The 140394-nt window shown below is 50.5% G+C and overlaps 4 protein-coding genes, 1 long non-coding RNA gene and 1 other non-coding gene across 8 annotated transcripts in view; 2 read left to right on the forward strand and 4 right to left on the reverse strand.

Moving 5' to 3' along the window:
• Positions 1-1327: 1327 nt before the first annotated feature.
• Positions 1328-12959, reverse strand: Tbx21 (T-box transcription factor 21). The gene is made up of 6 exons (XM_004859558.3): positions 12271-12959; positions 3862-4016; positions 3482-3603; positions 2748-2906; positions 2604-2665; positions 1328-2457 (listed from the first exon to the last, which is right to left on the reverse strand). The coding sequence occupies exons 1-6, from the start codon at positions 12762-12764 to the stop codon at positions 1845-1847; spliced, it is 1605 nt and encodes a 534-aa protein (XP_004859615.2). The 5' UTR covers positions 12765-12959; the 3' UTR covers positions 1328-1844.
• An 18262-nt stretch (positions 12960-31221) lies between these two features.
• Positions 31222-45606, reverse strand: Tbkbp1 (TBK1 binding protein 1). 2 transcript variants are annotated; one of them, XM_087202624.1, is made up of 10 exons: positions 45485-45606; positions 43604-43856; positions 43211-43333; positions 42904-43008; positions 42029-42209; positions 41417-41592; positions 41276-41337; positions 34249-34367; positions 33419-34035; positions 31222-32552 (listed from the first exon to the last, which is right to left on the reverse strand). In XM_087202624.1, exons 2-10 carry the CDS (start codon positions 43826-43828, stop codon positions 32424-32426), a joined length of 1737 nt encoding a protein of 578 aa, XP_087058750.1. In that variant the 5' UTR covers positions 43829-43856; positions 45485-45606; the 3' UTR covers positions 31222-32423. The 2 variants fall into 2 exon arrangements, with proteins under 2 accessions (XP_087058750.1, XP_087058749.1); XM_087202623.1 differs by lacking the exon at positions 45485-45606 and adding an exon at positions 44175-45314.
• A 6173-nt stretch (positions 45607-51779) lies between these two features.
• On the reverse strand, positions 51780-83097 carry Kpnb1 (karyopherin subunit beta 1). The gene is made up of 22 exons (XM_004859557.4): positions 82680-83097; positions 82527-82585; positions 80355-80537; positions 75139-75339; positions 74106-74258; positions 72350-72409; positions 71515-71604; positions 71116-71226; positions 69524-69625; positions 66810-67034; positions 64353-64544; positions 63730-63860; positions 62132-62279; positions 61578-61649; positions 60091-60235; positions 58754-58836; positions 58138-58245; positions 57664-57807; positions 57438-57543; positions 56580-56694; positions 55825-55986; positions 51780-54725 (listed from the first exon to the last, which is right to left on the reverse strand). Coding segments are annotated over exons 1-22 (2631 nt in total). The 5' UTR covers positions 82720-83097; the 3' UTR covers positions 51780-54724.
• A 1072-nt stretch (positions 83098-84169) lies between these two features.
• LOC147821039 (uncharacterized) lies at positions 84170-92868 on the forward strand. Its single transcript, XR_015447721.1, has 3 exons — positions 84170-84345; positions 92402-92539; positions 92685-92868. It is a non-coding gene; the product is annotated as an uncharacterized LOC147821039 (long non-coding RNA).
• Positions 92869-100957: 8089 nt separating this feature from the next.
• Npepps (aminopeptidase puromycin sensitive) overlaps positions 100958-140394 on the reverse strand; it is an 87291-nt gene continuing 47854 nt past the window's right edge. For both annotated transcript variants that reach the window (XM_004859555.3, XM_087202252.1), the window contains 13 exons: positions 140215-140319; positions 139403-139463; positions 136655-136764; positions 133279-133342; positions 123352-123491; positions 116006-116140; positions 114393-114612; positions 109563-109705; positions 109036-109092; positions 105471-105578; positions 104900-105055; positions 104372-104419; positions 100958-102402 (listed from right to left, as the gene is read on the reverse strand). In XM_004859555.3, the coding sequence (XP_004859612.1) occupies positions 102244-102402; positions 104372-104419; positions 104900-105055; positions 105471-105578; positions 109036-109092; positions 109563-109705; positions 114393-114612; positions 116006-116140; positions 123352-123491; positions 133279-133342; positions 136655-136764; positions 139403-139463; positions 140215-140319 (1506 nt within the window). In that variant the 3' untranslated portion in view covers positions 100958-102243. The remainder of the gene's footprint in view (positions 102403-104371; positions 104420-104899; positions 105056-105470; positions 105579-109035; positions 109093-109562; positions 109706-114392; positions 114613-116005; positions 116141-123351; positions 123492-133278; positions 133343-136654; positions 136765-139402; positions 139464-140214; positions 140320-140394) is intronic.
• Positions 137497-137623, forward strand: LOC147821040 (U6atac minor spliceosomal RNA). Its single transcript, XR_015447845.1, has one exon. It is a non-coding gene; the product is annotated as a U6atac minor spliceosomal RNA (small nuclear RNA).

The raw sequence follows: 140394 nt of genomic DNA on the forward strand, positions 1-140394 counted from the left end.
TGACAGTGCAGGATGGGATGAGAGAAAGAATAACCTGGGGTCAGAGCAAACCATGGCAGAGCGCCTAACACCACCGGCAGAACTGAGCCCAGGCCAGAAGAGGACAGAGCCCAGCCGCCGTTAATGGTGAAGCCCTGGGCAGGAACCTGGACACAAAGCAAGTGGACTGCAACAGGGAAGTGTTCAGGCTCCTACAGCAAGGAGGACAGGCTGAGCCCGCAATGATGTCCACCCCTTAAAATAGGGTACCCTCGGGCGGGACAAGACAAACAACAACTTCCACCTCTTCAAGTTTCCCATAAACCTCTTCCTGTTTTTCTTTTCTTTTGCTTTTTTTGAGCTAGGGTCTCACTATGTAATTCACACTACTCTTGAACTCCCTATGTAGCCCAGGATGGCCTCAAACTCATGGTGAGCCTCCTGCCTCAGCTTCCAGAGTGCTGGGATTACAGGCATGTGCCACCATGCCTGGCCAAAAAACAGTATTTCTAACACATCTAATGTTAATAATTCTTTTTTAAATTTTATTTTATTTTTTTTTGTTAATGATAACTCTTGATGGGTGGTGATATTTGAGATTTCTTTTTGTTTTGTTTTGTTTTTGGTACCAGGGATTGAACTCTCAACCTTGAGCTTGCAAAGCAGGTGCCAGAACCACTGAGCTAAATCCCAGGCCCCTTGAGATAATTTCCTACCATCATCATACTTTTTCTTCAGTGCTTCAATTCTTTTTTCAGTAGCATGTGTTACCAAGTGCGGTGGCTCTCGCCTGTAATCCTAGCACTTGGGAGGCTGAGGCAGGAGGATCCCTGGAAGTTCAAGGGCAGCCCAGGCTACATAGTGAGTTTGAGGCCAGCTTGGACTACACAGTGAGAACTTGTCTCAAAGCAACAACAAAAATGACAACATCACCTATGTCAGTTTATATTTACCCCGTTAATCTTTGAGCAACCCTAGAGCTGGACAGGGAGCTGTACATACACAGAGAGAATCCCGTGCCACTGCTCTCCACAGAAGCCCCCCAGGCCCGAGCCAGGTCCCTTGGCCTTGTCCTCGAGCCCCTCCTGCCCAGGTCGGGGTGCACACACAGGATGCAGGTCACCTCTGTCCCAGGACCCTTAAGAGGTGGCCTCAACCTTCTACCTGAGCCCTGAGCATAGGAGACACAGCCTCACCCTGCCTCAGTTTATCCCTGGACAACGAGCCCACTTCTAGTTTCCAGAAACGTGCCCCCAAAATGCCAGCTGACACCAGCAACCCCTAGATGATCCCCACCCCCGGACCCCTCACACTGCCCTGGAATCAGGACACATGCAACAGTTTCATGTTTATTTCCAGAAAGTGATGGAGACAAAAGAAATAACATCCAGACTCCACTCTCTGCACAATAAATAGCCTCCCCGTTCAGAAAAGGAAAAAGAAAGAAGCGCTTGAGTACGACCAAGAAGACCTGGCGCGCCCAGCCCCTTTCTCTGGACCCCAGTGTCTTGGCCCTGAAGTGGGGGCCAGGCCAGCTCCCCGCAGCCCAGGTCCGCCCTGACCTGCCCAGCTGCTGTCAGGTCCGGGTGTCCTCACGCCCGGAGCAGGCTCGCTCAGGAGGACAAACCTGCGGTCACTCCACAGAGGACGGGGGGCCAGTGGCCTCAGCCCAGCCCAGCTCCCTGTGTCCAGGGCCTCCCGGCAAGTGAACCCCGGAGTCCTCCTTGGCCCCCTCTGCCCCAACCAGTCCCTACAAGGAGGAGGGCCGGAGGGAGGGGGCTTCTCCGCCCGGGTCTGGCTCCCCGCTGAGCCGATGGCCTCCGACTTAGCGACGCAGGATCCCTCTGCTGCTCTGCACCCTCTGCTCAGTTGGGAAAATAGTTATAAAACTGGCCCTCTGCATCCTTCTCAGAAGGAGAAGGGGCCCCGGCAGGGGACGAGCTGTCGCCACTGGAAGGGTAGGGAGACACGCGTCTCCTCTTAGAGTCTCCTTCGCCCAGTCCTGAGTCGCCGGGCTCTGGCCGGAGCGGGGTGACCTCGGTCCACAGTGACGGGGAGCCCTGCTCGTCCGGCCCCCCACCCTCAGGGGCTCCAGGTTCCACGGGCAGAGTCCGCATGGGGCGGAACCAGTTGGCCGGGCCCATCTTGGGAGGGTACTGGGGAGCCACGGGCCAGCTGGCCCCGGGGGCCAGGACGTCCTGGCCTCGGTAGTAGGACATGGTGGGGCCCGGGCCGGAGGGCAGGAAAGCTGGCTTCATGCTGACGGCTCGGAAGTCGGACTCGTAGCTGTGGTCCCGGGGGGTGGCCAGCCAGTATGGCTGCGAAACCACGTCCTTGGCCTGGCCAACAAGGTCGGGGTAGAAGCAGCTGGGGACGGGGTACTGGTTGGAGAGGAGAGGGGAGTAGGGGTCTCCCCCCAGCAGTTGACAGTTGGGTCCAGGTGGGGAGGGGACGCTGGTGTCCACAGATGCATACATGCTACAGAGACCGGGAAGCAGATGGTCAGGGCGCTGCGAGTCCCGTCCCAGACCTGCCCTCCGCCTCTGTCCCTCCCGCCCTCCCTCTGGGGCGGGGACAGGACTTGTCACAAAGGACCAAAGTGACTCGAACAGCATGGCACTTACGACTCGAAGTTCTCCCGGAATCCCTTGGCGAAGGGGTTGTTATCGATTTTCAGCTGCGTGATCTAGAGGGGGGACACAGCGTCACCTGAGACCCCAGCCCGGGAACATCCCAAGTCCCTCCCATGGGAGACCCTGCCCGGTCACCTCCGCGTTCTGGTAGGCGGTCACGGCGATGAACTGGGTTTCTCGGAAGGTGAAGATGTGGGTGCTGGGCGCCGGGCAGGCGGCCTCGGGCTCCCCGTCGGTCACCTCCACGATGTGCAGCCGGGGCTGGTACTTGTGCAGGGACTGCAGCACGATCATCTGCAGAGTGCCAACAGGCGCACGTGGTCGAGGGAGGCGTGAGGGCCCCCGTCCTGCTACGAGGCCGGTGGATGGCCCTGGGCCATTTTGTCCCTCCCTCTGCCCTGCCACCGAATAACTTCTCCCAGGCCTTCCAACTCTGGTCCCCAGCCTCTTTGGGACACCGGTTCTAGCCTCTTGTGCCCTTTCCCACACCCACCACACTCTGACCAAAGTATTAGCATAAAACAGAGGGCCTTTAAACTGGGTGTGGTGGCGCAAGCCTGTGATCCCAGTACTCAGGAGGCTGAGGCAGGAGGCTCTCAGAGAGTACAAGGCCAGGCTGGGCTACACAGTGAGTTCGAAGCTAGCCGGAACTACATAGCGAGACTCTGTCTCAAAAAAAAAAAAAAAAAAAGAGGGCCATGGGTATAGCTCAGTGGCACAGCACCTGCCTGGTAAGTGCAAATATTGAGTTTGATCCCCGTACCTCAAAAAAAAAATGGGTTTACAGAACAATGTCACCCTCCAGGAACTCCCTCGGCTTGAGGGTCTCAGACTCCCGGGGACGCCACCTGGAAGCCAGGAATGCCGACCTGGGTCATGTTGTTCGAGGCGCCTTTGTTGTTGGTGAGTTTCAGTTTCCCGAAGGAGACTTCCTGGCGCATCCAGTGGGCACCAGTGTTGGGGGAATCCGGGTGCACGTAGAGGCGGTTCCCTGCAGACAGTGGACAGTGGTGGACAGCTTTGGCATCCCCCCGTGGCAGACCCTGGTGAGGAAGGGCTCCGCCTGCTGGGGTGGGTGTGTGTGTGTGTGTGTGCGTGTGTGTGTGTGTGTGTGTGTGCCCGCGTGCTTGCTTGCGCAGAAGACAAAGGGAAGCAGGAATGGGGCTGGGCCGGGCTATGGAATTAGGCCCTTGGGAGTAACGGCCCAGGCCATCCACCAGGGGGCGCCCACCATTCCTGGGGCACATACCTGGCATGCTGCCCTCGGCCTTGCCACACTGCACCCACTTGCCACTCTGGTACCGCCAGTGGTGCTGGTCCACCAGAACCACATCCACAAACATCCTGTAGTGGCTAGTGGGCTCCAGCCCAGCCACGGTGAAGGACAGGAATGGGAACATCCGCCTGTGAGGAGAGAGAGCCCCTTCCTGTGTCAACTGCCCTGGGTCGGTGCCTCTCACGAGGTGCACATGGTGAGCCCAAGCTGGCCTCCGCCTGCTCCCCACAGCCAACTGCAAGTGGTCAGGAAGTCGGCTGGCCAGGTGCTAAATACAACTATTGACCTTTCATTGATCCTCCTGCCTCAGCCTCCTGGGTGCTGGGATTACAGGTGTGAGCCACCATGCCTGGCTTAAGCTTTTTGTTTTGTTTTGTTTTTTTCCCTTTTCCTCTCTTTTGGTACTGAGGATTGAACCAGGACCTTGCTATATCACTGGGCTGCATCCCCAGCCCCTGGGAGCATTTTAAATGCTCACCTCTTAGAGTGGCACTGGTCCCTAACTATAGGGGACCAGTGCTTCCCAGGCGAGCAAAGGCACAAGCCAGCCCTGCATGGGCTGGGCCTCAGTCCCCGCCCCTCCTCTGCATGTGACTCCTGGCTCCTAGGCTGTGGCACAGCACGCAGCCCTCTCGGCCACAGCCCTGGGCCTGGCATCTGCAGCAGGTTGCTCAGGTCCTGGGTGGACAGGGAGCCCTCCAGCTTCCTGGACAGGGTGCAGGGGACCCAGCCCTCATGGCAGGTCTTGGTCCCCAGGAACAGGAGAGTTGGGGTGCAGTGCTGCAGAACCCCCACTGTGATGCCGTCTGCTCTACAGCAAGCCCTCTACCACTTCTACCATGGCTTCCCCATTATCTCCCTCACTGCAACCACCGCCTCCACTATCACAACCACCATCGCCCTGGCGCCATCTCCACCATCGATGCAACCACGGCCCCATGGCTGCCATGGCTACCCCACCCCCACCGCCACAGTCACCTCCCAGCCATCACTGCTCACCTTCAGCGCCCACCTGCACACCCACCCTCCCTGCAGGGACCCACCCTCCCTCTAGCCACGCTCTCCACCCACCCCCCTGTCTAAGTGGCAGCCACCAATCCTCCAGCACCAGGCCCATCGCCAGCTCCCACGGCCCAGCCCTTCTCTCCAAACCCAAGCAGGAAGAGCAGGGCCATAGAATGGCAGAAGCAAACCCTGTCAGAAGTGCCTTTCATCCCCTCCCTTCCCCCTCCCCCTCCCCTCTATCCCCTCCCCTCCCCCTCTCTTTTAGCCCCTCCGCCCCCTTCCTCCTCCCCTCCCTTTCCTTTCCCTCCTTGCCCTGCCCTGGTCTCTGAGTCAGGAACCCTGGGGTCAGGGGAAGAGTTCCAGGGTCCCCGTACACTTTTTGGTAGGCACCAGTCCCCAGTGGGTCCCCAAACCACATCCCTAACAATCTCGGGAAGGTCTCCCAGGAGGGTGCCCTCATATTCCCGTTTCCCCCAGAATCCTGGGCCCAGAAAAAGAGACCTGTTGGCGCCACAGCCTTGGATACGTTTACTCCCAAACCAAGTCTCAATTTCCTCACCTGTGACTGCAGGTAAGAACTGGGTCGTCTTTCCTCAGCAAGTGGTTTAGAAGCTCAAAAGATGTTAAACTCAAGCAGATGCAGGAGTGCATACTGTAATCTTGGCACTCGGGAAGGCTGAGGCAGGAGGATCCCAAATTCAAACCCAGCTTGGGCAACTGAGTGACTCAACAACACTATATCTCAAAATTTAAAAAATTTTTTTCTTTTTTTTTCCGGTACTGGGGATCAAAGTTGGGACCTTGCACTTGCAAGCCAGGTGGTGGAACCACTGAGCTAAATGCCCAGCCCTCAAGAGTAAAAATTTTTAGCTGGACCTGTCATCCCAGCACTTGGGGGGCTGAGGCAGGAAGATTGCTGTGAGTTCAAGGCCAGTCTGGGCTACGTAGCAAGAATCTGTCTGAAAAAAAATTTTTTTTAATGTTTTTAATTTATTTATTTATTTTTATTTTTTGTACCAGGGATCGAACCTGGGTCCTTGTGCTTTCGGGGCAGGCAGTGGAACCACAGAGCTAAATCTCTGGCCCCTGAAAGGTTTTGTAGCTAAGTGTAAAGGTCCTGGGTTCAATCTCCAGTACAGGAAAAAAAAAAGGGAAACTCAGCTCATCTGTCCTTTTTTTTTTGGTACCTGGGATTGAAGTCAGGTCCTTGCGCTTTCGAAGCAGGCGGTGAAACCACTGAGCTAAATTCCTGGCTAATCTATCTTCTGCCAGGGTGGAAGCTACCACAGCCCCCTAGGCCGACTGGAGGACACTGAACAAGGGACAGAGCTCTATGTCCAGGCCCTGCGTCCCAGGGACTTGGCAGGCTGATCGGCTGGAGGATGAGGATTAGGCCTTGAACAAGTGAGCAGTAAGAATATTTCCACCCTGGTGCAACCTGTAATCCCAGCACTAGGGAGACTGAGGCAGGAGGATTGCCATGAGTTCCAAGACAGCTTTGGCTACCTAGGGAGACAGCCTCAAAAATCCAAAAAACAGTATTTCCAACCCATTTCTTGAAAGTTCTCAACCTCTGACAATGGTAAAGCCACTCAGATGTTTCTTATTTTGTAACCAGTTCCTGTCCAAACTTGTAGGAATAAAGGAATGGAAGTGAACACTCCTTTTTTCTGATGCTAGGGATGGACCCCAGGGCTTCATGTACGCTAGGCAAGTGCTCTACCTCTGGGCTGCACCCCCAGCCCTGAAACGCAGTATTGTGCCCCAGCCAGTTTATTGGGCCAAGCCTTTAAGATATAAGAGTTGGTTTCCCCCCCAAAAAAGAAAAAAAAATCATAAAGGGCCGGGGATTTAGCTTAGTGGTTTTACCGCCTGCTGTGCAAGCACAAGGACCCGAGTTCAATCCCAGGTACCAAAAAAAAAAAAAAAGACTTGGTTTCCTATTTTATATCTGAAGAAAGTGAGGCTCGGAAAGGTTTGGTGACAGCCCCTGGGCAGGAGACCAGAACGGGGGTCTCCACCCTGCTTTTCTCACCATTAGCGTGAAACCGAGGAGGCACAGGAAGATGACAGGTTCTCCGGTTCCTCCTAAAAGTCACCACCCTAGAATCACCACCAAATGGAGTCCCACAATAGCCCCTGATTTACATAATTTGCTGGGAAGGGACCCGGATGGACATGGGCTGGACACTGAGCCCCTCAAACTGCCCACTATCCCCTATTCAGATGGAGCAGGACTCCAAATTCCTCTGGCCCCCGAAGGAACGTCCCTTTCAGATGGCTCATAACTGCTCCCAGTACCCTCTGCTCCTGGCTGGGCCCAGTCACCATTTTTAAGTGCAAATTAAAATAACAAGGAGAGGGCTGGGGATTTAGCTCAGTGTTTCTGATGTCTGCTTTCCAAGCACAAAGTCCCGAGTTTGATCCCTGGTACCAAACAAAACAAAACAAAAATAAAAACGAGGAGATAGATAGTTTTGTCAGCCATGTTGACCAAATGCTTAAAAACTGATGATATTAATACTGACAAGGGAGTGGGAAAATGGGCCTTCTTGAAACCATTGGTGGTGGTATAAACTAGTTCTACGTTTTTTACTTTTTTTCTTTTTTGTGGTACTGAGGATTGAATCCAGGGCCTTTACGTTAAGTTACATCCCCAGCCCTTTTAATTTTTTAATTAATTAAAAAAAATTTTTTTTGGTGCTGGGGATCGAACTTGGGACCTTGTGCTTGCAAGACAGGTGTCAGCACCACTGAGCTAAATCCCTGGCTCAATTAAAAAAATTTTTTTTGGTACTGGGGATCGAACTCAAGACCTTGACCTCGTGAGGCAGGTGCACTGAGCTAAATCCCCAGCCCTAATTTTTTTATTTTGACCCAGGGTCTAAGTCACTAAATTGCCCAGGCTGGGCTCAAATTTACAATCCTCCTGCCTTGGCCTCCCAGAGTGCTAGATTACAGGTATGAACCACGATCCCTGGCATGGTAGCACCCTTTAAAGTTCCTAGAGCTGGGGATTTAGCTCAGTGGTTCTGGCACCTGCCTTGCAAGTGCAAGGTCCCGAGTTCGATCCCCGGTACTAAAAAAAAAAAGCATAAGGTCCTGAGTTCGATCCCCGGTATCAAAAAAAAAAAAAAATAAAAAATAAAGTGCCTAGAATGGACAACTTAGCGACTGCGGCAAAAAAAAAAAAAAAAAAAAAGTAAAAAGATCTGGGGATACAGCCCAGTGTGAAGGCCCTGGGTTCGTTCCACAGCACAATGACAACAGTGAGCAGTGGGCATCCTGCCGGTGTTTGCACCCACCAAAACACAAAATGCCAAAATGGGCTTGGCCTTCAAGCATCTCCCCCTCTTACCAACTTCAGACCCACATAACAGAAATCAAAGGGCCATTTGCAAACCAGCCCCCCCAAAAACATCAAAGTTGAGCCAGGCCCAGCAGCAGGCTCCTGCAGTCCCAGACACTAAGGAGGCTGAGGCAGGAGAATCACTTGAACCCAGCATTTCCATGCCAGCATGGGCAACAGAAAGAGAGCCCATCTCTTAAAAAAAAAAAATTAAGCCTAAAAATAAAACTTTTTTAAAGGCATGAAAAATTCTCAGAATTGGGGATGTGGTGAGGGGAAAATAAAATAATAACGGTGGCAGGGCCAGTGAGGATAGCTGTGTGCCTGAAATTGTTGTTTTGCCAACTCCTACCTTCACATGCATAAATCCAAATGCAAACTGAGCTGCTGAACAATGGAGCTCCCCAAAGTTACTGTAATTATAATAATCAGCCCATCACACCCAGAAAAGTGGGGATTACCAGCAATTAATCCACACCCACACACCCACAGACCCGGCTGCTCTTCCTCCTCTGAGAACAGCTGCCCTGGGTGACTGGGGGGTGCCTGCTGGACACTCGCCACTCGTGCCCCCCACAGAAGGGCACCAGCATGCACTCTTGGACCTCAGGGTCCCTGCTGCCATTCTGCCCTCAGCTCCCCCCTTCCACCTGACTTAAGCTGCCTGGACCACTCCATCTCTGCACTCCAATCCTCCCCTGCTCCCCATCCACTCCCACCCGAGGCCAAAGCCACCGGCTGGTCCATGCCCAGGGTGGTCCGGTGGGTAGGCACAGAAGGATCCAGGCCAGGGTGAGCCAGCCTAAGGCCAGGGGCTGCAAGATTTTGGGTGAGGCTGGCGTGGAGGGCGTTTTCAAAGAGGAAAAAGGTCATGGGTGATGTAGTGGTGACTGACAGGTCACTGGAACCCACGGAGCGGCGGCCAGCCCGCCAAAATGGGAGGATGGAAAGGAGGCCTGCAGCGAGGGGAAAGGGGCATGGACTTCCTACCTCATGGAAGCCCAAGCTCAAAAGACACCAGGTCACACTGACTGGTGGGTGGCCCGTCCTCTGTCCTTTCCCCCTTCCCCAGCACCAGCCCTTGAGGCCTGCTGCAGGGAGATATCAAAGGGAATGGTGAGGAGCCATGAACCTCATCCAACGGGGACCCCATGTTGCCCAAAATGGCCCCATAAGACCGAGGAAAGTGTAAGACGGGCCAGCTGGGGCGGCCACACCTGTAATCCCAACACTCTGGAAGGCTGAGCCAGGAGGATCAAAAGTTCAAGCCATGCCTGAGCAACTTAGGGACTTAGTGAGACCCTGTCTCAAAATAAAACATAAAAAAGGGCTGGAGATGTAGCTTGGCACAAAGGCCCTGACTCATATTTCCAGTACCAGAAAAATTAAAAAGTCAAAGATTATAAAGCACACAGACACAGGCACATGTTTATGAAACAAGAAGACTTGGTGATATTTAGGAATTTCTTTTAAAATTTGCTAATGGTATTGTAGGGCTTGTCTGTACATTTGTTTGTTTTTGTTTTTTGGGTTTTTTTGAGACAGGATCTTGCTGTGTAGTCCAGCCTGGCCTTGAACTCACTATGTAGTCCAAGCTGGCCTGGAACTCATGGCAACCCTCCTGCCTCAGCCTCCCGAGTGCTGGGATTAGAGGTGTGCACCACTACACCTGGCTGTTTTTGAGACGGGGTCTTGCTGTTACCCAGGTTGACCTAGAACTTGAAAGCCTCCCACTTCAGCCTTCTGAGTAGCTGAGATGATGGTCATTTTTTGTTTTTTTTAAAAATTAATTTATTTTTTTTGGTTTGAACTCGGGACTTTGCACTTGCATGGCAGGTGCCAGAACCACTGAGCTAAATCCCGGGCCCCGTTTTATTTTTTTACGATTCATTTTCACAGGTGCAGGGAGAAAGATTTAAGGGTGAAACAACATCGGGATTTACTAATTACTCACTATATTACTAATATACTTGCAATTAGAGAGGGATGGAAGCAAGTGAAGATAAAGAAGAAACAAAGGGCCGGGGATTTAGCTCAGTGTTTCCAGTGCCTGCCTTGAAACTTCAAGGTCCCAAGTTCAATCCCCGGTACCAAAAAAAGAAGAAACAAGGCTGGACCAGTACAAGGAACTGTTGAAACTGAGTGATGGGTAGATAAAAACCTAGTACATCTTTCTGAGCACTTTAGATTTTTTTTTCATAATAAAAAAATTTAGCGTAGGTGAGGCCCCGGGTTCCATCCTTAGCACCAATAAAAAGGTGCGGGGTAAGTGTATGGATCTAAAAGGGAACAGCGACAATTTTCCAATGAAAGTTGCACATCAGGAACTTAGGAGAGAAGAAGGCTGGAGCAGAATGTTACACGCCCTGGAAGTGCTTCCCTGAAGTACCCGGATGGACCCATCGCTGCCACCCCAGCCCTGACCAGACCCGAAGCCTCGGCTGGCATGCCTTCCGCCCTTGCCCTCCAATGGGGCTGTGGGAAGGTCTGCTGGGGCCGTGGCAGGGTGGAGGGCCAGGAGGCCCCACTCTGTCCTCCGATGATGGATGGAAGCCACCAGCTGTGCCTGCACCTCAGTGGCACCGACTGTACAATGGGGAGAGAGCTTGTGTACCCGGCGCACAGTGAAATAATGGAAGTGAAAGCACCTGAGTTCATTGAACCAGCGAGGTCGTAGGATAGCATGGTTGGCTGTCTTTACCGGCAGCTGCGGGGGACAGAGAAAGAAAGCCCGGCTTTGTGTCACTCAGCAACGATGTGCTGGGGAAGTTCAGGGGCGCTCTTGGTGTCTCCTGGGCCATTTTTCTGTCTGTGCAGTGGGAGAGCTGGATGGGATCTTCTAGGTCCCTTCCAATTTGGACATGCAGGGACCAGGAGCCAGCCTGTCCTTGGGGACACCAGAGAGGGACCGGGTGGGGCGGCAGAAAGGAATTATCAGAAGGCCTCAGAAATGGAGGCTGAGCTGCCTTCCCCGGGATGAACCCACAGGTGTCAGCTGGAGCCGAGATGCATGAGCAATGCCGGGTTTAAATACCCGCTGGGCACGGCCTTTCCCGGAGCCTGCCCCAGCCCCACCCTTGGTCCTTTTCAACACCTCCAGGACAACAGTGACAATCATCCCTGCACCCAGAGTGCCTGGCTGGTCCTCCACCCACACCGCCCCACTGGGGATCGTGGGGCACATGCAGGCTGTCATACTACACAAATTAAACACTAAACAAACACCACACAAATTGCAAGTTTCTCTTTCTTTCCTCACTATGGGGCTTGATCCGGAAGCAGCAGCCTCAGCCCCAAACGCTATGGCTGATGTACCAGGCTCGGGACCCACCTTCCCCAGAATGTCAGTGAACATATGGATGCAGGAGTGGGCACGTTTTCAGGGACCAGCGAGCCCTAAAGGGCTGGCCACCACCTCAGACCCTGGTGAGGGGCACCTACTTAGGCCTGAGCCATTTAGGTTAAACGGATCCGTGTCCCCCACAATCTTCGATGTCCCCCCTCTGCACTACACACACACACACACACACACACACACACACAGAGGCGACATATGATCTCAAACTTACACCGGAAAGAAAACTTGGCTTGGCGACTGCTTCTCCATGTCACCAAATCCCAGTCTGCTACCCCAGCACTACTACCACGGCTGCCCTAAGCCAGGGCGCAGCAGAGAAGGAACATGGGCGGTAGGCACAGGAAGCCCAGGGCATCAGGGGTTAGGATGTGGCCCCAACACTCCAGTTTGCCACCCGGGGGTCTAAGAGGCGCACAGCCCCATCAGGCCCAAATGCGCGCTCCCGGACCCCAGCAGAGCGCGGGCGCGCGCCAGCCTGGCCTCTCTCGGGGCCTTGCACAGGGCGGCCCGGTCGGAGCCCCCCAGAGCGCTCCCTGTCCGCGCTGCAACCCCGCTCGCCTCCCCGCTGGAGCCTGAGCCCAGACGAAGGACCGCAGACCCGAGCGAGGTCTGGGCAGAAAAAAGGCAGAGAGGAAAAACACCAGCGTCGGCCCCGGCACGCGGCACTCACCGGCCCTGCTTGGTGATGATCATCTCCGTCTGGTGCTGGTTGAACTTGGACCACAACAGGTGGTTGTTGAGCGCGACTCTCAGCTTCCCGGACACCTCGAGCCCCGCGGGCAGCGCGAAGTCGTCGTGGGGCCCGGGGTAGAGCCCGGCGCGGGGGTCTGGGGCCGCGTAGCCGCTGTCCCCGGAGGGCTGGAAGCCGTCGGCCCCCGCGGACGGCGGGAAGGGCTCGGGCGCCCCCGGGAAGGCGGCGGCCGGGGCCCGGGGCGGGTACGCGTAGGCGCCGAGGAAGCGGCCCGGGGTTGCAGGCACCAGAGCACCCCCAGCGTAGGGAGCCCCGAGGCCGCCGCCCCCGAGACGGTCGCCCGCGTCGTGCGCGCCCGGGTCCGGGTAGAAGTAGCGCGGCTGCGGGTCCCCGGGCGCGCGGCCCTCGTCGCTCGTCAGCATCGGCTCGGTGCCCGTCAGCATCTCTCGGCAGCCCGGCCCCACGACGCCCATCCGGGGCGCGCTGGGCACCTGCCTCCCTCAGCCGTCGGGGGCCGGTCCCTCTCCGCGCAGGGGGAGGGGCGACGGGGTCGACGGGGGGGGGCTGGGGCAGGTCCTGGGGGGTCCCCACCCCCCGGCCTGGGCTGGGAGTGGGCTCCTGGCCGGCCTGCGGCGGCTCCTGGGCTCCCTCTCCTGCGGGCCGCTGTCACTAGCGCCGCGCCCGCCTTCGCTGTGGCTTTATGAAGCTCTCGGTCCCCCACCCGCCACCCCGGCCCCGCCCCGCCCGGCCCCGCCCCCTCGTGGCCAATACCCGGCGCAGTCTAAGCTGCGGCTGTCGGCCAGGACTGCGACTGCGCCCCCCCACCCGCGGCGGAGCCAAGCAGGCCCCTTGCTTCTGTACCCCTGGCCTTCGTGCTTAAAGAGCTTGCATTCTGGGAAAGTCAACCCTGCCACGTGAAGCCCCGGGCCTGTCACTGTCCCCGGACCCTGGGGAAGTTCCACCCGTCTTTGAGGGCTCAGCTCGCAGGCCCAGTCCTACAGGAAGCCCTCGGTGAGGACGGCCCAGATGGGACCAGCTGGGCATTGCTGCAGCACTGGCAGGCTTAGATGGTCACTGAGGCCTATTGTGCCCTCGGGCTGTGTGCTGAGTGACTTTGGATGGAGCTTTGTCCTCTTTTTCCTAGCCAGAGGTCCCCTGGGCCATGTCTGGGTATCTTGCACCTTCAGCCCTTGGGCAGACGGGAATCAGGTGGGCAGCAGTTTCCTTAAAGGGGATTGCAGGCAGCAGCAGCAGAGATGGGGGTCACAGAGCCCTGGGCTGGGCTGAGCTGCAACCACAAAAGCTGTCACATATGGCAGAGAGCTGTGGGCACTGCAAGTGACATGGGGCTGCCCTTCACAGTGTCCCAGGACTGGCTCTGCCTGCGACTCAGGTTTATGTGACCAGAACCTGTCACTGCCCATGCCTGAGCATCAGCTCCCAAGCCTCATCTGGGAACTGGGGCAACAAACACATCTACTTCTCAGGGCGAATTTAGAGCCTTACACTAGCGAGTGTCAGCGTGCAGCACTTTCCGATCTTACTGCATTTTGGTGGGGTTTTTTTGGAACCGGAGATCAAACTTGGGTCCTTCCGCTTGCAAGGCAGACGGTAGAAGCACTGAGCTAAATCCCCTGCCCCGATCTTAACCATAGCTGGGTGGAAAGCTGCATCCAAAGACTGAGCAGGAGGCCACGGGCAGTCACCTCAGCTGACAGGCTACACGAGCTCTTCAGCCTCCGTTTTCCTTTTCTGCTAACTAAAGTAATCATTCTTTTCTTGATGAAACATATCCCCACCCCAAATGAAAATAGTACCATGGGGAGTTTTTCATGTATAAAGATAAAACAAATACAAATGTAAAAATCTAAAGGTGAGTCTTATGGAAATCTTTTAGATTTCACACACACAAAAAAGTCTAAGCAAGCAGAACAAAAAGGCAAAAGCAAGGCTCTATAAATCACTCCAAGTTCTACCCCTCAAAGGCAAACAGGATTAACATTCCCGTGCATACTGCCTCTGTTTCTGTCTTTTGCACACAGACACAAACACATCATTTCACATGGACACCACACATGTTGCTTTGTAATTGTGTTTTGTTTTTTCACTCACAAGGTGTCATGGAAATTTCTGCATGTCGATAAATAAGTTTACATGTTAAAGAGGGCTTTGAAAGATACTCTATCATGGTTTCATCCTGTTACAGCTTAACTTCTCCTTTCCCCCATCCCTGCCCTCCCCAGTCCTCCCCTGGGGGCTGCCCCATCTCTACATTTCTGTCCCAGCCCAACAGGGCTTCACCCTGAAGAGCCCGTGGGGACACTCTGCTCCCAACTAGAGCTGAACGAGAGGCAGGCTGTGAGGGGAAGCTGAAGCTGGGGACTCCAGGAGGCGGGCATGACCCGGGCGGGGGGACCAGCATGTCCTCTAGGATGGGAGCCACATTCACAGCAGCCCCAAAATAGAGTCTGGCCCCCTCCCCAGCCCTTTCCCACCCTCTTCCCAATGCCCAGAGGAAGGCGGAAGTTTCTGCCTGCTGCTGGAAATGGGGCAGCCTTGCTTGAAAGAGGGTGACCTTGGGACCCTGGGCTATTTTTTGTGAAACCTAAGAGATTTCCATGAGACTCACCTGAATGAGTGCTTCCATCTTTTTGGGGGGCGACACTTTCTCTAAGTGCCTGGCTGGGGAAGGCCAAATGGTGTCTCATTCCTCCCTCTCTCCCTCCCTCACTCCCTCCAGGTCCAGTGCACCTTCCCTGTCCTTCTGAACAGGCTGGCTGAGCTCCAGAGCAGGACAGACAGTGGATCTCAGCATCAGGCGGCCCTGGGGACCCATCTCTGGCAGCACAGGGAGCTGAGGATGGTCGCTACAGCCTGGCGGGCCCTTAGGGGGTCTCACAGCCTGGCTCATTAACCCCAGATTCCTCACGCCCCTCCTCCCTCCAATTTCCTCAACCCAAAAAAGAAAGTGCATGTGAAAAGCGGGGGCTGAGTGGCCCTGGTGTCACCACTGCCAGTCCCGCCCCTCTGCCAGCTTGGGTGAGAAGAGCCCTGGTGGTGACACCTCCTCTTCCTGCTGCCACCTCACCCTCCTTCCCAGGCTCCAGGGCTGGAGAGGTGGGAAAAGAGGAGAGAGGCCCCCTGGGATCCCCCGGCTTTCTGGCTTTGCCAGGCTGCTCTGGTGGGACAGGAGTAAAGAGACACGGGGAGGGTGTCCAGGGTGGCACAAAAGGTCCCCAACCACAGGCAGATTTTACGAGGCAGGCTGGACTGGTAAGGCTGGGAGACAATGACCGAGCAAAGTCGCACCTCGCAAGACCTGTGCGGCTGAGCTGGGCTGGAAGACTCCTGGACCAGTGCTCCTCCCAAGAGCCTGAGGGGGAATTGGCACAACGAACAAAGCCAGCTGGAGGATCCCCTTAGAGGAGGTTCAGAAAACCTCAGCCCTTGTCCCCTTGAGTGCCCAAGACTCCCTTTCCAGTTGCTTCCCACAGAGACTCGGAATTGCAGGGCACCCTGAGGCCACAAAGCACCCTGAATATCCGTGCCACGGCCCAGGGCGGAAGCTGTTAGTTTGGATTTCTGGCATTTGCCTCTAGAGAGTCCAACTGCTGGGAGGCCTGCAGGGAGCGCCAGCCACTGTGCGCTGGAGGACTCTGGGCGACAGGGGCTCTGCGTCACACTCTCAGGCTCCATACCTTGTTCTCCATCGTGCCAGTCAGCGCATCCAGAGTTTGCAGGGTAGGCACCCCAAGGTTGGGGAGGAGGGCATTGAGGGCATTGAGATCCCCTCATCCATGCACTAGAACCAGCTGCCTCTCAGTGTCCCTAAATCCCATCTTTTTCTTTTTTGGGGGATCGAGCTCGGGAGCTTGTGCTTGTGAGGCAGGCAGCAGAACCACTGAGCTAAATCCCCAGCTCCTCCCATCTTTTTCTTGCTGTGCTGGGGATGGAACTCGGGGCCTTGTGCACGCCAGGCGAGTGCTCCCCACTGAGCTGCACCCCGGCCTCTGGAAGCAGCTGAACCTCCCCAGTTTCCTCATCAGCAAATGAGCTAACGGAGCAGCTGCCAGGACTAACTCGGTCTGCAAAGGCTGAGGGCTCTGAGCCAAGGCAGGGGCAGAACCGTTCCTCTTTCCTCCACTCCCAGCTTCCTGCATCTTCTCCTTCTGCCCTCGGCTTTCAGGGCTCATCCACAAAGGGTCCTCAAATCTACCTTGGCCTTGGGCCTCAGGAGAGCCCGAGTGTTCCCAAGATTCCCAGCTCAGAAAGGAGCAGCCTGGCCTCCGGCACCCATACCCAGTCCCTGCGCACTTCAGCCTGAGTTCAACCAGGGCCTGGGGACTGGGGGGTCACAAAGGAATTAGGATCAGGCCCTGCATCCAAAAGAGCTCTTGCTACTGAGGTGATGCCCAGGGCCTCTGGAATACAAACACCAGCCAGGGCACACACTGCCTCACACGCACCCACGCGCACACACAAACTCACAGAGCTCCGCTACAGAAATCCAGTCCCCCAGCCCCACCTCTTTGGTCCCCCATGCAGCTTTCAGGGCTCCCCAGGCATCGGACTCTGCCCATCCACCCGCTCTGAACCCGCCTCTCGGGCCCAGGCTGCCAGTCCTTCAGAGAGCATGGCCGGAAGCGTCGGATTAACAGCAAGGGAGGGGGTGCTGACAGGCACCTGTAGGTCACCCCCCCACCGTGACAGCTGCAGGAGTTCCGAGTCCTGAGCACCAGGTGGCTGGCTGGTGAGTGCCGATGCAGGCGGGAGGGCTCATCCCAAGGTCACCCCCACCCTGGGTCACCCATCCCCGCTCCAGCACCCCCGCTAGAAGGCCCATACCCTTGGGCTCCAGACCACTGTTGGGTCCTGCGTTTGAGTCCTACCCTGCACGGCACCCTATCTCTAATGATCTGTCCCTCTTGCTAAATCTCTCGTCAGCTTTTCCTACGAGGCCCACGCATTATCACGCACCTCTCCACCCCACACCTCACCCCACGGAAGGCACACTCAGCCTGGGGCTCCGCTTTATGTTCCAAAGGGACACTGAGCTGTTGGGCACATGCCGAAGGGGCAAGCCAGGGTTTCAGGGAGCCCTAGGGAGAGCCCCCCCCCCATACTGGCTTTAATCTCAGGCAGGAAGCAGGGTCTGGTTACCGGGTGGGGGGGCAGTTCCCAGGACTTTGGGTAAAGGGAGCTGGGAGGGGCAGAGGGAGAAGAGCCAAGGAAGGGCACCGGAGGGAGGACAGGGCCATGGGCTTTACCCCGGCGCTGCCAGGTGAGGCTGGGCCAGGCCGGGCCTCCCTGCAAGCCACTCCAGGGCCTCTGGCCTGAGGACAGCAAACAGCCCCTGCCTGGCCCCTCGTTCTCCCCTAGGCCCTCTCCACTTCCTATGAGCTGGACTTATCTGCTCTTATCGATCTCCAGGGTTTCTGGGTCTCTGGGCACCTCCGTCCCGGGAGCTGTGGACCTGCACGCGGCCTGAGTGCAGGTTCTGTGTCCGTCTCTGCCTGAGAGTTAACCTCTGAGCCTGTTGTGTGTTTGTGACTGTCTCGGTCTCCACGTCTCTGTCAGTGTCTCAGGGTCTGTCAGCCTGCAGTGTGGCTGCCTCGTGTCCCTCTGTCTGCCCAGGACTGGCCCTCCCTCTGTGGGTCTGCTCTGGCCAGGGCCCTCTGGCTTGTCCTTCAGGTTGACGTGGCTGACACTGGGCTGGCCAGGGAGGGAGGGAAGAGGGAACCACAGGTACGTTCTGCGGGGGGAGATGATCCAGGTTCCCAAAGGGCCCTGAGCAAGCTGGGGGGCCCTGAAGCCCCGGGGTGCAGCCTGTGGAGACAGCAGGGAACACAGGTGGGGGTGGGGATGGGGAAATAGAAGCAGAGTCGTGAGGACAGCAAGATGGACTAGGATGGAAGAGACTCGGATGTGGAGGGGAGTGCTGAGTTCAGATCCCAACCCCATGCTGGCCCCAGGTGACCTTGGCCAGGCCCTTTCTACCCCGGGTTCAGTTTTCCGCTCTGTAAAATGAGACGGGCAGAAACCATTCCCTAGAATCCTGTGGGACAGCCAGAGTGACAACAACGTCCCTAACTCTGGCCGAGGGGCCAGTTGCCCTTTTCTGTCTCTTGGGGTGATGCCCTATGTCCCTTCTCACCTCGGCCAGCAGCATCGGTGTGGAAGGACAGAGGCAGCACGAGGTTAGACTGCAGGAAGGGCTTCCTGCCCTGCTGAGGAGGGCTTGGAGGCCGCAGCTTCTCCTCGCAGCCTCCAGGGCCCCCCGGTGGGACTTGGGACTCGGGGTGTGGGTGCAGGGGTGGGGGCCGCTCCGCGCGGGTGAGTAATTAGCTGCCGCTCTCAGGCCCCGAGGGGAGGGGCTGCTGGCCTGAGAAACCAACGCAAAGTGACAGGGGTGGTTTTGACACGTGGCAGAGCTGACGGGCCCGGGGGGCCGGGGCTTTGGTTTGGGGGGGGATCTTATCAAATGATTAAAAAATAGGTCAGAGGGAAGAAGCCACAGCCAGTACTGGGCCCTTGGTGCGAACGGCAGGTGTCCCCGGGGCTGAGCAGAGGAGAACTCTTGGGGGCGGGAGAGCTGGCAGCGGGCCTGGGAAGGCTGCAGGCCCAGCAGCTGGCCCTCGGTGGCCTCCCGACCCCGGACTCTCAGGGACATTCTGGAATTCCACCTGTCCTCCTGCCTGGCCATCTGCCTCCCTGAAGGAACCCCATGCGGGTCCTGTGCCCTCCCTGCCCGCTGGCCACACAGATATGACAAGCGGCCTGTGGAAGCCCTTCTTCCCTCTAGCCTCAGCTTGCCTGCTGCAAACTTGTGGATGGGCCCTACGTTTCTTTTTCCTTTTTTGGTTTTTTGAGGCAGAGTCTCGCTATGTCGTTCAGGCTGGTCTTGAACTCACTATGTAGCCCAGGATAGCCTTGAACTTAAGGAACTCCTCCTGCCTCAGTCTCCTGAGTGCTGGGATTACAGACGTGTGCCACCACACCCGGCTCACCCTACTTTCTTGCCCTTCGCTGTTTCCCCTTTGCCATCTTTCCCACTTTGCATCCTGCTTGTTGTACACTTCCCCTCCAGCTTGTTCTCAGAGCTTCCTTGTCCCTCCTCTCTGGCCTTCTCCATTTCCCAACAGTGGCTTGGAAAGGTAGGAGACCCAAGAGCCCAGAGAGCTCGGTGATTTGTAAGCACACAGCAGATGGGAGCTAAGTACTGGGTTTGGGCAGAAATCTTAAGCTGAGAACAGACATGGAAGTGCACACCTGTCATCCCAGCATTCTAGGTGGCTGAGGCAGGAGGATTGCAAGTGTGGGTCCAGGCTGGGCAACTTGGTGCCTTAATGAGACTGCCTCAGAATAAAAGGCTGGGGAGGTAGCTCAGTGTGAAGGCCCTGGGCTCAATCCCCAGCACCACCAAAAAGAAGACAAAAAGAAATCTGTGGTGCCTGGTAGCTTAGAGGCACCTCCCAGCCCCCACTTAAGGCTGGGCATGCAGCTCTCTCCCTACAGCCCCTCAGCCTGTAGTTAATCCCGTTCCTCTTTGGAGATCACTGAAGCTCAAGGAGAGATCAGCGTCCAAGACTTGGAGTGGAAAGGTGGGCCAGACCCCCGCCCCCAACCTCCTTTCCTCATGAATCCCAGGGATGGGCAGAAAGCAGGCAGGTGGCCTGCATCCAGAGCAGAGGGACAGCTGTCCCTGGGCGTCCCCCATTGCTGAGTGGGTGCCTGGGCCCAGCCACCGCTGCACAGGGCACCCAAGGTCATGCTGGAGTGAAAATAGATCGGCTGGGTCTGACCTTGAGTTTAACCCCACTTACCACTCCAGATACAGATCCTCTCTGACATGCACGCTTGCGATTCCCTGGAGCCTGACGTCGGCTGTTCACCCCCCTCAGTCACCCAGCAAGTGTCACAAGGCGTCTCGCCAACCCGTGTCTACCAGGGCCACGGGCAGCTGGCACTGTGTGCAGGGCCCTGAGATAGCACCCAGACTGCGTCTGTGGCCACAGGGGGCACAGAGCTGGTGCGGCCGCCCCTCCCCACGCCACCTCCAGTTCTGCCCAGTTGAGGGCACCAGAACCTGGCATCTATGGGTGGGGGAGAGGTGTGTGCCCCAGGCGAGGCCTCAGCCACCCGATCAGCAGCTGGAGTTGACATCCTGGGTCCGTCTCCTTGCCTTTCGCACACACACGCGCACACACACACACACACGTGTACACACACATGCCCACACATGCATGTATATACACATGTACATGCATGCACACACACATGCACACATGTACACACACATGCCCACATGGATGTGCACATTCACACAATGACCTGAGTGCACTGCCTAAAGCTCAGGGTCCCTAAAGGAGCTGTGTCCTACCGCCCAGACGTTTAGCTTGGACTTCACCTCATTCCTTGCCTCAGTGAGTTTGGAAGCTGGGAACCCAGCTTCTGCTTAGTCCCCACTGCTGCAGGGGGACATTGAGGGGCAGGGAGGAGGAGACAAGGGACCAAGTCCAGGCAAGCCATACCCTGAGTGTCGTTATCCTTCACAATACCCTGAGGTCAAAAGGCAGGAACTGCTATCCCCATTTTACAGACAAGGAAACTGAGGCACTGAGAAGTTCAACACCTTACTGAGGTCACACAGCTGGCAACACAGGAGGAGCCGAGGTTGGCACCATGCACCCTCCTGTCTGTGTGACAGGACACTGTCAGGGGCCACCCAATGCCCAGGCTGTCATTTATTCAAACCACCCTGGCTGAGCCTTCTCCCCCTCCTCCTGGAATAAGGTGAGACTGCTCCAAGCCTCCTCTGGCTCCCTGGTGAGTGTCCCCCTTGCTCTGGGAAGTCACCACAGCATCCTCTTTCCACCTCTCCTGCAGTCCCGTTCTGACTGATGGGCGTGCAGAATTGGATCCTGTCACTCAGCAACCCCATTCCCTTTATGAGGCCGGGCGGGTGGGATGGAGGCCTGAGGGACTCAAGGGGCAAGGACCGGTCAGTCACATAGCAAGGGCCAGGCTAGACACAGCCGCAGTGAGGAAAGCAGGTCCAGGAAGGAAGAAACCCAGGGTCCCAGTTTCCAGGTGCATGGGGCAGGGTGCATCCCTCACTTCTCCCAACTCTGTTGCATGTCAACCAAGGATGCTACTACCCAACATCCGGGCCATCAGGGTTGCTGGGGATGAAAGTTCTCATGGAGGGCATTCCCTGCTGGGCAGTGAGGCCTCCCTGTCTGCCCATCTGGCCTTCAACTCTGCTCCTGACACTCTGAAGGCTGAGGCAGGAGGATCATAGTGAGTTCAAGGCCAGCCTGGACTACATAGCAAGGCCCTGTCTCAAGAAACTACAGAAAAAAAAAGATCTAGCTTCCTTCAACATGCCATTTTCCTTGAACAAGCCCAGGAAAGACGTCCAAAAAGATCATCTTGAGCTGGGAGTAGTGGCACACTCCTGAAATCCTAGCACTCAGGAGGCTGAGGCAGGAAGATCACTGAGGGTTTGAGGCCAGCCTGGGGTACATAGTGAGTTCAAGGGCAGCCTGAACTACATAGCAGGACCTTGCCTCAAAAAAAAAAAAAAAAAATCATTTTTGGCAGAGTTCCTTCCTGCCCTGGCCTGTAAGTTCTTCCTCAAGTCTAACCTTGATCCCTTGCAGAGGAGTAGAAGAGGACAGAGATGAATCGCAGTTTCTTATAAACCCGGTGGCTTCTTGTTCTCCGACAACACAGCGGAGGAACCCTGTGGTTCTGGCTCTGAGTCAGGGCCCCTCGCCCGGGCGTCCCCGTGCCATCTCCCTCCGCCCCGCCCCGACTGGAAAATCAGGCTCATGCCTCTGCCCGAGAGTCAGCGCTTCCCTCAGCACCTTGCTTTCCCCTAAATCGAGGTGTTTCCTCGAAGCCGGGAAAAGTCAGGGGGCAGAGACCTCGCCAGCCGGCCCTGGGGAGGCGCGGCGGCGGGCACTGTCACGGCGGGGGAGGGGCGCCCGGCCTTCCTGCCCCATCCGGTCCCCCCCCCTGCATCCCCCGCTCCCTGGCCTGCTCTGGCAGGCTGACACGTGTGTGTGTGTGTGTGTGTGTGTGTGTGTGTGTGCGCGCTTGCGCACTTAACGCATGTGTGGCCAGTGCGTAGGGGGCTCTTGAGCCCAGACCTCCAGGGAAGGGCAGGGAGGAGAGGAATTGTCCCCACACACTTCCCCAGGCGGTCTGTGTCCACCCTGGGCGCCCTGGGGATGTCCCTCACCTCTCCGCCTTCTGTCTTCCCTCTGGGCAGAGACAAGGAGCCCACCCTCGGATCGGGCTGGAGAGTGGGGGCTCTCGCCCCTCGGGGAAACCGGGTCCTGGGGAAGGAGTGATTAGAAAGCTGCCCACATGCCCCCTCCCTGAACCTGGGGAGGGGAGGGGACAGTGAGGGGTGAAACAGAAAGAGATGGAGAGGCAGAATGACAGCAGGACAGAGAGAGAAAGGAGGGAGAGAGAAACCGAGACAGAGAGAGTCAGAAAGAGACCTCAGGGCAGCGCTGGGGGCCGGCAGCTGGGGACAGGATGGAAGAGAGGCGGGCAACAGCGGGGAGGAAGAGTCTGGGGTCTGGTCTCTGCTCCCTTTCTTCACCAGAACACTAACGATCAGAGGGGACAGAACCCAAAGCTCTCAGAAGGGGAAATCAAGGCTTAGTGAGAGCTAGACCAGTCAGTCAACAAAAGGGAGCAAGAGCCCAGACTGAGCCCACCTCCAGGCTCCCCATGTGCATTTTCTGTCCCTCGGGGTGAAAGGGGAGGACACAGCTGGAAGGGACAGTTGCAGTGGGCTCCGTGGTTGACGGGCTTCAGGGAGGACTGGCCTGGGGACTCGGCTTGGGCCCACATTTGCATGGCAAGTGCACAAGACTGGATTTGTTACAGATCAGCAACAGCAGCAAAGCTTTCTAAAGGGTGCTTTTACATAACATCATGGGGATGCTACTCCTCCCCAGTGCACCTGTCTGGTCCAAGCACACCAAGGGACCAGGAAAGAGTCTTGCAGTCTTCAGGGTCCAAAGAGCACAGGGAAACCTCTTCTAGCCCACTCCCCCGCCCCATGCAGGAGCCCCCAACTCAGGAGGGGGGAACAGAGTGAGGGCCGCTGGGAAGGCCTAGCTGGAGGCACTGCTTGAAAGACCACTAGCAGGACTTGGCCTGGAGAGGGTTGGGCCATGTCCAGGCCCCCAGCCATCTGAGAGGACAAGGGACTCCAACCTAGAGTTCCGGTCCCAGGCAGCTCGGGTGTCCCCAGGCCCTAGGTGGGACCCACCATGCCCAGTCCTTACGGGGTACCTGAGTGAGGCAGACTGGAGTCAGACTCCTCAGGGGACCCTGGTGTCCCCCACCCTAGGCCCTCCCTACTTTAGGTTGTTGGGTGAGGAAGCTCAGGAATAATGTTGCCCTACCTGGGCACCCCTGAACATTGAGCTGCAGGCCCGGCAGGCTCTGCTCCTAAAGCTCAGGTCCTAGCAAAAGGCTCCAAAAATAAAAAAATAAGATTTCCAAGTGGTGTAGTGGTGCACGCCTGAAATCCCAGCACTCTGGGAGGCTGATCACAAGTCCCAGGCCAGCCTGGGCAGCTTAGTGACTTTGCAAGACCCTGTCTCAAAAAGATCTGGAGATGGGGCCGGGGATTTAGCTCAGTGGTTCTGGCACCTGCCTTGCAAGCGCAAGATCCTGAGTTTGATCCCCGGTGCCAAAAAAAAAAAAAAAAAGAACTGGAGATGTAATCCAGTGTGAGGGCCTTGGGTTCAAACTCTAGCACCAAAAAACAAATGAACAACTAGAATTTACTTCCGTTTGGTGTGGTGTGCACACCTGTCATCCCAGCCCTAGGAAGGCTGAGGCAGGAGGATGGCCACCAGTTGGAGATCAGCCTGGACTACATATTGAGTTCAAGTTCAGCCTGAACTACACAGTGAGACCCTGTCTCAAAAAAAAAAACCAACACCCCCAAATAGAATTAACCTCCATCCTGGCCTCTGATGTCTCTGAAAATTTAGGGGGCTAACAAGAGGGGCTCCCAAACCCCTTAGTCATCCTAGGAAGCCAGGTTGAGTAGCAGTGACTGATAATCACCCAACCACAACCCAATTCTGTGGTTTCAGCTTCCAGGAGCAGCCAGGCCTAGGCCCTGGGCAGAGAAGTGGGCTGTGTCCTGAACCTACTTGGTGTGCTCAGCTTGGGGAGTCCAGAGCGCCCCACCTCACAGAGACACATGGAGGATGGGGCTGGACAAACTGGAAACTTCTGCCCAGCCCTGCAACTTCTTGGCAGCTTTGTGCATCCTGTCCACTCTGCCCTCTTTTCTACCCGACTCTTCCCTTCCCTTCCTGCATCGTCTCTTCCCTTCCCTGCCCTCCTTTTTCTGAGACAGGGTCTCACTATGTAGCCCAGGCTGGCCTCAAAGGTGATCCTCCTGCCTCAGCCTCCCCAGTGCTGAGATTACAGATGTGCACGACCGCACCTGGCTCCACTCTTTTCTTTCGTGTCATATCATTTTCTCTTTCTTGTTTCTTTTTCTCCCTCCCCTCCCCTTCATCTTCCTTCCCCTCTTCTCTCTCTGGGGCAGGAATACTCCAATTCCCCAAACCACATCTGTTCGCCTCCCTCATGAGCGACATGGAAAGAGACAAAGATTAGCCCTAAGAAATCTCCCCAGAGAGTAGTTAGAAGAAGGCAGAAACAGAATGCCACAACACCAGAGCTGAGAGGGAAATTCAGACCACACCGTCCAGTCTCTATGTTTTCAAGCTGAGGAGCAGAGGCTCCGGAAGTGACACGGGGTTTCCAGAGCACAGACCCAGGGACGCCCATGGTCAGGACCGGTTCTCACCACCTGGGTACCCAGTGTCCTGGTGAGCAGGGAGAAGATGCCAACGAGTGGGTGGGCTCAAGGAGCCAGGGACAGGCTGGGTAGGCACAGTGCTAGCATTTGGGGATCACCCAGCCCCCTTCCCCTGGATTCAGCTCTGGGCCCGGCCCCCGCCATACCTTGGCCACAGGGACAGAAAGGAGAGAGCAAGGGTGAAAGACATGTCTGAGTGCCAGCCGCAGCCCACAGCCCCGAGTGACAGGGGGGAGAAGGAGAGAGGGGACAAGAAGTGGGGTCTGGACCAGAGCGGGGGCCGGGGCACCCCGGAGACCCTGTCCTGTGAGGCTCAGGCTGGTGCCACACCCCGGGCTCCCAGTGCTGCTGCTGTTCGCCTCGTGATTTCTGCAGGATCCTGGGACGTGGGCTCGGAATGCTGGCTGTGTCTGCGTCCACGCTCAGTGCCCTCCTAGCATCTGCTTCACATGCAGGGCCTACACTGCGCATGCCCGTGGGGCTACACGCGCGCTGGTGTGCACGGTTACCTGGTCCCTGTGGCACCTGGGAGGCCCGTGTGTGCCCCCGGGGTCGTGCTGAGTGAGGCTGAGTGTGTGCGGCACGTGCGTTGGGGAGTGTGTCACCGAGGGCAGCGGCGTCCCTGGGAGGCTGGAGGTGTGAAGCGGGTGCATCTGGGGAGAAGTGTGACCAGGGGAGTGTGGAGGACGGTGCCGTGACCGTGACCTGACCGTGTCTGCCTGGCCTGTGTGGAGGAGCCCCCGCCGCGCCCCCTTAGGGGAGGGAGGGGCGGCTGGGTCCCCGCCAGGGGGCACTGTCCTGGCCCTGCCCAGACACCCGGGGAACCCTGCAGGGGAGCAGCTATATCTCCTCACACCATCTCCGGATCCTCCCACCCCTCCCATCCACGCTCTGCTGCTGCCACTGTGGGGGCGGGGAGCCCCGCGAGGGAGGGCGAGGGCTCAGGAAGGGGGAGGGGCGACGCAGCCTCCAGCGGGCCGCAGGTGAGGGTGACCCTCAGCCTGGCCCTGGGGATGCCGCCCACCACCCCACTCCCCCCACCCTGCCCAGGCCTCCAAGTTGGGCTGAATCTCAGTCTCAGCAGCATCGCGGAGTCCTGCAGGCCTCTTGGTCCAGGGTCCCCTTCTGAGGGGTGGCTCCTGGCGTCCCCTGCCGCCATGCCTGCAAGGAAATGGAAAGGCTCAAAGAAGGCAGGACCCAGAGAGGGTTTCCTGCCCTACGTGCGGCCTTCTAACTCAGACCCCTACCCCTGGTCTGGCTTGGGGACCTCGAATTCTACCGCCTGGTCCTACCCTGTCCTCCTGCCTGCAATCTTCAGGGCCACCAGACCACCCAGCTCCCCTCCCTGCCTCTGTCCTCCCCCACCCGATGCCAGGCCAAACTCCCCAGCCTTGCAGGGCGATGCAGGGAGCACCGTGGAACATTCAGGAGCAGCGTTAGGATCCCTCGGTTCATTTTTGGAACATGCCCCTGTCTTCACAGGGGAGTTCTTCCTAAAGTCTAACCTAGCCGGGCATGGTGACACACACACGCCTGTAATCCCGGGAGGCTGAAGCAAGAGGATTGTGTACCTTTGAGGCCCGCCTGGACTCCATAGTGAGACCCTGTCTCAAAAAATAAAAATAGAAATAAAAAAATAAAGCCTAACCTAAGGTCCCTTCTGCTGCAGCAGTACTCAGGCCCTGGGCCTCACTACCCCCCCATCGTCTCCTTCAGGTGCAGAGGCCACAGAAATAGACCAGCTCCAAAAGCGAAAATAAGTCTGCTCATCCTCTGGGCGATCTCTGTACCCATCCTGTCCTCTCTCTGCCCCAGCCACCACAGAAACCCAGGGGGCATTGGTGCCTGCATCCCAGAATGAGTCAAGAGGCCCTCTCAGGGCTAACTGGGGTGCAAAAATTTCCTTTTGTGCCAGGTGAGGGCTCCACTCAGTGGCAAACCCCATCTGCCGCCTCCTCCTCCTCCGGCCCAAAGAGCAAGATCAGCTTCTCCATCCAGGTTGCAACCTCCTGGGCAGCTCACTGGCCCTGACCGCCTGACACCTGCATTTGAGGCTGGGGTATGCAGAGGGCCAAGGTATGGAGTCAGAGGCCGGAAGTGCTTGGGCTGCCCCACTGCCTTTCATCCCAAGGAAAGGATCAAAATAAAAACGAGGCTCCTGGGACTCTCCAAAGGTTGCCAACAGAGGGCTCCCGGGCTCCGGGGCCATGCTTTCCACTCTCTTGCTCAAAGGAACAAGACTGTCCCCGAGGGGAGGGAGGCACAGGGGAGGAGGGGGCCCCGGAGGAAGGCGCCTGGGACTGCAGCTGCGCCAGAAGGTGGCCCAGCTGACCCCTGAAAAGCTGGCACCCACCCCCACCATGGCCCTGCACTGCATATATTCACTCCCCCAAAATAGCATCTCAGAGAGGGAATGGGGGAGCTCTCGGCTCCTTGTTCGCTCCTTCCCACAGCGCCTTCACAGCTCTCCCTGCCGCTGTCTCTCGCGACCTGGTTTCCCTGCCAGGCCCTTCTGCTCTCCGCTGCTCTCACCCCCTTGCCCTCCCAGGTCCCAGGATCCCTCTGCCAGGCTCCGCACCTCGGCCTATCATGCCTGCTGTCCCTGACACCCAGTCGTGGCTGGCTCACTGTTCCCCCTGCCTTCTCTGGGACAGATGTGAATTCAGTTCACAGAAACAGCTTCTCATGCAGCCCTCAGGGCCTCTGCAGTTGTCCTCGCAGGGGCAGGGGATGAAAGTGTGAAGCGCTGGCTGGGGTGCAGCTCAGTGGTACTGTTCCTGCCTGGTGCACGTCAAGGCCCCGGGTTCAATCCCTAGCACTCCCGAAAGAAGTCCACCTGGAGCAGTCCTGGTCCTTTTCTCTGAGAACCTCCTGAGCGGGAGGCCTGACAACTGGACACCTCCTCCCAGTGAAAGTGGACCGGAGGCATCTGGCAGCTGGCAGTGCCCAGGGGAGAAGGTCTTTCTGGTCCCCACCACTCAGCCCTAGGGCCCAGGGCCTCATGCATTTCCAGAATCTGACCCAAACTCTGCTGCTATTGCTCGGACGTACAGAATGGTCCCAGAAGGGCCAGAGAGGTTCTGGTGCTGACCCTAGGAGATGCCCAATCTGCTGGGGGAGGCAGGACACAGACTGGACCCCGGCAGAGGGGACTCTGCAGGTGGGCAGTGCCGGGGTCATTACGGCTCCCAGAGGTAGGTGGGGTGGAGTGGACTTGGGGAGAGCAAGGGGTAGCATGGGGGTGTTGGGGGCTGAGGGCAGTGGGGGGCTACAGTGGGGTGTCTGCCCAATCCGAGGGTGGATGTGCAAGAACGGATGCACTTCCTCTGCCCGGGCCAGCTGTGGGGTGACCTTCAGCCCCCAGCACCGTGGGAGAGTTGGAGGCAGGGAAAGAGTACCTCAAAGTCACCCCCCCCAGGGAACCACCTCCCCCTTTTTATTTCTGGCCCCACTTTCTTGGTCAAGAAGGGTGTCAGTGGTAATGCAAATGAGCATGTGTCGGAGGTGGCAGCCGACACCCATCCTGCCCTGGCGCCATGCCCCGGGGCTCAGACTCACACAGCAGACTGGTACATAGGTGGGAGGAGCCCGGTCACCCTGCCCTGGACTCAGGTGGCCTGGAGGGTGGCTGATGCTGTGGTTGAGGCCGGGCCCCAAGGGGCATTGGCCAGTCTCCCCTGCCCCAGGCCCTGCCCGCCTCAGCCCTGCCAGACCTCCCAGGTCAAGAACATGGAGCCACGTGGCATTTGTGGAGACAGTGAATGCCAACGACCGGCAAATACCTCAACCCTTCCTCCGGGCTGCAGGTGTGTGGGCATCAGTGGGTACCAGCCAGAGGCTGCTGAATGCCCGGCTCCCAGCCCGCAGGGAAGGTTGGGTCTCCAGGCACTTGAGCAGAATTTCTCCAGTCCCAGCAAAGGAGGCAGAGGAGGGCCCAGGAAGGAACAGGGTGCTGGAGGGTCCTGGTCTCCCCACCCGCTAGCCTTTGGCCCGGCCTCCCAGGGAGGACCCCCTGGCCCCTAGCGTCTCACCTTCATGTCTGATCCCAATTCTTCCTGTGGTCACCAAAAGGTACCCTGTTCTTGCTGCTGGGAGAGAGATGGATCTAAGGAAGCTGGCCTGCCCCCCATAAAGATGCCATGGAAAGATCCCCCCACCCTGTTCTTCTTCATCAGTGGGGCGCATTCCTCACCCACATAGCCCTCCTTCTGTTCTCAACCAGCTTCTCAGTGTGGATGCCACCAGCTTCTGGGAAGAGCGCTGCCCTCCCGGGCGGGGCACTGACACAGAATGCGTGGGGACAGGGGACCAGGACCGGGGTTCCCATGCCTTAGTATCTCTGGCTGGGGACAGAAGGGCTGGGGCTGGGCCGGAGGTGGGATGGTGGCCTTTGGTTCAGCATAGGGCCACGAGCCCCTGGTGCCAGAGAACAATGAGTAGCAAGTGTCCGTTCTGCCCTGAGGGGAGGGCTAAGGATGAGCAGGACCGGGCTCCCCAGCACCTCCCCAGGTCCCCGCCCCATGCTCTCCTTGGCTTTTGGGGACCTTAGATGAAAGGCTGAGGCTGGTTGGCTTTTCTCCCTTCCCCACCTTCCTTCCCAGCCCTTAGCGACTCTGTGCCCTGCGCCTGAGCCATTTCCTAGGCCCCTGGAAATCAAGGAGACAAGCTGCCACAATGTACACCCTCTGTCCGCACTGTCCCCTCACCCTGGTGACCGGGGGACATCCAGGCCGCTGGATACCTGGGTTCTCTCCCACCTCGAGGCACACTTCAAGGGCCAGGCAAGGATTCCCAAGGTCACCCCCTGCCCGTGTGCCAGCTCATTCCCCCTGCCCTCTGCCCTTTCCCCCTCGGCCGGCATGCCTCTTCGCCCACTGCTTATTCTTTCTTACCACTCAACAAATGCTCCCAGAGACCCAGCAGGGCCCCGGCCCAAGAACCTGAGTACCGCTGTCCTCTAGGAGTTGACGGAAGTGGGGGGACTGCAGGGGACCCTAGTACCCATTGGGCACAGGCTGAATCCCAGGTATGAGCCAAGTCACAGGGGCCCTTGGGTCCTGGCTATGGTCGCTGTTTGTCTACTGCATGGGGGTGGGGACTGCACCTGAGCACAGAATGGGGAGGCAGCAGCCCCTGGCCTGGAGCCGAGAGCAGCTGCCCCACCCCTTTCTTCTTTCCTTGTGCTGGGGAAGAGCCCTGGGCATTCGGGGCAAGCGCTCTGCCCTGAGCTGCACCCCGGCCCTCCCCAAGCCCTGTGTGGTTTCTAAGTGAACCCCTGCCCAAAAGAGGGCTGCAGAGAGGAATGGCAGCACCTAGAGCTGGTGGATAAGGTGCCCAGGCCCTTTCTGCAGGCAGAGGGCACAGCCCCGCTGGGACAGAAGTCTCGGGCTTGTGACCCAGCTCTGACCTCCAGGTGTGGGACATCTGAGGCAGCAGCCGAGCTGGAGCCCAGCCCCTCCCGTTCTTAACCTGTGAGTACCCAGGACCCCCCCACCCCTGTACGGATGTTCTTCCTCTGTGAGGCCCTGCCTGGCCCCGGCACACAGGAGTCAGTCAACGAAGAAATGGGGGGCACTGAGAAATGAATTCTGGCAACTTAGGGCCTCTACCAGCCAGAGCAGGGTGCTGGGAGGGAAGTTCGAGTCCCTGCCACCATGGAAGCCAGGTGTGGTGGTGCACACCTGTAATCCCAGCACTCTGGAAGACTGAGGCAGGAGGGTAGGAAGTTTGAGCCCAGTTTAGGCAGTTTAGCAATTTAGTGAGGCCCTGACTCAAAATTTAAAAAGGACTGAAGACGTTGCTTAGCGCAAAGGCCCTGAGTTCAATTCCCAGTACTGCAAAAAAGAAAAGTCCCTGGCGCCTCTTGGAGCAGGCGGCTGCTTCCTACCTGCCCTAAATGAACTCCACATACAGGTCACTGGTCACCTGCTCACAGGTCCCCGACCACAGTGAACGGGATGCCCCACGTGTCCCCTGCTTGCCAGGCCCCATGGTGTGGCTGAGAGTTTCCACGACCTCCTGGCCCCCTCCCCACGGAGAAGGCGCAGGCTGAGCGCAGATGGAACAGGTAAGATTTATTCGGACTTTCCACTTGTTCAGAGAGCGCAGGGCCCCGCCCCTCTCCAGGCCCCCTTCCCCGTGTCCCCCAGCCAGGGGAACACTCAGGGTACAATGACGCGTGTCTCTGGCGTCTGTGGCCCCAGCTCTGCCCGCCACACCCCTTCACTCGCCGGCACCAAGAGGAGGGGGGGCCTGGAAGATTTGGATCAGAACGGAGCATGCGCAGGCGGTATCGGCCACTGCCGCCCGCCCGGGCTGAGGCCTGGGGGAGGCTCGCAGTGGAGGGGTGCATTCGGCGTGGGCATAGGCTTCCTGGCAGGAGGCTCCCCACCTCGGGCCTGGGCCCGGCCTCCTGCTCCCACCCTTCTGAGGGTACGACTCTGAGGTAGATTTCACAGAGGGAATGTGGGGCAGGACAGGGGTTAGCTCTTTTGAAGTTGACCTCCATAGCACCCTGGGCCGGTTCTTGGGTCCTGGCCCAGGCGGCAGGGGCTGATGATGCCCACCCAGCACACAGAGGCTGGGCCCCACGCGGGCTCCGGGGCACCCATGGTGCCAGGGGCTCCAGTGGGAAAGGGTGGCATCTGCCTCGACCATCTGTGCCTTGGTGCCAGAGGTGCAGGAGGGCATGGGCCTGGCGGCCTGCAGACGGCCCGGGGCAGCCTCTTCAGGCTGGGTCCTCCCTCTCCTCTCCCACCCTCCCTGTTCCCAGCATGGGCAGAGGAGGAAGAGGGCTGGCCTGCAGGGAGTTGCAGGGTGTTGACTCCGAAGCCATGGGATGGAGGAACTGGCGTCAGTGTTGGGGCGGCCTCTGGGCCCTCACAGAGAGGTGCTCCCCGGACAGAGCCCAGGCCAGGGAGGGGCTCAGGGAACCCTGGACATCTGGCCCCTCCTCTCCCCAAGCACTAGACACCTTGGACCCAACCCTTTGGAGTAAGAGGAGAGGGTGAGGCCAGGCTTCGCCCTCCGCATCTCAGCCCACTCCCTGCTTCCCCAGCAGGGACAGGAAGCTGGGACAGCCCACTGGGAAGAGCCAGGGCTGTGGTGCCTGGACCAGGGAAGATGGCACAAACGTTGACTGGGTAGCTAGTGGAGGTATCTGGGGGTCCCAAGGGGCAGGGGCCCCTCACGAGATTCATGCAGCATTCAAAGTGAGTGGGACAATGGAAGAAGACAGAGACAGCCAGCCGGGGGGAGGCGCCTAGATCTTGCTGTTCTCCAGGTGAGAGTCAATGTGTTTGATGAGGGCATCGTCTGGATACCCAATGGGGAAGCCCAGCTGGCAGAGGGGGCAGCTGCGGATGTCGGAGCCCACGGTCTCCATCAGCAGCTGTGGGAGAGAAGGAAGTCACTTAGGGTCCCTGGTCCCCACATCCTTGCTGCCCTTTGCCAGGCACTGCAGCACCCAGGAGGGGTCTGGGCACCCTTTCTCCAGCTCCATCCTCCCCCACCCTAAGACATGGGGTCCCCAGAAGGTGTGCATGGAAGTCACCGCTCAGTCTGCCTGGGCACCCGCAGGAGTGAGGTGAGTTCCCAGACTGACTTAAGACAGCTCTGGCACACTGAGAGCAAGGGACAGTCCCAAGAACACAACTGCCAAAGAATTTCCTGTCTGGCTGTGGAATACATTTTGGTCCCTCTAGGGGGCAAGGAGACGTTCAGGAAGCTCCCCGTTTCCCTGGAGACCCGAGACAGGGTTGTCCTCTGGCACAGACAGAAAAGAGTGGGGCTCTGAGGCCTGCAGGACAACACTGGGTGGGCAGGCCTGGCCCAGTGCGAGCTCAGGGTACCAGAAACTGGCACCGCGCACGCTGCTTCCCCATCACTCCTCCTAAGCACCCTCCAAGGTGAGTAGATACTGGAGCCATTCTGCAGAGGAGGGCACTGAGGATCGGAGAGGGTAACCTATTCCCGGTCCCACTGCACCTAAGGAGGGGACCAGAAACCAAAGCCAGGACTGTCCGTCCGAGCACCACCGCCTTATCGGCAACATCAGATAAGAGTCCCGAGGGTGCAGGCCCAGAGCACAGGAGAAGGAAGGGCGGGTCTGGAGCTGGGGGAGCATGGAGCAGGTGCCCCGCCCCGCAGATGCGGACCGCGAGGGTCGGGGAGACTGAGAAGGGCGGGGCTCCGGGCTCCCCCCTGGCTGCTGGATCACGCGTGTGCACTGCGGGACGGGACCCACGGCTCACTCACGTTGATGGAAGGCCAGGACTGCGCGTGCTCGGCGGGGGCATAGGCGGCGGCCGGCGACTCAGGGATCGGGAAGCCGGCGCAAAAAGAGGCGCAGCGGATGGCGCCGGCCTCGGGGCTGGCCGGGCTGGCGGGCACGGCCCACTCGTCCTCCTCCGAAGGCTGCTTTTCGAAGCGCAGCCGCAGGCCCTCGAAGGCGCGGCGCGGGCTGAGCGGCCGGCCGGGCCCGTAGAGCTCGGCGGCGCCGCCGTAGGCACGGGGCTTGGGCAGCGTGGCGGCCTCGGCCTGCAGCCAGGCGGGGACGGCGCCCGCCAGTGCCGCGCCCTCGGCCAGCTCCGAGTAGCTGCGGCGGCCCTGGAAGCCGGCCTTGGCGAGCTGCGCGGGCGGCCGCGCGTAGGAGCGCTCGGCGGTGGGCGCTGGCGGCGGCGGCGGCGGGGGCCGGGGCTGCGGGGCTGGGCCGCCGGGGGACGCGGGCGAGCGGCGCTGCGGGCTGGGCGGCGGGCAGGGGGGCGCGGGCGAGCGGCGCTGGGGCACGGGCGATGGGCACGGGGGGCAGGGCGGCGGCACGCGGGCCGGCGGGGAGGGCGACGGGCACGGCGGGGCCGGCGAGTGCCTCTGTCCTGCAAGAGAGCGGGCGGGGAGGCGGGACCGAGGTGCGAAGGGAGAAGTCAGAAGTGGTGATGGGTCCGCGGCCGCCCCGGAGGGACCCACAGCCTCGGCTCCTCTCCACAAGCGAAGAGGCGAAGGTGACGCCCGCCCGGGTCTCGGGATGGTTGCCACAGCGACACCCCCCACCCCACCCCCACCCCCGGTCTCAGCCCACCAGAGCTCACCTCCGCTCCTGGCCTGCTCCTGTAGCAAGGTCCTCAGGATCCTGCCCTGCAGGGAACTCAGCTCCCGCAGGCGACCCAGCTCCTCCGTCAGCTCCGTGTAGGCCAGCGCCAAGTTCACTCTGAGGTGGGAGGGCAGGGAGAGGACAGAGGTGAATGAGGCTGTCTGTCCCAGCGTGGAGGAGGAACCAGTCCAGCCCTGTATCCCACGTTCCCAGCCCAAATGCAGGATCTTCTCAGCTTTCAAGTCCACCATGCCTGTAATCCCAGCACTCGGGAAGCTGAGGCAGGAGATCACTGCAAACTCAAGACCAACCTGGACTGCATAGTAAGTTGAAGGCCAGCCTGAACTACGTAGCAAGACCCTGCCTCAAAAATAGGTCTCCCAGGGGCTGGTGCTTTAGCTCAGTGGCGCCGCACCTCCCTTGCAAGCACAAGGTCGTGAGTTCGATCCGTGGTACCAAAATAAATAAATAAATAAACAAATAAATAAATAAATAGGCCTTCCTCAAATACCACCTCTTCCACGCATCCTCCATCTGCCTCCCGAGAACCAATCTCTGGCCAGGGCAGTGGTTTCTAGCCGGAGGCCCACGATAGGGGAGCAGAGGGATTCCCAGGGGCCCCTGCACCCTTGGATGCACTGAGTGTTGTCTGTGGCGGGGACACAGCTCCTGCAGGTATGAGTTCACATACCCCGAGTCTGTGCAGAGCCCGTGAAGACAAAACAGGTTCGTTTATCCGACAGCTGCACCGAATTTACAGTTGAGTTTGTCACTGTGAGTTTTCCTGGCACGCTGTGGAGACAGGCTCCTGGCTGGCAGAAGTGCCAAGTGATAAACCTGACCCTGAGTTGGCTGTGCCAGGCTCTTGCCTCCACCCCAAGGCTGCCTCTGGCCTGGTTTCATCCTCACATCTCACAGGACCCCTGCTGTATGACTCCAGAGAGCAGGTCCACTGGGGTCTTGGAGAGCTGCTCTGTGCCAAACACCTGCAGGGCTGCCACCCACACTACCTCCCGAAGGCTGCCTGCTCTGGAACTGTGCTGCAAGTTCCTGGAAGGCAGAGTTAAAGTGCTGTGCTAATGGCCAGCGCCCATGCAGGTCAGCAGAGGGGCCATGAGCAGAGCCATTTCACTTCCTTTCTCCCTCCTTCCCTTCCTCAGGTCTTCCTGCTCAGGTCTCCCAGGCCCCCACCCTCCCAGGGCTGGAATGGGTTTGATTCAGCAAGGGACCTCACCATGTCCTTTCTCCTGGGGCGGCTCTGGGTCCAGAGCTCGCGCCAGCACTGCTCACCCCCCACCCCCAGCCTCTGCCTGTCCTCAGGCCCTGCTGCCTTCTCCTCTGTGCCGGGCTTGGACAGAGCCTAGGACCTCCCTGAAGGCAGGGGTTCTGGCTTCCTTGGGTCTCCCCAACTCCAGAAAGGACTCTGGAACTTCGGAAGTCAGAGCTGGAGGGCAGTAGCAGATGTCACCCCAGGTAGATCCCTTCCCAAGGGCGTCCTGCCCCAGGGCGGAGGTCAGAGTGCAATCCAAGTTCTCCAGCCCCTAGACCCTGTCCCCTCCTACAGCTAAGGATGCGTGGAGGGAGCGGGGGGGGGGGGGAGGCGTGTGGTGAGAGGAGTGTGCATGTATGTGTGCATGTGTGTGCACACGTGTGGGACCCTGCAGGAGAGGAGGGGCACAGTGAGGCTAGGGCTTAGGGGGCTGAAGAAGCTGTGTGGAGGGGCAGGTGACGACCCCACCCCTGGCTGGCACTCTTACCAATCCTGGGGCAGTGCCAGAGGGCGGGGGAGAAGCGCCCCTCCACTCACTCCCACAGGGGCCTGGGGGACCAGCTACCTCTCCGTGAGGCAGCCCTCGTAGGACCACCAACTGCGGGGGCCCATGTTTCCTCTGTCCTATGCACCCTCACACTCATGGGTCTGTGGGCGTCGCCTGGTGAGACTGGGAGATCCTGGTGTGTCCCACATCAAACTGGGGACTCCCCAGGAAAGCCTCCCCCTTCCGACCAAGGGCAATCTGAGGGCAGGACCTGGGGGGCTTCCCGAGGGCAGGGTCAGGGGATGGACGGAGGGGACTCTGGGCAGGGCACGGATGGATGTCACCCCCCCCCCCACAGCCCCAGCCACCGCTGCTCCTGTCTGCCTTCCGGGCTGTATCTCAGGTGACAGATACAGGTCATCGCCTTCACACTGTGTCTCAAGATCTCACCTGCCACTAGGAGTTTGCAGGCCCCAGCTTTCCCTGTGTGCTCCCCCGCTCAGGAGCCGCCCAGTTTCTCCCTGCAGTGCAGCGGAAATGGGAAAAAGGAGCCCCAGCCAGGTGCCTCTCTCCAGCAGATGCCGCCCCCAAAGCCCCAGGTCGCCCGCATGGAGACTCGTGAGGCCCACGTGAGGGTGCAGAGACCTGACCTCCTCCTGTGACCTGACCTCCTGTGACCTGCCCCCTTCTCAAGGGGGGGATACGCGAAGGACACACATGACTCACAGAAAACACAGCCAAGTCAGTGGAAAAAACTTCAACTCCACACCACACACGTGCCTATGTGCACCTCCATACTCCACTTCCTGGCCTCCTGACCCACACCTGAGTGCTGGCTGGCTTTTTCTGCCATCTAACTCGGAACAGCGGGTCTGGGGAGCGGCAGCAGATGCCACTCAGGTGATCTATGAGAGCACAAGCCCGAAATGCTGTCACAGTCATCACGGCAATTTTACAGATGAGGAAACTGAGGCACACAGGCTGAGTCGCTCAACCCAAGTCCTGAAGCCCAGAGCGGCTGAGCTATGACTGCAGCTCCGGCCTGCTCTATGCACCAGGAGAGGGTGGAGAGGCCTGCCTTGCCTGGGGAGGGGAAGGCGCCAGAGTACTGTGTAGAAGTGGACATCAGAGCCACTGAGAGCGGGCTCAAGGTCAGCACGGTGGAGGCTCGGAGAAGGATTCAAACTCTTGGCACCTCAGCCCGAGTGCAGGCAGCCAGAGTGTGGTGGAGCTGGCAGGAAGGAGGGTACCCTGGCTGCCAGTCATCCCTCCCTCCCTGACTTAGCCTTCCATTCATTCTTTCAGAGAACGAATAGAACAATCATCTTTGCCTTTACCGATGAAGCAACTGAGGTCAGGAAGGTTAGAGACCTCAGAGCCTCCTCTGGGCCGCTCTCTGCTGCAAGCCAGCTGCTGGGACTGGTGAGGATGTGGCGGGGTCAGGGGTCAGGATCAGGCCTCCAGAGGGGCTGAGGTCAGGGTGTAAAGCGGGGTCCTCCCTGAGACGTGGCATGGGGCTGGCAGTTCATCCATGACTGAGATGCTGGGCAGGGGCGGGGTCAGGTTTCAGGGCAGGGATGGAGTTAGGGATGGACTGGGGTGAGGATGACAGCTTCCCAGCTGCCCGGAATCATGGTTTGTTTCAGAGCTGCACGGAAAGAGGATCCAGCATTCCCATCTTTGCCCACAGCTGCCCCCCACCCCCGGCTGCCCCAGCCGCCTCACCCCAAGGGGGAACTTGGGGGTCAAACTTTCCACCACCCACAGGCACACCCAGCATCATCAGCCTTCCCGCCCGCCCGACCCTCAGGGAGGGGACCACAGGCACCCGGCCGTGGAGCGAGCGGACTTGAGGTTGCGGGCTGGGGAGGAGGAAGTCGCTTTGCAACAAGTCAGTGCGCCTCCACTTCCTTTGCGCCTTGAGTCCTCGGCTCCCCTCCGCCAGCTAAGAGTTGAGGTCCCCAGAGTTGGCGCCTCCTGCCAGCCTGTGCTGGGCTTCCAGCAGAGCCGGGTGCCCACGGGTCTAGAAGCCTCCCTGGGCTCATGGTGGGGCATGGGAACCAGGCCCCGGGCTGTCTAGGCTCATACTAGTTGCCCACTGAAATTAGTAATGGTAATAATACCCCTTTCACTTTCAAAGTGATCCGATTTGCTCAACAAATCACATGCTCACCCCTCCAAGAAGAGCCTCCTACCTGCAGGAGACCCTGGCGGCCGGGAAAACACCACGAAGTCCCTCTCCCCACCTGCTTGGACCCTGCTGTACAGATAAAGAATCCCCGGGAGACTTGGGAGACTGTGGGGAGAGGAGGAAGCTGGGTTTGAGACTGATTGGAGACACCAGCTTCAGACATGGTTTAAGGAGGGGAGGGCTGCACATGGTGGCACATGCCTGTCATCCCAGCACTCCGGAGGCTGAGGCAGGGGGATCACTGTGAGTTCGAGGCCAGCCGGGGCTACATAGTGAGACCCTGTCTCCAAAAATAAATAAATAAATAAATAAATAAATAAAATAAACCTAAAGGGAGCAGGGGAGGATGTGGCATTTCCCATTAAGGGGACAACCAGGCAAGGGCTGCTCTCAGCGTAGGTGGCGGGTACAGGGTGGAAGACAGTTCCAAAGCCCTCAGTCCCTCAGACCAGCTCGCAGGAGCCCGGAACCCGCGGGGTAAGTGCTCAGGGGTTAATTCCTGTGAGCACGAGGCCAAGGAGACTTGAAAGAAAGGAAGTAGGGAGGGTGAGAAGGGTGGAGGGGGAGGCCCTGGGCCCGCTGGTTCTGGGGCATGAGGCTGAGCTTGGGGTACGCGGGGGTCTCCAACTTCCGTCCTGACCCAGCTCGCACTGCCCTTGACCTCCGAGCAGTTTCCATCCTCTCTCTCGAGTTCACACTTCTGCCCCACCGCTAACCGCAGCCCACGCAGAGGCTTGTGGGCGGGGAGAGAGGGCGGGGTGGGCGGAAAAGGGCCAGGCCGCAGCGGCAAGCCCCCCGAGCCCCCCGTGTCCGGGAGAAAGAGGCCTGTGGTACCGTCCCCTCGTCACTGCCTCCCCGGGCCTAGCTTCTCACCGGGGCCCTCCCTAAAGAGCCCCTCCCTCCTGGGCCCAGGTCCCCCTCCCGGGACCCCCCAGGCCTTGCCCCCTCAAAAGGCGCCCCTCTCCACTCCCCCGCCCCGGTCACGCCCTCAGAAAGTCCCCTCAAGAGGGGAGGGGCTGTGGGCTGCCTAGCTCTGGGGTCCTCACCTCCCGAGTGGGTGGGCTTCGCCCCTCCTGCCTCATCACTTGCTTTGGCCCCTGAGTGATCCTCAGCAAAGGGACACTGGCACCCAGGGGCTGGGAAACCCAGCGCTGGTGCGTGGACAGCACCAGGGGCAGGACTCAGGGGCGCAATCAGTGCAATGAGGTGACTGATGCAAGGGTTCCCCAAGTCAACAGGCTGCCCCAGGGTCCCAGCTGAGACCAGCGGGCGGCACCTTTCATGCGCATACACTGGCCTCGCTGTGTCCTCTCTGCTTCTCCCACACCCTGCATGGCACTCCGGGAAACCCCGTGTGTCAAAGCCCTACCAGCCTTGGGGCAGCGGCTGGGGAAGGCACAGGGAGGCCGGGAAGGGGAGAGGGACACAGGGACAGGGAGCCCAGAGGGCACATGTGACTGAGGCTTCCTAGGGTGGGAGGATAAGAGGGAGTCCTCAGGAAGAGCCTGTTACCAAAAGGATCTGGGTTTATAAGAAAATAAAACTATGGGGGAGGGAGGACTTCCTGACAACTCCCGCACTCTGAGGCCGCTGCAGGCGGGCACTGAGATTTGCCTCAGCCCGAGAGACCCGTCCAGCCTGGGGGGAGAGAGATGTGGCCTCTGTGGGTCCCCAAGGGCTGGGTGCGGGGCCTTGGCGGGAGGGAGAGGCTGCTGAGAGAAGCCACGTGGGCCACTGGGTCCCCAAGCACGGGCCACACAGTCCCATAGCCCCCAGCACACAGCCTTCAAGGGGACCCAGCACCCCTCCACTGACCCTGCCGGGGCCCTCCCATCACTTCTGGGGTGAGCTGGCACTCCTGAGCTGTGGCAAAGTGTGCGCCCCGGCTCTGAACAGCCGGGCAGGGCAGATCCTCTCTGCAAAGGGTACCCGTGCCCTAGCAGAGGGGTCCCACCCAGCAGGCCCACAAACTGAGTTCTCACCCAGCTATCACAGCTCCACCCAGGCCCTCACCCCACAGTGGGGCGGGAGGCGAGGGGGTCTGGGTGGCCAGAAGCCGGGAGAAAGATGAGGGGCCGCCTGCTGGGAAGGAGCCCGGGGTCCTGCGCTGAGCACACTGTGATGGGGTGAGGCTCTGCCCTTCAGGCCTCAGTCCCCCTCCGGTGAATGCAGACCCCCCGGAGTGTGTGCGCCCCTCGCCCCTTCACAGGGTAAGGACTTGGGCGGAAGGAGGTTGGGCTCTTTTCTCAGAAATTCGGAGAGGATGAGTTCGGGTGCGGGGCCCCCAGGTCACCTCCCCTCCCCTCCTGCTGCCCCTCTTTCCTGCAGGATTCCGAGGCGCATCCCAGTCCCTATGCCACTGCTGTGTGACCCAAGGGAGCCCCTCCTGCTTCCAAGCCTCGGGTTCCTCCCTTCTGAGATGACAAACAAGGCCCAACAAATCCTGAACGAGGCCACCTCCCTTGTCCTCACGAGGAGGGGACAGTAAACCCAACTGCCTGAGCCTTGCTCCTGGTACAGAAAGTGGAGCCCCAGAGGGGCCCCCAAAGCTCACCAGAGGACACAGACTGCAGTGGCAAAGCCACCGAGCAAACCTCGAAACACCTCAGGAGAGGCGGGCACAGTCCCAGAGGAAGATCCTTCCTTCCTGGGACAGAAGCAGTCACAAGCCCCCGAGACACCACCCCCTTGAGGCCTGGGAAGAGAGGTCACAAAAATAATGCAGACTGCTGGCCATCGTGGTACACACTTATAATCCCAGCACTCGGGAGGCTGAGGCAGGAGGATCACCCCAAATTCAAGGCCAGCCTGGGCTACACAGTGAGACTCTTCTCAAAAAACAAAACCAAATAATGTGGAGATACAAAAGCAAACCTAAGGGAGACATTGGATACGACCCTCTGGCCCCGTTAAGAGGGGGCCAGGGTGGCGGTGCACACCTGTCATCACAGCACTTTGGAGGCTGGGATGACCGAGTTCAAGGCCAGCCTGGGCTACACACTGAGACCCTGTCTCAAAAAAAATACAAAAGAAACAGGAAAAGAGGTCAAGGGGCCAGGGTTACAGGTGTGACTTACTGATCGTCGCCAAGTCTCTTCACCCAGGCCACGTCCCGCTCTGACTGGTTGGAGGCCAGGTCCTACGGGGAGGAGGGAGAGGTGAGTCCTCTCCACCACGGGCGCAACCCGGACTCCGAGGGCCGCTGCGCGCCGCGGTACCTGTGCCCGCGTCTCCTGCAGCTGCTTCAGCTCCCCCTGCAGCCGCTCGCACTCGGCCTGCAGCTGCTCCTCGCGGAGCTGAGCCCCCCGCGCCTCCCCCTGGGCCGCCTCCAGCGCCTCCTCCAGCCGCCGCAGCTCCAGCTCGCTCACACTCGGCGCGGGACCTGGCCAGGCCGCTGTGGGGCAGGACAACGTGAGCGGGCCGGGTGGGGGCCGCAGCACGGAGAGGGGGGCGCGGAGGGGAAGGGCGGGCTGCCTGCTGGAGGCTTCAGTAAGCCATCCAGGGCCGCCGGGAGTCTAAAGCATCCTCGGGCCTCTCCTAATCACAGCCCGAGACGCCCCGCACGCTGGGTGGGGGCGCCCTCTGCTGGCAGCACACCCGAGAACTGCAACGTGCTGGCCAGACACTGCTGGGAACGGCCTCGGTGGAGAGGGACGTCGGTGGGGGCATTAGGGTGAGTGGTTGAGGTTTGGGAACTGGGATCGAGTGATTATGGGAAACGTTTAAGATATGACAGTGGGGTCTTAGGTGAGCAAGAAGTGTCCCATGGCGTTGCCATGGGGGTCAGGCTTGGGGACCCGGCATGGGGAAGTCGGTCGCTGAGATCTCACCGTGACCCACGGCGGAACCCCCTCTCAGAGCCAGGTAGTGCAGGTCCAGGTCGGTGCAGGGCGGGGCGGGGGCTGGCGGGGGGCTCAGGCTGGGGAAGGCTGCATCCCGGAGGCCTTGCTGCTGCCGCAACTGCTGCTCCAAGCCACAGATCTGCCGCAGGTGGGTCTCCACCAGGGCTCGCTGCGGGAGGAGGCCCAGGGCTGAGTCTGCATGGGGCCGGGGAGCCCCTGCAGGCTCCCAGAGCCAGGAATCCCCACGTCTGCACAGTTGTCACCCTCCACACACCCCACGCTCCCACTCCCAGCAGCCCTGGGTTCGACGCCACCTCTCCCAGTCACTGCAATGCAGACCATAGTAAAGCACAGCGCCCTTACACCAAGGCCCCATACCCTCCCCGCAGCTCAGCCAGGCTGTTGGCTTTCCTCCGCTTTTCAGAGATGGGATGGAAGCTAAGTGACTTGACCAGGGTCACAGCTCAGAGTTGGCAGAGACCACGTCTCCCCATCCTGGTGCTGGCCCACTGTTCCCACGTGTGGCCGAGTGAGAAGCCGACTCACGCACCTGCCGAGACCCACCCCACTGCAGCAGCCACGGACACTGCTGGCGGCCTCTGCCCCACCCCCAGCACCTCCCAGGCAGGCAGAGGGACACACACTCGCTCGCTCAGTGTCTCCGGTGCAGTCGCCCGCTGCCAGGGTGACACACACAGCACCAACTGCAAGACCAAGTGGGCACTCGAGGGGACACGTGCACACAAGTGGCGTGCACACAGCAAGTGGGGTGTGACAGGTGGGGTCCCGAGGTTGGAGGGCCGACATGCGGAACACATGGGTGCAGGACACCAAGGGGCCTGGCAGCCCTCCTGGCCCCTCACCATCTCCCCCAGCTCTGTCTCTAGGTCACTCTTCTCCACGCAGAGCTTCTCGTAAGCCTGGATCATCTCCCCCAGCTGTTCTTCCTGCTCCTTGTTCTTCTGCAACTGTGTGGGCCGAGACGGGCACCCCGGGGTCACACCCATCCTGCCCGGCCACCCTGCTCCCAGCACCCTGTGGAGGGGCAGGATGAGCTGATCCTGGCATGGTGGCCACCTCAGATCAGTGGGCCACAGAGGCAGAAGCTGGGGGGTGAGGCTAGGGTCCCAGCCATGGGCTGCAGCGGGAGCTGGGTGTTCCAGGGCTCACCTCGTGCTGGAACTGGTTGAGCCTCTGCTGCAGGTTGACCTTCTCCACCTCCAGCAGGGAGCCATCCTTGATTTCATACAGAGAGAAGCCATGCTCCTCTCCGAAGTCACTGATTAGCGGGTACTTCAGCGGGACGGGAAAAAGGGAAGGTCTTCAGGAAGGCTGCAGGCAGCTCCCCACCCATGTCCCCCAAGTCCCCAGCTCTGCCTCCACCCTCCAGTAGGACTCACAGCTCCAAAGCTGGTCCCTCCTAAGTGGCTGCTGGGCTCTGATTTTGCCCCAAAGCAGCTGCCCCAGTCCCTCCTCTGGACCTGCGGATACCTGCTGGAACCGCAGTAGTCCCTGCCACCCCACCCCACACACGCACCCCCACAGCCACCCCCAAGTCCTGACCTTGATCTCGTAGACTTTGAGCCGCCGTCGGAGGGTGGCATTCTCCCTCTCCAGGCCCCCCAGTCGCTCCTTAATGTCCCCGTAAGCCGTGATGAGGGCAAAGTGGGAGGCCGAGCACATGTCCTCCCCCATCGAGGGGTCTGCCGGACCATCCAGCCACACTTCACTGGGCCCCAGGGCCTCCTGCGTCAGGATGCTGATGTCATCCTCAAACATGGACTCCATGGTGAGGACCTGGCCCCCCTCGAGCCTCCTGGGAGAGCAGGGACAAGGTGGACAGGGTCACCTGGGCCTTGTCGCCAGACCCCTCATGCTGGCTGCTGGCAGGAACACCCTGAGACGAAGCCTGGAGGCTTCCTGCCCACAGTGCAGTGGAGGAATCCTGCAGCCCCTCTCGGGCAGCTAAGCCCCATTCTCTGGGGCGGGTGGAAGGAGCAGGAGTTAGGGGAAGCCAGGAGGTAGGGGGACAGCTGACAAACAGGGATGAGGAAGTCCAGCCAGCAGCACAAAAGGGAGACCTGTGGACCAACAGGAACTGCCTCCCTCCCTCCTCTGTCCCTTCCCCAAGTACCTGGCCACCAGGCACCCCATCCCAGGCCTCTGGCACCCTGGCTCCTCCCCAAGGAAGGCCCAGTGCTGCTCCTGGAGCCTCGCGGGCCCTGCCCAACATCACACTTCCTCTTGCAGGATCCCAGAGTTCAGGAAAGGGAAGTGCCTTCCCCTGCACCCGGTGGCCACCGGCCAGGCGCGGCCCCTGACCTGGGACCTACAGAAAGTCCTTGGCCGAGTGTCAGACGCAGCAAACTGGGCAAGGGGGCTGGGGAGGAGCCACGCCAAGAAGTCCCCAGCCCGTCGCTGAGTGGCTGCACACTGGGGCGCCCTGGGAGGGGGCAGGGATGACTCAGGGCTCCCGAAAGAGAGTAGGCAGCAGCGAGGGGGTGCGTGTGTACTTCTGGGCCCTGTTTATGAATGTGTCTGAGGCTGGCGTGGGGGGAGTGTGTCTGTGAATGAGTGTAGGTGTGTCACCGTCAATGGGCGCCTTTGCGGGGCGCGGGTGGGGGTCGGTACGGAGTTCGGAAGCGGCCGGGAGGCTGAGTGTGTGCGCGCGTGTGAGCACGCGTGCGTGAGCGTGTAGGCACGCTCGGGCCGCGTGTCACGTGAGGCACTATGGGAATGTCCGAGGTGTGTGCGCTCGCGGAGTGTGTGCGCCCGAGCCAGGGGCTCGGCGGAGGGGCGCCGGGTCCCGGGCCTCGCGGGACCCACCGGGCTCGGCCTCAGGCCCCGGGGTCTTCCCTGCCCCGGCCTCCGCTGAGTGCCAGGGAGGCGCGTGTGGCCGGGTCTGAGTAAGGAGCGCGCGCGTGTGTAGGGCCGGCCCCACCTTTAACCCTGTCCTGCCCGCCCACGTCTCCCCTCCCCCGGCCCGGGCCAAGGGGCTCTCGCCGCACCTCCCGGACCCCCGCCCGCCGCCCAGGCCACCCGCTGGCGGGCTCGGGGCCCCGGGCCGCGCGTCCACGCCGACCCCTCCGTCCTCCTCCCGGCCCGGGGCCCGCGGAGCGAGGCGGCAGGCGGCTGGGGAGGGGATGCCGTCGCCTCGCGCCCCTCCTGCGGCGCCTTTAAGAGCCGCCCTTTAACCCCCTCCAGCTCGGCGGCGGAAAGTGTCGCCCTCCCCTCCCGGAGCCCGGACCTCGCAGCCCCCTTCCCGCGCCCTCCCTCCACGGCCGGGCCGGGGGCTCTGAGGCGGCAGGGCCTGGGCAGCGGCGGGACCCGGGGGGGGGGGGCTGCGCGCGGCCGGCGCCGGGCCCTGCCAGCCGGGCCACCCGGTGCCAGCCGCCCGCCGGCCCCCGCCACCCCACGACCCCCGCGGCCCGGTCGGGCACTCACAGCGGCTCCGCTTCCTGCGTGCGATCGCGGCGAACGCCCTCCGCCGCCCCAGCCGGGCCCGGGCCCCCACCCCCTGGCACCGCGCTCCGCTCCGCGCCCTGTCGCCGCCGCCGGGTCTCTCCCCACCCCCACCCCTCCCCCACCGCTCCCGCCCGCCCCGCTCCTCCTCCTCCGCTGCTGCCGCCGCCGCCGTCTCCTCCGCCTCCTCCTCCCGGCTGCTCCGGGCCGTTCCAGCTGGGAAGACGCCCGGGACCCCGCCGCTGCCACCGCCACGTGGCGAGGGGAGGCGGCCCCCGCGGTGCGCCCGGGCCCGGCCTGGCAGCGCGCCCGGCGCCCACCGGCTCCCGCCCGCCTCCCCGGCCGGCCCAGTGTGGCGCGGTGGCGCTGCCGGGGGCGGCGCTGGGTACGGGGACGTCTACGCCTTCGGTCCCGGTTGTGCCTCCGGGGAGGAAGCGGGGCGATGATTTTATTTTTATTTGTTTTCATTTTTATTTTTCATCTTTGTTCCGCAGACCTCCCTGTTTTGCACTCGGAGGAGGGGGCGCTGCTGCGATTGTACACTGAACTCGGGTGCAGAGGGAGAGATTAGTTAGGTCTGTAACTTGGAAAGCGAGAGTGAAGAGGTCAAATGCTCATTTAGGGAGACAAGACACACACACACACACACACACACACACACACCACGCACACCACGCACAAGCTCCCACAGGCTGGAGAAATGAGCAAGCAGCACACTTCACCCTTTCCACAGAAATTATCCCAGCACCTCCAAACTGCTGGGCAGGAGACCCAAGTTTTGCTGCCACTATGTGACCTTGGGCAAGTCCCTTGACCTCCGAGTTAGCCTGCAGGTCACTAGTGACGAGGACCCTCATTCTGGAGTGCAGGCCAGAAATGAAGGGCTGGGGGTGTTGCTTCACCTGGGTCCCGGATGGCAAAGCCCTCAGAGGCAGGGCTAGCCCAGGGGCAGGTGGGCTGTAATGGGGAACATAGAGGTACCACACAGGGCACAGGCTGGGAAGGGGGTTCCGCGTGTCCTCTGCCTGTCCTGTGAGGCTGCTGCCATTCTGGCTCTTGAGCGGAAGGAGGAAAGGAAAGGAGCTTTTGCCCTTGTGAATGCTGAGGCCCCGGTAGATGCTGGCTGTCCTGCTGTGGGGGAAACACGGAGCTGGGGTCTGTTGCACCTCCTGGACCGGACCCTTTCTCCAAAGGCCTGGCTGCTCTGGCTTCCCCTGCTTGCTGCTCCTGCTGGCCTGCTCCCTTTTATGGCCAGAGCTGCCTCTGAGCCATTCGGGATGAGCCACCTGGCCTCTAGAATGCAGGGGACGTCCATTACCCAGTGAACCCTAAGGACAAGGCAGGGGTCCCCTCAATGGTGAAGTGGGAGATCAGGCCAGACTGGAGGCCAGGCCAGAACGGAGATCTGGTGAGGCGGCATTCCAAGGTCCTCACAGTACAGGCCCAAGTCAGTTGCCTGGCAGGGTGCTGCCAGTGGCCTTCCCGGGCTCTCGGTGGCTGGTGGTGAAAGCCCAAAAGTGATTGCGCCTGGCATGGGTCCTTCAAAATGTGCCCTTCCTCTCAGTGCCAGCTGAACCTCAGAACCTTCTCCCTGCTTCTATTCTGCCACTTACACCAGACCGTTCTGAGGGCAGGGCCTGTGTCCCCAAGCGCCCCGTCCACTCTGTGCTTAGATCCAAGGATGCCAATGTCTCCCTTGCCCACATGGAGCTTACATTCTGGTACAGAAGCCCTAAAAATAGATGAACCAGTGATTCCAAGATAGATAAATCAGTAAGGCAATTACAGATTTTGATAAAGGTGGGGGGAGGGTGGCCCACACCTGGAATCCCAGCACTCTGGGAGGCTGAGGCAGGAGATCAAAAGTTGGAGTCCAGGCCAGGGATTTAGCTCCGTGGTGCTGCCACCTGCCTCACAAGTGCAAGGTCCTGATTTTGATCACAGGTACCAAAAAAAAACACAAAAAACAACATTTGGGCCGGGGATTTAGCTCAGTGGTTCTGGTGCCTGCCTCAAAAGTGCAAGGTCCCAAGTTCGATCCCCAGTACCCCCCCAAAAAAGAAAAAATTGGAGCCTAGTAGTGACTTAGTGAAACACTAAGTTTCAAAATAAAAAAAATTAAAAAGGAGTGGGGATGTAGCTCAGTGTAAAGGCCCTGGGTTCAATATACAGCACAAATAAATAAATAAATAAAATTGTGGTAAAGAGTAAAAAGGAACAAGAGGTCATGACAGCAAGATCTGTCTCAGAGTCATCCGAGAAGGGCTTCTGATGAGGAGGAGCATTTAAAGGAAATCCTAGGGCAGTGGTGGCAAACCTATGGCACTCGTGCTGCAGTCAGCTGTGTTACTATTGAAAGCTCTAAAAGGTTCTCCATCATTGTCCTAGAGGGTAAGAGTGTTTTACTGAGTGAATAAAGAAATGAAATCACGTGATTTGTGGGTTCTTGCTTCATCTCTCTGAGAACCCTGGACATTGGTGTGAATTCCTCCCAAGGCCTCAATATTTATTTATGTATGTATTTATTTATTTGTGACAGGATCTTCCTATGTGGTTCAGGCTGCCCTCAAAGTTGTGGCAATCCTCCCACCTCAGCCTGATGCAGGTGTGTGCCACCACACTCAGCTTAGACCTGATATTATCCAGGCTCATCTCAGTGGAGATGAAGAAGGTAGAAACCAGGGGTCCTGTTGGGGCAGGTGAGACGGAGCTCAAGCAGGAGAGAGTTGAGGGGAGGCTGGCCTCCCCAGGCTTGGAAGAGGGGAGGCCCTGCCCATTATTAGCGAGTAGGAGAGACAAGTTTCCGCCATGGAAACCCTCAGGGAGACTCTCTCCTACTCTCATGACTTGCTCTGGAGAAACTGTCTTTCCTGTCCCATTTTTATTTTTTGTTTTGTGACCAGGGATCCAACTCTGGTCCTTGCACTTGCACAGCAGGCAGTGAAACCACTGAGCTAAATCCCCGGAGCTCCTGTCCCATTCTTGTCTGAAGAGAGGAGGTGGCATCAGTGAATCAAAATAAAACCCAGATGACTCAAACAGAACCTGGCGGGCAGGAAAACTGATTAGACATGTGACAGCCGAGCCAGTGCCGTCACCCCACCCCAGCCCGGTTCCAGACCTTAGGAATCAGGGCCACCGAGGCCTATCGGGAGCCCCAGGCAGAGGAGAGGACAGTGGGGGCCTTGCTCCTCCAGCAACACCCCAAGTTCCCATGGAGGTCCCCACAGCTTCTGAGTGCGTGAGCAGGATTTGGTAGGAAATAGGTGTTTTCTTACCACTCTCTATATGCTTCATTTTCTCCACATCCATGTTCATTTCTGTCTCCAAGACAAAACTTGCTTGGTTTTTTTTTGTTTTTGGTACCAGGGATTGAATTTAAACCTTTTGGTTTCGAGGCAGGCGCCAGAACCGAACCGCTGAGCTAAATCCACAGCCGACTTGCTTGTTTTTTGCAGCACTGGCAATTGAACCCAGGGCCTCACACATGCTAGGCAAGTGCTCTACTACTGAGCTACATCCTTACTCCCAACTAAAACTTAAAAAAAAAAATTATACTGAGCCGGACAAGGCGGGGCAGAACTGTAATCCCAGCACTCTGAGAGGCTGAGGATCACAAGTTCAAGCCCAGCCTGGGCAACTTAGTGATTTTGTGAGACACTGTCTGAAAAGAAAAAATAAGAAAAAGGGCTGAGGATGTAGCTCAGTGTGAAGGCCCTGGGTTCATTCCTCAGTACTGGGAGGGGGGGAATATATGTAATATTGAATTACTGGAGACCTCTTATGTATTATCCATCAGCATAAGAGCTCCACAGGAGGAGGCTTAGTTCAGTGCTGTCCCCTGTGCAGTGTTTGAGTCTTGGCATACAGTGAGTAGCTGTCCACTGATAGATCAGTTAATCAGTCTGAGGCCCATGCTGAGAGCTCCATGGACATCAACCTTTCACTGGGACCCGTTTTACAGGTGAGGAAACTGAGAATCAGGAAAGTTGACGGATTTGCCCAGGTCAAACTTGAGAGACTAGAACAGTATGAAGGACAGTGCTCAGAAATGGCAGGCCATGCTCCTGAGCTCTTGGTGAATTCTCCCCTCAGGGTGGGACAGGCTGCCCCCGCACCCACAGCTCAGGCCAGCTGCAAGCTGAGGTGCACTTTCCTTCCGGTCAAGAGGGGACCCTTCACACAGGGGCAGCTCAGCCGGGAACCTGGGCCTCACAGGCCTCCTGCCTGTGCGGCACAGATCAGCTGAGCGTCCTCAGTGCCCCGTGGCTTTTCTGGCCACCAGGCAAAGGCAACCACTCGTCCCCCAGCCCGGTCCCCGCAAGGAGGCCCAGGAAGATGGTTTAGATCAAATTCCAATCAGGAGGGAAGCTGGCTTTAGGTGAGAATTCACACACACACACACACACACGCACACACGCACACCCTTCACTAATGAAGAGTTCTCTAAGTCAGGCATGGTGGTACCCACCTATAATCCAGCACCCTGGGAGGCTGAAGTAGGACTGCAAGTTCGAGCCCAGCCTAGGCAACTTAGTGAGATCCTGTCTCAAAATAAACACGGGAGATGGGCATGTAGCTCTCTGTAGAAGTCCTGGGCTCAATCCCTGAAACAGAGCGGTGGCATTGCCTGAAGATTCATGACAGATCTTAGAGCTAAGACAAAATGGCTTTGCCATGGGTACAGGGCTCCTCTGACTCACAACTGGAAGCTCACCGCCAACACTGGTGCACATGGAGCCTGCGGTACAGGCACAGCCTGTGGGCCAGCTGGTGCCAGCCTGCACGGCTCTGGGCAAGGCCCCTCACCCCACAAGTGTCTCATCTACAAAGCGGGACTGATAATGTGCCTCTGGCACCAGGTGAATGCAGGCTCCATCACCGGGTTAACGCTTATTCAGGCCTGGCATCTAGTTAAGTACATAAAACAGCCACCATATAATCACAGCTAATTACTGAGTAATCCTCTTCCCATTCCACCAATTAACACAAGGTTAAGAGGCCAGCCAGAAGCCATCCAGCAAACGAGGGGAAGGGCTGGGAGCTGGCATCTTCTGACACCCTGCCATTCCCAAGCTCCTGGTTGCTCGGCTCTTCCACAACCAAGTGACAGCATCACAGAAACTCCCTGAACTGTGCTGACATCGTGTGAGTTCAAGAGGCACGGAGCCGGGGATTTAACTCAGTGGTTTTACCTCCTGCTGCGCAAGCGCAAGGACCAGAGTTCAATCCCGGGTACAAAAAAAAAAAAAAAAAAGGCAGGGAGTCTGCACCTGTGGTACATAAACCAGTGCCACTCTGAGCTGGGCACGTGGTGGTGGAGACAGCAGTCAGTAGGTCAGGGAGCCTCTGGAACGGGGAAATCCGGTGACATCCACCAAGTCTACATGTGCTTTTTGACAGTGCTGGGGACACCTACACATCCTGGGCACACGGCCCAGGACCTGTGTCTGTGGTGGGCGTGTGGGCATCTGTGACCCCCATGACCTTGGCCTGATGCCTCCATCTTTGTGGCCCTTTCTCATCAGTAAAATGGCACTGGGGTCCCTCAGCTGTCCAGAGACTCGGGACGGAATGAAGCTTGGTGTCTTGCTCACTTGAGTCAGTGAACCCAGGCCAGCCGGCCCTGCAGCTGAAGCAGCCTTGGCTCAGGAGCTGGGGGGCACATTTAGTAGCGGGGTCGCCGGGAGGGTGGCAAAATGAAAACAGAAGTTTCCTCGGGGGCAGCCTGAACTGACAGCACTTTCCCTGAAGCGCACCACCAGGAGGAGTGTTCCCAGCCCACTGCCGCCGCCCAGGATTCCACGGAGAATTATAAGCTACTTACTCCCTTAAGCCAGCCATCTCCAAAGTTGAGCACAAAAATACTAGAACTTCTATTAATAGTTAGCTCATATAAGTACCTTTGAATTTGTCTTGATTATACGATGTATGGGTAATTTATCAATGCCTGAGAGAATGTGACCACAAGCCTCATCCTGACAGGATGCGGATGGGAAAGGTCAAAGGCTCTGAGGCAGGGCATTGAGGCCGGCCCTTCTCTGCTGGGCCAGGACTCTGCAGGTGCCGCTATGGTAATGGCCAGCAGAGGGAAGAGGGGAGAGGGACTGCAAACTAGACACCCCTGTCACTCACAAGGCCACCTCTCCGTCCCTCTCCCCTCTTAAGGACGAAGCCCTGCTCCCCCAGCACACATGCACCCGGGCTCCTTTCAACCACTCACATCACCTCCACGGGGCCAACACCATCTGGAACAAAGAAAAGCAGCAGTGAAAGGTTGAAAATAAAAATAAAGTGGACTTTATTTAGAAGATAAAGGTGGTGGTATCAGTTTTGGTTAATAAAGTCGGGCTCAAGTGTTTTAACAGGTCTTTAATGCCATCACAGACTGGCATGCCAAAGGCATTCTGAATGCCAATTACAGATGGAAGGTGTTTCCAAAACCAAGACACTACCAAAAGCTGATGGAGTTTGGATTTCTCTTAAAGTTGGACCAACGCGCTTCTTAGATAGCAAGAGTAAATAGACTGCTTGGTTTTCAAAGTTAAAACACTACACTGAGCAAATTCCCCTCCCTTTTTCCACAAGTCCTTAGGGCAATATTAGTCGCCTCTGACAGCAAAAATACCAACATTTCAACAGAGAGGGGCTGAGGGGCACCGGGAGAATGAAGAGCAAAATTAATAAGTGTAACTGTATAGGCAGCTGCCACTCGTGGCAAACCAAAGTCTAGTCCGATGCCCATTATCTTCACATTTGCACCGACATCTTCCCAAGCAGACAGTAGGGACATTCTTGAAGGAATGTGCCGAGACTGGGTAGAGGGCCCAGCTGTAGACAGGATGTGCATCCAGTCGCCTCGTGGGTGTCGCAGATTAAGGACAAACACCCGGACTGCGGCGAACCCGCCAGCCGGAGGGAGCAAGGAAAGAGGACTAAACACGCAACCAGTGCGGATGTCTACAAGGCACCAAGACCACAATCCAACCAGCCCATCTCCTCTCCAGCAGGGAGAAAGCATTAACAACAGCACTCATCAACTGCTCCCTGGAACAAAACACCACAAAACACACGCGAGGTTTTGTTTTCATATGGTTCTCGGTGTTCTTTATTCTCCTGCTGCTGTCTCGCTAAGCAGCCCACACAGGACAGAAATGGGTAGCACTGAGGAATGATCAGATTATTTTTCTTTCCCCAACATTCCTGCCCCCTCCCTAAGCCCTGACCCAACCCTATCTGCTCTCAGGAATGGCGAGTCTATCATTAGAGGACCAGGCCTCTTCAGTAGGGCTTAGGAGCTGGTGTTCCTGGTCACAATGGAGCGGCTCTCCTTCAAACACCTGGATTTTTGTTTTTTTTTTTTGTACACTGGTTCACAGATCGGCACTTGACTTTGAACCTGGCACCAAAAGGCACAATATCTGATACCCTGTACAAGAGCTATTAGAGATGCTGCCGTGTGGATGAGCAAAACCAAGCCAATCCCACTCATGAGTGGAAGGCTTGGATGGGGAGGGGAAGACACAAAGCAAGGGGTGGCGAAAAGCACAAGCCCATATTTCTAGCTAGAATGGAAATGAAAGTGGGCATGAGGTTTTGTTTTTTAATCCTCCAATTACCAGGAAGCAATTTTTAAACTTCCTTGGTGTTTTTTAAAGCAGCATATTCAAAATGCCAGCAAAAAACTCCTAGTATCTGCAGAGCCCAATGGGGACAAAGCTCAGACATTCCTTATTGCTGAGATTCTAAGACTCAGGGTGCCCTGTTCCCCTTGTAAAGGGAAAATATTCTGATTTATGATCATCACAGCACATCACACTTCTTAAAAATACTAAAGTGTGTGAGTAGGGGAATGTTTGACACTGTTTTATTACTCTTCAACTTCAGTGGAAAACTAGAATCCTTGCAAGTGCCATTTTGTCAAGAGCTCTAGTCAGTGCGTGCATAGACACACACATTCCTTGCTTTGCTTTGTGTTTTGTTGAAGGTTAGTTGGTTTTGAAAGTGCAGCAATAGACCAATACCGCATTGTAGTCAATCAATAAAAGAGAACAGAAGGCCAAGCAGTTTCCAAATGGTTATTTTATCAGATTGTTTGAACATTAAATTTATCCTCATTTGCAATCCAAAATAGTTACCTGAAGTTGGCTGTTTTGTGTGTGTCTATTTGCTTTTATTGTATATTTGTTTTCTAAAGTCTTTGGCACAATTTTTTTGGGGGCGTTCAGACTGCCACGATACAAAACAGGAGAGAGCTCTGCTTTTGTCCTGCCAATTTTGACCATTTAAAATTTGGTTAGGACTGTGGCTTCTTTGTCTTTGAAGTCTGCATTTTTACTTTTCTATAGTCTCTAACTCCGGGTTCTCTTTCTCCCCCCTCCCCCCTCTACATTCACAGTTGAACCATTATCATCAGGAAAGCGCCCGAGGGAGATCAGGGTAGGAGCTCTGACCGTTCGTCAGTGTTTTCCCTAGAATAATTAAAAAAACGAAAAACAAAAAAAAAAACCCAAGCCAAAACCTAAAAAGCGTCTTTCCTCTTTTTTTTTTTTTTAAACATCTCTTGTGCTGCACCAGTAGACAGAACTTCGGTTAGTTTTTGAAATGCAACATCTAACCCTTGTTTTCTGGGAAAAGGAAACTGCAATGACTTGAAGTTGAGAATGTGGATACCGCCGCACTCACTCACACTCATTCTCAGACCGTAAAGCCCCTTGCCCTCCTCCTCCCACCAGGCACTCGACACAGACAGTACCCCGTGGCAAAGGGACAGTGAAGGTGGGCTTGCGACCCAGGCCTGTCTCTCTCCTCACCAGGCTGCCTTTCGCGACACAGCACCACAGCTGAGCCCAGCCCCTCCTCTTCTCCCAAACCAGTCCTCCGCTCGGCACTGGCCACAAGACAGAAAAGCTAGTCCTAGCCTCCCCTGGGAAGAGACAGCTTTAACAAGCCAGCAAATCCATCGCTCTGCTCCGTTCCACTCTTCTCCTCCAAGACGGCTGACGTCGGGGTTTCCTAGAAGTCAGTGCTTACTTAGCTCACTAACAGCGCTGCTGGTGGCTGCTGTGGCAGGATTTTCAATATGGTGTGTTTTCAAGCCTCACTCACTCATTCTCTCACTCCCAAACACTCAGCATCCGTGCACACTCCTCACTTCCGGGTTTTTCAAAAGATTGGAGATTTCCAGTGGGGGTCTCAGGTTATCGTCCCAATGGTAACAGATCTAGAAACAGACAGGAACGAGAGGTTAATTCCGAGAGCACACATTCCCGCAGAGCTCCAACACCTGATTCCTGCAAAACTGAATGGGATCAGACAACCGCTCTTCCCATGGGCTACCTGTCTGCCCTCGCTGGCACCCACATCAGAAGTTAGGGGAGAAAATAAAATTCAGGCCAGGGATTTAGCTCAGTGGTTCCGGCGCCTGCCTCAAAAGCGCAAGGTCCCGGGTTCGATCCCCAGTACCAAAAAAAAAAAAAAGAAGGGCTGGGGATTTAGCTCAGTGGTTCTGGCACCTGCCTCGCAAGCGCAAGGTCCCGAGTTCAATCCCCGGTACCAAAATAAATAAATAAATACATAAAATTCAAACAGCCAGCTTGACGGTGACCTTTATAGCATGATAATAACAGAGGAGGTAAGAAAGGGGGGAACCCTTGTTCCACAGCAGGGATTAGACACCCATGACAGGGACCTTTTGGAGCTCTGCAGTAAAGAGAAAAGGCCAGGTGAGGTGGTGCACACCTGAACTCCTGCACCCAGGAGGCTGAGGCAAGAGGTCCAGAAGGTTGAGCCCAGCATGGGTAACTTAGCAAGAATCTGTCTCAAAATAAAAATGAAACAGAGAGCTGGGGATATAGCTGTGTGACGGCCCTGGGTTCAACCTTCAGCATGCACGCGCGCGCACGCACGCACGCATGCACGCACGAGGAGAGTTACTGAGAGCATAGCTTAGAGCATTTGCCCGGCAAATGCAAAGCCCTGAGTTCAACTTTGCATTTTCCTTGCCAGAGGGCACAAGGAAGGAAGCAGAAGCACAAAGGATTATGGGAAGATGCCTTTGCCAGTGGTCTTACTAGGGCTCAAAACATTTTGGAAATTCAGCCTTTGCCTTCTAAGTTCTGTTCTCCATCACCATAAGGAATCAAATATTTGGCTAAGGAAAGATTGAGGTTGTCTGACTTCCACTAGTATAAAGGGCTGGCTCAAAAGCACCCTACATGGGAAAGAGTACAAACAAAACACACAAAGGCAGCCCTCTTGGAGGGGCCTAAAAAAACATTCCCCACCCAAGTCAGGCAGAGAGAGGGTGTCGGAGAGCTTACCAAGCTTGGTTCTTCAGTTTCCTCAGTTCTTTAGTTGCCCATGTTGCAAGGGTTTTTGCTTTGTTCGTCTTCGATCTCCGCCCTTCAGTTAACAGTTCATGGATCATTGGCCGAGCTTCTACTAATTTCAGTACATCCTTCCCGAATGCTGTACATAAATCCCTGCGCAAACCAACACACATGAGCAGGAGAGCGTGACCCACCCTGAGCAGCACCCTGATCTGAGCCTGCTGAGCAGCATGGGACTGGCTACGGGCTTCCCAGCATTTCCCCTTTCTAGACTAGGCAAAATCTCAGCAGTATATTAGCTCTAATGTGGCAGGATGACTTGCCCAAGGTTAACTGCTAATTCACAGTAAAACATCAGAACTACTATCTATCTATAATTGAGCTGAAGACCAATGTCTTTCTAAAAATGCCTCAGCAATGCTCGAAAGCCACCAAACAGATGCAATTTATAGGCCAACATCAGGATTTGGCAGAGAGAAATGACAGAGCGTTGGAGGCTTTGGGGAGGAACCACCCATCATTTATGAGGACACCAAATGTGACTCCATGGGCGGTAGAAAGCACCTCCTATGGGCCAGGAAGGCAGCACAGTGACAGAGCGCTTGCCCAGCACACATAAGGCCCTGGGTTCGAGCCCCGGAACCACTATCACCAGAAACAGAAAACTACACCACAGAGGGGTTGGTGCCTGCATCTGTGCTGCTCTCACAGTGCTTATCTCAGGCCTGGAAGCAGGTTTCGCTCACCCTATGAGGCCAGCGGCACAGGCTACGACACCGTCTGTGTGATCCTCATCTCCAGCAATGTGGTCAATGAAAGACAGAATAAACTCTACTCTGGGCTGCACCAGCATCACATCCGCTGTGAAAGGAAGAGAAGAGCAGTGAGGGCCGAGTCGCACACTGCAGGCCTCACCTCCTCTCAAAACCTCCAACTGTTCCAGCTGTCACCAGGCTCCCTGACGGGTGGACAGCCAGTGACTCTTCCTCAGAGCAGGACGTCATTCCTCCAGCCAACAGAAGAAACCAACATTTCTCTTCTCTGAGCAGACGGTACACCAAGGGAACACATGGAACTTCCCTCTCCGAGCCCTTGATGCTCAGGAGGTTCGGTACAAATATCTCCCTAACAGTAACAGCAACACTGCGGGGGTGGGTCGCGCAACAACTGCTACTCATGGTTGGTACAAAAGCAATCAGCACTTCTGCAGGTTTTTCTAAACAGCCTAGCTGGACCCTGTTTTTTGTAATGGTCCAGAAATTCAAGATAAGCCAAGGGTGGTAGTGCACCCCTGTGATCCCAGCACTCAGGAGGCTGAGATCCAATGCCAGCCTGAACTAAAGGGCAACACCCTGTCTCAAGGAAGAAAAAAAACAAATGCAAGATAGCCAGGTGTGGTGGCACATGCCTATGCGATTCTAGCACTGGGTAGGCTGAGGCAGGAGGACAAAGCGAAGAAACATGACAATCTGTAGTCTACCCACACTACTCACTCCCCTCTTTGGAACAGCAGATGCTAATTCACCAATGACAAGAAGGTCAGACACACCCCATGTGGCCAGATGCACAATGGCCAGGGACAGGGGACTGGGCTGTATACTAACGGTGTACGTTCTCCTGGTCTCCCTTCAATCCCTGGACGATGCCGGTGTAGGCTTCCAAGCAGCCTTCTCTGAGCTCATTGAGATAATCCACCATGTCATAGTCTGACTGGAAGAGACAACACAGCAAACCTCCGTCACAGCCATCACCTGGCAGGGCTTTGTTTGCCCTAGGTCCTCCTTCTCCACTGAGAGCTGGACTTCAGGAGCAGCACAACACCAAGCTTACCTTGTCCACCTGGGCTTGGGAGGCCTGCTGCAGAGTGTTCAATACAACCTCTAGGTATTTTTTAAACTCTCCACCAATCGCAAGGGCAATATCACCAAACACTGACAGAATCTGTGGCTTCACAGACCTGTGGACATTCTCATTCTGGGAAGAATAAAAACACTGAATTAATAAATGTCAAAATCCATTTGGTCCCAAGATTCTAGAAACTTTGTACACAAAAATCAATGGCTATTGTTGGACAGTGAGATGAAATATTTTCTCTTCCTTTGTACTTTTTTTTTTCTCTCAAGTAGAGCACACATTCCTTTCACTGACGTCACAAACTTTAGAATAATCCATGAAAATAAACAATTTTCCTCTTTGTAAGCCCACAGCCAACATTCTGGAAAGTGCACTTGCAGCTCCCTGCGATGGACCCTGAGTCCTCTCAGGAGCCCAGCGCCAAGCTCACCAGTGGCGTGCGACACTCACCCCCAAGTTCTCCAGCAGCAGCTGCATCACCTCGTCACAGAAAGGTAAGATGTTGGACTGGAGGGCGCGGCACAGGTCTCCCACCAAGCCCACGGCTGCCAGGCAAACCTGTGAGGGCCCGAGCAGTCATCTCCACACAGAAAAGGCTATCTACAAGGTTAGGTGTGGCTTTTACTTGGCCACTCTACCACCTGCCCCACAGCTGCTATCAGTTAATTTTAACACCCAAAAGGGCAGGAAGGGAACTGGGACGACTGGAAACATCACTGAGGCAGCACAGTGTTTATTCGGCAGGGACGATGGGGCAGGAGCGGGGTTTAAAGAGGGCTTTGCTCTTTAGGGTACAGATGGCAAAACTCTGTGGAGCTGCTGGGGCTGTCACCTTGGGTCCCTTCTCCTGGTGGAGCCCACACCCTGCATTTCAGACTCCAGGTTCAGATACACCGACAACAGAGAGCGCCAAGAACAAACACAGAGCTCAGCGGAACCGGACTGTGTTTTTGCTAAGGTGACGATGAGTTAGAAATGAGAAATACATTGAGGGCTGGGGTGCAGCTCAGTGGTGATTACCAGCACCACGAAAACCAAATATATTATTTTGAAAAGTACATCCTACCTGGTACTCAGCATAATTTTTCAATCCGATGCCCAGGAAGGGTTTAAAGGCATCCATATACTTAAGGAATTCACCGCCCAACACTGTAACAAAACAAACTATTAGCTAATGACAGCAACATAGGGTATCAGACATAAGCACAGTAACTGCCCAGACCTCCCCAAGCGCATTCACTCCGGACAGGCTAGGTGGACAGGACCTGAGTTTTCAACTGCTGGACGGGCCTGATTCCTATGCCCAGGCGATACCAACCCTCCACAGAATGGAATGTAATTTTGGCTAAAACAAAGTAGCATGGCCTGAAAGAACTCCAAGGTTAATTCTGAACTGATGGAGCCTAGGACACTGCCTCCTGTCCCCATCCACCTGGGCACAGTGTCTTCAGCTTCACTCCAGGGCCCCGGCAGTTCTTCTCAGAAGGGCTCAGCAGGGCCCGGCAGGGAAGCAGCTGCCCCAGGAGCCAGAATTAACTTCCTTGTCCTTTCCAGGTGGTCACATGCTGCCAGGCCAGCTGGCCACAGTTTTATGCCAGAAATAGGTCTGGTCCTCAGGAGAGTGGTCCTTAGGTAATGGCCTCAGCAATACACTCCTAAGTCCTCCTGGAGAAGCCTTCCAGGCTGTTAAAATGCTCTGTAATGTGCCGTGAATGGCCCTTCAGAGTCCAAGTCAGACGGCCCCACCCACCCCACAATTCTGCATGGCCAGACACTTAACAGTCAGAGAATCACTTAATTCCTAGAAATCACTCAGTGCTGCATTCTACCCCACACAAGCACTGTGATGTGTCAGGTGACTCAAGTCCCGCAACACAACCAGACCAGGAAGTGAGGGGTGGCAGGAGAGACCTAGAAACTTGCCTCCTTTCTTTCTTTTGTTTTGTACAGGGGATCGAACTCAGGACCTTACACCTGCAAAGCAGGTGGCAGCACCACTGAGATAAATCCCTGGCCTGGCCCCTCTATTTTTTTTTTTTGGTTCCGGGGATCGAACTCGGGTGCACTTGTGCAGCAGGCGGCGAAACCACTGAGCTAAATCCCCGGCCCATCTCCTCTAGTCTTGATAGGAGCCAAACCTCAATAAAATAAGTTGAGTTGGATGGGAAGAAGGAATTTGCAGGGACACAAGTTAGCTAAGTTTCTCCTGGAAAGCAAATGATCTTAGCTGCAAACTGGCTCCACATTTACTTGAGGAGGGCTCAGCGGGCAGTTATATCAGCATGATTAAGTTCCATGGCCATGAAGCCCACTCATGACCCCGAGAGGAGCCGCCTTCTGCAGACACTCGAGGCTGGGACCGTGCTGGCCCTGAGCACCCTCTGCCCTGCCTGGGCCCCTGACCTTCCACCAGCGTGCTGACAGCCATCAGTGCATCCTCCTGCACGCCCCCGGAGCCAGCTGTGCTCTGGAACATCCTCAGGAGGGAGGCCATGACCACGTCGGAAATCTGCAGAGCGTCCTGGTGCTGCACCTTCCGCAGAACATTCTGTGAGAGGAACAAAGGGTCAGCATCTACTCAGTGCAAATCCTCCAAACTGAACACCACACCTGTTCTTAAATCAGTGGGGCCTTGGAGAGGTACAAGCTGTCTGCAACAGAGCAGGGCACAGTCCCGAGTGGTGCAGAGCCACCTCCCCAGCATTTATGTCTGTGGGACAAATCCCCGTGAGCAGTCTCTGTACCCTAGTCTTACAGGCGTGACAGTTTAATCATCTGAGCACTAAAGGAGGTCCTCTTAGGAATTCTTACTCCTACAGCACTCAAAAAGCACCCTTCTTATGCTCTGGCCCATTTACAGGCAATGGCCAAGGCAGGGCCCTGTGGCTTTTGTGTGTGGCACCCAAGAAGAGGGCACTCTTATCACGAGCTCTACCTAGCCCTTTTTGTTTTGGACAAACTCTATGTTGCTCAGGGTGTCCTCAAACTTGTGATCCTCCTGCTTTGGCCTCCCAGCAAGTAGGGTTCCAGCTGTGACCACACCGGTTAGAAACGGTCCTGGTAACAACAGGGAAGAAGCCTGACTCCTTCCAATTCCATACACACTCATCCCACCCCCTCCTTGTTCTTCTGTTTACTTTAATTCCTGTCACTGAATAGCTCCTGATGAGAAATGAAGCTCTCCTAACACTCATGCTCTTAAAAACAGAGGCTGGGCAAAAAGGGAGTTCACAGGTAAGCTGGCCTAGCTAGATCAACTCAATACTAAAAACCGGACACCTACTTAAGCTTCACACAAGAAGTTCCAGGGCTTTTCTTTTGTTCTCTGCTAGAAAAGGGAAGAGCTCCTCAGCTGCTTTCTGGGTTGAGAGCCACATTTTATTTTCCTTTTCCCAGCCTCCCCTGTGAACACGAGGCACTATGATGACATAACATTAGAGGTTCTGACAGCAAAGGTTCCAAAAGATGACGGCAGAAACTCAGGCTGTATTTTGGTTTTTTTGGTACCGGGGATCGAACTCGTGACTTTCTGCTTGTGAGGCAGGTGGTGGAACCCCTGAGCTAAATCCCCGGCCCTTTTCTACCTTTTCTACCCCTCAGGCTGTATTTTTAACCAAGTGAGCCACAGCTGGGAACCGCATCTGATCCAGGCTTGGACAATCTCACAAAACCCACACAGAAAGCTGCTGTTCAGCTGGAGGATGTAGCACGGAGCAGGTATCTCCTTCCTGGACACTGCGCAAGGCATACAGGGTGCTCTGGCCCGAGGGACAGAGGCGGGGAAGCCCTCTCCAGATCAGCCAGACCAGGACTTCCAAGAACTCTTCGACCAACACCATCCACACCCCGGGCTCGGCAGGCACCCAGGCGGGAGGGAGGGACCATCCTACCTGGAGTGTCGCGCAGAGCAGGGACTGAAGGTCGTTAAACTGAATTCTGTCCGAAGTGCTTTGGATATGTGACTAGGGAAGAAGAAGACACCAAGTTCTGACCAAGCCGTCACTTTTGCTGGGTTCCCGTGAGCATTAGAAACCTTTCCTAGTGCTAACGTAGGGAAGTAAAAACACACACACAAGATGCGTAGTGAAACAGGCACGAGTGAGCTGCGATAAGCAATGCAAACATTAAGTGACAATGGTTTCTCTTTTTCTCTTTCTTCTCCAAGACAAGGTGTTGCTTATAGCCAAGCCTGGACTTAAACCCATGGCAATCCTCCTGCCTCTGCCTCCCAAGTGCTGGGATCACAGGTGTACGCCACCACACCTTGAGACAATGTTTTTTTTTCGGGGACTGAGGAGTCAACGCAGGGGCTCGCTCAAGGCTGTGTCTCTCACATACAACTTCCTGAGAAAATATACCCTTTAACACGGAGAAAGTGACAGCCTTGAAAGGAGCGCTGCGCCACAGGATGCTCTCGACCCAGCAGACAGAGCTTGAGCCTTACCTCCATCTGAAGCACCTGCTGCAGTCGCTCCATGATGACCAAAGTCGTTTTCTGGACTGCAGGGTAGCAATCCTTGGCACTGTTCTTCACAATTTCCATTAGTGATTCATACGCAGAACTCCTCAGGTTGTTCTGGTGTCCATCGGGCCTGTAAGGAACATATGGCAGAAACCTTAAAGCCTCGACTGCCTGGACTAAGGATGGAAACATTGCTGCAACATAGATTTTTTTCCTCTCCAAAACCAGCAAACCAGAAACTAACAAGGTTGCACACCTGGTTTGAGTCTGGTAACACAATATCTAAGAACCAAAATTTAAAGGTCCTCTGAGCCAATGGCTATGTTTACAATGGTCTCCAGACCTGGTTAGAATTCAGAGTGGTCACTCGGGGAATACGGTAAAATCACAGGGGGAAAAAGGGTTGAAATGGCAAAGGACCCATGGGGACAATTCGAGTGGTCACCAGGTCGCTGTTAAATACAAACATTCCACGAGGACCCATTCACAGAGGGCTTGATCCCAATGCAACAGTGTACAGGCGGGGTCGGAGAGGCCACCAGATCGCCAGGGCTTTAACCTCCTCAGTGGATCCATCCATCCCAGGTCATTTGGAACCACTCTAATCAGCAGAAATAGCTCCCAGGGATTTAGCTCAGTGGTGCCGACGCCTGCCTCAGTGGATCCATCCATGATGTCTTGGTGTGATCGGGAGATGACGGAAACAGGAGGCCGGGCCTGGCAGGAGGGAGTAGATGGGCCGAGACCCCAGGGCCTGTATCTGGTCCCTAACCCCTTCCCCTCAGGCCATCTCACTGCCTGCTTCCTGACTGCCATGGGGTGAGCTTTTCTCTGGCACCCCTCCTGCCATGTTGTTTCTGCCCAGCTATAGTCCTAAAAGCAAGGGAGCCAAGCAATCATGGACTGAAACCCCTGAAACCGGAAGCCAAGACATAGCTTTCCTCTTCAAAGTCTGATTCAAATCCTTGGCCACCGGGACAAAAAGCTAATACATAACTATGAGGTAGGTAGACCAATTTTCTTCACACACTTCCAAAAGAGGCCTGTACAGAATCCTGAGCAGATCGAGGATGAGTTAGCTAAGCACGAAGCACCCGAGGCTCATGGCTTCCTGAGGGGTCACTCTGCTCATAGCTTCACCTGAGGTAATGCAGGCATCAAACAGGAATGATGCAGGGGTGTTCCCAAATTATAATCCCTTCATAAACCAACTAAACACTTAAGTCCTTCATCCAGTGTCACAAACGACAGTTAGTAATTTGGGTGGCAATTCAACTCTTACTGAATGGTGCCACCATTCCTCTTTACACCACAGTCAAGCACTGGCTGTGATCCATCAACAGCACACTGAAGAGAATCCTCCAATCACTTACTCTCGAAAGCAGAGAAAGACTTCGGTTTTAACTGTAAACCACACAATTCAAAGGTTGGCATAGTCTCCATTGCTTTTGCCCTCTCTCCTTTATTTAAACAAATAATCAATCTCCATAAAGTTTCTTTAATTCCCATAGAGCAAAGGCCTGGGCTATCCTGGGCAGGCAGAGAGGAAGCCTTTATGCCTTCTGCAGGTTATCAGTTACCTGTCTGTGGTCTCCAGGAGCTTCTGAACTATGAGTTCAAACGAAGATGATAAGCAATAGGTGGCTGGTTCTTCTTGATCGTCAGCTACATCGGCAGCTTCGTAAGCAGCTTCAGCCAAACTGGAGAAAGCCTGAAATGCATGCAGATTAGTATTAGTCGAGAGAGCCCAGCTGGAGTCACCTCATTTTTCCTTAAGTACAATCAACAGTGTTCTTCTCCAACTGACTACAAACAGATCGCTGCTAAGAAGCTCTATGCGGCCCACGCTGGCTCAGTGGCGAGGCCACCTACCTTCCCCTTCCCTCCTCCCCCTTTCTTAGCTACTTCTTGTGGCCAACGATTTTACTTTAATCAAAACTTTTTGTCCTTAAGCAACTCAAGGAAGAAGTCTCCTCCCTGGGTCACCATGACTGCTTTAAGTGCCTCAAGAGCCTGCACGAGGAGTCAACAGCTCCCACGGGCTCCCACATTTGGCATCTCCCTCACATTTCAGTCCAAGAAATTAGAAAGACGATGATACTCAGAAAGCCTTCCAGGAAAGCACATCCATCGCCTCCCACACCTCCTACCTTCCTGCCAAGGGCTCAGTCACTCCCATGTCACTGGGAAAATAATCCCTTACCCAGCACACATTGGAAGCCACTCGGGGCTCGGCACTGAGGCCTTCGATCAGACACTGCAGCAGGGGTGCCAAGTAGACGTCGTTGATGGCGGCTTCAGGGAGCAGCTCACAAATTCTGCCCACCGTCCACGCAGTTGTGTCTCGAACGACCACACTGGGGTCTTTCATTAATTCTATTAGGGTGGGCATAGCCTGAAACAAAGATGAAAATTCATGTCGGGCTGGGGGTTTAGTTTAGGGGTGCCATGCCTACCTCACAAGTGCAAGGCCCTGAGTTTGAGCCCTGGTACAAAAAAAAAAAAGGAGAAAGAAACCAAAACACAAAATTCATGTGGACACCAGCTACTAAGGAGAAACACTGACAAAAGATGGGACTTTAACTCAAAGATGCTTCTGAAATATCAAAATCACCAGTGCAATGTGAGAAAGCCCCCGCTCTCCTCACCAAATCCCAAGAGAGTTGGATTAAAAGTCTGGGCTAGGGCCAGGGATTTAGCTGAGTGGTGCTGCTGCCTGCATCACAGGTACAAGGTCCTGAGTTCGATCTCTGGTAACCAAAAAACAAAAAACGTATGGGATAGATTTCTAGCACTTTATGCTGAGTTCCTCAGTCTCCATGATGCAGTTATGATGGCATCTTGCTACACTGTGAAACTGAGTTCTCCATGCACGAAATACAACTATAATGCATCCCATGTCCTTTACGTTAGCAAAACAATCAGGACTATATCAATGTCAATGGCATCCAAAGCATGGAATAATTATCCTCTCATCAAATTGTGAGTCAGATGGTGCACACCTATCATCATCCTAGCTACTTGGGAGACTGAGGCAAGAAGGTTTAAATTTTGAAGCCAGCCTGGGCAACTTGGCAAGACCCTGACTTAAAGAAAGGGTAAGGGGTAGCTCAGTGGTAGACTTCTCACCACCTAGCATGTATGAGACCCTAGATTCAATCTCCAATATTGTAAGAAAATAAAGATTATGTACATTAAAAAAGGATATAAAAATGTTACCCTTACCAACAGCATGACTTGCTGGAATGACTGTTTTTTTTGGGTACTGGGGATCAAACTCGGGTCCTTGTGCTTGCTCAGCAGGCAGCAAAACCACTGAGCTAAATCCCCGGCCCAGGAATGACTTTTTAAAAAATAACAGCATACTCGCCCTGGGCCTCTTATCCTCTGTAGGGGGCTGTTACTAGTTCCTCTGAATGAAAACCCATGCTGGCTATATTCATAGCAGTCCTGCTGACCTTATAATTTGGCCCATGTATTTTTTTTGGGGGGTGTACTGGAGATCGAACTCAGAACCTTGCCCTTGTGAGGCAGGTGGCGGAACCACTGACCTAAATTCCTGGCCCTTGGCCCATGTATTTTTTTTTTTTTTTTGGTACCGGGGATCAAACTCAGGTCTTTGCACTTGCGTAGCAGGTGGCGAAACCACTGAGCTAAATCCCTGGCCCAGCCTGTGTATACTTAACTGCTTCTTTGGTTTTGTCTCCTCCAGATTCCAAGGTATAAGCCTACCCAAGATGACAATGCCTTGTGCCCACTGAAGGGCTTTAGATAGACCCTCTGTAGAGTAACTAACTGCTGATCACAACTACAACCCTCTTCAGCCAGAAGTAGCCAGATTGGTCTTTGCCTTTGCCCCCTCACAGCAGTTAGGGGTCCTTCTTCAGAGGGGGGAATGTTGCAGATAGGTAAGTTAATTAGATATCTTGTAGGGAGTTAGCCAGGGCCAGCCGACATGGAGACCAATGAGGACCCATTCACTGAAGGCCAGCATTGTAAAAGGAGAGAAATTAGCACACCCATGTAGGATGAATAACAGTGACTGATATTCTAAACAGGTATCAATCACCTGGGGGGGGGCAAGGTCTTAACCAGCCGTTTCAGGAAATATCCTTGACCCAACCTTACTGAAAATCCTTGTACACTTGCTACGTGACTTGCTCCCCCATTTGATCCCCACTTAATCAATATTACCTGGGTGAATGTACCTGTGATCTCATTGGTTGGTCATGGTTTTGCCCCGCCTCATGCCCACCTTGTAAATTTCCATTGGGTCTTATAGTTTTGCCCCACTTTGTACCCACCTCACCACATGGCTTTGCTGTATAAAACATCTTTGAAAAGTGGGGTAGGCAGGCAACCAACTTTCAGGTCCCCCTTCTGCCTCTCTTAGGCAGAAGCTTTCTTTCTCCCAATAAATTTATCATACCCTAAAAACAAAAAAACAAAAAACCCCAGCATACTCAAGCAAAAGGTTGGAAGAGCCGGGCCAGGGATTTAGCTCAGTGGTTTCGCTGCCTGCTGTGCCAACACAAGGAATCAGAGTTTGATCCCTGGTACCAAAAAAACCCCAAACAAACCAACAAAAAACCCCACCAAAACAAAACAAAAACCAGGTGGAATAGCCAATGCTCCAGTCTGCAACCCCGCCCAACTGCACCTGTATAACCAGTGGTTTGAGCTGACTGGGCTCCGGGCCTTCCAAGATGCTGCCGAAAGCCATCACCGCGGCATCCCGGTACCGCCAGTCCGGGTTCTTGATGTGCTCCTTGATGAAGGGGAGAACGTGCGGCACGATGTCGTCCTCACAGCAGGTGGACAGGAGCATGAGGCACACCCCGGCTGCCTTGCAGGGGTTCCAGTCATCGTCGTCGTCATTTTCATCCTGTGAGACAGCATGTGACTGGGTAAGCTGTTGTTCAAATCACTATTTTTGCTTTTTGCCAGGCATTGGCGCACGGCTGGGCTGGGGGAGGCTGAGGCAGGGGATCAGCTGCAAGTTCGAGACCAGCCTGGGCTATGTATTGAGTTCAAGGATAGCCTGAACTACAGAGAGAAACCCTGTCTCAAAAACCCAACAACAAAATCACTGTTTTCGGGCCGGGGATTTAGCTCAGTGGTTTCGCCGCCTGCTGCGCAAGCGCAAGGACCCGAGTTCAATCCCTAGTACCAAAATCACTGTTTTCACTGAAATGTCCCCTATGTCCAAGCAGCTGTAGAATTCAAGCGCTATGAAATGGGGCAAAAACAAAACCAAACCAAAAAACACCCTTATTTTTTTACTCTTTCACAAAGACTCAGCACCTCACAGCCCTTGTTAACTTGAGACTCAGAGAGGAAGATTCTCCTTGGTACCATATACGGCAACAGTGAGCAAACTTCATCGAACGGGAAGAATGAAATAAAAAATGTGGAGTTGGGAGCCGGGTATGGCGGCACATTCCCGTAATCCCAGCACCCGAGAGGCTGAGGCAGAAGGATCACTGCGAGTTTGAGGCCAGCCTTGGCTACATAGTGAGACTGCTTCAAAAAAAAAAGAGGGGAGTAGGGCTGGGTGTAGTAGTGCACACTTGTAATCTCAGTACTCAGGAGGCTGAGGCAGGATACCAATGGCAAATTCAAACCCAGCCTGAGTATCTTAGGGCCACACTCTGTCTCAAAAAACAAAGGAAAAACAAAAGCAAAAGAGTTCTGGAGATGTGGCTCAGTGGTACAATTCCTGTCTGCCATGTGAGTCCCTGGGGTTCAACCCCAGTAGTGCTGAAAATAAAAAATAAAATTTAAAAACTAAAAGGGAGGCCGGGCATGGTGGCACAGACCTGTAGTCTCAGCACTTGGGAGGGTGAGGCAGGAGGATCACTAGGAGTTCCAGAACAGCTTGGGCTACTCAGTGAGTCTGAGGCCAGCCTGAAATGCATAGCAAGATCCTGTCTCAAAAAACCTCAACAGGACTGGGGATTTAGCTCAGTGGCACTGTGCCTCCCTAAGAAGCGCGAGGTCATGAGTTTGATCCCTGATATCAAAAACAAAACAAAACAAAACAAAACAAAACTGAAGACAAGAATTCATTTAGGGCCCGGATGTAGCTCAGTGGCACTGCGCCTGCCTGGCAAATGCGAAGTCTTGAGTTTGTTCCCTGGTACAGCAAAAACCCCCAAAACAAAACAAACAAAAAAAGCAGTGAGTGTGGTGATGAATGCCTGGAATCCCAGCTACCTGAGAGGCCAGCCTGAGCAACTGGGTGAGACTGTTTCAAAATAAAAAGGACTGGGATGCACTTCAGTGGTAGAGTACAAGGGCCTGGTTTCAGTCCCCAGTACCAGCAAAAAGAAAAAGTCCATGGAACACATCCTGCTCAGATTGTCCTCTTAAATTAGGGCCCAGGTGTGGGGCTGAACTTGCGCCTTCCTCAGTGCTGGGGTTTTGCCAAGCACACCACGCCCGCCTCAGCTCAAAGTTACACACAGAAAAAATGGTTTGTTTTCAAGTAAGAAAAGCACAATAAAACATTCAAAAGCGAAAACTCCAAAAGATGAAAAGTAGCCACTGTAAAACTGAAAGATGAAAATTCAAGGCAGAAAAATGCCTAATGAAAAAAAGAAAAAGAAAATTCAAGGACCACTCGGTCCATTTCACACCAAACCAATCTCTGATCTGAGACTACTCTACTGAACCTCCCTGGAAGCAGTTATACTTCTGTGTACGAAGAAATTTTCTAGCACCCCAAGTTACCACCCGTTCTCCCAGGCACTGCCAGACCTTTGGTATTATTTCACATGTACCAGAAAAGGTGAGTGGCGGGAAGTCTCTCCAAACACTGCCAAGAAAAACCGTGATGCATAAAGGCAGGAGAACAGCAGGCAGGAGATACCTCCTTCTTCAGACTCACAGCTGCATGAAGCCCTAGTTTTATTCTGTTCCAGATCTTAAGGAACTTGAAGGATCACTAGAAGCTCCTTTTCACAGGTTGGAGTCCACCACTAGATCTAAGTAACTTGCATCCAACCTCATCAGCGTTTAAAACAATAGAGGCATCCCATGAATTCACAAAGATATCCCAGATATCTCTCCCCAGCCTTTTCCTTACTGCAGTTTCACAGAACACATCTCTTCTATCAGTGGTGACCTTCAGGAAACCAGAGCAGGGAGTGGCTCTGTTTCTAATCAACTCTCTTGAGATTCTGAGACCCTGTTCTCCACAGACAACTCAGAGCCTGGGGGATCTTGCAGGCCCAGCTCCGTTGCTCCTGAGTCATCTACCACAGAGCACCAGACAGCTGACGGGCTGCCAAGCTCCTCCATGGAAACCGGTCCACAGCAAACCAACCCACTCAGAGGCTTCAAGCCCTACCCGGGGGCTGGGAGGAGCCTCACCTGCTTAGTTAGTGTCTGTGTGAGGATGGGGACCAGGTACTGTAGTGCTCCCTTGGCATAAAACTTGCTGGTGTGCTCGGGGGGCCGTCCTTGTTCTGATGCCTGAGGAGAAAGGTAAAGCAAATGTTAGCCAAAAGCAAACCAAGGGCCTACAGTCAGAGCTGCCCCGGGGTCTGTCACTGATACAGGGACAAAGGCTTATGTTCGCTGTGCTCTTCTTCCCCTCCCAGGTATTGGAGGTTGAGCCCAGGGACTTGAGCATATTAAGCAAGTGCTCAGCCACTGAGCTACATGCAGAGTCTGTCTGAGTTGCTGAGGCTGGCTTTGAACCTGCAATCCTCCTGGCTTGGCCACTAAAGAAGGTGGAATTACAGGTGTACGGCACCATGCCCAGCTGAAGGTGCTGACTTTTAGGTCTCCTTCAATAAAATTCTTTTAGGTCATAAACGTAATCTTTGTTAAAAGACCAAGCAACCCTTAAGAATTATTATTTAAAAAAAAAAGAAAAAAAGAATTATATTTTTTTTCACCAGCTCAATGCATTGTAACAACCTGACGTCTAGTGTTCTTTGAAATCAAGAGACGTGGGCCGGGGATTTAGCTCAGTGGTTCCGGCACCGGCCTCGCAAGTGCAAGGTCCCAAGTTTGATCCCCAGTACCCCCCCCCCAAAAGAAACAATTCCAGGTACACTTATGGGCCAGGGATTTAGCTCAGTGGTTCCGCCGCTTGCCTCACAAGCGCAAGGACCCAAGTTCGATCCCTGGTACCCCCGCCCCCAAAAAGAGATGTACGAAGTTTGCATAAGGGTGCCAAAAATAAAGCTGTATTTTTGGAAGTACACAGAGACAGACAAGGTTGCAAATAAAGTTTAATTTCAAGTATAGAATAACTCTGTCCCCCATATGAGACTCCTTCACCAGAGCCAATAAACTATCATACAACTTAAGCTTGCATTAGGACTTTGGTCTTTTTGTTCTCTCTCTTTTTTTTTTTTTTGGTACTGGGGATTGAACTCGGGTCCTTGTGCTTGCACAGCAGGCGACAAAACCACTAAGCTAAATCCCTGGCCCTGTTCTTTTTTTTTTTGGACCGGGGATCGAACTCAGGACCTTGTGCTTGCGAGGCAGGCGTCGGAACCACTGAGCTAAATCCCCAGCCCTTTTTTATTTTTTTTAAAGACAGAGTTGCTGTGTAGGTCAGGCTGGCCTTCAACTCTCACTACGCAGGCCAGGCTGGCCTCAAAGTCATGGTGATCCTCCTGCCTCAGCCTCCAATGGCCTGTGCCACCACATTCAGCCTGGACTATAGGACTTTAGTAAGCAAGTAATTCAGCATCAGGTGTTCCCTGGATACACTGCCTGCCTGCTGCCCCCTGGTGTCCACAGTACCAATCATTAGCACATATGATAAATTATGCCTAAACCAGCAAGAACACAAGCTGCCTCATTATCAATCTGTCTCCATTGTGAGGGCTTCCCTAGCCGGAAAACCAGAATCTCTACCAATGGAGGCCCCTCAGCCCCCACAAATAAGCTGCCCCCATGGCCGGGAGAAAGGACAGCTCACCGCAGCGACCCTCTGCCTGCCTCACCTCGGAAGCCTCGATGGCCAAATCCATTTCCTCATCACAGACATTGGACCAGAATTCTATCCCTTGCAGGGCCACCTCATCTATGTCGCTTTTCATTGCTTCAATTGTGATCTTAGGAGAGAAAATACAACACCCCAGGCCCCAGATAAGTACTGATTCACATTAGACCCTTTCTTTAACCTGAAATTCCATTCAGGTTTCAAAAACACAATTTGTAAAAGCTAGTTCTGAAATAAAAAGCATCAGAAACATAGCCAATTTTTTTTTTGGTATACCACGTAATACTCAGACTCAAGGGTATTTCATAATATTAAATAAAAAAGTACAGGATTATAAACAGCAAGTAAGAATGACAAGTCTTTCAATTAGCTGCCAGCATAAATCACATAAAATACTCACTGCAAAAAGAGCAGGACCCATGTAGGTCTCCATGTACTGATAATACAAGGACATTATCTTGACCAGATTCTGTAAAGCAGCCACTCGTACCTTTCAGAAGAGAGTCAACAGCTTACTCAAACAGCAGCAGTTTGTGAAGGCAGACTTCAATGTGCCAACATCTAACGGTAGGCACAGTTCATGTTATTTTTCCCCTAATCAATCTCACCCTACAGTTTTCATTATCCTTTCCTACACTCCACTGTTCTTTTTTCTTCAAAGATGCCTTGGGAACCCAAAGCAAACTAAACTCATTAATGTCATCCACACTGAAGATGTTACCTTTGCCAGTTTCAAGGACTAAGAGTTTGGGTTACAGCAATAGCAAAACTGCTTCAATGACTACAGTTGAAAATAATCACCTGAATGACCTACGGCAATAAATAAAATAGCAAAGCTGATCAAGCCGTGTCTTCTGTAAACCACCCCCTTTATTGCAGTACTGGGAATCGAGCCATGGCCAGGTGTATGCGAGGCAAGCAACTCTATCACTGAACTACGTCCCCGGCCTCCCCCCGCCCCACTTTTGAGACAGGTCTTGCTTTTTAGCCCAGCTGGCCTTGAACCTGTCTGTAATCCTCCTGCCTCAGCCTTCTGAAAGACCTTTTAAGAGGATGTTTATTCCCACTGTTCTTCTAAGAGTACTGTTCTCTCTTCTAATATTTCGGAGAAAAATTTAATTTGTCAAACCTGTTTCTTTAATCCACTGATACCCCACGTTTCAAATTTTGTACGATAGCCTGCATTTCCCAGGGAGATGTAAGACAGACATTTTTTCAAGTGATCTCACACTTACCCTTGTATCTGGACACTGGGTGGCTTCACAGACCACCTGCATAATAAAGTGCCTTTCGGACTGCAGGAAGAATAAAGATAAAGAGAATTAGGAAAGCAGGAACTACACACATGAAGATTTCTAGATTCTCTTTACCAGGAAAACCTGTCACTCCTCAGGCCCCTATGGACCCAGTGACTCTTCCTGGAGTGGGGGAGGGGCACAAGGAGTTCCCTTCAGTGTTGGCATACAGAACCAGCCCTAGAAGGAGGCCCCTCATCCTTTCATCCTCAACATGACCTTCACTAACAGGACTTTGGGGGAAGCCGACAGGAGAATGTAGGTCACAAAGGTTAGGTAAAAATAGTTAGAAGAAAAACAAAAACCTACATGCAGGAAAAGCAACTGGCTTGCACTTGTTAAGATTAAGAGAATTCAGGGCCAGGGATTTAGCTCAGTGGTTTTGGTGCCTGCTGCAAAAGCTCAAGGGCCCGCGTTCAATCCTTGGTACCAAAAAAAAGAAAAATAAATAAAATTTAAGAGAATTCAAAACATGTGCTTTATTTCAGAGACCAAATTTGTCTTGGAAGATGGAAAATCTGTATCAAATGTGTTCAGTAATGAACTTCATTTGTTGCTCTCTCAAATCTTCTAAAGTTCAAAAGGAAACACTTGTTTCAAATCAAGTAGAGGTGCACTTTGCTCTGCCTTCTTAGACCTATTAAAAGCCAAGAAATGCTGAAAAGCCCAGCCAACGTGCCAACAAACAGAAATACAAAGATCCAGCCCCTTCACTTCCGGGGACACAGTACTTCCACAGGAAGTGACATCAGGCCCTGAAGAGGTAATTGAACACTCATGTTCCCAATGGCCTTATTCCCAATAGCCACAATGTGGGAGCAGCGCAGATGACATGATGCACAAACATGGTATACACACAAGGAAAAGCTACTTGGCCTCAAAAACAAATTCTGGCACATCCTGCCATCTGGGCCAACCTTGAGGATGCTAATGAAATATGCAGTCACAAAAATTCTGTCAGACTCCATTTACACATGATATCTGAGGCAGTCAAATTCACAGGAAGAGAGTACAACAGTGCTTCTCAGCAGCCAGGGAAGGGAAAACTGGGGTGCTGTTCAAAGCTCTTTAGATTGGTCCCATAGCGTGAATCCACACTTCACCATACGCCTCAACATGGTTTGTTTTTGTCTTCGTTTTGTTGGTGGTACTGGGGATGGACCTCAGAGGTGATGTAAGATGAAGCCAACATCCCCTTTTTATCTTGAGACAGGGCCGTGCCAAGTTCTCCAGGAACTTAAGAAACTCCTGCCTCAGCCTCCTGAGTAGCTGCGATTACAGGTGTGCACCAGTGCCTCTGGCTGAGATGGAAAATTTTACATTACATATATTTTACCACACTTCATCTAAGTAAGTAAATGAGCCAGACATGGCAGCACATACTTGTCCCAGTGCTCTGGGAGGCTGACACAGGATTCCAAGTCCAACCTCGACCTGGGCAACTTAATGACTTATGGAGACACCCTGTCACAAAAGGGGAGGAAGAGCAAAAAAGGATGGGGGCAAATATTTTTAGGCAAAACATTTTATGTGCCTCTCTGATGAGAATGGCAAACACCCACTTCACTCCATGTCTCCCCACATAAAACTCAACCAGAATGGAGAGAGATGATTCTACACAACTTTCAACACGGCCTTCACTGAACTATCAATGGCTCATCCTCTGAACTGGGACCATCTAGTGGAAGAAACCGACCTCTTTGTCAAAGTTGGCTTTGGTGAACTCCAGCGAGTTCAGGAGTGCATTTGTAGCAGCTAGCTTCACATTATTGCTCGGCTCTTCTTTCCTCATCCCCTGGATTATGGCAGTCAGAATCTCATTGGATTTATCCTGTAGCTGCTCTGGGTCCTGAAACAACCAGAGAAGTGCAGTGAACATGACACCCAGCTCACGACCCATCAGCAGAACTTCAACTGCAAAATCCACAGTGACTGTCATGACCCTGTGATCTTTTCCCACTCTCCACTTGGGGACAGCAGGGCCAAGTACCTCCCAAGCTCCCACAGGACTGGCAGCCCAACTGCAACACACTTATCATCAACTCCATCTCCGGGCTCCCAGTATACGGACTCAGGGCACCTTCTTTGCAAAGTGAGATGGCAGTCTGGTGTTTTTCCCAGGCCAGCTGTACCAAATAACGCTTCCGAAGAGCCCAGGGCCAACGATCAACACCTAAATACAGTGCTAGACCTAGAGACGTCTAGGTCTGAATGGGTCAAGCACTGTGGTTTCCCACACTTTGTGAAGCCCACTGAGACAGGATTCGAGAGTGGGGACCTCTATCAGAACAGCCGGGGGCGGGGCACTGCATGCAAAACCAATGCAGGAAGAGTTGGCAAACCCATCTTAATGTAGTAAAATGAAAAAAGCTCACAGCATCAGGGAAGATTAGGAACCCTGAAAAAAGAGGATGGGGTCAGGACATTCCAAACGAGCACATCCTCACTTCAAAATCTTCTGAGCCAGCAATTAAGCTCAGTGGCACTGTGCCTGCATTGCAAGCACAAGGTCCTGAGTCTGATCCCAGTGCTGGGGGTGGGGTTGTCTCCTGGGGCTGTGGGTACATCTCAGTGGTAAAGTGCTTGCCTGGGATGCAAGGCCTTGGGTTTGTTCCCCCAGAAATTAAAAAACTTGGTTTTCTTCATGATATCATAGTTATCCTAATACTAATGTTCATGTCACTATCAGAATCAGAGCATACAATCAGATACACACTGCAGGTACTTACTATATCTTGGCAAATGTAACCGATAGCTTCCAATGTTGACTCTTTCATGTGCTCTGTGCTGTTGGGGTTTGTGACATTGGCGACCAGCTGAGGAATGAGCTCTGGCCACTGGTTTACTGGGATCTCTGCACAAGCGATGCCAGCCACACACTGCGAGGCAGAGCTGGGCCGGTAAGTTTCTGTGCCCAAGGTCTGTAAAACCTGGCAAAAAGAGAAGGTTAAAATAGATCCACATCCAATACTATTGAGCATATTTTGCCTAAAACCACATCCCTTGTGGGCTGGGGATTTAGCTCAGTGGTTTCATCCCCTGCTGCGCAAGCACAAGGACCTGAGTTTGATCTCCGGTACCTAAATAAATAAATAAATAAAACCACATCCCTTATATCACTGTCTCTGAATTCTGTAAAGAAAAACAAAAACAAACCCCCAAACGAACAACAACAACAACAAAACCCAAAGCCAGCCTTATCACCCACACAACCAACAGTCCCCAGAACCTACAAGCAAAATCAACAATCCCTGCTGCCAGCTGAACTCTCTAAAAGCACACACCTCACTTTCACAAGCAGGAAAAACAAGCAGTTAAGAGATAGAGGGAGCATTAAAAGGCAACAGAGAGAGGGAACAAAATTCAGCTTCCAGGCTCTTTGGTAGGGGCACGGGAAGGATGCTCAGCCTTGTTTAGAGTAAGTGTAACTGTGGGGTGCCTGGGTAGGTCCGACTCACAGGAGGCCACTGCCTAATTCAAGGAAGAGATCTTCTCATCACCATGGGAAACAAACCTTTCAGTCACTGATAACCCAGCACCCAGTGCACCTTGCTCAGAAAGGCCTGGCCAGGCAACATCTCTAAATGCAGAAACAAAGTTACTAATGCTGCCAAAACCTAAGGCCCCATCCTCCCTCAACTTCCAATCAGAAATGATACATTGTTTGCCCAAGAATCCAAGAACTGTTCTCTAACAACAGACCCAAGAACTCACCATACTATCCATTCAAATGCGATCTTCTCACATTAAACTGTCTCACCGGAAATAGTAACCTCATGAGCACTTATGTAAGGGTAAAGGCACTGGTTCAGATGAAAAGAGGAAGCTGCATCCGACCCAGGGTTAATCATTACCATCACCAGCTAAGTCTTAAGTCAATGGACTCCCTGAGAACCCCAGTCCTCTCAAACCCTAACTGTCCCTGGCAGGAGCACAGGACAAAGAGCTGCCAGGTATTTGCCAGCCCTGCTGACTGGGCCGGGCCGCCCAGCACTCTGTTCTGCAGTGCTGAGCTCAGGATGAACTAACTCCCAGTCTTTCCTTCCTAGGCCACCCCTCGTCCTCTCTGCCTGCCCCACCTTCGTAGCTCTACCCGGGATCCAGCTCTTCCTTTCTGAAGCTGAAAGGACATCAACAAAAGCTGCGGGCCTAAGAGATCAGGTGAAGTGAGGGGGAACGAGGTAAGCTGTCCAAGTGTTGGTGGCTGAATGGGTATCCAACCGCCCAAGTTCAAGTCTAAAGGTGCTGGGGGGGGGTGCAGCTTGAATTTAAAAAATGTTAAATGACAAAAATTACAGATCTGAGGTGATGTTCTGCTACATGCACACCTTGTGTAAAGGTCAAACAGCGCAAAGCTATCTGTATCGTTTCCTTGCAGTGCAGACATCCTAATCCTGTTTGCCAGCTTTTGACGGTTATGCCACGTTACCACCATCCACAGCCCCGATTGCGACAGCACCCCAGAACCTATCTCTCCCGTCCACCAATGGCTTAATGTCCACTGCGAACCCTCTAGGCACCCTCCCTCCTCCCTGCAGGGTGCCTCAGTCTGCACTGTCTCCTAATAGAGCTGCATGCTGCTCACCTTTGCTTTAAAATTTAAAGTGCAGTGGAAGATTCTCAGTTAATATTGTTTGGCTTGACTTCAGGTGAAGCCAAGCACGGTGGTGCCCTGTAATCTCAGCAATCTGGGAGGCTGAGGCAGGAGATTTGCAAGCTCAAGCCTGGCTAACTTAGCCAAGATCCCATCTCAAAATGAAAAAGGGCTGGGAGCCCGGCAAGGTGGCACATGCTTGTAATGGTCAGCAATCTGAGATTACAGCAAACTCGGGCCAAGCCTGGGGAACTTAGTGAGACTGTCTCCAAATAAAGCACAAAGAAAGGGGAAGAAAACAAAACACACACCAAACCAATGTTCAACTTTTTTTGGAGGTATGGGGATCGAACTCGGGTCCTTGCGCTTTCAAGGCAGGCAGTGGAACCACTGAGCTAAATCCCCGGCCTTAGATGTTCAACTTTTGAGCACTGAAAAAATAATTCTTAACTAGCAGTGATGACACACTAATATTCAAAATCAGAAATAAAAGGAATGAGCCGGGCACAGTGGCACACACTCTAGTTCCAGCTATTTGGATGGCTGAGGGAGGAGAACTGCCTGAGAACAGTGTAAGGAACAGAGACTCATATTCCAGAGAGGGAGAGAGACAGAGAGAACAAGAACTAAATTTTTTTCAATATCCCAATTAAAAAAAAAGAAAAGAAAACGCCAAGCGTGGTAGTGCACACCTGCAATCCCAACACTCAAGAGCCTGAGGCAGGAGGATTACAGTGTGCTTAAGCCAGCTTGGGCTACACAGTGATACTCTAACTCAAAATACCCGCAAAAGACCAGGAGCACTGAGAGACAACATCAGCTACCAGATCTACTATAAAAGGTTGTGCTTCACTGCCTAGGCTGGTCTCAAGCCATCTCCCTGCCTCAGGTTCCCTAGTAGCTGGAATTTCAGGAACACAACACTGCATCTGGCTCATTCTAACTTTTTTCAGGCAAAGGGGCTCAACCATGCCAATATACAATTTTTTAAAAGTTTGGTGTTAAAAAAGCAATGTGCCAAAACATACAAGCATAGTTCAAATCATGTCTTACTGCATTTACTAAAGTACTGCATAATTTGAGGGAGATGAGATATTGAATGGGCATTAAGAGCATCAAGATTTCCAGTGATAAGCCAGGGTACACCTGAAATCCCAACATTCTGAGAGGCTAAGGCAGGAGAATCACAAATTCAAGCCCAGCCTGGGCAACTTAGCATGACCCTGTCTCAAAATTAAAAATGGGCCCGGGGATTTAGCTCAGTGGTTCCGCTGCTTGCCTTGCAAGTGCAAGGACCCGAGTTCGATCTCTGGTACAAAAAAAAAAAAAAAAAATTAAAAATAGACTGTCTTCAATCTCTGGCACTCTCCCTTCCCCCAAAAAAGATTTCCAGTGATGAACTAGGCAGTGGCACATGCCTGGGTGAATGACTTGAGCCTAGGAGTTCAAGGCCAGCCTGGGCAACACAGGCAGACCCTCGATTCAAAGGAAAAAGAAAAGGGAAAAAAAGATCTTCAATGATGGGATATACTTCATTTATATCAAATATCTGTGGGGGAGGGAGCCTTAAAATCTCATCACAAGTCTGGGAGGCTGAGGCAGAAGGACTAAAATTTCCAGCCCAGTCTGGACAACTTAATGACTTAGAGACCTTGTCTCAAAATAAAAAATAAAAAAGGCAGGGAGGTGTGAAAGTCCAGGGTTCCATCCCAAACAACATCACCAAAAAAAAAATCACAAGGGCCAGGGATTTAGCTCAGTGCTTTCGCCGCCTGCCTTGCAAGCACAAGGACCCAAGTTCGATCCCCGGTACCAAAAAAAAACCAACAAAAATATCACAGGCAGACATAATGTGCAATAGAAACTGCTTTACACTCTAAAAACTATTCAAAATAAAAGTGGCTGCTAAATTAGCTTCCTGTCATAGGTGCCTTCAAGCACGACTGGAGAAGAGAGGGAGAAAGAGAAGTTGTTGCCTTAAGGAGCACTAATTTACCTAACACTCGCATCTGCAGGAAACAGCAAATACGATGTGCATGACCATGACCTGCCCAAGTACAAATGCAGGACTCACCCACTGATTTCCCCTCAGATACCGAGGAGGAGCAGAGCAGAGCTGGGTAGCACATGCCTGTAATCCCAGCAATCTGGGAGGCTGAGGCAAAAGGATGCCAAATTTGAACCCAGCCTCGACAACTCAGGGACATTGTGAGACCCTGTCTCAAAATAAGAAAAGGAGTGAGGATGTAGTTCAGTGCCAGTGTTCTGAGCTTAATCCCCAGTACCCCAAAAAACAACCCACAAACTTGTCAAAACGACAACCGCACAGATTTTAACTTCTCTTTGGGTCTTATCCCCGTAAGAAGGCTCACTAAGAACAAAAGTGAACTTGTCCATATATATTTATTTACTCTTGAATCCTTTGCTTTAGCTGGAATTATCGATTTTTAATCCAATAAGTCACAAGAACGCCATGATGCACAGCAATGGACATTCCATTATTCCCAAAATTCATCATCTCATTCATCCAACACCATGCAGAAAAAGGATTTTTAAAGAATAGTTTTCTATAATTTGTTAAGTAAAAAGCACCATTAATGTCATAAAGCTAGTACTCCAGTTCCTTGCCCTTGCAGGACGAAAGACATCATTTAATTCTCCTGATGCTGCACAGTGCCATGCATGACACCAAAGAATGAGAATTATGTGCAGCAAAAGTTCAACAAAAGCCAGGTGCTGGTTGATGGTGAAAAAATCACATTGCAAGGACAGTTTAAAAAATATCCCCGAACTCCATTCTACAGCTCCAAACCAGAACTTCTGGAGAACTTAGAAACACACAGATACACACATGCGCACACACACACACACACACACACACTTTTTTGAGTGGCTGAGGATCTAACCCAGGGTTTTGCACATGCTAGGCAAGTGTTCTACCACTGAGCTAAAGCCCCAGCCTCAGAAAAATAACATACAGAACTAATTGGTATACCATTCCAATTCATCAAAATATCTAATAAAGCTTCCCAAACTGCAGTGGCTGCTTCAGTCACCTATTAAAGAACTCTAATCTGTACATGGACAAGCTGATTGGAGAAAGATTTAAATCAAATACAATTTTTATCTTCAGGTGAAGTTTAGATCCTAGAAATCGGGCCGGGGATTTAGCTCAGTGGTTTCGCTGCCTGCTGCACAAGCGCAAGGACCCGAGTTTGATCCCCGGTACCAAAAAAAAAAGATCCTAGAAATCTATCACTACCAAGCTCCATCCCATGCAAAGGACAGAAATAGTTTGCAAAGATGTTTCTTGTTCCCAGGCAGTATGACTACAAGAGGGAAGTTACTCACATAGTTCTTGACTTCCCGTCGAGCATTAGCATCGATGGCAAGCCACCTCTGCTGATACTGTGCCTTGATATCTGGATCTTTCGATGTCAAAGAGTTCTTGATTTGTAGACCAGCTGCAACTCTGGCAACCTGACTGTTTCCTGGATTTGCCAGCACTCTGGACAGTTCCACAAGAAAAGTGGGCTGTTAAAGAGAAGGTTCACTTGTGAGCAAAAGACTTCTTGGGAATTTGAACAACCAAAGATACCTTTTAGAGTACTCGATCACTGGGGGGGAGAAACTTTTTAGAACGTATCACACAAGTACTTTTAGAAAGTACTTGACACTGGGCTTGGTGGCTTGTGCCTATCTTACTATCAAGATCACCCTTAGTGCCCAAAACTTCCAATCAGATTCCTGGAATAAAAGCAAATTTGACATCCTGGTAGCCAGTGAAGTGTCTTTCACGTACAGTGGAGTGTCCCACGTACCTAGAACAATGTCTGGCACTCAGTATTTGTTGAATGAATGAATAAATACAACAGGAGAAAAAGCAAAAACTTTTAAATTAAAAAAAAATTTATTACAATGATATTCAAGGTTGCTTTTGACCCCATGAAAGCAGGTTTCACAAATGAGAAACACTTATAGGTTAGCCTCAGACTCAGAAACCCTAGTCTTCCTTCCACATTTTAGAAGAACGGGGAACAAAAAAAGTAGATTTACACAGAAAACAAAATATTTACAAATAGAGAAAACTAAAAAGAAAAAAAACCGAAAGGCTAGTTGCGCCAAGAAAATGATTTTGTATTTAATAACCAACAGCTAATGCACTAAAGCCTCTTTTTTTGAGCTGTCCACTAAATAATGGTGGATCCCCGAAAAGCACGCTCAAGGTTTCTAACACACAGGTCTCAAAGGCTTCTCCTTCTGTCAAAAAATGTTAGCTCATGTTTCTTTTCCTCCACAAAAAATGCACTGTCTAAAGAAAGTAAACCAAAGAAACCAGAAGCATTTTCTTGAAGGTAATTCCCAAGTTGTATTGTGTATCCCTAAGAAATGTTAGAAATCCTAACATAACATTTCTTGCCAATTAGCAAAAGCAGAAGCAGAAATGGAACTATTAGTCTATCTCTTAGTAGTAAAATATTTTCTGGAGAGAATTAAGAATGAAAAAGGTTAGTAAAAACTATCACACACAAATCATTCAAAGGCAATTTGCATAAAACAAGCCCTGTCACTTTGTTGTTCTCTAGCCAAGATATCACAAAAGAGCACATTTGATTACAATGTTATTCAGGGCTATTACCTTTAAAAGACCTCAAGCATACATCCTCCACCCTTCTCCTTGCTCCCCATCCCCCCAACGAGAGGGACACCAAAGGGACACACAGCTGGGACCAACAGCACCACGCTGTTTCAACCAGACCAGCCTACATTTGTACTGGACGCTAAGGTCCAGTCTTGAGGGGACTATCTTCCTTTTTTCTGGACTCCTTAAATTTGAAGATAGGAAAACTGAGGAGCTTTCGTGTGCGATTTCATCAGGAAATAGGCCCGATCGTAATTTATTAAGGTTAAGCTTCAGTGTTCGGTCTGGGTGCAGATCTCCCCTTATCTGGTCTCTACCTAAGTCCAAATCTATGCACAGCCCTCTCTCCCGGGAGAGGACTGAGCGGCCACGAAAGGGGAAAAAAACAGCAGTGGAAATGGGTTCAGAGGCGATCAGGTGCCAGGCCTGGCCATGAGCACAGATGAGAGCCAGAGCTCTGGGAAGTCGGTGCAGAGCAGCCGGAGAGGCCCCAGGGCAGGAAGGAGAAGTCGGCCCCGGCCACACCGCGCGGGAAGCCGGGCCAGAGCTCCCACATGGCCCCTAGGCCCTGCTCCCCCGCCCCCACCCTTGCTGAACACGCAGCGCGGTGCAACCTAACTTCCCTCCCCTCCCTCCCTCCCGCCGCACCGCCGCCCGCAGGCCGCGCGCCGATTGGGCGGCACTCACCCGCTGCGCCGCGCCATTGGCCAGCCGCGCGGCCCGGGGCGGGACACACCCACCGGCTTCCCGACGGCGGGGTTAGGTTGGACCGGGCAGGGGGGAGGGGGACGGGATGGGGCGGGGTGGGTTCCGAGGCCTGGGCCTCCGGGAGGGCGGGAAGGGCCGCACGCAAGGGATGGGGCGCGGCGGGGCGCACGCACCAGGTTCTCCACGGCCGCGCGCTCCAGGAACTTCTGCGCCGCTTCCAGCTCCAACCGATCTGGGGGAGGAAAGCGGCCGGGAGCGGGGTCAGAGGGGCGGCCCCCTCCCCCACCGCGGTCACCTCAGCCCGACCCCCGGCCCCCGCGTCCTACCCGGAGACACGGTCTTCTCGAGGATGGTGATCAGCTCCATGGCGGAGGTGGCGACGCGACTCCTCCCAAGACAGCGGCCCGGCCTCTCTCGGGCGGCGGCTCCAACTGGGGATGGGGGTTGGGGGTCGGGTGGGAAGGGAGGGTGGGGTGGGGGGCGGGGGTCACCACAAGCCCATTCACCGGCTCCCTCCGGGCGGGCGCTCGGGCTCCTTTCCTCCCTTCTTCCCTGCCTTCCACCCTAAGGTGCTGCTGGCGGCGCGGCGGTTGCTCTCTGGCGGCGGGGGAGGGACCCCGGGGGCAGCTAGGAGCGCGGCTGGTGCTCGGGCGGCGGAGGGAGAAAGAAGGGAGGCAGTAAGTGAGCGGCGCCTCGCGGGGAGGGAGAGAGGGCGGGAGGAAGGCGGAGGGATATTCGGTCCGGACCTCTCCCCGGCAGCACCGCGCTCCACAGCAATTGGTTTCCGCCGTGGCCACACGGAATCCCCAATTGGCCAGTCGGCCGGCGTTGAAGGGGCGCCCTGTGCCCATTCGCCCGCGGGTTTCAAGGACCCGGGTTGGCTAGGGCAGAGGAATGGGGCGCGCAGATTGGCCGAAGGGAGGGACGTTGGGGTGGGGCAGGTGAGAGCCGGCCGCTGATTGGGTGAGCCTGGCAAGGGTCTTGGGCTCAGACGGGCTGAGCGCGAGGAGGGTGGTGGGCCGGAGGTAAAGCTCAGAGCTCTCGTGATTGGCTGGGGTCCTGGACGTTGATAGGTCAGGGCGCCGGGGAGGACTGAGGAGAGGAGTTCGGTCGGGGTCGGGGCGTGCAAAGGCAGAAGACGCCCCGCCGCTTTCGGAGTCTGGCGCGGGGCACGCCGGGACGCCCCCGGGAAAGGGCGGAGCTGAGCGCCGGCTGCAGTCCGGACGGCAGCGTCACTGCGGGCGTGCGGAGCGAAGTTTCGCGGGCCTGCGCGGGAAGGGACCGTTAAAATCTGGGGCCGCGCCCACCGGAAGCGACTGAATGGCGAGGTCGCCTTGGTAACAGGCCTTTGGCTGGAAGGACCTTGAAGGCCACGTGATTCGACTTACAGTGTGCGGTGGGAACTCTGACGCCCAGAGAGGGTATGGAACTGATCCAAGGTCACACAGCCGGTTAGTGACTTGGTCAGGCCTGGGCTCCGTGCCCCGGATGCCCTTGGCCCTCCACCCAGCTTCCCCTTCCAGTAGTCTCCACGGCCTGTGGGTAGGGTTTGAGACTCTCGTTGTTACAACAGAGTAGGCTTAGACCCGGTCCATAGTTATCAGGTACTCAGTAGAAATGTTTCATCCCTACCCTGCCAGGCCTTCCTATAAGCCACAATCTTGAACCAGAAAAAAATGTGTACAAACAAAAAGGATCGTGGTTAATGGCCTTTTTAGTCCTTAGCTCCGGAAGAACTCATGAAAGCCTTTTTATTTATTCATTCTTTTGTTTATTATTTTTTGAGACAGGGTCTCACCATGTAGTGCAAGCTGGCCTTGAACTCACTGTGTAGCCCAGGCTGGCCTTGGGCTTGGCAGCGATCCTGCACCCTCAGCCTCCCACGTGCTGGGATTAGGCACCACCACGCCCAGCAAAAGCCACTTAATGCCTATAAAGAAGATTGTGCCTACAGTTATTTGACTTCCCCAGAAGCAGGTACATGGGCTCCAGGTAAAGAATTTACTGAACTGTGAACGCGTTTACCCCATTGTTCATGGACTAAATGGGAGCAGCTGGTTTGGAGCCCCTTCCTGGATAGCTGAGCTTGTGAAATAATCACCTAGCGCTAGCCACTCTGGGAAAGCCTGGCAGGAAACCCGACTTTGCTAAAGGCGGGGAACTCCAGAATTACGAAAGGCTTGGCCGGCTACCTGCTACCTTTGATTCTTAAACGAGGAAGGCATGCTCTTTCCCCACTAGAGATAACTCCTTGCAGTGTGCCGCTACATGGGTAGAGACCATTCCTCACACTGTCTGTGATTAGTCAGTTTCCCGAGTCTTAACAGTTCCCTACTCCAAGCTTTCTGCTCTGCTAACTGCAGGGGAGCTGCCCCGTGTATGTAACTGTCAGAAACCAGTGAAGATTAGGAGAGGGCCTGAGTGCAGACCCTTGATGTGTCCTTGTGTGCATCACCGACACTTAGTGCTGATCCGGGTGCATCCTGGGCCACCTCCTCCGCCTTGTCATTGCTCAGGATCATACTGATGATGGCAAATGGATTTTGTTTTCTCAGGTATTGGGATTCATATTCAGGGCCTGGCACGTGCTAGGCAAGCACTAGCCCTGAGCTGTAACCCTTTTTAAATTTTGAGACAGGCTCTCTAAGTTGCCCAGGCTGGACTTGAACTTGCAGTCCTCTTGCCTCAGCCACCCAGAGTGCTGGAATTACAGACACGTGTGCCACCACACCCAGCTGCAAACAGGTTTTTTTTTTTTGGACCTTGCGCTTGTGAGGCAGTTGTTGGAACCACTGAGCAAAATACCCAGTGCAAACAGGTTTTTAAAGTAGCTGAAATGAAAGGCCAGGAAGATTAAAGTTGGGCAGCAAAGTTCCACTCAAACATCAAATCCAAAAAAAACCATCAGACCCTTATGATTTCTCTGTTGACCTCAGGTTACTGACGGCAGGTTACGTCCTATCAAGAACATTCCTGGGGCCAGGGATTTAGCTCAGTGTGGTTCTACCCCCTGCCTCAAAAGCGCAAGGTCCCGAGTTTGATCCCTGGTACCAAAAAAGAAAAGAACATTCCTACCTGACCACTGTGTTCTCAGAGTGTGCGGCACCGGAGCTTGGGTGTTGACTGCGGACACCAGGAAGGGACTGCCTGAGCTCACTCCGTGGCTCTCCCGTCCTGTCCTGGGTGTGCATGACCTACCTTCCTAAAATGTGCAGGGGGCTGATAGCTGTACTTTCCTCAGAGCTTTTGGAGTCCTGAGTTGTTCACGTATATTGAGTGCTAGGAATATTGAATGCCTGTGTGTTATACATGCATGGCCTGGGACCCATTTAATATGTATCTTGTGCTAAACCAGTAGTTCCTGGTCATGGTCTTATTTGGGAAGATAGCTAATCTCACTAACAAGTGTAAAGTTGTGCGTGTTGGCACACACCTGACATCCCTGCACTTGGGAGGCTGAAGCAGGAGGATTGCTGGGAGTTTGAGGCCAGCCTGGGCTACATAGTGAGACCCTGTCTCTAATTCTGATTTGAAAGAGAAAAGGCTGCATTTCAGTCGTACTCTGGCATCCCTGCTGTTTGATCATCTGAAAGCCACCTAAGCTTCGCATGTGAGAGCTGGAAAGTCTGTGTCTAAATACGAGCCCCTCAGGAAAGATGCGATCCCGAAGGTGCTAAGCTGTGCAGCCCCCAACCCCAGCCCTGGGAGTAGTCGCAGAGCCAAGGGACCAGAAGAGGAGGGGTTCAGCCCTGGCCTCACTGGCACCGAGGAAGCATGGAGTGAGTGTGACACCCAGAGGACTGAGTCACCTGCTTGGGGACAGGGCAAACCGCACTGCTGTTTCCACACGACACTTCTTCCAAAAGAATTTAGGCAAGTGAAAGCATTCAGAGAAAAGCAGGAAGATTTACTGCACTTTCCACTCCCAAAGCCCAGGACCTTCACACTGAGCTACATTGCCAGCCCTTTTCATTTACTTAGAGACATCTCTCCAAGTTGCTGGCTTTGATCCTCCTGTCTCAGCCTCCAGAGTGCTGGGATTACAGATGTGCACCCCGACACCCAACTTGCAGCACTTTTTGACTATTTATGGACTGGAAAACCATTTGGATGTCAAGCCCTCCCTGTCTGGGTGTAGCTTGACACCACTGCCACCCGGCTCCCTCTTTATTGCTTCCTCAGTTTACTCGGCTCTCCATGGGCTTGCTGCCTTGCTCCCAGAGTCTTGACATGGTCACTTCTCTGTTTAACTCCTTGTGGACATGACCACCTGCTCCGCAACCTAAGTCTGGGACATGGCTCCGTGGTAGAGCCCTTTCCTAGTGAGCTTGAAGGCCCAGGTTTGGTCCCCAGTACCACAAAACAACAAAGACAGAAATACAGTACTCCTCTGGTGGCATGCATAGTGGCACACACCTGCTGAGCAGGAGGATCACTGAGTTCAAGGCCATCTGGACTGCATAGCGAGAACCTGTCTCCAAAAATAAAATAAATACTAGAGATAATAAAGAGTTGATCCACATAAATTTCTTAGAGTCATGAAGGCTTAACTTTGTTTTTCAGTACTGGGGATTGAACCCCAGGGCCTTTGCACTGAGCTACATTACTGCTGTAATTCTAGTTAGGGATTAGAAATGATGCTGAGGAGGGCCGGGGATTTAGCTCAGTGGTGCCACCACCTGCCTCACAAGCACAAGTTCCTGAATTCAATCCTCGGTACAAAAAAAAAATAGAAATGATGCTGGGGGCTGAGGGTGTAGCTCAGTGGGAACACTTGCCCAGCATGTGTGAGGCCCTGGTTTCCATCCCCAGCACTGCAAAAAAAAATTACAGCTGGGAGTAGATGTGGCTCTGTGGTTGAGCGTGTGCTCATTGCAGCTGAGGCCCTGGGTTAAATGTCTAGCATACACAAAAAATGCTGTCTGAAGTCATCTCATGTAGAAAATACAAACTGCTAAGTACAAGTCAGCAGAGCTGAAATTCCAGCACTCTGGGAGGCTGAGGCAGGAGTATCACAAGTCAGCTCAACCTGGGCAACAGTTGAGATCCTGTCTCAAAAAAATAAAAGGGATATAGGTGAGTGTGAAGGGCCTGGTGAGTGCCTGCAATTCTAACTACTTGGGAGGCTGAATCAGGAGGATCACAAGTTTGAGGCCACCCTGAGCAAATTAGCAAGACTACCTCAAAATAAAAACTAAAAAAGGGATAGAAATGTAGCTCAGGACTTCTGGGTTTAATCCCCAGTACTGGAAAAAGAGAAAAGAAAAAACTGATTGGGATATGGGCTTCAGATTGCTTGTTTTTCTGCATAAGTAGTGCAGTGGCACTTGAGCCAGGAGACTCAGGTTCAAGACCCACCTGAACTATTTAGCTAGATTGTTTCAAAGTGAAAAGGGCAGTGGATGTAGCTCAGTGGTAGAACACTTGGAGGTATTTCAACCTCAATACCAAAAACAAGGTAAATGCTTTCAGGTATGGATGTTATATACATGAAACAAGAATTCAAAAAGGCACATTGGAGATGGGCATGATGGTGCACACCTGTAATCCTAGCATTCAGGAGACTGAGGCAGGAAGATCCCCATAAATTCGAGGCCAGGCTGAGCTAGATAGCCAGACCCTGTCTCAAAAAACAAAAAAGCTCAGGCACAGCCTGGGCAATATGATGACTTAGCAAGACCTTGTCTCAAAGTTAAAAAATAAAAGGCTCAGTGCAAAGTGTGGCTCACAAAAAGCCCTGTATTCAATCCCCAATACAAAAAAAAAAAAAAAATCAGGGATATATTGTCAACTTTCCCATTGCTGGGACAAAATGCCCAAGGCCTGCAGCTTACGCGAGGAGAGGCTTGTTTTTGGTTTTTTTGGTACCCAGGATCAAACTTGAGACCTTATGCTTGCAAAGCAGGCAGCAGCAGAACCACTGAGCTAAATCCCCGGCTAGGAGAGGCTTGTTTGGGCCCACAGCTTCAGTCCCAGGCTTGCCAGCTCCAAGGCAGAAATTGCATGGGAGAGGAGGGCTGCTGGCAACATGGTAGCCAGAAAGGGGAGGAGCCAGGGACAAGAAGGTACCCTTCCCTATGACACCCCTGTGACCTCTGACCAGACCCTCCCAACAGCATGTTCAGCCCCTTATTCCAGTCATTTTCCCAGTACATGAGACTTGGGGGATATTTTAGTTTAACATTCTGTCCCTGGCCCCCAAAGGTTCATGTCAGTCTTATTAGGGAAAATACATTTAGTCCTTCTCTTAAGAGTAGCCAGTCTATGGGGCTGGGGATTTAGCTCAGTGGTTTCACTGCCTACTGCGCAACTGCAAGTACCCAAGTTCTATCCCTGGTACCAAAAAAACAAAAAGAGTAGTTAGTCTTAATAGTTCCACGCACTGCTGAAAAATTTAATGTCTTCTGAGGTTCAAGGCACACAGCTGTGAGTGCCTATAAAAGGCAGACAGTCAAATACTTCCAACATTCAGTGGCACAGACATATATCCAGTCAAAAAGGGAAACAGGAATGGAAAGAAATCAAACCAAAGCAGAACTGAAATCCAGGCCAGGTGTGGTGGAGCATGCCTGTAATCCCAGCACTCTGGAGGCTGAGGCAGGAGGATCGCTATGAGTTCGAGGCCAGCCGAGGCCATATGATTCAAGGCCAGTCTGAAGTGCATAGCAAGACCCTTCCTTAAAAAAAAAAGACTGAAGCCCAGCAGGGCAAACATTAAATCTTGTAGCTCTGTATCCAGCCCCAGGAGCAAGTTGTGAAATGTGAGTTCCAAGGACCTGGGATGTAGCTCAGTGACACCGCACCTGCCTCAAAAGCGCAAGGGCCTGAGTTCAAACCCTGGTACCAAAAAAAGAAAAAAAAAAAGTGAGTTCTGGAGGACTCGGACACCCCCACCCTATAGCCTTTGAGTTGCAGCCCTCATGGCTTCTCTCCTCTCCAGCTGCCTGCACTTTTCTCAGCAGATGCTCCATGTGCCTGACATCTCTTAACTTCTGGCGCCTTCAGTGCACTTTGGCTTCATTCATAGCTTCATGCATTGCTGTCTTGGACACACTGCCTGGCCTCTCAGGCCTTCTTTCAAATCTGGGTGGAAGCCTCCATAACCTCATAGCTCTTGCATTCTGCATGTGTGAAAACCAACACCATGTGGATGATGCCAAGATCTGCTGCCAGTGAAAGCAGTAGTGGGGTCCCCTTGAACCATGGCTGCAGCAGCTTCTACTTGCCTGGAACGCTGAACACTAGGGCACTTTCCTGGGTGGTCCTTCATGAGCTGGTCTCCCAGCTGCTCTCTTCTCAAAGCAAAGGTTTACATTTTTCACCTTTTGAGCTTGTGATGGTGGGGTCTCACTCCTGAGATGCCTTCAAGCTAGCTTTTCTATTAGCCTGATGCAAAATACTTGGCTTCTTTTTAAAGATAATGCTTTTAGCAGTCACACTCTCCATGGGCCCAACTTCCCAGGCAAATCCTTTCTTGCTAAGCTGCAAATTTTCATCTGCTAGGGCCAGGGATTTAGCTCAATGGCATCAAGCCTGCCTCGAAAGCACAAGGTCCCGAGTTCGATCCCCGGTACTGGAAAAAAAATTTTTTTTTTCATCTGCTACATTCAACTTGGCTTTTTGGGGTTTTTTGGTTTGTTTTTTTGGTACCAGGGATTGAACTCCGGACCTTGCGCTTGCAACACAGGCATGGAACCACTGAGCTAAATCCCAGCCCTTTGTTTTGTGTTTTTGAGACAGGGTTTCTGCTGTGTAGTTTAGGCTGGCCTGTGTAGCCCAGGCTAACTAATGGCTGTCCTGCCTCAGCCTCCTGATCAACTTGGCGTTTTGCTCCCACTTCCCACTGTAGATCTGGCTAACTACAGTTAGCAGTATCTATGCCACAGCCTGAATGTTGGGCTGACTTGAAATTTTCTCCACTAGATTTAAGTCTGCTATCTTTAAATTAGGGCTCCCATCTGGGCATTGTGGTGCATACCTATAATTCCAGCACTTGAAAGGCTGAGGCAGGAGGATCACTGCAAGTTTGAGGCCAGCCTGGGCTACATAGTGAATTCAAGGCCACTCTGCACTGCATAGTGAGACTCTCTCAAAACAAAAACAAAAACAAACTGCATTGAGCTTCTCACAAAGTCTTAGGGCATGGGGAAAATGTGGGTAAGTTCCTTGCCAGACTGTAACACACAGGGCCTGTTGCCCAGTTTCCAATACAGACCTCATTCCCATCTGAAACCTCCTGAGCCTGACCTTTACTGCCTGCATTCTTATCAGCATTCTGGCCTTCTGAGATTCAACCAGAATCCATTATCAGGCTGAGTTCATAGCACTCCAAGGTATCTCCAAACCTTTCCAAACTCCTCCCACACATGTACTCCAAAGGCTTCTGAACCACATGGTCAGCTAATAGTCACAGCCCCACCCACTCCTGTAGACCAGTGTTCTTATTGATCACTTTCTTGTCACCAACCTGAGACTTGACTACCACAGCTTAAAGGAGGCGAGATTTATTTTGCCTCACAATTTCAGTCCATAGTTGGCTGGCTGCAAGGCAGAAATAGCATGGCAGAGAGACAGGATGGAGGAAAGGTGTTTGTGGCCTGGCAGCAGCCAGGAAACAAAAAAGGAAGGGAGAATCCAAACACAAGACACACTGTTGCCAGGCACGCCCCCGTCCCCACCTCCTCTGACCACAGGCCTCATCCCCACAGCACATTCATCCTCCCCATGACCTAATCACCTTTCAAACACATGAGACTTTTGGGGATTATTTTAGACCTACCCATAACAGACTTTTAGAGACAGGGTCTCACTAAATTGCCAAGGCTGGACTTGAATTTGGAATCCTCCTGCCTCAGCCTCCCAGAGTGCCAGAATTACAGGTTTGTGGCACTACACCTAGCTAAAATATCTTAAAAGTACACTATTACCTTCAACCAAAAGGTTGGAAAATTAAGGAAATATCTTTTAACCCCCTTCCAAACTGGAAAATAGGCACGAGGAGATTTTTTATTTACATCTTTTTTTTGGTACCGGAGATCGAACTCGGGTCCTTGGGCTTGCGCAGCAGGCGGCGAAACCACTGAGCTAAATCCCCGGCCCTATGGAAGAGATTTTTTTAAAAGGAAGTAGTGTCTCAGTAAGACTAACATTCAATAAGAATAGTTACAGAGAGCTAGAACAAAGGAAATTGGAAGGAAAGCAATCATGGAATAATTGAAGAAATCATCCTATTGTAGGCAGCTAAGTTAGTTTGAAATTAGGCAGACAGGGCTGGGCCCTGAAGAAGTTCATGCAGAAGATAACACATAACTGTGGTTGGAGGTGCATTCATTGAAAATGAGGCTCCTAGGGGCTGGGGATTTAGCTCAGTGGTTTCGCCGCCTGCTGTGTAAGTGCAAGGACCCGAGTTTGATCCCCGGTACCTAAAAAAAAAGAAAATGATGCTCCCAGACAAGGAGAAATGACTCCACCCACATATTCCTCTGGAGATGAATAGCAGTGATTGATATTCTAAATTGGTATCAATCACCTTGGGTGGGGACCAAAACCTCCCTACCCCATTCCTTCCCAGAAAATCCTTGTGTTCTGTGCAGGACTATACTTGTAATCTTATTAGTTGACTGTAGTTTTGTCCCACCTTATACCTCCTCCACCTCGTGGTTTTGCTCTATAAAACTTCCTTGAGAAGGGGGGCTGAAGGGTAACCCACTTTCCAGCCCCCTTCTGTCTTAGAAGCTATCTTTCTCTCAATACTTCCTACTTTTTTTTGGAGACAGGGTCTCAATCTAGTCCGGGCTGGTTTTGAACTCACTGTGTAGCCCAGGCTGGCCTCAAACTTTCGGCAGTACTCTTGCCTCAGCCTCCCAAGTGGTGGGATTAATACTTCCTACTCCTAACCTCCATTGTTCCTAGAATTCAATTCTAAAATCTTAGAGAACAGGAAGTTGGCATATCGGACATCTAGCAGGTTGGGAGTTATAGTATTTCCCTTATATTATTTGGGGGTCCTTATATCACCCCTGTATCATACACCTGCTGTCAATCCCAGACTCCCACTGGTGCAGTCTCTGGAATGGAGGGTCCACTGCGTACACCCCCCCCATGGATGTAAAAGTTCCACGGAAGACCTCATTATGATGCTTCACATCATCCAGGAAACAGGATCCTAATACCTTGCAGAGAGAAGGTAAATCCCACCCAAAGACCCAGCCCTCGGAATGGCCTGGTGCCTCTCACGCCTAGGCTGCAACAGAGGAGAGAGGCTTTTGGATTATTTATGACCAGCAACCTGTAAATTAGCCAGATTGCGAATTCACTCAATGCTTCTTCAGCTCAAGGCTTTTACTTCCTACCTATGAAGCCTTTCGCCGACGCCGGCAAGAGCATGTGGTGCACCAAAACAAGAAAATGAGGCAAGAAATAAAGACATGTGCTCCAGGAAACAGGACATTCAACACGGATGAGAGATGATAGTGGCTGCAGGCTGGGCTGCAGCCCAGTGGTAGAGCGCTTGCCTTGAGGGTGGGGACTTGGGTTCGATCTCCAGTGCTGGGAAAAAAACCCTGAAAAAGAAACAACATAAGCATAGCAGACTCAACTGCTCAGCTGTGAATAACAGGTACAGAGACATAACTGTAGACAGAATAAGCTGGTTCCCACCAACCCCAGCACAAATGGCCTGTCCCCCTGTACCCCAAATGACTGCTTTCCAGCTGCCTGGCAGCCTCTGTTCGAACTATCCTGTCTTGCTGTTGGTTAAATAGGACTTGAGTGAGTGAAATCCAATTAGTAAGTCAATACATTAAACAAATTCATTAAATGTTGAATTAAAATGTCAATATAAGCCATTCATGGTGGGTGATTGTGCATGCCTGTAGTAATAGCAGTTAACAGGGAAGTTGAGGCAGGAGGATTACTTGAACTGAACGCACAAGTTTAAGTCCACCCTAGGCAGCATAGCCAGACCCCGTTTTTTTTTTTTAAAGTTAGCACACACCTATCTATAAACCCTGGCCAAGTACTCTAGGAGGTTGAGGCAGAAGTATTGCATATTCAAGCTTAGCCTTGGAAAATAGCAGCTTAGCAAGATTCTGTGTCAAAATTTTTTTTTAAAGGGCTGGGGATGTGACTCAGTGTGAAGGCCCTGGGTTCAATCCCAAGTATGGCTGAGTACATACAAATGCTATACCTGCCAGAGCTGGGGATGTAGCTCAGTGGTAGAACGCCCCTGGCTGTGATCCCCAGTACTGCAAAATAAATTAAAAAAAAAAAAAAAAGAAAAGAAAATTGATCTCAGCAATCAGCTATGAACCAAACTAACCCCCTCTGCCACACACACAGTTTTTTTTTTTTAAAAACTAAATACCTGGAAAAAATTGGAGCATTAAACTTGTGTTCCAGGGCCGGGGATTTAGCTCAGTGGTTCTGGCGCCTGCCTCACAAGCACAAGGTCCCAAGTTCGATCCCCGGTACCAAAAAAAACACTGGTGTTCCAGTAATTTGAGAGCTTTTGACTTATCACAGTTTATACTCAACTTTTATCCTATAACTTCATTGTATAGTTTTTGCTCCCTTTTTTTTAAATTTTGAAGGCCAGGGATTTAGCTCAGTGGTTCCACTGCCTGCTTCAAAAGTGCAATACCAAAAAAAATACGGTACCAAAAAAAAAGTGCCCAACCTAATCTTTTATTTTTTTTGAAACTGGATCTCATTATGTATCCCAGGCTGACCTTGAGGCAGGAACACCCCTGAAGAGGGCTCACTATGTAGCCCAGGCTGGCCTCTAACTTGAGGTGATCCTCCTGCCTCAGGCTCCCAAGTGTTGAGGTTACAGTTTATCTATTTGCTTATTTAATGTTTTAGGTAGCTGAGGATTGAACCCAGGGCCTTCACGTTGGCGCGTACCCATTATGTTGAGACAGAGCGTTAGGGTTCAGATCTAATGTGGCCTCCAAGCGCTCGAGTGTGGAGCCATTATGGCTGACTTGCTGTTAGGAGTCCTGTCGGGGCCAGGGTCGAGGTGGGTGGCTGGGTATGACCTGTGTTCTTGTCCCTGGCTCCTGCCTTCTGTGCCTGCTTCCTGGCTGCCCTCGGATAGGCAGCTGTCTTCCGCCCAGGCGCTTCCCGCCTTGGAGCCAGCCGCCTATGGACTGACTCCTAAAACCGTGAGCCAGAATAAACCTGGCCCTTCAAGCTCGGGGTCGGGTACTTTGTACCAGTGAGGAGGAGCTGAGGAGAGGGACTGAGCCCAGCATCTAAGTAACCCAGGACCAGTGACTTGTGAGCCTCCCATCTCTCCCCAAAGTGCTGGGGTTACTGGTGTGCGCCATCATGCCCAGCTTTTTAATTTTTATTTATTTTTAATTCTAACACTGGGGATTGAACTCAGGAGCACTGAGCCTCATCCTCAGCCATTTTTACTTTTTCATCTCATGTCAGGGTTTCACTGAGTAGCCCAGGGTGGTCTTGTACTGGTGAACTTCCTGCCTCAGCCTCCCGGGCAGCTGGGATTATTACAGACAGGAGCCACCAGGCCAGCTTCACTAGTTGGCAGCTATTCATCCTTTAGGTCTCAGTTTAATATTTCTTTAAGGGAGCTTTTCCTGAACAGGCTCCTTTTTCAGGCTGCTTTGCACTCCCCGACAACACATTAGAATAGCACCCTGTGCTTTACGAGCCTCACCACGTCCTGCGCTGGGGGTTCTGCTCAGCAGTAGAGCACTTGTCTTCAATGGGCGAGACCCTGGGTTCAATCCCCAGCACTGGAGGAACAAAAGGAACCCTCCCTGGGTGCCTGCAGGACGCCCTCTGCCTGACCTCTGCTGGGACGCCCCATCCTGGGGTTTTCCTGGCGCACTTCTATCCCAGTAACCATGGTGCTCTGAGGAGGGACCCAGGCTGGCACACGGCGCAGGTTGTGGGGTTGCTTCCCGGCGCTGTGCTCACTGGCCTTCAGTCTGTGATGCTCCCTCACCAACCATCTCGGGAGCCTTGCTCAGCAGCCTATGGGGCATGGGCAGGGGGAGCCACGGGGCAGGGACATTTCTGGTTTGGTTTTAGTTTCTTGAGACTGCCTCACTGTGTAGCCCAGCTGGCATCAAACTCGCAGTCCTCCTCCTGCCTCAGCCTCCTGAGTGCTGGGATGACAGACGCTTAAAGCTACCTGGGAGATCCCCGTGTCAGGTCCTCCTGGGCTTAGTGCACTTGTGGGTCACAGGGTGCTTGTGTGGCACGCATTCCTTTCCTTTCCCTGTTGTCGGGCCAGGCGAGTTGGAACTGTAGAGATGCACCACACTCTAAATTAAACTGAGTCCTTTACTAGCCGGTGATGGAGAATGGCTCACTCCAGAACAGTTCTTAAAGGAAAGGCAGTTTGCAGGGCTCTTCTATTTGAGGAGGGCTCAAGGAGAGGGGAGCACAAGCAGAATTTCACTGAGCAGAACTTTGCCAAGTCAGTGGTGGTCAGGGGCAGTTTTACGCAGTTTAATTAAAACATTCTGTTTACAAGGCAGTAAAGATAACAGTTGCAAACTCAGGATCCAAGGTGTGTTATGCATTGAGGGGACTCCCGAGGGGGAAGGGGAAGGAGACCACCCAGAATCACTGGGCCTCACACAAACGGAGTCAGGTAGGCTAGCACCCCGGCTTCTCTGCCCCACAGCCTTTTCTTAGGAAGGAATCATCAGCACCCGATTCCCTGGGCCGGCTGCTGAGTCCCCCGCTGTGGGCTCACGCTCTCTCCCCCGCCTCCTTCCCGGGGCTCCAGCAAGAGGAGGGACATAGCAACCAACACGAGCTGTAACACAGCAGGGCCGGCCGCAGTCACGCCTGGTTCGCCTTGGAGCCAAATGAGGAGCAGGCACACGTTTGCCACTACAGCTTCGTCCACTGTGGGCTTTGGCAAGCGTGGCATTGGGGCGGCAGGTCCGAGCCCGGCACAGAGCTTCACACGGCAGGGACTCAGTAATCCCAGCTATTCAGGAAGCTGAGGCAGGAGGATCCAAGGATCCAGCCCAGCCTGGGCAACTTAGTGAGACCCTGACTCAAACAAAAAATAAAGGGCCAGGGATGTAGATCAGTAGTGCCGTGCCTTCCTGGCAAGCGCAAGGTCCTGAGTTGGGGGGGGGGGGCGCTGAGGGGTTATTGAAACTTTTACTGGGCCAAGGAATGGAAAAGTTACTGGGGGAACTTGTGGTTGGCACAGTCCCAGCACTTGAGAGGCTGAGGCAGGAGGATCGAACCAAGTTTGAGGCCAGGCTGGGCTACATAGTGAGACCGTCTGAAAACAAACAAGACACTGGGAGATGTAGGAAGAGGAAGGAAAATGAGAATCTACTATGAGGGAGAGGGCCCTACAGTGGGCCACGGGGGACTGGAGGCCAGGTGTGGGCCAGGGTGCAAGGAGGGCCTGCTGGTAGCCACAGGAGAGGTCGTGGGGGACCAGTGTACCCACGGGGGCTTTTGTAGAGGAGACCCTCACATCCCACACAGGGGCGCAGGACCTGGGTCCCCAGGGAGGGCCGAATGGGGGGGGGCAGGACAGAGGTGGGGGGTGGCACGGGGGTGTGCTAATCCCCGAGGGCGGTGGTGGGCCAGCTGCATCCGCAATGTCCCTGGGCCTAGGCTTGTGGTGTGAGCCAGTGCCCTTCTCGTCCATATTGGCTTCCCCTAGCACTGGGCCTGGCTCGTAATCTTAACAGCGTGGTCAGAGTCGTCCTCACTCCACCTGTGGGGCTGGTAGTGACCCTGTCCTTTGGCGCATGTGCATGGGGCACTGGGCCAGCCGGAGAAGAGCTCGCTATGCGGCACTTCACCGTTCTTATCCTCCCGGCCCCCATGCAGTAGCACCTGCTTCTGTTCTGAGGCCACCTCCAAGCAGCAGCTCTGTCCCTCAAGAAGTTGTAAATGAATAAAGGTTAGTGATGCGATCTTACACAAATTGTGAGTTGTCACCGTGCGGCTGACAAGGAAAACTGCATGTATCCGGGCGTGGTGCCACACATCTGTAATCCCAGCACTGGGGAGGCTGAGGCAGGAAGATCGCTGTGAATTTGAGGGCAGCCTCGACAATTTATCGAGACCCTGTCTCAAAATTAAAGAGCTGGAGAAGGGCCAGGGAGTTAGCTCAGTGGCGCTGCATCTGCCTCGCAAGCGTAAGGTCCTGAGTTCGATCCCTGGTACTGCCAAAAAAAAAAAAAAAAAAAATCCAATTAAAGAGCTGGAGATGTAGCTCAGTGGAAGGCCCTGGGCTCAATCTCCAGTACCACAAAAGAAAAACACAAACACATGTAAGTTTTCTGCCACACAGAGAAGTCCACTTGTAGATATCTGAGTAGAAAAGGGCGCCTCAGATTCCCAGGTGATGGGTAAGGTCTCCGTCGCGCTCGCCAGTCAGTGTAGTCATGTGCACCATGTATGCTGACAACCTGAAACGTGGCTAGTGCAACTGAACAACTTTAATTCAAATACCTGCACACTGCTAGTAGCTACTGAATGGGTCACACAGGCATAGCACCCCTGTAGGGGCAGAGAGCAGCCTCGATTTGGTAGCAGCCTGGCTCTTGTAGCAACATCAGGAAGTCATGTACTGTTGTGTTGTTGTCCATATGCCGGGCGTGATGGTGCACCCGTCATCCTAGCACTCAGAGGGCGAGGCAAGAGGATCTCTGTGAGTTCGAAGCCAGCCTGGGCTAGTGAAATCCTGTCTCAAAAGACAAACAAACAAAAAAGTTGTCTCTCCCCCTCTACCTTCTATTATTTTGTATTCTGTATTCCTGTCTTGAGACCTTTCCCACTAACCTATGAGCCATTCAGTCCACTGACTTTTCTTCCTCTCTTTAACTTCTAAGAAGCGTAAACTGAGAAGGAACAGAGTATCTAGACTGGTACAAATCCTGCAAGGTGATCAGTGCCCTAAGAAATGTTTTTGTTTTGAGGATCTCGCTATGGTTATGGTCAGTTTAGGGCTGACCTTGAACTCACTCTGTAGCCCAGCTGGAGGCTGAACATGCCACCCTCCTGCCTCAGCCTCTCAGGTGCTGGCCCAGGGGTATATGCCATTGGCCCGACTCCATAAATGAAAAGTCAAATCAACACCCACATGATCTGTCCAGCTGATGAGAGGGTGAAACTGTTTAAGGCTGGGGGTGGCGTCCCCTGCCAGCACGCCCCGCAGTTTAAGTACTTCCTCCCAGGCATCATCTTGACCAGCCACCAGCAGCAGTCGTCCTCCAGGGCAGGCGCAGATCATGGCAGTCAACCGCGTTCTGGGAGCCAGGTGTCACCCTCCCTGGCAGACACCCACGTGCGAGCGGGGCCCCGTGTGCTGCTGACATCGGGTCTCCTTGCTGCTTCACTTGCCGGTCCCCCTTGGGTGGGTACTGAGTGCTGTAACGAAAGAACCTTCCCACAAAAACAGCTGCCAGACTCTAGCGTGTGGGTGCCATGGTAGAGCACCTGCCCAGCAAGTCTCAGGCCCGGGGTTTGACCCCAGCCCTGCCCACCCCCCAAGAAAGATTCGGTTCTCATCAGCCAGTTTGTTTTTTCTTTTTTTTTGGTACCAGGGATCGAACTCGGGACCTTGTGCTTGCAAGGCAGGCACCAGAACCAGAGCTAAATCCTCGGCCCTATCAGCCAATTTATTAATCAAAACTGATGTTGTAAGTATAAATGCAATGCTATAAACATTACCAAAAGCTTAAAAAATAAAATTAGTTGGCCTAAAATCTGCATAATTTTAAAAAATTTTCTTTTAGAGACACAGTCTCTACATAGCCCAGGCTGGCCTCAAACTGGTGGCAATCCTCCTGCCTCAGCCTCCTGAGTGCTGGGATGACAGGTGTTGGGCCACTGCACCTGGCTCTCCATAAAATGTTTCTGATGACATTCTAGAAACTTTGGGGGTTATAGAATTCAAAGAATCAACTCAAATCTGAAGATCTCCTCTTTTAGTTCCCAAAGTGCACACAACGTGGAGATAGGTATGTATTTTTCAAACATCAAAGTGTCTTTGCTTCTGAAACTCATCTTTTTCTTTCTTTCTTTTTTTTTTTTTTTTTTTTGGTACCGGGGATCAAACTCTGGTCCTTGCCGCTGAGCTAAATCCCCAGCCCTGAAACTCATCTTTTGAAAGTTCAGAACTCACTCCCCACTGACCCAGAAAGCTGCTGCTGTTCCTCAGGGTGACAGTCCCCAAGAAGCAACAACACATATCTACCTTCCGAACCCTCTGGTTTCCACTAAAAGTTTTTAGCCAGAACGTGTTACGGAGAAGGCAAAACCACAATATCTAAAGCTCTTCCCCGCCGGCTCTGCCTGGCCCTCCAGGGAGGATGTGGCAGTCATTTGCAAGGATGCGGGTTTTGGAGGCTGGGAGACCTGGGCTGACAACCTGCTTCTGAAGGTTATGTGCTGTAAAATGAATTCACCTAACTTTTCTGAGCCTGCTTTCTCATCTATAAAATGGGAACATTATTTATGATAGCAAGCTATTTTGGAAGATAATTTATTTTAAAAATCTGACACAGGCCCTGGCAGAGCACACACACCTGGAATCCCAGCGCTGTGGAAGGCTGAAGCAGGAGGAGCACAAGTCTGAGCCGAGCCTGGGCAATTTAGGGGCTGTCTCAGTCACTTTCTCCTGACACACAATACCCAACACAAGCCATTTAAAGGTTGGTGGCTCCAGGGCAGAAGTGGCTGGGTGGAGGGAAGCTGCTCAAGTGGTGGTGGCCAGGAAAGAGCGCAAGAGGGAGGAGCTGGGGAGGAAGAGAAACTTCCTGGTTCCACAGGAAGGACCCGCCCCGGCTCAGCGGCCAGCTGTGCCTCCTCACCAGGTGAACACTTTGTTTTTTTAATTCTTTTTATTTTTTTTGTGGTACCGGGGAATCAAACTCAGGACCTCAGGACCTTGCACTTGCAATGCAGGCAAGGCACCACTGAGCTAAATCTCCGGCCCCTTTTTGGTTTTTTGGGGAAGGGTCTTGCTGTGCAGTCCAGGCTGGCCTTGAACTCACTAGGTAGCCCAGGCTGGCCTCAAACTTGCTGCAATCCTCCTGCCTCAGCCTCCCAAGTGCTGGGCCAATCACCTTTTAATGCCCCACCTATGGACAGGTGAGGCTCTGGGGGACATCTAGATACAAATCATAGCAGTGACTTGGCAGGACCCTGTCTCAAAAAATACTAAAGAGCTGGGGACATAGTTCAGTGCAAAAGGGCTGGTTCAATCCCCAGTACTGGGGAAAAATCCAACACAGAAACAGATGGATTAAGGCAGCGGTAGTGAACCTATAGCACGCGTGCCACAGCAGGTTGTTATCACTGAAAGCATTAAAAGGTTTGTCATCACTGGATTAAGGCCTCAGTCCCAAAGCATCAGGGTGAAAACAACCCTCCATGGAGGGAGGCCAGGAGGCTCCGGGCTCTGCGCATCCTCAACTCATTTAGAGGGAATCCCATGACTCTTTTTTTTCTGTTTAAATTCTATTTAAGAATTCATGATTTACATTTTTTTAAACTCAGAAAATCATATGGTAGTAAAACTTAAACCCATACCGACAGAAATGTTTTGAATTTCTTATCAAAGAGAATAAAAGAAATCAGGACATAATTTCACATTGACATTTTTATTAACGCCAACTGTTTTTTAATTATTTTTAAAACAATAGCACAAAAATGTTTCAAGGAAGCAGTCTCACAATCTGATGACCTTCTGAAATACAGTTAAGCCACACCAAATATGAATTTCTATTAATAACAAAAAATTTTTAAAGAAAAATAAGAAAAAAAAATAAAAGAAGGGCATGAGACTCAGTTAAAACTCACTGGCTTAGACAGGAGAGGCTCGTTAGTAGGGCGCTGCTGAGCGGAGGGGCACACACGGCTTGCATCTTGTCTTGGGCCGGGCGCCTCTCCTGTGTAGGCTGCAGCTGTGACGCTGGCTCCAAGAAGCCAGGTCAGCTGATACTGTTAAGAGGGGTTGGCCGGCCACACAGCGAAGACCACTGAGCAGAGTAACTCCTTAAAAAGGCCTGGCTAAAATGCTTTAATTTCTATTGTCTCACCTACACGCATTTCAGGGTTCTTAATGTCATCTTTAAAAAGAAAGAGAAAAAAATGTATATCAGTTTCTCTTATTTAATGTGGCTATGAAAGATGTTTCCTCATTATTTCTCCATCTCTAAGAAGGACACCGGGGTCGGGGAAGAACTAAAGGGAGGAAAAACGCAGAACAGGGAAGGGTTTTTTATTGTTTTAGACATTTTTCTTTTTTGGCCAAGGGATCACACAGAAGGGAGGCAAGGAGGAAAACTACAATCCTTGGTTCAGATTGGATTATGCAGGAAAAGGTATCTTCCTGGTCAGTCCCCATGCCAAGGAAAAAACAAACCACTTGGAATATGCACAGACTCTACTATGCCACCCACCCCTGCCTCTGTGCCATCCCAGCGATCGCCACTCCAGCTGAGGTGCTTCTGGAGCCCACTTCACAAAACTCTCCTCCCAGAAGCCTCCTGGATTCCTCTCGGCAGATTAGAAAAACAGGACATCCGTTGTTAAAAGGAGAGTGTTAAATACTTTTTACCACTGACAAGGCTTCAGGAAGTTTCACAGTTTCATTATGCTCTATTTTATTACTATCATATTTACATTTTAATTTTTTTTTTTTTTGCTGAATTGCTGATTTGCCTTTCTCAATAGAATTTGATTCTGGAGTGTGAGCAGGAACCAGTTAACTACATTCATCGTCCAACCCCCACTGTGTCTGTTTGAAAGAAGACTCGAGTTCTTGGCATGTGAATCTGTTCGCAGGCGGCTCCCTCAGCCCGTCCCCATGCAGTGAGGAGCGGGACCCGGTGTTGTGGCGGCCGCTGGCTTCACCCTGGGCGGCAGTCACACTGCGGGCGCGGGCGGCAAGGCCCTCCGCTGCAGCAGGTACTGGTGGATGCTCTCGGCGTCCCGCTTCAGCCATGCGGCGTTAAGCAGGATATTTTCACAACACTGCTGGATGGTGCGCTCCGCGGAAGGGGCTGGGTGACTCTCGAAGAAAGCCTGGCAGACGGAAAGCAATCCAAAGCGTAGTCACTGCTGTCCTTCAACTACCCAGGGCCGCCTCCTGAGAGTGGCCAGTGCACTCTCAGGCTGTAGCACGCGACTCCTCGGCCTGCATGTGGAGCCCTCCCTCAGCACACAGAACAGCAGCCTGAGCCAGAGGGCCTGCTGCCCACCTCGCCCCGAGGCGCATCACCTTCCGGTGACTGGTGACAGGCTCTGGACTCATCAGTCCGGCCGGGTCAGTGTGCTGACCTGTTACGCACCTGGAGTAAGTGAGCCTCTAAGTCCCAGTTTTCCCATTTAGGATGACACTGACTGCGCAAGGTTAAAGAGACAACTGACCAAGGCACACAGCAGGGCGCCTGGCACATCCCAGAAGGACTCAATGCACCGAGGCTGCCTCAGAGATGAGCTCTTTAGGGACATAATACTAAGGAGTTTAAACTGCTGCAGTAATCCTAATAATACCCCAGTCTCTCATTTTTCCTAGAAACTATTTAAGTTATCACAATGCTTGATTAAAAGTTGTATAACCCATCTTCTAACAAAGTACACCTGGTATCATGGAAAACAAAACCACTCTTCATCGCTAGCCAGCAAATGACGGGCTCCCCTGCCAGGGCGTCATCGAGGGCGTAAAGAGAAAAGTGATTCACTCCTGTGAGCGGCTCGCTCAGGTCGGGGTCAGGGTCTGACTTCTTCCAGCGCCTTCTCAGCAAACAGCACCAGCGCTTACAACAAAATCCTGGGATTATCCTAGACTTCTTTCTCTTGGCACAACACAGAGAAGCCACTCAGTAAACCCAGGTGAATTACACATCAGCACAATCGATTCTGGAATCTCCTTCAGTCCTCCACCACCCCCACCCCCACCTCGAGCTGCGGGGTCGCTCCTGCCCGAGGGGTAGCTCCCCGACCTCTTCTCTTCCTCATTCCAGCCTCTCTGCACGGAGGCCAGGCTGACACTTTGCAACACATGTACCAGCAGGCGGCTCTCTCCCTTGTTCCTAAGCCACCTGAGCGCATTCTCTGTGCAGCCAGCTCCCGTCCACCCTTCCAGCTGTCCCAACTCCTTACATCTCTGCTTCACAGAACTCGTACCTTCACACAACAGCTGTTCACCTAACAGTACACGATGCAAAGTGAACAACGGCAGAGACCAAGCCTTTGACTATTTCCTCAAGATGTAAAATCTTAAGATGTACTCCTGCTATAGCTCAGAGTGAAGCAAATTGTACTGGAGCTCTCAGACCTTCCAAAACTCCTACCTCATAACCTCTCTGCCTCCGAGAAGATAAAGTCAAAGTGACACAATAAAAATAGTCATAGCAGGGCTGGGGATTTAGCTCAGTGGTTCTGGCGCCTGCCTTGCAAGCGCAAGGTCCTGAGTTTGATCCCCGGTACCAAAAAAAAAAAAAAAAAAAAGTCAGAGCATGTTTAAATGCAACGGAAAGCTGAAAGCTACCATCTTCCCAATCAAGGTACATATGCTCTGCAGATGCTGAGGTTTCCCAGGTCCAAGGTCTGCACTGAACAGAGCATCGCCCTTGGAGGGCCCAGAGGAGGGGCGCCCGTGACATGGGAAGGTCACAGGAAAGGAGGGAGAGCCAGTATCAATCTGCTCTGTGCCAGCCCCCATGCTGCTCAGTCTAAATAACCGCCTTCCCGTCACCGCAGCCTGCAGGTGCAGAAACAGGCTGGAGGACAGGGCCGCGGCACGGCAGAGCCACACACACGGTCAGCTGACTCACGGCTTCACTTTTTCCAACCATGTTTCAACACCCTTGAAGGTGATGCCAACCCTAAATTCTCCAGACACTGAGGATTACAACCTAAGCTGCCTCTTCTCTAAGAAAACACAGGGGATACTACAGTACGTGATCCCAGAGCTCTGACTAAAGCTAAAGCTAGGCCAGGGTTTGTATGCACTGGACTGAAAAGTCGAAGACCATAGTACTTCCCTTACCTTAACCTCGCCAGCCATTTTATCCACTGCAAATCCTTCAACTGACAGCTGAAGAGACAAAGGTTTTAAATAGTAAGTGAAATGAAAAGAAGCTGAGAATAAACTTCCATTCACCTGCAAACAAATCATTCTGTTCTCTCCCAAATCTGTTTATTATACAGGGTATGGTATAGGGGGCCATGAACACAGCCAAGAGCTATCTGAGGAAACTTCTTTTGTTTGTGGCAGTGGTGACTGAACCCAGGGCCTTGCGTATGGTATGCAAGTGCTCTGCCGTGAGACACAGTCCTAGCCTGTTTTTATTCTGAGACAGGGTCTTGCTAAGTTGCCCATGCTGGCTGCAAACTTGCAATCCTCCTGCCTCAGCTTCCCAAACAGCTAGGATTACAGGTATGCACCACCATGCCTGGCAACATGAGGAATGTCTTAAAAGACCAAGGACCACAACCCATGGGCCTAGTGAATCATGGAAATAACCCAAGAACGTCCATAATTAGCAAGCTACTCAAAACAAAAATGTTCACATACCTTTATTAGTCTGGATATTAAGAATCCTCCTTGGTATCGATTATAAAGTTCTTCCCAATTGTCCTTTATGAATTTCCAAGCAGCTTTCCTCCCGTGCTTGCTGCCTCCAGCGACTCCACCAATTACCGACACAGTGTCCTGTGGACGTACCTCTTCCTAGAAGAAAAAAGTGAACTAAAAATCCAGCATATTGAAAGCATCTTCTGGTGCCAGAAAGTGCAACCAGCAATGCGGTCACTATGGCGAGGACGCTCGTTCTGCTTTGGCAGGGAAGAGAGCGAGTAACCTAAAGCCCAGTCACAGAGTGATGGGTGACAGGTGCACACACACAGTACCTGAGGATGCAGAGGAGGAGACGAGACAGGAAGCGGGCAGAGGGAGGGTAGGCCTCGGGTCCACCCCCTCCCAGGACAGCATGGGAGAGAACAGTAACAAAAAGCACATGCCAGTTTTCCTGGGAGCAAAGCCTTAGTCTAGGGCAAGGCAGACCAAGAAGATGTCGAATCAAAGATATCTGCCACAGACAGATGGGTACCAAACTCCCTCTACAAGCAGCTTCCTTGTGACTTACTGAAAGTGCAAACGTGAGGACTTTTTGGATCAGTTCAGGCATAAGAGTAGCCCCAAGAACTCTTTCAATTCGGTTTTTCTCTTCTTGCATATCTGCTTGTTTGTGAAGCTACAAGGGGAAAAAGACAGAGACGAGGATAGTTAAAGCTCTCCTCTGGAACTTCTGCATGTGCTTAAACTTCTCCAATAAAGGGAAGCTTCTCCTTTGCATCCTCACTGGGGAATACTAGCAGGACATTACATTAAAGATAAGAGTAGCAGGAGTGCTGGCACAGCACTCAGATGGCTGAGGCACGAGAACTGTAAGTTTGAACTTGGGCTGGGTAACTTACCAAGACTCCGTCTCAAAAGATAAAATAAAGTAAAATAAAGTGGGGTGCCGATGTGTCTCAGTGTGAAGGCCCTGGGCTCAATTCCCAGTATCACCCTCCCACAAAACCCCTGTGAGGGTGGCTGACAAGCACTGGCTGCCACGACTGTCACCAGCTCTAGGCGCTCACTAGCTGAATGGCTGGCATCAGTTCTTAGCAGTTTAGTATCAATATATAAGAAGTAAATCTGTCATGGGCAAATTCTTTATATCACTGGTATCTGGCTAATGTTCTGTGTTAGAGATGAATAGAATAATAATTAGTAATCTTATTTATGCCATTAAAGGGCATCAATTTAATTTATAATTATGTAAAAAACTAAAAATAATCTAAATGTTCAATCTTTTTTTTTTTGGCACTGAGGATTGAACTCAGGACCTTGTGCTTGTAAGGCGGGTGCGGTGACACTGAGCTAAATCTCTGGCAAAAATAATCTAAATGTTCAACAGCTGACTATTGTAATTACTCATTTTTAAAAAGGTGCATTATTGCCAGGGATTTAGCTCGGTTCTGTCCCCTGCCTCGCAAGTGCAAGGTCCCAAGTTTGATCCCCAGTACCCCCTCAAATCCACTAGATGGCACTCTAACCCAGCATTTATCTCATATAATAGCTCCATTATCACCTCATTATCCAGACATTACCAACAGAAAACAATCCTCATCCCTCACCATATAATTTCTTGAAGAACCCTGATTCTGCCTTCATTAGAGCTCTTTCCATAGTGAAGTTACATACTGGGAGCTCCCTTGTGTTAAATGCAAATCTCTTAACTACACAGACTTGTATGAATTCTTCAGTATGCCATGACATGAAAACGTCAGTCTCTGCCACAAAAATTTCACAATTCCTGTTATCTTCCACACATTTGCAGAATAGACTAAAAAACACAAAGAAGTCCATTTTATATACGTTTCATTTGCATTAGTTACAGTGCATAGGTTTACAGACTTTTTTTTTTTTTTGGTACCGGGGATCGAACTCGGACCCTTCTGCTTGCAAGGTGGGCGGTGGAACCACTGAGCTAAATCCCCAGCCCCGATTTACAGGCTATTAAGAGTGAAAAGGACTGCCTTCACAGTTGGGATACCATGTCTTTGTTTCTTATAAAAGTCAGAAATATTTTGTTTAAAAAAAAAAAAAAGTGAAAAAGGAGCCAGGCATGGTGGCCCATGACTGTAATCCCAGCACTCGGGAGGCTGAGGCAGGAGAATCACCATGAGTTTGAGGACAGCTTGGGATACACAGTGAGTTCAAAGCCAGCCTAGACTACTTAGGAAACGCTGTCTGAAAAAACAAAAAAAGTGAAAAGGGACCTGAATGTTTATTTGAAACGCAAAATATAATTTTTATATTATTATAAAGGAAACCTGCCAGGCGTGGTGGTGCACACCTGTAATCCCAACACTCAGAAGGCTGAGGCAGGAGGATTGCTATGAGTCCAGGCCAGCCTGGACTACATAGTGAGTTCAAAGCCAGTCTGAACTATATACATAGCAAGACCCTGTCTCAAAAAACCAAAAAAAGAAGCCCATGCATAACATGGGTATTTTGATACACTCTGAAGAATAGTTTCTTAAAGTTTATATTTTTCAATACATCCCAATTGTCTTTAAATAGGATTTGTTTAAAACTAAAATACTAGATTTTACAATTCTGATCCACTTGGAATCATAAAAGTGTTTTTTAAAAAAATAACACTAGGGCCGGGGATTGCTTAGTGGTTACGGCACCTGTCTTGAAAATGCAAGGACCCAAGTTCGATCCCCCGTACCAAAAATAAAAAATAAAAAATAATACTAGAGATTGAATCCACAGCCTTCACACTGGGCTACAACCCCAGTCCAACCCCCGTCTCCCCCCAAATACCTCTCTCTCCAGGGTCTCCTAAATTGCTAAATTGCCCATGTTGGACTTAAACGTGAAATCCTCCTGCTTCAGCCTCCCAGAGTGCTGGAATTACAATCATGCCCCACCATACTTAAAAGTGTTAAGTAATAAAAGAACTCTGTTTTTGCACTAAGTGTGAATCTTTTTTTTCCCCAGTACTAGAAATCGGACTCAGGACCTTGCACTTGCCAGGGAGGCATGGTGCCACTGAGCTACATCCCTGGCCCCAGGGTGGATCTTTTAATAAGTAGATTTTATAGGTCTGACAGATGATTTGGGTATTAGGCTCATTTATTTGATGCTAGTTAGGTAGACTGGGTCTCTTCACCTTTAATGCAGCCCATCTATACAAGTAATTTCCTTACAGACTGGCAGGAATGGACAAGCACTAGAGACAGTACTTGTTCCACAGTATTACTGTTAATTCAAACTTTCATGAGGTAGGAGGATCGCAAATTTGAGGCCAGCCTGGACCTAGTGATTTAGGAAGACTTTTTGTCAAAATAAAAAATACAAGGGCTGGGGATTTAGCTCAGTGGCACCATGCCTGCCTTGCAGGCGCAAGGTTTTGAGTTTGATCCTGGGTACCCCTCCCCAAATAATAATAATAGAATAAAAAAATTAAAAATACAAAAAGGGCTGGGGTTATAGTTCAGTGTGAATGCCCTGGGTTCAATCCTTAGTACTGCAAAAACAGAACAAAACCTTTAAATAGGTTGCTACTATTATAAAGACATACAAAGTTTTATCTGTATTTTGCCTAGACTCAAGTTAATTATTGTACCAATTATGCTGGAAAGACGAGAGCGGCTATGAGGGCAAGTTCACTTCCTGTTCATTTATAAGGGACCCTAGCCCAGCTCAAAACCATGAGACAAGATCGTGCATCTGTGCCCCAAGCCCTTTGGGGGAGAGGCTACAGGGACTGAACCCAGGGCCTCATGCATGCTAGCCCAGAGCCGTTCCCCAGCTTTTTTTTTTTTTTTTAGAGAGAGAACCTTGCTAAGTTGTCCAGGCTGGCCTTGAATTTACAATCTTCCTTGCTTCAGCCTGCTGCTGGGATTACAGGTGTGCACCACTATACCCTTTTTTTGGTGCTGGGGATGTCACCCAGAGGCTTGCACATGCCAGGTGAGTGCTCTACCACTGAGCTACATCCCCAGCTCCCCGCTAGTTCCTTAATATTTGTATGGCTGCAATATACATGTATTTCATTTGCCAGGATATTTTTCAATACCATTTAAAGCTGCACTCTGTCCATCTGTGATCAAAGGCAGGGAAAGGGAACCATTTTTACATTCGCTCACCTTCAGCATAACGTCTAAGGTAGTTGCATCACCATGCTTCAAAACAGTCAGGTAAACCTACGAGAGAACGGAGGAACAGAGGGACTCATTTCAGTCCATGTATCTTATTTCAAATACTCTAATGTAAGAAAGACAGAGCCAGTGAAAAGATAACCATAAGGGGCCGGGGATTTAGCTCAGTGGTTTCCCTGCCTGCTGCGCAAGCGCAAGGACCGGAGTTCAATCCCCGGTACCAAAAAAAAAGAAAAGAAAAGATAACCGTAAAGAGCTGTGTGTACGAGTACAGCATACATAGACCCCAGCGAGAAGCCAGAGCCCCGAGGCCCCTGGAGGCGAGGACTGGTGGTGACAGAGAGCTCACAGCTGTGACAGGGTGCGGCACAGAGTGCTGGCTCTAGGCCACTGCATGGCCTGTCCTCCAGTGGAGCCAGACATGGCTTCTGGTCAGTTGTGGTTACTATTAAAGCTCTGCGCTTCACAGAGCGCTACAGCACCCAGAAGTCAAGGGAAGCAATCTGCAAACTTACAGGACTCCTCAGATCAGCGGAGAGAACTTGTTTCCCTTCCACATGGTCCTTAAACCGCCGACGGGCTTCTTCTAATGTCGCCTTATGTCCTGCTTTTCCTAGTTTTCCCAGAACCAAGCCCCTTAGGAGTGCATCTAGATGACCTGATCAAGAAGTAGAAGACACAGGACTACTTAACATGTGTGTGGTTAAAAATTTACCTTTTTTTTTGAAGACAGGGTCTCGGTAGGTAGTTCAGGCTGGTCTCGAACTCACTGCAATCCTCCTGCCTCAGCTTCCTGAGTGCTAGGATTACAGGCATGCAACATGCCCAGCCTCAATATTTTATAATTGTGTTAAACCAAACCTACAATCCTGAACAAACATAATACCCTAATGCTTGAGAGAAACTTGATTTGAGTTTATCGAGTCCTAAGAGGAAAAGGGAGCACTAGACAGACTAGACAAGCAAACAACTCTGCTGACTTCATCATGGTCACAAATGTGAACTCTTGCCAGGTGGAGTGGCTCATGCCTGTGGGCCCAGCACTTGGGAACTTGGGAGGCTGAGGCAGGAGGAAGAGCACAGTTAGTTCAAGGCCAGCCTGGCTAGAGAGTGGATTTAAGGCCAGCTTGAAGTACATACAGTCCTCTGTCTCAAAACTCCAAACTCTGAATTCATTACACTCTCACCCAGGCTAGTTAATTACGCCATTAAAGATTATGTGAGGAGAAGGTGACGTCATGCAGGGTTGATTCAAAGTTCAGAACCCCATACTGGGCCTAGGTATGCACATAAGAAGACATTCAACATCACTGTCATTAGGAAAACGCAAATCCAAACCACAATGAGATATCACTTCGCACCCACTAGGACAGCTGTAATCAGAGGGACAGACAATGATAAGTGTGGCAAGGATGTGGAGAAACTGGAGCTCTCCGGCTCTGCTGGTAGGAACACAGAATGATGTGGTCACTCAAAGAACAGTTTGGCAGATCTTCCACCCCTTAAATATGGGGCTATCACACGATCTAGCAACTTCACTCTTAAGTATTTACTCAAGAGAAATGAAGGCATATGTTACACAAAAAACCTGCACACATGTTCCTAGCCAAATTCAGTATAACCAAAAAGTAGAACCAGCCCAAATGCCATCAACTAATACAGGAAATGGGCTGTGCTGTATCCACACAGTGGAGTGCTATTCTGCCATAAAAAGCGATGGAATACTGCTAGATGCTACAACACGGGTGAATCTGGAAAGCATGATGGAAAATGAAAGAAGCCAGGCACAAAGAGATACACACTGTACGACTCCATTTACATGAAACCCCCAGGACAAGCAAACCAGGAGACAAGGATTTGTGGGTCCCAGGAAGGGACAGTGACTGCCAATGGGCACGAGGCCCGGAAACTGTGCTGAAATTAGAGGGTGGTGATGGCTGCACAGTCTCATGAGTACATTAAGAACCACTCAACTGTACATTTTGAGAAGACTAACTTCATGGTTTGTGGATTTCATCTTGAAAAAGTATTAGTACAGCAATCTGATGGATTACAATAGTACAGATAAATAAAATGCAGTACATTCATACAATGAAATAGTACTCAGCAATAAATAGGAATAACCAACCTGGATGTTTTTCAAAAGCATTATATTGAGCAAAGGAAGCCGAATGTAAGAATAGAACACATCCCAAGATTCCATTTACATAAAGCAGAAGAGACAATATTCAGCTTGGGGCAGGGGGGTCATGTGCACCAGAGACTGACCAGGAAGGGCCTGGGTTTCTAGGAATGGAACTGCATGCATTTGTCAAAGGTCACTGAACTGAACACTCAAATTATGCATTTTGCTATATTTAAATCATAACTCAATAAAAAATAAGTTTAGGAAGGCTTACTAGGAGAGCAACAGATTCGTAGACACTATTCTGACATTTACTGTAAGAAGCAATTTATAATTATCTTTTGTGGTGGTGGTGTTCTGTGGATGAGCTCATGGCCTTAAACCTGAGCTACAGCCCCAGCTCTTCTTTATTCTGAGCCAGGGTATCTCTAAGTTGCTAAACTGCCCAGGCTGGGCTTGTACTTGCAATCTTCCTGCCTCAGCCTCCCAGAGTGTAGGGATTATAATCATGGGCCACCACGCCTGGCTACAACTGGGTCTTGTACTAACTCTGGTGCTGACTTGCTGTGTAATACAAAGCATCTTTTACTATTTTATTCTCTCACCTGTACAGCTGGTAAACTAGAGCCATTTTCCCTAGATCATTTTTGAGTTCAAAAGATTTAGCATGTTCTTATTACGAAAGAGCAGTTCAATGTGCTGGTTGCCTGCACTGGCACCATCCCATCCCGTCTCTGAGGACCCGTGGTCCTGTCAGAAGCCACTCCTTTCCCCCACTGTGCGCCCTGCACCCCGCTCACTCACCTGTCACTCCAGCAATAACACCCTCCTCTTTCTCACAACATACTTTTTTTTTTTTTGTCCTGGGGATCGAACTCGGGTCCTTGTGCTTGCGCAGCAGGCAGCAAAACCACTGAGCTAAATCCCAGCCCACAACATACACTTTTTATTTTTTATTAAAAAATTTTTTTTTATAACACACACTTAAAAAAAATACCACCTCATTATTTTTACTGGGAAAAATGGGACACAATCTTCCAATTCATAGCTGGGCAAAGTGTCGCACACCTATAAGCCCAGCACTACAGGAGGCTGAGGCAGGAGGATTCCAAGTTTGAGCCCAGCCTTGGCAACTTACCGACTTAGACCATGCCTCAAAGTAAAAGATAAAAAAAGTGAGAATGTGGCACAGTGTGAAGACCTTGGGTTCAAGCTCCAGTAATGAAAAAACAAAAAAAAACCTCTTAAAAAAACTTTCCAGGGCTGGGGATTTAGCTCAGTGGTTCCGCCGCCTGCCTCAAAACTGCAAGGTCCCGAGTTCAATCCCCAGGACCAACCCCCCCCCCCAACCTTCCAATTAAAAAAAAGAAAATTCCTTCCTTGATCCCACATCTCTCAGGTTAATCCCCCTTTCTCTAATCCTCTTTTTAATAAAACTCCTTTAAAAAGTTGTCTACATGTGCTGTCTCCACTCCTTCTCCCATTACGGAAGCCCAGTGTAGTTTCCCACCACCCAACAGAACCTTTCAAATCCCATCACCAATTCTCCCTCCTTTCCTCTACTACCCTGATGGATCCCCTTCCCTCAAACTACTGCTTCCCCAAGTGCCGAGTCCCCTCTCCCTCCTAGCTTGCCTCCCGACTCACCAGTCAGCCTCCTTTCTGATTCTTCCTGTTCATCCCAATCTCTAAATCCTGGGACCTGGATCTCAGAACTCGTTTTCCCACCTATACACCCTAAGCCAGTGATGGCGAACCTTTCAGAGCTATCAAGAGATACACACGGCCCACTGTGGCATGCGTGCCATAGGTTCCCCACCATGCCCTAGGTGATCTCTTTCCAACCCATGCCAGTGACTCCCAAAGGTACATCCGCTTGATATCTAAGACGGCAAATCACTGTGCCCTGAAAAAACTCCTGATCACCTTGCCCCCAGAGTGCTCTACAGCAGTCTCCGATGGCCTCTCCACCACAGTCTGCCAGCAAACCCCACAAAACTCACTGCCCATCAGCGCCGGGGCGAGCAGCACCACCAGCGATGATGGAGAAGAGCCTTCGCAGGTGTCCCTTCCAGGCGGCTCTTCACGTTTCGGTCGGGTAAATCAAATCAAGCTCCTCCGCCCACATGCCTCAGCAGAATCTCCTTTCACTAAATGTCAAAGTGGGAAACTTCTGCCTACATCCCGAGGTCCTCCGAGTCTGATCTGCTTCCCGCGTCCCCTGCTCCTCACTCACGCCGACCGGACCAGCCTTGTTCCTTTACACGTCTGTTACTCGCTCCCCCAGACTCCCTCATGCTCAAAGATCGCCTTCTCAGCGATGGCTTCCCCACCCACTCTATAAACACTGGCCCCACCCTCCTTATTTACCTTACCCCGCTTTGCTTCTCTTTATGATACATGGTAGCTATCTGCCAACGCTGTGCTTATTACCACATGGCCTGCTTTTAGAACAGCACTTGGTATTCACTAGCTCCATAAATACTTGCTGGATGAATGAACCACACAGGGTGATAGGCATTGCTATCCTTATTCAGAAGGCTCCCGGATTAAGATTTGTTAGGAGAAAGCGCCACCTTTAGTTATTAGCAGATAGTGACAATAATTATACTGAAACCCTTCAAATCACCACTCTCAACATTTAAATGACATCACAAAGAGTAAACATGACTACAGAAATAATCATGGAAGAGAAACACACATAGAAAGCAATTAAATTCCTTCATTTAGAAAGTGAGTCCCTGTGTCTCTTAGCACCTTTGCAAGATGCCTGGTATTTATGGTAATATAAACATAAGGTGCCTGCTATTTAGGTAATCTAAGCCACCTGAAATTCCCTTTAACTTTTCTTGACTATAAATGGGCCTTTGGAACTCTGTAGATCTTTATTTTCATCACTGCACACAAATCCTACTTAGCCATGAGCATATATAAGCACTACTGTTTCTATGCTGTGACCCATGTAACATTACCAGCAGGATCAGACTTCAGTCTTAATTTCTGGATAGCCGAATGAATATACAGTAACATCCAGTGATACACAAAGATGATTTTTTTGTGTGTTTTGGTAGTGCTAAGAATTGAACCTGGGGTCTCACACATGCCAGGGAAGAGCTCTATCACTGGGCTACCGTCCCAGCCTAATTAACCTGTTCACTACAGGTGAATAAAAAAGTGCCAATTCCTAACTGATTCTTCTTGAAATCAGTACATCCATTACCTTCTCCAGGCTTGGGGTCCCAGCCTAGTCTCTCCCCTATAGGTGAAAAGACATCTTTCACAAACTCCTGGATTTCCTCATAGAAGTCTGTGTGGGACAAGAGAGTTGAGAGAATCCCCAGGTTACAGCTCAGGTCGCTCCATACAGTATAATTGGGCTCATTCACAAAAGCCTCCATGACTTTTAGAACCTCTACAGTGCTAATGATTCCAGCTCGAGCCTGGGATAGGAAAAAACACAAATTAACCTTGTCTTCAAACAAAACAAACCAAGCAAGCATGTATTTTCAGCATTATCTAGTGCTAGTAACTTTCTGCTTTAAGGAAATGAGACTATAAATTAACCTCTGCAGAATGCTATTCGAATAAAAATCCTATTAGGACATCATCCCTTATTTCTTTGCTATTTATAAAATAAGAACTTAAAAAATGACACTATGCTCCCATAATTGGGGAACAACAACAAACCAGTTAATTTCTTATTCCTATTCAGGTTCTCGGGCCTTGGCTTTGTTTTTGTTTTGAAAGTTTTCATACTTTCAGAAAAGCTGCAAAAATAGTTGAGGTTTTGCCTCTTGACAGAGGCTCTTTCAAAGCTGGACCTACAAACTGTGATATATCAGCTCTCCCTCACTCGTTTCTGAAAGAGCACAAGCTGGAAGGAGCCTCAGGTTCACAGTCCTTTCAGCACTGGAGAACTGAGTTCCCAGAGAGGGCTCGTGCTGCAGCAGCCAAGTGCACAGAGCCCACTCTGAGACAGGTCTGGCTCTCGAGAAGCTCAGCAGAGAGGCTTGGTTCGTCAGTGCCGCTCTGTGAGTACACAGAAGAGGGTCCAAAACCAGTGACTGCAGAGGGCAGGGAGAATTTCTAGTCCAATTTAAAGGAAAACTAGGAGGAACGTGACAATTTCTTCATAGTCAAAGACATCCAGAAAGTACCTAGCCAGTGTTGGAAGTCGTAACGAGCACATAATTCTTTTTATTTTTTTTTGGTTTTTTGAGACAGGGTCTCGTTATATGGATCAGGCTGGCCTTGAACTCCATGTGTATTCCAGGCTGGCCTAACACATGGCGATCCTCCTGCCTCAGCCTCCCGAGTGCTGGGATTACAGGTGTGCACCACCACACCCGGCAGGAGCACATAATTCTAACTGCTCTTTAAATCCTTTCTGAAACAAAGCCAAATACAACCATTAATTTTGAAACTAATGCACTATCTCCTATAATCTGAGTAATAACAAATGTTAAAAAATTCTAGCCTTCCCAGCAAAGTACAACTATTACTTTAGAGGAACAGAAAATCACTCTGAATTATTTAAAAAATATATCAGTAGGGAAATTTCCCCAAAGCTCATATTTGTGTCTACTGAAATAAAAGAACTAAAGATAGTTATGGAAAAAAAAACTAACTTAGGGGTAGTGAAATGGGATTTGTTTCTAGCAAATTACTTAGGTTCAATCTTTTGTTAAGCAATAATTTGTCATTTGCGCTCGACCCAAAGGTGCTAACCTACAGGAAGAACCATATTCTTCTAATGAGGTTTCAGATACTCCAGGAAAAACAGGACCCTTTAATCAACAAAACCCATCAGATCACTCAGCCAGAGGTGCTCACCAAGGAGAAGAGGTCATTCTGTAATCCCAGTCGGTCCACGGGGGGCAGAGAAAGGTCCCGAATGCCTGGTAACAAGCTTTCCAGCATGGCAGAGCTGTACTGGGTCCGGTAGAACCCAACTGTTCCGAGGTTTAACTGCAAAGATATCCAATAGGCACTCTTACATACTCCTAATTTATTTCTTTCACCTGTTTTTTTTTTCTTTCTTTTCTTCTTTTTTTTTTTTGGTACTGGGGATCGAACTCGGGTCCTAGTGCTTGCGCAGCAGGTGGTGAAACCACTGAGCTAAATCCCCAGCCCTCCTAATTTATTTCTTAAATCAATGTTTCACATATGTAAAATGAATTCTGGTTTTAGATACACCTGGATGAAAACAAGTACCATTCGTGAATTAATGCACATAGCCCATAAGGTAGAAATCATTTGTCTAAATAAATGCAGAGGAAAAACAAAACAGACACTTGCAACAGTAAGGGCCAAAGTGAGGACAGTGAGAAGAACGTGGGAGAAAGGGAAAATGGCTAGGTTTCCATGCCCAGCCTCGGTGAGTGGCTTCAGGTTTACAGAGATATTTACTATGTCTGAAGCAAGTGAACAGTAGAATCTCGGAGCTCAGAGCCCCGGCACGCTAACAATTTCAGATCCTGAATCTTAATCTTCGGGAAGAATCATATTTTTCTAATTATGTTGCAGACACTCCAGGAAAAACGAGATCCTTTAATCAACAAATTCCATGAGATTACCAGAGCAAAAGATGCAATAAGGGCAGTTCCTTTTGACATCTGGAGTGAGGTAAATCACTACCTGCAGTTATTCCCACAGGCCATTTACAATCAACCAAAAAATAGTTTAAAAATATTTATGGATATAACTAGTGGCAAAGGAGTAAGATATAAATATTTTATTACTTATGCATAATTATTTCTATACCTAAAACCACTGCATATTTCTAACAATTATTATTTTATCAATCCCCTTAACTTTTACCATAGGCATAACACTTTCATTTCATTACAAGTGTAGTGGACACAACTTTTTTTTCCCTTACAAGAAATTATTATTTATTATTTTTCTTGGTACCAGGGATCAAACTCGGTTTCTTGCACTTGTGGGGCAGGCAGCAGAACCACTGAGCTAAATCCCTGGCCCTATTTTTTTTTGAGACAAGGTCTTGCTACATAGTTCAGGCTGGCCTTGAATTCAATGTGTAGCCCAGGCTGGCCTTGAACTCAAGGTGATCCGCTTGCCTGAGCCTCCCCAGTGCTGGGATCACAGGTGTGCACTACCACACCTGACTTATAAGAAACTTTTCATTTCACCAATTAATCTTCCAGATCATAATTTTGTTGTGTTTTGTTTTTCTCCAATACTAGGGATCTAACTCGGGACCCTGCTCATGTAAGGCAGGCAACGGAACCACTGAGCTAAATCCCTGGCACACATACTTTTTTTGAGATAAGTTCCTGCTATGTACCTCAAGCTGGCCTTGAACTCCTGGTGATCCTCCTATCTCAGACTCCTGAGTGCTGGGATTATAGGCATGTATGTCATCATGCCCAGTTCCAAATCATAATTTCACATAATATTCCACTGAATGTATTTTTAAAATTAAAACAAAAAATGGCTCATTTTAGAAAAGCACAGCCAAGCATGTTGGCACACTCCTATAATCCCAGTACTTGGGAGTCTGAGGCAGGAGGATCATGAGTTCCAGGCCAGCTTTGCTTACATATAAGACTTTGTCTCTAGGGGCCCGGGATTTAGCTCGGTGGTTCTGCCACCTGCCTTGCAAGTGCAAGGTCCCAAACCAAAAAAAAAAAAAAAAAAAAAGACTGTCTCAAAAACCAAAACCAAACCAAACCAAACCAACCAACCAACCAACAAAAAGGGTGGGTGTGGTGGCGCACAGGTGTAGTCCTAGCACTCAGGCTGAGGCATGAGGATTGCCATGAGTTCAGGGCCAGCCTGAGCTACATAGTGAGCTCAAGGCCACCTGAACTATATAGTGAGAGACCCTGTCTCAAGAAACAAAACAAAAAGAAAAGCACTAAAATCTGAGACAACATATAGTTCCTATTACGAATCTACAATTGTGAAAAGAGATTAGACTAAGTATTTTTACCAGGAAGGTACAAAAGCTAGGCACAGTGGCACACATCTGTCATCCCAACACTCAGGAAGCTGAGGCAGGAGGATCACTGTGAGTTCCAGGCCAGCCTGGGCTACATAGCAAAACCCTTCCTCAAAAAAATACTTAAAAAGGCCTGGGGGTGTAGCTCAGTGGTAGAGCACCTCTGGGTTCAATCTCTAGTGGCCCTAAAAACAGAAAAGATACAGAGTTCGGACCCTTGGGTACTTTCGGGAAATGGTTTTCAAACACTAGCTAGAGGGATTTCACATTTCAGTGACACAAGGTGATGATTATATATGTCTGGTCTCTCTCTTTTTTTTCCATTTAGTTTATTGGTACATTTTAGGTATACAATACAATTACATTCCTCATTGGGACCTTGTACCTTTACATGATGTATCTTGGTTCTTGTTTTTTCCCCATTCCCCTGCCCTCCCTTCAACCCCTCCACCCTTCCCTATTTAGAAAGACTTTGTTTCCATGTTTTTCCTTTTCTCATATTTTTTCTTTTCCCTTCTTTCCTTTCCCCTTCCCCTATTCCTTTAGACATTTTCTTCCTATTTCACAATACCAGTTATACATTTTGATTCTTTTTTTTTGGAACCGGGGATCGAACTCAGGTCCTTCTGCTTGTAAGGCAGGAGGTGGAACCAGTGAGCTAAATCCCCGGCCCCATTTTGATTCTTATTTACACTTTTAGTTTTTCACACCAGAGAAACTATTCAGTATTTAACAAGTATGTCCTATTTATTTCACTTAAGCGTATGGACTCGATGTGCATCCATTTAGCTATAAATGTCTCTAGTTTCTCATTCTTTATGGCTGAGTAGTACTCCATTTTATAAAAAAATCACATCTTCTTTATCCAGTTTCCAGTTGATGGGCAATTGGGCTGTTTCCAAGTTTTAGCTATTACAAACTGTGCCGCTATAAACATGGGTGAGCATGTATCACTGTGGTGTGATTCTTTTAATTCCTTTGGGAAGATAACCAGTAGAGGAATAGCTAGGTCACATGGGACTTCCAGTCCTAGTTCTTTGACATATCCCCATACGGATTTCCACAGTGGTTGCACCAGCCTGCACTCCCACCAACAATGAAGAAGGGTTCCTTTCTCCCCACACCCCCGCCAACATTTGTTATTGGTTAATTTCATGATAGCAGCCATTCTTTCTCGGGTGAGGGGGAATCTCAGCTTTGTTTTGATCTGTATCTCTTGAATGACCAGTGATGTTGAACATTTTGTCATGTTTATTTGCTATTTTTACTTCTTTGTCTGAGAAATGTCTGTTCATTTCAGATGCCCATTTTAGAATTGGGTCTTTAAATTTGGGGGGTCTGATTTTTTTAAGTCCTTCATATATTCTAGATAGTAGACCTCTGTCTTGAGGAATAGCTGGTAAAAAGTTTTTTTCCCACATTGTAGGTTATCTCTTAGCTCTGTTGGTGGTTTCTCTTGCAGTGCAGAAGTTTTTTAATAAGATGAGATCCCAGTTGTTGATTCTTTGTGCTAGTTTCCGTGCTACTGAGGATTTGTTCATAAAGTCCTTTCCTATGCCAATGTCTTCAAGAGTTCTACCTAACTTGTCTTCCAGCAAGTTTAGTGTTTCTGTTTTAATATTTAGATCATTAATCCACTTCAATTTTAGTTTAGTGCATGGTGAAAGATGGGGGTCTAGTTTTAATTTTTGGCAAGTTGAAATCAAGTTTTTCCAACACCATTTATTAAAAAGGCTATCTTTCCTCCAGTGAGGATGGTTGGCTCCTTTGTCAAAGATGAGATAGCTGAGTATGTCTGGAGTTGTTTCTGCATCTTCTAATCTATTCCACTGATCCTCGGGTCTGTTTCTTTGCCAGTACCATGCTGTTTTTATCACAGTGGCTTTGTAGTAGTTTCAAGTTGGGAATTGTGATACTCCTTGCCATGACTCTGTTGCCTAGAATTGCTTTTGCTATTCTAGGTCTCTTCTGGTTCCAGGTGAACTTTTGGATGGTTTTCTCTGGTTCTGTGAAATATGCTGTTGGGATTTCAATTGGAATTGCATTGCATCTGTATAGCAGTTTTGGAAGTATGGCCGTTTTCACTATATTGGTTCTTCCTACAGAGGAACAAGGGATCTCTTTTCATTTTCTTATATTCTCTTCGAGCTCTTTTTTCAGAGTGCTGTAGTTCTCAATGTAGAGGTCTTTTGCTTCCTTCATTAGATTGATTCCTAGATATTTCATTTTTTTGGATGCTATTGTGAAAGGGATTGTTTCCCTAATTTCTATTTCAGTGAGTCTGTTATTTGTGTACGAGAAGGCTATTGATTTTTGAGTGTTGACCTTGTATCCAGCTACTTTACTGAATCTGTCAATTAAGTCTAGAAGTCTTTTGGTAGAGTTTTTTGGTTCTTCTATGTAGAGTATCATATCGTCAGCAAATAATGACGGTTTAACTTCTTCCTTTTCTATCTTTATTCCTCTTACTTCTTTCTGTTGTCTAATTGCTGTGGCAAGTGTTTCCAAAACTATATTGAACAGGAGTGGTGATAGTGGACATCCTTGTCTTGTTCCTGATTTTAGCGGGAAGGTTTTCAGTTTTTGATCATTTAGTATGATGTTGGCTGTTGGTTTTTCATATAGCCTTTATCAAGTTGAGATAAAGACCATCTATTCCAATTTTCTGCAGGGTTTTTATCATGAATGGGTGTTGAATTTTATCAAATGCTTTTTCTACATCTATTGAGATGATCATATGGTTTTTGTCCTTGACTCTTAATATAGTGTATTACATTTATTGACTTGCGTATGTTGAACCATCCTAATTAACATCCCTGGGATAAATCCGACTTGGTCCGACCCTCTGTATTGTTTGCCAGTATCTTGAGGATTTCTGCATCTATGTTCATTAGGGAGATTGGCCTGTAGTTCCCTTTTTTGGTTGGGTCTTTCCCTGATTTTGGAATCAAAGTAGTACTTGCTTCCAGGAACGAATTTGGAAGTACTGCTTCCCTTTCAATTTCATTGAAAAGTTTAAAGAGTAATGGCAATAGTTCTTCTCTAAATGTTTTGTAGAATTCAGCAGTGAAGCCATCAGGATCTGGGCCTTTTCTTTGTTGGTAAATTTTTAATTATGTTTTCAATTTCACTGATTGTAATTGGGGCGTTTAGAATTTTTACATCTTCGTTTAACTTTGGCAATTCATATGTATCTAGAAATCTGTCCATTTTTTCTGTGTTTTCCATTCTATTAGAGTACAGGTTCTCAAAGTAGGTATTGATGATCCTCTGGATTTCTGCTGGATCTGTTGTGACTTCATCTTTTTTGTTCCTAACTGCATGTATTTGAGCCTTTTCTTTCCTTTTTTTGATAAGGTTGGCTAAGCATTTATCAATTTTATTTATTCTTTTGAAAAAATCAACTCTTCAATTTGTTGATTTTTTTGTATCGTTCTTTTAGTCTCCATTGCATTGATTTCTGCTCTGATCTTTATAATTTCCTCCCTTGTATGAACTTTGGGTTTGTCTTGCTCTTCTTTTTCTAGGTGCTTAAGATTCAAGCATTAGGTTGTTTATTTGAGCTCGCTGTTTTCCTAGTGTGGGGATTCACTGCTATAAATTTCCCTCAAGGAACTGCTTTCATTGTGTCCCACAGATTCCTATATGTTGTACTGGCATTATCATTTATTTGTAAAAACTGTCTAATTTCTTCTGTAACCCAGTGGTTGTTCAGGAGAGTGTTATTTAATTTCCATGTGTTTGTGATGTTCTTGCTGTTTCTTATGCTACTGATCTCCAGTTTAATTGCACTATGCTCTGATAATATACACGGGATAACTTCAATTCCTTTGCATGTACTTAAACATGTTCTATGAGCTAGTATATGGTCTATTTTGGAGAATGACCCGTGTGTAGCTGAAAAAAATGTGTATTTTGATTTTGTAGGGTGGAATACTCTGTAGACGTCTATTAAGTCCATTTGTTCAAAAGCTTGGTTCAGTTCTGGTATTTCATTGTTAATTTTTTTTGTCTAGATGATCTATTTGTGACAGTGGGGTATTGAGGTTCCCCACTACAATTGTATTAGTGCTTATTTGGTTTTTCATGTCCCCTAATATTTTTTATAGTTGGGGGCATTAGTATTTGGTGCATATATATTTATGACTGTCATCTCTTCCTCTTGGATTGTTCCCTTTACAAGGATGTAGTGATCATCTCTGTCTCTCTTAACTAGTTTTGGTTTGAAATTTACTTTGTCTGCAAGTAAGATTGCTACCCCTGCTTTTTTCTGGATTCCTGTCGCATGGAGAACTGCTTTCCATCCTTTTACTTTCAGTCGATGAGTTTCTTTTTAACTAGGTCCGTTTCTTGTATACAGCATATTGCTGGATTTTGCTTCTTTTTTTTGCGGGGGGGGGGGGGCGGGTACTGGGGATAGAACTTGGGACCTTGCGCTTGTGAGGCAGGCACTGGAACCACTGAGCTAAATCCCCAGCCCTGGATTTTGCTTCTTAATCCATTCTGCCAGTCTAATTCTTTTAATTGGTGAATTGAGGCCATTAACATTGATGGTTATAACTGATACGTACTGACTTATCATTGTCAGGTTATTTTCCTGTTGTTGGTTCTTTTTTATTTTTCTCCCTCTCCCTTTAATTTCTCGCCTTCCCTGATGAATTTGCTCTGTTGGGCCTCATGGAGTTGTGACTTTTGTTATATTTTTCTAGGATATTGTTTAGAATTGTTTGGAGTGCTGGTTTGGTATTCATGAAGTTTCTCAGGTGTTCTTTGTCACGTCTTGTCTCTTTTCATTACCGCTGTTCACATGCTATTATAATGAAAAGGCAGTTGGAAGTTGCAAGACTACAAATGTCTTGGTTAATGTGACTTTATATGCAGTCTACTATTTTCCCCTTCACAGTCTTACCTCCTTTTCTCTGCTTAGCTATCACTGAAAATCACTGGACAACACATTGAAAACTGGCTTTAGATTTCACAAAGGGTTAGAAATGTCTTTTCTTTTCGAGATAGGGTCTTGCTATGTAGTCCATACCAGACTCAAACTTGTGGCAATCCTTGTATCTCAGCCGCCCGAGTGCTTATGACAAAACTATGTTTTCTTTCAAAGTCCTAGTCTAAACCAAAGCAGTAAATACAGAGAGTCATCAAATCCACAGAGTGAGAAGAAATCAGGTCAGGAAAGATGAAATAGCTATGGCATTTCTGGACTCACCTTAACCCACTGGTCTGGTTTGACGTTTTTCAAAACCATATTCATCTCTGGCTTATCCATCAGGATTTTTAGTTTGGCTTGGTTGGGATCTTCGCTGGTAGAGATTGTGATAGGAACCATCCACTGAGGACAGTCTTCTCCTAAACAAGGGAAGAACACATAGAAAACTTGGAAAATAATTTTACACTATCAGAAACCGATGGTCAAGTGGAGAGAAGGGACTGATCGGGGAGGAGCCTGAGAGCAAGTGTGAAGCCAATAGCTTGTTCTTCCTGCTATAGGAACTCTTCAGGGAACCTGAATATTAGTACAAAGGAAGGGACAATTTACTAACAAAATCACAGTCTAAAAAAAAGAACAGTTAAAGCCACTCATGGAATCTCAAATGCAATGACTTAAATTTAATTTTAAGATGCAATCCTTGCAGGTATATACACTGCCAAAGCACTCAAGGGTTGATTTTGAGTGGATGTGTGTGGTACTGGGGCAGGAACCCAGTACCTTCCCATTCAGCTACATTCCCAGCCCTTTTAAAATATCTTTTTTTTTTCTTTTTTGGTACTGGGGATTGAACTTGGGTCCTTCCGCTTGCACAGCAGGTGGCGAAACCACTGAGCTAAATCCCTGGCCCATTAAAGTATCTTTTAATTTAAGACAGAGTCTCACTAAGTTGCCTGGTTTGGGCTCAAACTTGCAGTCATCCTGCCTCAGCCTCTCAGAGTGCTGAGTACAGATGCACACCACTGCACCAGGCCATGAAAGGCTGATGTTAATGGCTGTGATGGCAGGGCACACCCCAAGCTGCTGCGTCCCATCTCTCAGGAATCACACCTAAATGCCCAGGCATGTGTGTGGCAAACACACCTGAGACCTCAGTCAGCAAAACAGACATTGCACTAAGATGCCAAACAAAAGGGAGCCCTTGCCCAGTACATCAATATAAGCATATAGCTAGTATACAGTTAAGTTTATAACTAACATATTTAATGTTATATTGCCTGGTTATGAAGCTAAAAAAAGATTAAATCCCTCTCCCCTCACTAAGCTATTCCAGATTTGTTTCTTGAGTCAGGGTCCTGCTATGTAGTCCAGACTGGCCTTGAACTCACTATGTAGCCCAGGCTGGCCTCAAACTCACAGCGATCCTCCTGCCTCAGCCTCCCGAGTGCACCACCATACCTGGCTTCTATTTGAGGTTTTAATGTTGCCTACATTGGTCACAGAGCATTAGAAAAACCTGCAAAACCTCTCAGTACTACAATGAAGATTACAGAGAGGAGGCAGAAAACAGTAACTGTGACACTGAAGGCTTCACTTGGATAATAAACCCATCATCTGACTGTCAGACCTATTTATTACAGGCAATGTATTCCTAACATTAGGGAGGGTTAAGGGCCCAAGGCCACACTTCTTATCTGTAAGTGGGATGTATCAAATCTTTGTGGGTGAAACATGAAAAGCCATCAGTGACTGGGACATGAATGAGGTGTGATTTAAAAATACAGTTACACAAGGTCGCGGGTTCAATCCCTGGTACCAAAAAAAAAAAAATACAATGATCAGCTGGGTATTGTGATGCACGCCTGTAATCCCAGCACTTGGGAGGCTGAGGCAAGAGGATCACCAGGAGTTTCAGATGAGCCTGGGCTATACAGTGAGTTCAAGGCCAACCCAAAGTATACAGTGAGACCCTGTCTCAAAACAAAACAAAACAAAAACAGTGAATGGTTAAATTTTTTTTAAAAAGTTATTACAATAAAAGACATACGGCCATTAAACTTCCTCAAAACACTCCCCTCACTTTGAACACATTTATATCATTCCTGACTTTTTTTTTTAAGGCAAGGTCTCATTATACAGTTCAGGCTGGCCTCAAACTCACTATGTAGCTGAGGCTGGCCTAGAACTCATAGCGATCCTCCTGTCTCAGCCTTCCGAGTGCTAGGATGACACCTGTGCATCACCATGCCTGGCTCTTGCCACTTTCTGATGCAGGTCTGGAAGTCCTCTTTCTTATCTTGAGTTGCACTGTCATGGCTGCCTCAATGTCCTGAGCCAATTCAAAACATTTATCTTTCTAGTCATTTAGACTTTGGGAAGAGGCAGTCACATGGTATTAGATCTGGTGAATACGGTGGATGAGAACACATCTAACATCTGATGATGGCATTCAGTAGTCCATGGCACTCAGCAGATCCCTCATATTTGCTCTTATTATGAGGCTTAACGCCTAAGAAGAGAATAGTGTATATCTGTACATGTCAATAACAACTGCAATCTCGGAAACTTCCAGGAAGATGGCAGAGTGGTTAAGAGCAGAGAAACAGTTAATTTGGTGTCCAGATGCTAGCACATAGCAATGGGAGGAAGAGAAGTCAGGAAGTGGGTCCCAGGGACCCAGCAAGGATCTGAAGGGAAAATTGAAGCCCATGGGGAGAGCGAGAGGAGAGACTTCAATGAAGAAGGAGGTGGTAAGTGGCACTTTCTTGTGCAGCCCTGACTGTGTAGGAAAGGCACCTCAAACATGCAGATGCACAGTGACTACTGGTAACCCCAGAGGTCTCCACAGACAGATGCACCAGTGAACAGAGCAGTGCACACAGTGGACTGCAGTGGCTGGTGAGTTATTCGGGTTCAGCTGTCCCCCACGAGAGGGCAATTGCCCAGTAACCATCTTGGAGAGGAGCTGAGCTCAGAAATCAGAGCAACTGTGTGGGCTGGCTCCATCAGTGAGGCAGAACTGAGTTCAAGTCAGCAGGAGGCCAAGGAGCCAAGTTTAAGCCGGCAAAAAGCTAAGTTCAAGCAGGCAGGAGACACATGGAGTGTTGGAGGCTGAACAAATTGGACCTCACAGGCAGAAGCCAGCCTGGGCTTGCTGGGATTATCTACTATCCCCCACCATAAATTTACAACTGGCTTGTTTGAAGTAATCAACACAGATCTGGGCTCTGTGTGCCCAATTAATGTACCAATGACAGCAGTGAGAAGCCTTGAAGTGGACAATTTTTTTCTTATTTTATTTTCTTTTTTGGTTTTGTTTTCATTTTCTTTTCTTTTTTGATTGATCGTTCCTGTCTTCATATGAGTGTGAACTGTTTCTTGTTTTTGTTGTTGTTTTGTTCCTTTATTTTTCCCTTCTCTTTCCCTCCTGTCTTCTTCACCAATTCTCCAAAGTTTGCATAATCTTCCTTTGTCCTCCAGCCTTGCTTTTAATCTCTTCCTATTCTTCTATTTCTGTTTTTTTTCCCTCTAGCCCCCACCCCCTTTTTGAGACAGGGTCTCACTATGTAGTTCAGGCTGGCCTCAAACTCACAGTGATCCTCCTGCTTCAGCCTCCTGAGTGCTGGGATTAGACGTGTGCCACCACACTGGGCAGCCCCTTTTAAATTTTCTCCCCTCAGGGTAAAATCGCTATACTGAGGGCATATTTACTGCATACAATTTTCTGGTTTATTTTGTTATATAACTGCAAATCTAGGTTATACAGTTAAAGGTGGTAAATCAATAGTTATCACACTTTGTCATTTTCTAGGCTGCCTTTGATGCTATTGTTACTATTGATTGTACTACTTTAGGCAAGGTGACATAATTGTTTTAATCAGTTGTTTTTCCTAGTACGCCAAGACTGAGATCACCTAAGGGTCATAAACAATACTATTAGCCAATGTTAAAGACCAAAGGGTGGGCCCAAATAGGCAACAACTTCTCATCACCAATAAGTTGAAGAGGTAGGACCTTACATCAGATTTAAAACCCGAAAGTGAGCTACACCTGGAAGACATCTCTGAGAAGTAGTCATTTCCTAAGGGTTCTAAATACTAGTAATAAAGCTACCTGCCATAAGCAATTTATGACCATCAACACAGGAATTTAAAAAAAAAAAAAAGAAAAGAAAAAGACAAAAAAATGAGAAGACACTTAAGCCAGATGCAACCCCAAATTTCTAGCTCACCAAAGGTAAACCCAGGGAACAATGAGGTAGAACAATCAGAAACCCACCCACCTGGATTTTTTGAAATGGTAACAGTGGAAGTAACAAAACAGATGAATGAGGCTCTAGAAAAAATTAAATCAGCAACAGTTTCTCAGATAACTACAGAAATGATGACCATAATGAAAGACATGATTCGTGAATCGAGAGCAGATACAGATAAAAAAATAAAGGGAGCTTAGGAAAATGATGGAGACCATGAACGTCCAACATATGAAAGACATGGAATCCATGAAACAGATTCAAACAGATATCCAAGAGATTAAAAATTCCATGGAAAGTATATGCAGCAGAATGAGCCAGTGTGGGGACAAAATATGAGATATAGAAGACAGGATTGCAGTTAGTGATCATGAGAAGAGAGATTTCTTAAAAATAGCAACGGACCACAAAAAAATCAATCCAAAAGCTGCTAGATGATACAAAGATGAGTAACATGAAATTGACTGGACTCGATGAAAAAGCAGGAGACAGTGCAAACAAGATAAAAAACCTGTTCACAGAAGTAATGGGAGAAAACTTCCCAAGCAGGGAAAAGGAATGTGATATACAAATAAGTGAGACATACTGAATTGAACTCCAACTAGCCATGATGAAAAACAAAATCTACACCAAGGCATATAATACACAAGATTCCAGAAATTCAGCACAAAAATAGAATATTAAAAGTTGTTAAAGAAAAGAAACAAATCCCCTATAAGGGCTTGCCTGTCAGAATCATAGCAGACTTCTCACACAAACCCTCAAGTCAAGGAAAGCTTGAGTATTTCAAGCCCTAAAAGAAAACAACCTCCAACCCAGATTGATGTACCCCACAGAACTTTCTTTCAGAGGAGGGAGAAAAAAGATACTTCTATGACAAAGAACACCTGAAGAAATTCATGACCACCAAACTAGTGCTCCAAAATGTTCTAAAGGACATTCTAGAAAGAGATAACAGGGGCTACAACTCTATGAACCCCAACAGAATGAATCTACCAGGCATGGCCAGCTATTAAACAGGGGGGAAAAAAGGGAACCAACAACAGGAAAATAACATGACAAGAATAAGTCAATATGTATCAGTTATAACCATCAAGGTAAAAAGGTCTCAATTCACCAATCAAAAGAAACAGACTGGGGCCAGGGATTTAGTTCAGTGGTTCCGTTGCTTGCCTTGCAAGCGCAAGGACCCGAGTTCGATCCCTGGTACCAAAAAAAAGAAACAGACTGGCAGAATGGATCAAGAAGCAAGATCCAACAATATGCTGCATACAAGAAACACATTTGATTCAAAAAGAAATTCATAGATTGAAAGTCAAAGGATGGAAAACAATATTCCATGAGAGAAGAACCCAGAAAAAAGCAGGGGCTGCTATTCTATTTGCAGACAAAGTGGATTTCAAGCCAAGACAGATTAAGGAAGACAAAGAAGGTCACTACATCCTTGTAGAGGGAACAATCCAAGAGGAAGAGATAATGATCATAAATATACATGCACCAAATATCAGTGCACTCAACTATGTAAAACAAGTATTAACAGACATGAAAAATCAAATAAGCACTAATACAATTGCAATGGAGGACCTCCATACCCTACTGTCACAAATAGATCAACTAGAAAACAACAAAGAAAAAACAACAAAGAAATATCAGAACTTAACCAAACTTTTGGGTTTTTTTGATACCAGGAATCAAACTTGGGTCCTTGCACTTGTGCAGCAGGCGGCGAAACCACTGAGCCAAATCCCGGCCCTTAACCAAACTTTTGAACAAATGGACTTAGCAGATCTCTACATAGTGTTCCACCTGTAACATCAGAATACACATTCTTCTCAGCTGCATATGGGACAATCTCCAAAACAGACCATATACTAGCCCATAAAACATGCTTAAGTAAATGCAAAGGAATTGAAATTATCCCATGCAAATCATCAGAGCATAGCACAATGAAATTGGGAATCAATGGCAAAATAAACCACAAGAACTTTATAAATACATGGAAACTAACACACTCCTGAACAACCAATGGGTCTCAGCTAAAATTAATAAAGAAATCAGACAATTTCTACAATTAGACAATAATCCCAATTCAACATACAGGAACTTATGGTACACAATGAAAGCAGTCCTATGAGGGAAATTTATTAGCAGTGAATTCCCATATCAGAAAAAGAGCGAGCTCATATAACCTAATGTTGAACCTCAAGTTTCTAGAAAAAGAAGAGCAAGTCAACCCCAAAGCTTGTATGAGGGAAGAAATTATAAAGATTAGAGCACAAATTAATGTAATGGAAACTGAGAAAGCAATACAAACAAAGAGCTGGTTCTTTGAAAGATTAAATAAAATTGACAAACTCTTAGCCATATTATCAAAAAAAAAGAAAGAAAAGATCAAATCCATGCAATTAGGAATGAAAAGGGTAAAATCACAGCAGAAATCCAGAAGATCAATACTACTTTGAGAATCTGTATTTTTTTTTTGAGAATCTGTATTCTAATAAGATGGAAAACACAGAAGAAATGGACAGATTTCTAGACACATATGAATTACCAAAGCTGAATCAAGAAGATACAAAAATTCTAAATAAGACAATATTAAGTCAATTAAATTGAAGATGCAATTAAAAACCTACCACACAGAAAAGCCCAGGCCCTAAGAAAGAAAGAAAGAAAGAAAGAAAGAAAGAAAGAAAGAAAGAAAGAAAGAAAGAAAGAAAGAAAAGCCCAGGTCCTGATGGATTCACTGCCAAATTCTACAAGAAATTTAGACAACATCTAATGCCGCTACTTCTCAAACTCTAATGACATTGAAAGGGAAGCAATATTCCCAAATGCATTCCTGGCAGCAAGCATTACCCTAATACCAAAACCAGAGATGGATCCAACCAAAAAAGAGTACTATAGGCCAATCTCCCTAATGAACATAGACACAAAAATCCTCAGGGAGATACTAGCAAATAGGATGCAGCAAATCATCAAGATTATACAACATGACCAAGTAGGATTCATCCCAGGGATGCAGGGATGGTTCAACATACTCAAATCAATAAATGTAATACACCATATTAACACAGCCAAGGACAAAAAAATATGATCATCTATCTCAATAGATGCAAAAAAAGCTTTTGACAAAGTATAACACCCATCATAAAAACTCTATTGAAAACTGGAACAGATGGTCTTTATCTCACTCTGATCAACGCCATCCATGACAAACCAATAGCCAACATCATACTAAATGGACAAAAACTGAAAGCTTTCAATCTAAAATCAGGAACAAGATAAGGAAGGGAAGTCCATTGTCACCACTCTTATTCAGTATAGTTCTGGAAACATTAGAGCAATTAGACAAGAGAAAGAAATAAAAGGTATAAGGATAGGAAAGGAAGAAGTTAAATTATCATTATTTGCAGATGACATGATACTCCACATAGAAAACCCTCAAAACTCCACCAAAAGACTTTAAGATTTAATAACTGAATTCGGTAGAATAGCTGGATACAAAGTCAAAACTCAAAAATCAATAGCCTTCCAGGCCGGGGATGTAGCTCAGTGGTTCCGTTGCCTGCTGTGCAAGTGCAAGGACCCGAGTTCGATCCCCGGTACCAAAAAAAACCAAACAATAGCTTTTCTATATATGAATAACAACTCACTGAGAGAGAAATTAGAGAAACAACACCTTTTCCAATAGCATCCAAAAAAACTGAAATACCTAGGAATCAGTCTAACAAAGAAAGCAAAAGAACCTTACAGGGAAAGGGCCGGGGATTTAGCTCAGTGGTTTTGCTGCCTGCTCCGCAAGCGCAAGGACCCGAGTTTGATTCCCAGTAGCCAAAAAAAAAAAAGAACTTTAGAGGGAAAACTACAGTAATCTGAAAAAGGAAATTGAAGAGAGTATCAGAAAACAGAAAGATTCCCCTTTTTCTTGGGTAGGAAGAACCAGGATAGCGGAAATGGCCATACTTCCAAAACTGTTATGCAGATTTAATGCAATCCTGGTCAAAATACCAACACAGTATCTCATAGAATTAGAGAAAACAATCCTAAAATTCATTTGGAACCAGAAGATACCTAGAATAGCAAAAGCAGTTCTGGGGAACAAAGACAAGGCAGGGGGCATCACAATCCCTGACTTGAAATTATACTACAAAGCTACTGTGATAAAAAAGCATGGTACTGTTTAAAAACAGACCTATGGAACAATGGAACAGAATAAAAGGTGCATAAACAACTCCAAACATACTCAGCCATTTTATCTTTGACAAAGGAACTGAAGACTTTCACTAGAAGAAAGATAGCCTCTTTAATAAATGGTGTTGGGACAAACTAGTTTTCCACATGCTGAAGATTAAAACTAGACCCATGCAGGGCTGGGGATTTAGCTCAGTGGTTTTGTCGCCTGCTGTGCAAGTGCAAGGACCCAAGTTCAACCCCTGGTACCAAAAAAAACCCCAAAAAAACTAGACCCATGTTTTTCACCATTCACTAACCAAAAATCAAAATGGATCAAAGATCTAAATATTAAAACAGTGAGGGAGAAAGGAAGGAACAAGAAAAAAAGTGAAAATAGAAGGAAAAAATGGAAACAAAGCTTCTGTAAATAAGGAGAAGAGGGGTAGAAGGGGGAGATGAGAAAAGAAGAGGAACCAAGATATATTATATACAGGTACAAATTCCCTATGATGAATGTTATCGTTATGTATATCTAAAATGTACCAATAAATATTTTGCTTAAAAAAAAAAAGTGGGCCAGGGATTTAGCTCAGTGGTTCCGCCGCCTGGCCTGCAAGTGCAAGGACCTGAGTTTGATCCCCGGTACCAAAAAAAAAAAGTAAGTGGCAAGAACTATGGGATGTGTTCAAAGAGAGGGGGAGCATTTTGCATGGGATTAATGATAATATGTTTTTCACTGTTAATACATTTTTAAAAAGAAAATTTAAATAACCACATGTTTTTATCATACTCCATTATACTTCCTTCTGCTGAAAGATACTGTTTTAAAAGAAATGAGAGGAACATAGAAACACTTGACTTTTTCAAATAAACTTTATTTTCCTGGGTAAAATTTTATGGATAAAGGAGTCTAATGACGTGTTTTTTTTGTTTTTTGGTTTTTTTCCTGGTACTGGGGATAGAACTCAGGACCTTGCACTTGCCAGGCAGGCGTGGCACCACTGAGCTACAACCCCAGCAATGACATGTATTTGAAAAGTGGAAGTTCAGGGAATAAACTCATGGAGTTCAGCTACATACTTTGAATTCCCATACTTCTAACTTACTAAATAGATGGCTGAGCAATTTACTTAGCCTACTTGTTCCTCAGCTCTCCTTTTCTTTTGGGGGAGAAATGATCTCACTCTGTAATTCAGGCTGGCCTTGAACTCTCTATGGAGCCAAGGGTGGCCTCAAACTCTCAGCAATCTTCCTGCCTCACCCTCCTGAGCGCTGGGATTACAGGAGTGCGCCACCATGCCCAGCAGTGGGCTATTCCAACTCCTCACTCATTACAGTTTGCAGTAACACAGAGACATGAAATCCTCAAAATCGAGGGCTGGGGATTTAGGTCAGTGGTTCCGCTGCCTGCCTCGAAAGTGCAAAGTCACAAGTTCAATCCCCAGGACCAAAAAAAAAAAAAAAAAATCCTCAAAATCTAGTGCTACAAATGTATTGTGCATATCCTTTTTTTGATTTCTTAAATTCTATTTTGATTCTTTTTTTTTTTTTTCCGGTACCAGGGATCGAACTCGGGTCCTTGTGCTTGCGCAGCAGGTGGTGAAACCACTGAGCTAAATCCCCGGTCCTCCATTTTGATTCTTTTACCATCTTTTAATTTAAATTTATTAACACTATAAAAAGGCTAAAAAACACAAAACTATAAAAAGGCTAATAGTTTCTAATCAACTGTATGCTACCCCAATTTATCACTCAGCTCCCACTCCCAGTCATGTGCTTACCAACATATGGTCCACTGGCACAGAACTTCTTTTGGGACAACCGCAGTAATCTGTCATCTTCTACCTAAAGAAGTAAAACATTTTCTTGGTGGGGGCAACACTTCTGGAGAAAGCAGGTGATAGGACTAGTGCGACCAAATGCCTCCTGAGTCTCCCAAATGCAACGGAGACAGAGAGATGATACTAGAGAATGGGAGATTAGCCACCATTTTTCATTCAGCCCTTGAAATAAAAATATTCTAAATAAAAGGTCTAGTTCTATGTAATTACAATTTGACCCTTCAAAAGGGTATGTATCCAGATGAGAATAAGTTTCTAAATGCAAAGTGTTAGTTTTCAAAGGTGCATACAACAAATAAAGCAAGTTATATTCATCTTTACAGGGAAAGGTCAGGCTGTAGCCTTCCTATCTCCAGGAAGCAGCAGCTCAGATGACCAGGTGGTTCTGATACTCAGAATCCAAGTTTTGGAATGCTTTACAAACATGAGGGAAGCACACATCTCGTTTCAAAGGATGAGTTTTTGAAATGAAACAGTATGTGTATGGGCGTGCTGCAAATAACTAAAAAGAAGCAACAATAGCAAGTTCATGTATTTAAAAATATTTCAATATGCATCATTTGTTTGCTTTATCATCAGTTACTACACTCTAGAAAATTTCAAATCACACAAGACAGAACAGCTTTAAGATCACCTAAACTAAATGTAAAACTAGGCCTGTGACTTTCATGGATAACCTGACTCTAAGAAACAAGGTTTAAAAACATGAAGTGTTTGAGAAAACAATGGTCACTTTTAATGCCATAAAGAAATCCCCCCCTCCCCTGTCCCAGGGATCAAACTCTACATTCCCGGCCCAAGAAATTATTAACTAAGTTTAATATTACATCACTGATCAGTTATGTATCATGCAGGATTCCTTTAAAAAAGTAGAAAACTTGATTCGGAATTAAAGCAAAAATATTTAAAATTGGGGGATGTAAATTGAGAAATAAATCACTGTCAAGACACTATATCTTCTAGAGCTCTTATTCTTAAAAGAATTGAGACTCACAGCTATCCTTTTTCATATGTGTTGTACTTGAAATTGAACCCAGAGCCTCATGCATGCTACATTTATCTACGTTCCCAGCTCCCTTTTTATTTTATTTATTTTCTGAGACACAGTTGCAATCTTCTTGCCTCAACCACCCAAGCAGGTAAATTGCAGGTGCTCTGCCGGCCTTTTTGCTGTAATGTAAAATGGAGGATGAGGTGGCTGTGCACATGGACATAATAAAACAAAGCAAAGAAAGCAAGACCTTGAACGTAGCTGGATGGAAAAGTTAACTGAGTTTTAGTAATGCTGAGAAGCACTGGGGCATTACTGTTTTGTTTTGGGGGTCTTTTGGTGGTACTGGAGATTGAACCCAGGGCCTTCATGCTGAGATACATCCCCAGGCATTTTAAGTTTTTTATTTTGAGATAAGTCCCAGCTAAATTGTTAAACTGTCCAAGGCTAGGCTTGAACTTTCAATCTTCCTGCCTCAGATACCCAGAGTTCTGGGATTACCATGGTGTGCCACCACAACTGGCTTCTTTTGTTCGTCTCACTGGTGAACTATTATGCTCTTAAAAGTGTGCTCTGCTGGGCCGGGGATTTAGCTCAGTGGTTCTGGCACCTGACTCTCAAATGCCCAAGGTCCCAAGTTCGATCCCCGGTACCAAAAAAAAAAAAAGTGTGCTCTGTTGAAAAAAAAAACTTATGACTGAACAGCCTTCTTTATGGGTAATCATTAAATATTAATAGCTTCTTTTCCCCCTTCTTGTGGCAGTGAGGATTGAACATAGGGCCTCATGCTTTCAAAGCAAGGGCTGTACTACTGAGCTACATACCTAGTACTTTTTGAAAATTTTTATTGTTAAGGTCTCATTAACCAGTTAACCAGACTACCTTGAACTTGCAATCCTCTGATTCAGCTTCCAAGTAATACTAGCAGAGTTTTTTGTTTCAGATTTTTTGAGACAAGGTCTTGCTATGTAGCCCAGGCTGTCCTCATGCTGCTCCTCCTGTCTCTGCCTCCTAAGTGCTGGGATTACAGGCCTATGCCACTACACCTGGCATGATTACATGATTAACAGTTTTTTGTTGTTTCTGTTTGGGGGGGGGACCTCCCCTTATGTATTTCAGCCTGGCCTTGAACTTACTATGCAGTCCAGGGTGGCCTCAAACTTACTATGCAGTCCAGGGTGACCTCACAGCAATCCTCCTGCCTCAGCCTCCTGAGTGCTGGGATTATAGGCGTACACCACTGTTTTGTTCTTTTTTTACCTACCAGGGATTGAACTCAGGACCTTGCACATGCAAGGCAGGCGGGGAACCACTGAGGTAAATCCCCCAGCCAAGATTAACAGCTTTGAGGAATGACATCCCCAGAGATGAAAGGAGCAATCTTTGTTTTGCTAGGTTTTTTTTTTTTTTTTTTTTTTTTTTGGTTTTTTTGAGCTTTGGGTCTCATTATGTGGTTCGGATTGGCCTTGAACTCACAATTCTCCTGCCTCAACTTCAAGAGTGCAAGGTTTACAGGTATAAGCCACAATGACTAGATTGTATGGTAATATTTATTTTGGGTTTTTTTGTTTTGTTTGTTTTGTTTTGTTTGAGACAAGGTCTCCCTACATAGTTGAGGCTGGTCTTGAACTCACTATATAGTCCAGGATGGCCAGGAACTTGTGGTGATCCTCCTGCTTCAGCCTCTTGTGTGCTGGGATTACAGGTGGGTGTCATCTTGTCCCAGCTTGTATGCTAATACTCTCACGCAGGTAAAGAGCAAACTACTTAGTCTGTAAGGAGAGCCAGTGTCAAGTATGACTAGTCATCTCCAGTAATAGACTGGTGCAAAGCAGAGAGAGAAGGCTGCAACAGAAGGGTCACAATGGTAGGCCACTAAGCTTGCAGGTATTCTTTTCTACCAAACAAGATCAATTGTATTTCCTAAACTGCCCTTTCAAATTCTAACAGCCAGAGAAAATTTCCAGGGTGCATGGTTTATTATAGAACCCATTCATGTTTAAAGTTAAGATATAGCTCTGCAAGAGTAACTTGCGAGCTTCCACATTAAAATGCTCCATGTAAATTTAGGTACAGTTTGAGAATATAGGGGCTGGTTTACAAGTCACCTAGAATACCTCCAATACCAAAAAGCAAATTTGCTAACTTATATTGCCACACCGAGAAAAGTCTTGTAAAACACAGTTTTATAGACAATGCAGGATCACAGGGGAAAATAAATCCTCCTAAAAAATGAAAACAAATTAATTCTGCATGCAGCTCACAAAACCTCGGTGAAGGCATTTAAGAGGACAATTTCACAACCGCATAACTGTGTTCACTCACCTGCTCTGCTTCCACGTAGATGAGAGGGAATCCCATCTGTTTGGTCCAGGTACTCATCACAGCTGCTATAGGTTTACCACTAGCATTTTCTAAACTTTCCCAAAGATCCTCTAGAAAGTAAACATAAACAATGATAATCTAAAATGTTTATACACATAGGGAGGGGGATTTAACTCAGTGGTTCTGCTGCCTGCCTCACAAGCGGAAGGACCCGAGTTCAATCCCCAGTACCAAAAAAAGAGATTAAATAAATAAAACGTTTATATGCTTACTTTCCTATAACAAATCAAATATTTAACTTGTAACGCTGTGTTGTGGGCCAATTCTTTAGTACTTTCAGGTTCAAGAAACAGCAGGCCAAATTACTGTGCTCCTCTCCCTCACCTGCAACTAAGTTAATTCTATTATAAAAACTGGTCTTTAGGGCCAGAGACTTAGCTCAGTGGTTCCACCACCTGCCTTGCAGGTGGAAGGACCCGAGTTCAATCCCCAGTACCAAAAAAAAAAACCTGGTCTATAAGATGTACTTAGTTAAAAAAAAAAAAAAAAAAAAAAAGATGTACTTAGCTATTTGTAGTGAATTAGAAAACATTTAAAAAAGTATTATAAACCAAACACAAACAGATGAGGCTTACCAAGAAACAGGAACAAAAAGAAACATGCTCGGGCCGGGGATTTAGCTCAGCGGTTTCACCGCCTGCTGCACAAGCGCAAGGACCCAAGTTCGATCACCAAAAAAAAAAAACCAAAAAAAAGAAAAAAAAAAAAGAAACACGCTCAAGCTTACACCTTCATCATTCACAAACTTAAAGCTGTTATGTATGTTCAATTAACCACAGTTAGTATTGTATGAAGACAGACATTAGCACTCCCCTTGACAAGGATGGAAGAGGCGCTCGCTCAGGCCTCACAACACGCATATGGTTAAGGTACTGCCACCTACTTCATGGCATCAATTCGCCAAAGTTAAAAAATACTCAGTGTTGGGCCAGGGGTTTAGCTCAGTGGTGCCGCACCTGCCCAAGGTCCTGAGGTTCAATTCCTGGTACAAAAAAAAATTACAAAACAAAATACTCAATGTCGATGAAACTGAAGTAAAAACTCCCATGGTCAACATCACTAGTGGTAGAGAAAGCAAAGCAGCAACATAATGTTTATGTTCTATAATGGTGGCATGCACAGAGGAGAACCATATAAAGAAAAACCCAAAGAAAAGAAAGACGTCACAAGAGATGATTATTTATTTTTTGCCATACTAGCGATTGATCCCAAGGCCTCCCCAATTGCTAGGCAAGCACTCTACCACTGAGATACATCCTCAGTCGTATTTTTTATTTTATTGAGACAAGAGTCTCACTACACTGCCCAAACTGGCCCCAAATTCAATCTGCCTGCCTCAGCCTCCTAAGTAGCTGGGATTACAGGTACCACCACACCCCATGACAGAAGGGGCGATATTTGGTCTGCGTTTTGACGAGTTGTTTATCAGACAGACAAGGGGAAAAAAGGGATTTCAGGCAGGCAAAATAAATGTTATGTACAAACAGGAAAGCATAAGAGAGAAATATCAACAACAGGAATACACTCCATGAGCTCGTGAAAAGAGGGCACATGAGCAGAGATAGTAATGGAAGATAAGACCAATAAATTAGGCAGAAGCTGAACTGTTCAAGACTGGAAGGTTTCCAAAGAGGCTTAATTTCTTCTCTTTTTTTTTTTTTTCCGCAGTACTGGGGATTGAACCCAGGACTGCTGAGCTAGATCTCCAGATCATTTTTTATTTTTATTTTTTTGAGACAAGGTCTCACTATATAGTTTAGGCTGCCTTTGAACTTACTATGTAGCCCAGGCTGGCCTTGAACTCATGGTGATCCTTCTGCCTCAGCCTCCAAGTGCGAGGATTACAAGAATGTGCTACCACGTCTGGCTAATTTTTAATTTTTTGGTACTGGGGATCGAACTCAGGACCTCACACTTGGGAGGCAGGTGTGGTGCCACTGAGGTAATTCCCCGGCCCTTTTATTTATTTATTTTAAATTTCATTTATTTATTTTTGGTACCAGGGATAGAACTCAGGACCTTGTGCTTTCGAACCAGGGGGTGGAACCACTGAGCTAAATCCCTGGCCCTTGGCCCTTTTATTTTTAATTTTGAGAAAGGGTCTCACTGAGCTGCCCAGACTGGGCTCAAATGCAATCCTCCTGTCTCACCTTCCCAGCATGCTATGATGACAGGTATGCAATACCGTGGCTGGTTAGAGTTTTGGATTTCAGAATGAGGAGAGTGTATTAATAAGTAAAGTGATTAACAATTAGATATTCACTCTAGAAAGATCACTCTAGCCTTAGTGTAAGAGGTTAAGTTGAAAGGAGTGCAGAGCAAGCAGCAGCAAGTTCATAGGCAATGGCAGAATTCCAGTGGTGAGACCACAAGGGCATGGGTCGCGGGAAGACAGTGAGGTTGGACAGGGGCCACTGCACTTCTCTGAAAGGAGGAAGATTGTGGATGGTAACAAGTAATTTCAAGTGCCAAATGCCTTTCATAAATAATAGGAACACATCCCCGTACCAAAAAATAAATAAATAAATAACAGGATCAAATGAAAGCGTGAAGCACTAGGCTTTGTTTTTCAAAATGAGGCCCATGACCTAGTAGGGCCAGACTGACCCAGGAGCTCTTGAGCAATGCCCCACCCTGGAGAGAGTGACACCACTTACTCCATTTCTACCCCAAGCTATGAAGGGTTACCTGTGGCAGCATTCTTCTGCTGGAACTTGGTTAGATACATGTTCATTCCTTTCTTAAAGTCCTGAGAAAGCACAATTGTTAAATTTAGAGAGTTAGACCTCAGAATTTATATAGTATATGTGCCTATTACCAATCAAAAGCAAATGTACTCAAATACTCAAGAATCAGATACACTGAAAAAGATATTGCTCTGACGTTCACTGCCTTTTGCTTAAGAATGGATACTCTCTGCTTTCTACTCTTGCTTTTTTTTTTTTTTTCCAGTACCAGAGATCGAACTCAGGACATTATGCTTGCAAGGCAGGTGTGGCACCACTGAGCTAAATCCCTGGCCCTCTACTTTTGCTTTTAACCCCTAACCTGGTAGTGAGGATTGAACCCAGGGCCTTCACACTGAGCTATCACCTCCCATCCATCCATCCATCCATCCATCCATATACCTATCTATTTATTGGTGTTTTGAGACAGGGTCGTGCTATGTATTCCAGTCTGGAATTGAACCCACTACAGCATGTAGTTCAGGTCTCCCCTGAACTCAAAGGGATTCTCTTGCCTCAGCCTCCTGAGTGCTGGGATTATAGTGGTGCACTACCATGCCCAGTCTTTTTGTTCTTAAGTTTTAGAACACCTTCCCAGTCCTACTTCAAACATACTTGTACATCATTATTCTAAGAGATCAATACTCAATATTAAAAGAAATGGAGATAACCAAAACATTATCTAGGAATTTAATTTTTAAAACATTTTATTCATAGAAAAGTCTATGATTTCACTATAAAAGAAGGAAAGATTTTTAAAAATTGCTCTTTTACCTTATCCCCGATGTAGTCATGTAGCATTCGGATGACAGATGCCCCTTTGCTGTATGATATAGCATCAAATATCTCATCAACCTCAGATGGATGGCCCACACTGACCTGGCAGACAGTGGGATTCAGGGTTAGGAATCAGGAAAGCAGACAGCCTGTAATACTGAATTATATAAAACACGT

This window comes from Heterocephalus glaber, unplaced genomic scaffold (genome assembly GCF_053883595.1).
Source record: "Heterocephalus glaber isolate CG9 unplaced genomic scaffold, H.glaber_assembly_v1.0 deba00001773, whole genome shotgun sequence".
In the NCBI taxonomy this organism is placed as follows: domain Eukaryota; kingdom Metazoa; phylum Chordata; class Mammalia; order Rodentia; family Bathyergidae; genus Heterocephalus; species Heterocephalus glaber.

Excerpts from the sequence above, each read along its gene's own strand:
- Tbx21 (XM_004859558.3), bottom strand. The coding sequence starts at position 12,764 with ATGGGCGTCGTGGGGCCGGGCTGCCGAGAGATGCTGACGGGCACCGAG. Across the intron at positions 3,604-3,861 it reads GGCCGAGGGCAGCATGCCAG|GGAACCGCCTCTACGTGCAC; the intron begins GTATGTGCCCCA and ends CACTGTCTGCAG. Across the intron at positions 2,666-2,747 it reads CCGCCTACCAGAACGCGGAG|ATCACGCAGCTGAAAATCGA; the intron begins GTGACCGGGCAG and ends TCCCCCCTCTAG.
- Tbkbp1 (XM_087202623.1), bottom strand. The coding sequence starts at position 44,194 with ATGGGGTGCCTGGTGGCCAG. Across the intron at positions 43,857-44,174 it reads ATGGGGTGCCTGGTGGCCAG|GAGGCTCGAGGGGGGCCAGG; the intron begins GTACTTGGGGAA and ends CTGCTCTCCCAG. Across the intron at positions 34,036-34,248 it reads GGAGCAGGCCAGGAGCGGAG|GACAGAGGCACTCGCCGGCC; the intron begins GTGAGCTCTGGT and ends GCTCTCTTGCAG.
- Kpnb1 (XM_004859557.4), bottom strand. The coding sequence starts at position 82,719 with ATGGAGCTGATCACCATCCTCGAGAAGACCGTGTCTCCGG. Across the intron at positions 63,861-64,352 it reads TGGCTTCCAATGTGTGCTGG|GCTTTCTCCAGTTTGGCTGA; the intron begins GTAAGGGATTAT and ends CATGCATTTCAG. Across the intron at positions 55,987-56,579 it reads TGTGCCGCTGGCCTCATAGG|GGATTTATGTACAGCATTCG; the intron begins GTGAGCGAAACC and ends TGGTTTGCGCAG.